Source organism: Oenanthe melanoleuca, chromosome 2 (assembly GCF_029582105.1).
Source record: "Oenanthe melanoleuca isolate GR-GAL-2019-014 chromosome 2, OMel1.0, whole genome shotgun sequence".
Classification (NCBI taxonomy): Eukaryota; Metazoa; Chordata; class Aves; order Passeriformes; family Muscicapidae; genus Oenanthe; species Oenanthe melanoleuca.
In genome coordinates, this window is record NC_079335.1 from 44,374,892 (window position 1) to 44,519,070 (window position 144,179).

General features: G+C 39.6%; 1 protein-coding gene across 1 annotated transcript; it reads left to right on the forward strand.

Annotated features, from left to right (window-relative positions):
- The first annotated feature begins 6,184 nt into the window (after positions 1-6,184).
- On the forward strand, positions 6,185-119,481 carry CDH2 (cadherin 2). Its single transcript, XM_056485110.1, has 16 exons — positions 6,185-6,966; positions 17,391-17,502; positions 81,611-81,837; positions 83,662-83,808; positions 84,851-85,006; positions 86,369-86,513; positions 87,570-87,742; positions 92,488-92,625; positions 92,953-93,138; positions 95,014-95,270; positions 96,548-96,690; positions 97,899-98,132; positions 98,452-98,685; positions 99,921-100,060; positions 110,803-110,967; positions 118,054-119,481. Exons 1-16 carry the CDS (start codon positions 6,892-6,894, stop codon positions 118,258-118,260), a joined length of 2,739 nt encoding a protein of 912 aa, XP_056341085.1. The 5' UTR covers positions 6,185-6,891; the 3' UTR covers positions 118,261-119,481.
- The last annotated feature ends 24,698 nt before the right edge of the window (positions 119,482-144,179 follow it).

The window sequence follows — 144,179 nt, forward strand, 5'->3', positions numbered from 1 at the left end:
GACTTTTCACAGGACATTCCTGGCACTGTGAGGACAAAAACCAAATCTCCAGCTGCCAGGGGTCCAATCTACCCAAGGGAAAATATTCTTCCCCTACAAATAAATCTTTAGAGACTTCCTAAATTTCAGGTTAATGAAATGGTCATGTAAATTCAGATAGCATTTGAGGATGATTTAGGCTTGCATTGCTGCAAAATATATAGAAGATCTGCAAAATTCCATTTTAAAGAGGAAAGCCGTTTTTGAGTCCTACTAATGTAAAAATGATTCAAAAAGTAGGAGGATTTTTAAAAATCATCAGATTTCTCTGCAAGTATGTTAAATATTTATCCATGGCTACTTCACTGTATGTCTAATTTTAACTTGGACTGAATTTTTGCAGACAACTTGTGAATGCTTTTAATAAGATAACTACTATTATTCATATACTTGTCAATAAAAACAATTTTTCAGATGCTTGAATCCACAATTCCCTAACTTTCTAACTGTTCTAAACTTCCTGAATCCTTTTGCAATTTTTGTGAGCATTGTCTGAAAGGGGAGCAATAATCTCATGAACATAGACAGCCTCTACCATCTCTGTCATGTTTAATCCAACAGGAAGTATTGGAAATTCCAGAGCATCTCCTCCATTCTCAAAATAAAGGACACTCACTTGTATGCAGAATTTTTGCAAAACAGCAGTTGTTGGGGGAATAGGAGGTATATTGGATGCAGATGGATCTGTCAGGGGATATGGCTGTGAAACTCTTCTGAACTATAACAACATAATTTTCAGATCTATAAAAATGCCAGATTTTGGGCAACCTTAACAGCAGTTGAAAAAGGCACAACCTCAATGCTCCTCCCAAATTTGAGCTTTCTGTTTCAGAGCCTGGAATAAAAATATGTGAGATGGCAACATGAATTTCTTAACAAAAATAAAATTACATATTTTCCCTGATCTCATTCTTCTAAAAGGACAACAAATTTTTTCTGAAGTTTTCAAGAAGCACTTGGCTTGAAACAGAGAATTAAAACTTATTAACTAATATAAAGGAAATACTAAAGTAAATTAAAATAAGATGTGGTGATAGAAAATACTAAGACATATTGTCCCAAGACAATAAAATTATTACTTGACATCATTGGAAAGATAATCAGGAAAAAGGAAACTATTCAAATCATAAATAATAAAAAAAAGTATTAACTGAAGCTAGCTTTTTAAGAAGTAAGTCCACCTCTTCCTACTGGCCTAATCAATATGAAGCAGCTCTGTGAAACTCTAAAACTTTCTGTTGTGGAGATTAGAAATCATCATACACCCTTGTTAGAAGTCATCATCCTTTCAGTCGATCATCAGTTACAAGTCGATCATCCTTTCTCACACCACATGATTAAAGCCTTGTTCTGGAAAAGACTTTTTTTTTAAGATATCCCACTGAATAGAGATGCTATGCAGATCTGAAGGTCTCTGTCTTGATTTTCAAAAGAAACTCTCCATGCCAAACAGCTTGAAGGCAGTGGGCAGTGATGCTGAATGAGATTCCTGGAAGAATGAAACACAAGCAATCAGCTTGAATATGTTGATCCCAGATCTTCACACTAAGGGTATAAACATGAAGCCAATTACACAATATGCAAATATATTGTATCACATCTGGATTACATATGCTCATTACATTTCTCTTCTCCATAGAGAAATCCTTTACAAAATTCATTAGCAATTAACAGAAATATAACTATGGTGACAGATACAAATTAGCTACCAGAAAGGGGAAAAGAAAATGCTTTTCTACCAATCATGTAGGTGTGTGTGTGTGTGTGTATGTGTATATAAACACACACACACATCTCAATAAAAAGCAATTAATGGTACTGAGGCTTGCTAAAGCAGAAACAAATATGCTGAATGCTACATTCTTCTATCCTAACCCAGCTGATTTTCAAAGGTGAGCATAACAGTGCACTAATGCTGCAGCTGTAGTTACCTTTCCATGTCTTTCATTGCCTTGATGTAAGAAAATGGAAAAACATGTAGAGCTATGCATCTTTAGTAATGACAGGGCCAGAAAAGTTCTTCAAGTTCTGTAAGAAATTACAAGATACAGTCAAATAAATATTACTTATTTACTGCTAAGACCACCTTTCCCCCCCTCTTTCTGAGAATATGTACCTAAATAAAATGACAATTAGAACTTATTGGGATTTTAGTTCACATAGGTGATCAACATGAAAAAGCATATTATAAAAGCTGAACACTCAGACTGAATAATTCAGTGTCATACTTATTTACTAAGTTAGAGAAAGACAGCAGCACTTACAATAACATTTAAATTATTCTAATTTTTAAAATATTTAAGCTGTTTTAGTATCTGTGCCACTCAGTTTTTCTTACCCACTTGATGTTATCTACATAAAACTGCATTCTTCTTGGCCATACACGATTATTTACTTCCTAAAGCAATAAATCATTTTCATGTGGTGCCAACAACTAACAATCTTTCTATTCAGAAAAATCTCCCTCCCCTTAGGAATTTCACATGCATGAAGTTGCTACACAGAATATACAAATATGCTTTTTCCCCATTGCCTGTCATAGACTACTCAAAATAAATCTGGAGTCTTAGGATGACAACAGAATCCAAGTTAAAAAACACTGCTTTAAAAACTTGGGTTTTTGTTTTTGTTAGTACTTCTTTCTTTTCTGTCAGGAGAATTTATCTGGATTAGCTGTTGGTGTGTGCAGCCTTTGGGTCATAGTAAAAAACATTTACTGCTTTTTCCACTACTGTGATAAAACTCATTAATAAGCATTGTATGCCCTCAGACCCATTAATTGTGTGATTTGATTTTGTTTTCTTTTTTAAACAAACAAAAGCATATTTTCATATGTCATGAAAAATACAAGAAAACTGGGTGAAACCTAATATGCCCTTAGTACTTTTGCTTAACTCATCTGTGCTTCCATATTGTAAATACTCAGACGTAGCAACAGTGGTATGCCTGTGTGCAGTGTAACTCACCTTGCTAAAATCACATGCATAAATGTCAGATAAGGGCTTAAACTGTCAGTAAAACACTTAATTTGCATAATTTGAATTGAGGAGAGGAGTATTAGTGGCAGTACCTGGCAGATTAAATGCAAGAATAGACCCACAAGGGAAAGGGTCTCCTTTTCCAAAATATTTGAAGCCATGAGCAATCTAGTATGTTCCAAATTGAAAGCATTCATTTTTTTACAGAATTTTTATGAACTTTAGAAACGAAAATTAATTTGGACAAGTTGAAAGAGAGACTCAAGTCCATGACTAACATGGGAATTACCCTAATCCTCTCTTCAACTCAATCATGGAATTTTAACAAGGTTTTTCTGGAAGCCCTTGAGATCTCCTAGCTTGAACATTAACTTATGTCCACTATTTTCATAGTAGTTAAAACACAGTCATAAATGCAATCTGAGGCTGAATTAGGAGATCAACCCTTTGAGTTCTAAATCACTTGCTTGAATCTTGGCCAGAAATTGCCAGCTTGCTGGCTTTTGCATGACATACATGAAAAAAGGTTGACATTGCATCGTAGCAGCAGTACTAACTCTGAATTTCCAGATATTACCAGTTAATACTAGATTATTTCTGGGTGGGTGGGGGGGGGAGAAAAAAGGTGTTCTCTTGGGTTTATGCTATAGATTAAGGATTCCCTGAGGAGTCATTCATGTTTGGAAGCAACACACAAGTTTTTCCTCTGCTCTGCTCTCCCAGATAAATGCCTCTCACCATAAAGAGATGTGGTGCAGAGATTATACCTCAAAAGGTATTACCCACCCCTGCTCTCTTATCTCTTTATCACAATACCCAGAAGTAGGGAACTATAGGCCAGAGGAAACTTTTGATTTTAAGTAAATGAGGGAAGCCTACTGTTTGATTTGAACTTGTTCAAGGCTGGAAGATTCAGTAAAATGATGATGGTGAGAGCAATTTTTCTGCCAGTGTTACTAATCCTGCCAAGTAAATTTAAAGGCAGCAGTAGAACCATAAGAAGCATCAGCCAGAGCTCAGATCTGGGCACTTTCCAGATTTGCTGCAGAGCCTTTAGTTTTTCAGGCCTTTAGGGATGGATGGGTTGAAGGATGTGAGGGGCCAGGCTCATTTAGGTGACAGGTAATTATTCTCATCGGACAGCTGGTTTATGGAGTAGCTTATAATGTGAGCTTTGCATTCTGTAAAGCACTTGTAAAAGTGAATAAATGCTCAAATACAGCCATTAGAAAATGCTAATATTTTGCCTACCTATCAGAAAATACAAACAGGAAACTGTTACTCAGGGAAAGTTACTGTTTCATAAGCAAATCCAAGCGCTTCTCTTTAGAATTGCTAAAAAGACCTAACACATGCTCCGTCAGGTGCAAAACCGGGAAACTCGTCCTTGTAACAGGGTCCAAACATCAGCTGCGCCCTTCTTGCTTACTTGGAGTCTTTGGCTACATTTTAATCCAGAAACTCATGGCCAGCCGTAGTTTCCTTCTCTCGCCGATCTTCGCAGCTCTGGGGATCGGTGCAATCGCACGGGCTACAACTTTAAAGAGGGCGCGGGGAGGGAGGGGGGGGCTTGTTTTGCAAGCTGGGGCCGCCTCTGCTGGGCTGAGTCTGTCGGGGTTGAAGCCCTGCAGGTGGTGTGTGCCTCGCCCGGTGCCCGGGCCCTGCTCTGCCCCGCGGAGGCGGCGGGCGGCGCGGCTGCGGCTCCGGGCGGGCATCGGCACCGGGCACGGGCGGGCATCGCCGTCCCGGCTCCGGGCACACATCGGCACCGGGCACGGGCGGGCACACATCGCCGTCCCGGCTCCGGGCACACATCGGCACCGGGCACGGGCGGGCATCGCCGCCCCAGTACCGGGCACGGGCGGGCATCGCCGTCCCGGCTCCGGGCACACATCGGCACCGGGCACGGGCGGGCACACATCACCGTCCCGGCTCCGGGCACACATCGGCACCGGGCACGGGCGGGCATCGCCGCCCCAGTACCGGGCACGGGCGGGCATCGCCGTCCCGGCACCAGGCACGGACGGGCATCACCATCCCGGCTCCGGGGCCTTCTCTCCCTCTCCCCTGCCGCGGGTGCGCAGCTGCACCGCAGCTCACTAGTGACCGCTATTTTCAATTCCCAGGCTAATGAAATCGGCATCGTAAAAGCACGGACTTACCCCGCCTTTCCCCGACAAAAAAATATAAAGGCAAATCCGCTGCTTTGTTTCAAAACATTGAGCATGACGGTTTGCATTATTTTCTAAAGGGGTTGGTGGGGGGGTGTTGGGAAGAGTATTTTTCTTGCAAGTTCAGGTGTAAAGATTTAAAATAAATAACGCACCAATTTGAATGAACATTTCATAAAATTGCCTAGAGGCCAATGCCTACGAATCTTCCCGTTACTATGTCCCAGGGTGAAAGCTCTGATGCACAGACACAAAACAACTTTGCCGATTGTGGGCGAGCGAAAATCCGTGCCAGCTCCGCAAATGACCCAGCACTTGGTACTTGCTTCTGTAACTGTTCGCTCAGCAGCGCTTCCCAGCTCCGCTCCGCACGCTGGCATTTTTGGACCCGCGGACTGCGGACCCAGCCAAGCTTTTGAAAACATTTGCTAATAAAATTCAGCAGGTAGTTTAGAAAAAAGAAATACGGGATGAGGGGGAGGGAAAGTGGCTAAAGAAAAAAAAAAAATAAAGGGAGGAAAAAAAAGAGGAAAAAAAAAAAAAAGAAAAAAAAAAAAAAAAAGAAAAAAAAGAGGAAGGCTAAGCAGTACCAGCTGAGCGGAACTTGCCGAGCCGCCAGCACCGGGCGGACAGAGCCGTCCCACGGCCCCGGGCTGGGCACCGGCGGCGCCCCCGCAGCCTCTCGCTGCACCGACTGTCCCCTGCCGAGCACGGCGGGGACGAGTCCTTCCTTGCCTAGAAAGTTCTCGCCCCCCAGACCATTGCCGTACACCAAGTGTGTGGGCTGGAATTTATTTGGTTCCCCGCTCTTTAGCTGTTGGCGTTGCAGGGTGAACGGGCGCTGGAGCCTGCCCCGCTGTCCCCAGCGCCGCTCTCCGGGGACCGAGGAGGGGCAGCACCATTCGCAGCACAGCGGCGAATTTCCCCGGCGCTCACTGTGCCGTGCCGTTCCCATTGGCCGTGCGGCCGGCAGGGAGCGACGGGAGGCGGAGAGGGAGCTGCCAGCAGCAGACAGGCAGGCAGGCACCGAGCGAGCGCGTAGACAGGCGCACGGCAGGCAGAGGCTGCTGGGGTATTGTTATCATTGTGCTTCGGCGGAGGGCTTTGCCTGCAGGGGGAGGGGTGGAGGGAGGAGAAGAAAGAGGGAGAGAGAAAGTGCGGGGCGAGCATGCAGCAGGGCTGGGGCCGGCGGAGCGGCGGTGCTGGCGTGCCCGGGCTGAGGCGCTGAGCGGAGCCGCCTGCCCGAGCTCGCTGGGGGGCACCGGCGGGAGGAGCGAGGCGGGCACATCCCGGCGTGGGGAAGGCTGCCAGCCGACGGGAGCCGCCACCGCACCGGCCTCGCACCAGCAGCGGCGACTACTTCTTTCTTATCTCCCAGCCTTTGTCCGCCCATCCTCCTCCTCCTCCTCCTCTTCCGTGCCCACCCGCTGCACCGCGGAGGGGGCTCGGCAGAGAGACAAGCAGGCTGACCCAGAGCTGAGTTTCACCCATCCTCCGCCCCCCGCTCTCTCTCCCTGCGCTGCATCGCTGCCCATGAGCTAGAGCGGCAGCCGGCTCCGGCAGGCGGGGGCAGACGCCGACCGCAGCTCCCGGCAGCTGCCGCTGCCCGACCGTCCCCGCCGCTCCCCTCGCCCCGCTCCGCGGGCTCCAGCCGCGCTCCGGAACTGCTGGGGGCCGCCCTGCCGCCGCCCCTCCTCGCCTCCATGTGCCGGGTACCGGGAGCGCCGCCGCGGATCCTGCCGCCGCTGGCGCTGATGCTGCTGGCGGCCCTGCAGCAGGTAAGCACCGCCGGCGGGGAGCGGGCCGGGCTGCGGCTCTTTGTTCCCCTGCGGGCGGCGATGCCCGGGGAAGGCGGGAGAGCCGGGGGGGAAAAGGGGGGTGTGGGGGGAGCAGGCAGGCTCCGCTTCGTGGTGGGGGTCTCGGGGAGGGGGTAGGAAGGCAGCCCCGCCGCCGGGGTGCCCCGGGGCGGCTCGTGGCCGCTAGTGTAGAGCCACCTGCTCGGGGCAGCCCCGCCAGCGGGCTCCGCGCCCGAGAGAGAGGGGGGAGCTCCTGCCCGGGGCCGGCGGAGGGGGAGAGTGCGGTCCCGAGACGCGGGAGGTGATGGGGCAGCGGTCCCCCGTCATTCCCGGGAGAGCAGGTGCCGCGGGACGCGGGGGGAGCTGGCGGGAGCACGGCAGCTCGGCCCCGCCGCGGCCGGGGGACGAACTAGCGGAGCGGGGGACGGAGCGAACATTCCCTCCTCCGCCTCGCGTGAGGAAGGGCGGGCTGGGGTGCCAGAGAGCGGCCCCCGCGCCTCGGCTACCCCCGGCTCCCGCGCCCGCTAATCCCTTCTCCGGGAAGAATTTAATCAGCCTCCGCCTGGGCGCTGGGCTTCCCCACCCCCTGCCGCTAACGGGAATTTCCACTGGGACGGGCCCGGCCCCCGAAGTGTTTAATTTATTATTATGAAAGTCCTGCTGCTGCCTCCCCCCGGCGGCCTTGCCGGGGCGCTCCGGGCGGGCGAGTGATGGGGTCCCGGGCAGGTGGTCGCGGGGCAGCGCCGCTAGCCGCGGTCTGCAGAAAGTGGAGGTCTGGGACGAGATGGGAGTGACCGGGAGGGAACAGAAGGGATCGCGATGGGGCAGCGGGGGCAGTGCCCGCGGGGTGGTGGTTGGGCTCCCCTCCGGCGGAGAGCGGTGTTGGGAGCCGCAGCGGAGCCGGGGCGCCCGGTGCGTTCCGCCTGCGCTTTGTGCTCGCTGAGCTCGTATCCGGTGCGGCGCCGGGGGTGGAGAGGGCTGTAAGTCCAAGGGACAGATGGCGCAGATCATCGCCTCTTAATGGTATTTACGATTGGGGCATTTCTGGCGGGCCGGGGCGCGGGTTGAGGCGAGGCCGGGTGCCGGGCGGGCAGGCGCCCTCCCGCAGCGGCTGGCGCAGGGCAGGGGAGGCGCGGCCACTGTCCATGGTGCGGCCCCGCTGCCGCGCCGCACCGGGGCGGGAGCTGCCGCCGCCTGCTCCCCCGGCTCCCGGGCACTGCCGTCCCCTCGCGGCTCCCCGGGCGGCTGGTCCTGCTCGCAGGGGCCGATGGCTCGCACCGGGCGGGCGAGGTGCTGAAACGCTGCTCCACGGCAGCCGGGGATTTTCCCCTGAGTCCTGGGAGGATGCGAAGCAGAGTGGCTGGCGTGACACGGGAGCGTCCGGCTGAGCATGAGCGGCTGCATGTGATAGCAGACACCCTGCTCAGAAACTTGTGTGTGCCACTTACCGGCTGTTGGTGTGCTGTTTTTTTCGGTTTTTTTTTTTTTTTTTTTTTTTTTTTACTGTTTGTTTACTGTATGTGCTTTCAGTTCTGTTTAGTCTTCCTATCTCAATAAATCTGTAAAGTACAAAATCTGCAGTAAGCTTTTATTCCATCTTCTTTGTTTTGTTTTTTTTTTTTTTTTTCTTCCCTACCCAAGGCAGATTTTGAAATTGAAGCACAGGCTATGAATTAAGGACAGGAACTAGCCGTGTTGCTTTTATGTATCACTCAGTGTCACTGGCACGTTATGGTTGGGGAATCCAATTTCCCCCTTGTTTGGGTATCCATTAAATCAAGTTAGGGTTGATTTTTAATAGTGTGTAACAAAATTGGAACTTGGGTATGAAATCAGATTTATAGACCTGTGTCTATACAGCGCTTTCATTTTAAGAGCTCTTTTTTCTTCTCCCCTTCCATCATGCATACAGCAAGTCTTCACCAGCTGGGTGCAGTGCTAACTTTTTCCCCTGTCCTCATAGCTGCTACTTTTGGTTTGTAAGAGGTTATTTGTTTCAGGTTCTTCTGAACCTTTTCACTTAGTTTTTCCGCTCTGCAACACAACATTTACCTTTATTTTCTAGAGTTATTAATCAGTTTTTTACTAGCTAGTGGAATTACTTGAAAGATTGTAACTGGAGCTAGATTTTAAGTGCAGATCTGTGGATGTTGTTTATGTACAGGAAATACAGGTTAAAGAGTTTTGGCAGGGCACAAGAGAGAAGGGAGTGAAAACTACACTCTATTTTGCTGGTTAGCGTATCAGTATGAGCCTGGGATATTACATGAAAAAAATCTTGACAAAAGAGAGGATGAAAGGAGTCAATCTTGTTTTTCTTGCTAGAACAACTATTCCAATCCAACGAAGGAATGGGAAAGCTAGTATGAGTTTACAGGAATGAAACTACTATTAGAAATAAACTAGAGCACAGATTAAAAATAAAGTGCTAAAAAAGGGAATATTTTTTATAATTATAAGCTAATTGAATCACTTCTTGTCTGTTTCTAAATCAAAAGCAAGTAAAAAAATACAGCAGATTTGAGCCTTTTGAGCCTAGATGGCTGGTTTGAATTCGAATTATGACAGAGGACATAAGTTATTACCCTCTGCAGGCAATTTTGGTCTTATTCCAGGTCTTAGCGAATGTATCCAGGTGATAAAGCTACTGCCCTAAATGACACTCCTGTTAAGCTGCCTCAGCTGAGAATACAGCAGTGGCATTTTTTGCCAGCTCTACCCCTCTAGTAATTACCCCCAGCAGCAGTAACCTCTGGCAGAATTGGGGTGAGGAATATTAATGCCGTTTTCTGAGGAAACAAACAAGATCCCCTATTGTGGGTAGATCTTCTATCTCTCACAATATACCTGTGTCTTTGATTCATTTCTTTTTTTATCTGTATAAGCACGAATTTTATGGTGTCTCTGATAAACGATTCCATTAACAGACTCCAACACTATTAACTCCTTTCAAAGTACACTGAATGTAGTGAACTGAATGCATTTTATAACACATTCATAAGCCCCTGACCAGGATAGTTATGTGGAGTATCTCAGCCTTTTTGGATGTAGATCTTTGTGTTCTGGTTTTGTTTTGTCTTCAAAGACTTCATTGGAAAAGTTAAATGTGGCAGCAGAGAGCTCTCCAATCATTGTCTGTCTGGTCTAGGTGATAGTGATACCACTGACACATCCTCAAAATTCAGATAATTGCAGAGCTGAATTTCTTTGGATATTAAACTGATTATATTATTTAAATATATTTTATTAAAATACTTTAAAAAATCTCCTTTTTACATCTATTATAGGACAGATAAGGTTGTGCAATTCAGCGAGCTTTTTGAATTTAAGTCATTGGTTGACAGAACAGAAGATAATCAGATGTTTTTAATACACAAAATTATCTGGGCACATGTTGTAGGAAGCTCAGAAATACGTATTCTGCTTATGTACCAGAAGGCATATATTCTGTTGTCAATCTATGTGTTTTTAATAAATGTGTGTTTTCTAGAGAGCCTTCTACTGCTCTCTCTTCCTTGGTAGTACTGCTACCTAGGCATGCAGCTCAGTGTGCTGGAAAGGTGAATGTATTGTTTCTTGATACCAGCTTTTAAAATATTGTCCAAAATTACCACATTTTTGAACTACATCTAGTCAAGAGTGTTTAATTCAAAAACTGCCTATCTGTTATTTTCCTTTCTGTTTCTAGAAGTTGGAGGACCTCCCAGAAACGTCATTGGAAGAGCCCTGTCATGTTCTATCTTGCTTGGTTTCATTGATGCTTTTATATCAATAATGTAATTTATTACTTCTTTTAATAACTGAGCACTAACACATGAGACAATTTAGTTGTGACAGAATTGCATGTTTTCATTTAAAAATAGCTTGAGGAAGCTGTGAGTAAAGTTATTTTTACTCAATACAGACAGTATTGTGCAAGGGACTCGTCATGTGGTAAGGAATAGGAATTTTTGAATGGCTTTTCCTGCTTAACAGAATCATTTACCAGTTAAAACTCTCTGTTTCTCATTGGTTTTGTAAGTGCTTTTTTAGGTTAACAAAAAAGTTCTGAAAGCTTGGAATAGTTTTGATTGTTACCAGCGCTCCCATTAGGATGAGAGCCTAACTTATTTCGAACAATGTACACACACAAAGCCCAAGTTCATTCCCAAAGGCTGTGCAATTTCTAATGTCCCCTGGAATTTTTACTTTAAATATTTGTTGTAAAAGGTAGGAGGAGCCCATAGTGGCCTTGCAGAGTAGCCTGCATGCTTCCATGACCCACTGGCACCAGTTGTGTGTGAGGTTCAGTGAGACAGATCACAAAATAAGCTGATGATCCCACGAGGATCGTCGGGTCCAGCTCCTGCCCTTGCACAGCACCATCCCCAAGAGTCTCAGCATTGTCCAAACTTTGGGTGGAGAGTAATGAAGTCAAAAAGAACACTTGGCATCCTTTGCAGGAGCAGTGGTGAAGCACTTCTGATGTACCATTGGGCTGAGATGCTCGTTGGCCAACAGTGGCATACAATGAGGTGAATCCTGAAAGGAAAGGAACATAAATTTATGGCAGGATGAATTTAAGGAAGATGTGTTTTTTTCCTCAAGTGCTTTTGTAGTTCATGAGTGACATGAGTGGGACCTTTTTCACCGGGTGTTGGACCAAGCTGCTGTTCACCTTGAGAGGTATATAATCCAAGTGTGCATGATTCATCATTTGATTTGATCCTGCACTTCTTGTTGAAAGATCATGTGAGTTCTGTCTGAATAAAGAAGGGAAATTAGGCTTTCTATTTTTAAATGGCTTATAAAAACAGATACAGTATCAGCAGCTTCCAAGATGGAAGGTGATTCACTTCCAGATCTTCTCAGTGTTTCACTTAAAGTATTTGGTTTTAGTCAATATTCATATATTTAATTAAATACCATGTTTCCAAAACACGCATTTATCCTCTCCTCTAGGCACTCCTTGACATATTTAAAAGATATATTTTTACTAACACACTCCTCTAGGGACTCACCCATTCCTTATAATTAGCATATAATTATCACCCAGCAGCTGAAGACATAGTTAAAATTTTGTGATCACCCCAAAGAAGCCTTGCAAAGCCTCCCCAAAGGTCAGAATAAAAGCAGTATCCTTCTGGAATGGAATAGCTGCAGTTTTATGGGCTGAGATGTTCAGTGTGAACAATACAATGGCTATTATCAAATCAGAGAGAGGTTATTTCTTGTAGAAAAATTAGAATGTGTGGTCAAATACAGGACCATTTAAAAAAATATTATTAAAACAATTATTAGACATACAGAAATTTTAAGATATCCTTCTCTGAGCTGTGGCTTACGTGAAGAACCATGTGTTTTGGAAATGCAGCCACTCCTATGTTATCCTTGTTGAGAGAGGGGCAAAGTCCAAACTTGGATCATGACTTTGAGCTATGTGGGTGTACTAAATAATTATCTCAATTTTTGATAAAGCAAATGACTATTGTCTCTCATGGGCTGTAAACATGGTTTCTAAGGCTGGGGGACGAACAGATACACGGTGGTGCTGGTGGATGAGAGGCAGGACATGACCAGAGAGACTTTTTACATGGGCATGTAGAGATAGGGCAAGTAGGAGTGGCTACAAACTGAAAAGCAGTAGGTTGAGATTAATTATCTTCACTGGGAGGGGTGGTAAGGCAGTGGAACCAGCTGCCCAGAGATGTTGTGGATGCTCTGGAAGTGCTCAATGCCAGGTTGGATGGGCTTTGAGCAAGCCCCACTGGCTTAGTGGAAAGTGTCCCTGCTCATGGGCAGGAAGGGTGGAAATAAATGGCTTCTCAAGCCCCTTCCAGCTCAAGGCATTGTATGATTATATGAACCTTTGGTGGTTTAAGGCACTTTAAACTAGATAGTAGCATGAAAATTGTAGATTCTCGCACTTGAGAAAGGTGCTTTAGCGCTGTAAGTGTTGGTTTAAGAAATTGGATTTTCTGATGTAAAATCTTGTGGTTCATGAAGCAGAGCACTGATTAGAAGTGAAGATGGTATAAGGAAAGCCCTTTCTGCTGTAACTAAATGACCTCTGGGAGGATGTGGCCTGGCACCCACTTTGGAAGCTTTTGGCTTCCAGAGCAATTTGAATGAAAGGCACTTTTCTTTTTCTCTAGTTGTACTCTATGGTTGAAAACAAATTGTACTTGACTACATTTGCTGAAGTGCTCAGTACTGTGAGAGTATAAACTGTTGGCAGCTCTGTTTACAGCAAGTTGGAGATTTAAGAAAGAGTTGCTTAACATTTTGAATTCTAGTATCTAAAGCTTTTTGGAGATGTTTCTGTCATTCAGGGTATTTTCCTTATGACTTATGACAGTAAGTAGAAACTCATTACTAAATAATACCACCTCCTACAGCATATCCCATTGTGTCAGATAATGTCTGTACACAAAACTAAAAATGGGCAGAAAAATCTCTAGAGTTGCAGCCTAAGTTGAAAGTGAGTATTGAGTATCATCCTGGCTTTTAAATTACTGGAGAAACACCCAGTCTTTAAACACAGTCACAAATGTTTCTGTGATCTGTGCTTAAATAGAATATTACTGTTGGTTATTAAGGAGGAAGAGCTCAAATCTGTCATTCTTGCTTCATCTTACATATAATTACCTCAGACATTGTTTTGAATTTCACACAATAATGTCCTGTGAATTGGCTAGACTTGGCAATTGTTAACTGTACTATGTTCAGTTTTACTGTACACTGTGATACTTCTTTGAGAAACGGCTTGGTTTCTCATTTTACTACCTTGGCTTCTTTTCCTGTGGGACTGAGCTACAATTATAAAAGAAAGCAGTCTTCCAAAAATAACTTGCCGTGCATTTTGGTACAATTGCTGTTAAGAAATCTTGTGTTGTAGTACATGTAGATGCAAGTAGAAAAGACTTGGATATTTTAGATTGATAGCTACTACTGAACTCCAGTGGTGTATGGCATATACAGAGGAGGTGGTGAGATTACATTTTGAAATACAGGTTTCTTAAAATTGGTATTTACAGATATTGGGAATTTCAAATGTGTCTACTTTTTAGAAACAATGAAAATTGGTTACGAGTCTAGATCTGTCAATACTAGTGAAGAAATTCTGCCTGGCTCGACTTAGAAACTTTTCGAAACTTTGAGGCCTGTATTGTTGGAAGACTTCTACTGGTGGTATTTAGAAAAATATATAAATGCAAATCCCTTTGAATTATACAGCTGAAATTTTAAACAGGTTGTTACGGTATTTTTGGTTTGGGTTTTTCATGTTGGTTTTTTTTAATTGAGCTGCAATACAACTTTGGGATTAAACCACACATTTCATATCTAGAGATGAAACTAAAGTAACAGAGGAGCAGAGTGTCAAAACTGCAGGCTTAACTGCCTTACTATATCAAAATGGTGAATCCTTTTAATTGATTGAATAACAGTTTTGACAGAAGACTTCTAATTTACATCATGTTGCTTCATAATTGCCGTTTTCCTGTTGCATTTAATCTGAGATCTACAGTTCTGAGTTTATATTCATGATCTGATTCCATGTGTGACTATCTCTCTAGCATCTGGAGATGGTAGTGCTTATCCCTCATTTAGCAGTTAAAAATGGCTAAACAAGTCATAAAGGATGAGGAAAGCAGGATAGTTTTTTAGAAATAACTTTATTTTGCTGTCACAAAGTCTGTTAGTACTTGAAAGGAGAATTTTCCAAGTGCTGAGCTTGTTCAAAGCTTTGTGATTCCACTGAGTAGGTTTTATGTGGGTACAGCCTAAGGTAATTGCTTTCTGTCTTTAAAGATGGGTTGTTTTTTTAATAGTGTCTTTCTGCAGATGAATGTACAAGTAATATTATCTTAAATTTGAAAGTGTCTTGGGAACTGTACTAATCACCCAAAATCCTGTAAATTATAATAATGTGTTCCATAATCTTCACTAGCTTTCGCCTTTTGCCCCAGATAAGGGGATAAAAATATTTCAGCATCCTTCTTTTCTTAGTGTTAAAATGGTTTAAGTCTCGCAGTGCTCTTAGGCTGAACTTGATGTGACCCAGTGTGTCTGAAGCTGCAACTTCTACTTAATTCAGAATGCTTAACACAGGGCGATTAAGAATTGCTGAAAATTTGAATTCTTCCTTCCCTTGTGTTTTTATTCTGAAACAATCTTTACAAAGGGCTGTTTTTGGAGAGCAGAGTACAGTCTTTTGTTTCTGGATAAAATTGATGGCTGCAAATGAAAGAATAAAGAAGGCTCTCTATTCATGTTCCCCAGCCTTTGTTTCAGTGGGCATTGTTTCAGTTTATAAGAGCTATTTAGTACATATAGATTACTGGAAAGGCTGAAAGATTCCCAAACACATTGGTGCAGTCTTGTTAAAAATCCTGCTATCTCTTCAGCTGCCCACCCAGTACCTTTTTGTTTCAAAGATACTATGAAAGACTTTTATTTCCTTTTCCACCACATAACTTTGAAGTCACATTTTGTGCAGTAGTTTAAATGAGTCTTACTATTTTTCTTTCAAATTATGGAAACTTTATCAAACCTGTGATTTGAGTTCTAAAGCTGAGGAAAGGCTGGTTGAAAGTCTAGTTATTTTTGATTTGCCATCTTCTCATCTTAAAAACTCGATATGTAAATAGATTGTTGGCACATAGCTACAGATCCTGGTTCCAGTTTTGAAGGGAGCATAGTCCTATTTTAGCTAAAGTGTTGCTTTATTTGCTTTCTCTTTGGGGTCTCCATATAAGCATATTAAACTACATAAGTAATTGTACACAGGTGAGTTCCCCATGTAGATCTTTAGTCACAAGTTTAAGTTAATCTGAAACTTGATAATTACAAGTTCTCTTACTGAGCGCATACCTGGACAGTGCAGTAACTTGCGAGTTAGTAAATTTTAATTTTTTTTTTTTTGTTTTGCTAGTGTCAGTGTTGAGCTGTGCAGTTAGGATGCTGTTGGTGTAAATGCAATGCAATGGGTTACAAATGCCTCCTTGCATTAGTGATAAAACTGTTCCAGCAGGGGTTGACATGCTGAGTTTTGGCCGTGTTTGTCCGTGGAGAGATTATGCTTCAGCCTAGTCCCTTTTGCCTGAGGAAACCCTTGTTGTTTGAAGTGCTCCTGTCCCACCACTGCTTTAGTGCTCTCTTTCTCTGGGGTTACTGTGGAAAATGGGTGTGCCATCATCATCTCCTCATAGGGCTTTCTTTGCAAGTGTATGCAGACATGCTTACATGGCCTTGAGTAGGTCTGCTTGGTGGCAGCCCATCTGGGAGAGCAAACAGGAAAATCTAATTTAAGTCTTGATTAGATTTAACTGTGATATAATCACACAGTTGCTTGTGCTGCCCAAGACCATATACTGGCTACATTAGGCATGCAGGTGGATAGGCCTTTGTTTGTCAGAGATTGTGTGAGGGCAGTCACCATCTCTTGGATAAATCTGAGCCCAGGCTGGGATGGGAGCTGCTCTCTCTGCTGTGTACAGTGTGAAAGGGGTTTTGCCAGCGTTGGGCCATTGTCTTCTGCAGTACTAAAATGAGACAAAACCAATCCACTGAAAAGAAATCTTAGTCCTTTGCCACAGGAGATGCTTGGTTTTGTTTTTGGGATTTTTTCCAAATGTCCTAGAAAACAGCTTTGCTACCAGAAGTATCTTCTAAACATGGAAGACTACAGAACAAAAAAGTCTCCAAATGCTGTATTACATTTCTTAATAGAAAGACATTTATGAAGCTCTTTTAAGAATGTGATTTGAGGGTAAACTTTTTTAATAAGTGAGAGAACAAACAGTTTCAGTGGCTCAGTTCTTCCATTGTGCAAATTTAATGAGCTACTCTCCTTTTTAACTTAATGTCCCTTTGAAATCGGAGATTGCATTGGAAACATTTGGCTTTATACGGTATCTGTTTGAACACTAACATAAATGTAAATTCTGTTAAGTTACTGCAAATGCAACGTTTTGTCTTAGTTTACTTGTTCTGCTGCAGCCTCACATAGAAGTACTCTAAATAAAGCATTTTACACCAGTGGTTGGAGTGATCCCTTTCAAGTAATCTGGCTGTGAAAAAGTTGACAGTGTGTTTTGTGCAACATTTATTTCCAGAGGAAGGAATGTTTTTGTTCCCTTTATGATGCCTCTTCAGTCTAGATGTCTGGTTTAGTGGAAATGTTCAGTTGTCAGAAGAATCAAGATGGTGTATTATTTAGATCTTACCAGACAAGTGGGATTTGTTCCTTCCATTCCAGTTATCAGAAAGATTAACCCTTTGCCCTCACGGTCCTAATTGCAGTCATTCAGAAACAAAGATTCTGCTTGTAAAAGACAGCAGCAAAGTGGAGTATGTGCCAACTGGAATGTTTCTCTGGTGAATGTGGGTTGCAAGTATTACATAAATTTTGTCTTGTGTTTCAGGCACCAATAAAAGCAGCCTGTGAAGATATGTCATGCAAGACTGGATTTCCTGAAGATGTTCACAGTGCAGTAGTGTCAAGGAGTGTACATGGAGGACAGCCTCTTCTCAATGGTATTGTTAGAAAACATATTTTGAACTTTTTTGTTTCTTCTAGTTGTAACTGTAAGTTGCTCTGGAGCGTTTTCATCCATAAGCAGGACACAAACTCTTGCAGGAAAGAACATCAACTGCTCTGTGATTATTTCTTGATCACTGTCATAGGACTTGGAAAATACATTGTCATTAGTGGCAGCACATGCACCTCTGACTGTAATTTGAAAACACTGAGTGTTGCAAAACTTCCCATTATTCTCTATTTCTCGTCACAGCGTTCACACTGATGTTTCCTACTACCATTGACAATATGTATGCCATTAGTCTATGCTTACAGCCCATGTATGTATGAGGAAGTAAAGAAAATTTCCTTTCTGCTTTTTACCTCTCACAGATCTGCAGTTACCCAGTGCTAGTGCTCGTGTTAATGCAGAGATGGTTCCCTTACTGCTTTTCTGTGTCAGCCAGAGACACCTGTGGGAAGCAGGTGGTGGGACAGGCAGCAGCACGGGAGAGTGGCTGTCTGTGAGCCTGGTCAGTGACCACAGCACTGCAGGCTCTGTGAGGAGCCGTGCCAGGAGAGGCAGGACAGTGCCAGGGCAGTCTCAGGACAGTGCCAGGGCTGTCTCAGGACAGTGCACTGCTCTCACCCTGGCACCTACCTGTGTCTGAATGGCACGGTGCCCAGCCTGGGGATGCCCTGCTCACCCGTGCTTGGTGAGCACAAGCCCTTTCCTCCACCAGGGATGCCCTGCAGTCAGTACACCTGCCCAGGTTTGTCCAGGTTGGGAATTCAGTTCACTGTTCTTTTTATGTCTCTATTTTGCAGGGATTAGAGTAGGACACAGAGGCAGATGCTCTGAATGTTGCCTTCATTTCCCAGCCATTAAGTTTCAGTTTACAAGTTTGCAGAAGTACAGCATTTTTTAAAAATCTGCATTAGTTTGTTTTCTGAACTGCTAACATAATTTTTTTAATCTAATTTCCAAAACTGGGGGACTAAGAACATCAGTTTTAGACGGTTTCAAATACAGCTTAAATAAGGACTAATTTAATTTAATTTGTTGTTTCTTTCACATATAAATTTGGCTACACAGTTCGAGACATTTAAATGAAAAAAATTCTAATGAGTCTGCAAAACAAATGAAGTAAAAGCTGTAGTCTTGATTTTACATGCTGTATGTAGCAGTCTCTCGTTAATTATATTTTACAGACCTGTTTTGTGCTTTCTTAGAAGTATAATGGAAACTTGAATGCAGGATGAATTGATTAGCTTTAGTGTATTTAAACTTGAGTTATTAAAGCTTTCTCTGTTCAGTTTCAACAAAGTATATTCTACCAGCACAGACTTTTCTTTTATTAAAAGATGGCTTAGAAATTTATGTATTGAAGTAAATGTTCTGCCAATTGAGAAAATAATAAAGAGGAAAGAGAATATTCCTCGCTTTCCCACCAAGTGGGAGTTAATAGATGGCTCTCCTGTAGACTCCTGTAATAGACATCAGCATGAGAATTCCTTAGTGTGTGATGAACAAACATGGGTAGGGGCCAGAAACAGGGATGCAGAGCACAGCAGCCAAATGCTTTCCAAAGGTGCCATCTTGAAACCACCAAATGTTTCCTACAGGTTAACTGTCGTGCCATCAGTTCCTCTTGAAATGGAGATCACACAAGTTTTGAGATCTACCCTGTCCTGTGAAAATTCTCTTTACTCTCTATGGAATCAAGACTATTTTTGTGCAGTTTTTCCCTTTTCCTACCAGCTAGGAACCACAGTAGACTGGGCACAAATTGTCTGTTGTCATTGCTCATGCAAACCTGGTGATAATGTCTGATCAGCTTTAACTGAGTCCAAGCTAGTAACACAGGATGACAGACTGACTTCCTCTCTCATTATTCATCCCAGTGCCACAGTCCCTTCCCTTGCTTCTCAGAAGTGAGTGAAGCATGACTGTTGGTTTGTCCTTGAATGGTATTAAAATGCATAACATTTTAGGGAAGTAGGAATTGGAAACACTGTATGAGGCAAACAGTATGTATCACATCATATCAGCTGGTTGAAAAATGACCTGGGGGAGTCTTTTTCCTACCACCGTTTCCTCAACTGAATTACTGCAGTGGTTAATTCTTTTGAAAATTTTGACATGCTTAAAAGCATATAATTTGCTGGTTACACATAAACATACAGTCCATCATTGCATAGCTTTGACTTAAATTTAATTACACTGTCATTTTGAAATACTATTGTTGTCAAAAGCCTATTTTCTGGTTATTAAACTAGATTCAGATGATGCTGGAAGTTAAGTATAGTTGCATGACATTTGCTTTGTAGGAATAATCATGTTCCTGATTCTGATCTAGCTGCCTTGCCTATCTAAATGCATGGAATTATTTAAGTTGGAAAAGACCTCCAAAACCATAAAGTCCATCCATTAATCCAGCACTGCCAGGTTTACCACTAAACTATGTCCCTAAGCACTACATCTGCACGTCCTTTAAATGAGATGGTGACTCCCACAGTTTACTGGGCAGCCTATGTTTGCAAACCCTTTTGCTGAAGAAATTCTTCCTAATATCCAATCTAAACCTCCCTGATGGAAGGTGATGCCATTTTCTCTTCTCCTATCACTTGTTTGTTGAAGTAACCACCAATCCCCACCTCATTACAGCCTGCTTTCAGGTAGTTGTAGAGAGCAATAAGGTCACACAATGGCCTTGGCTCACTGATCCTCTGTACTACCTTCCTGCCTTCCATCAGATTGGCATTCCTGCCCAACTGAGGTGCACTTAATCCCCTCATCCCAGTCATTGATAAAGATATTAAACAGGACTGGCCCCAGCTCTGAGTGCAGCTGCCAGCTGGATGTCACTCCATTCACCACTGCTCCCTAGGCTGGGCCATCTGGACAATTTTTGGGTTTTTCCCCAGTGAGCACTGCACCTACCCAAGCCATGAGCAGCCAATTTTTGGGTTTTTACCAGTGAACACTGCACCTACCCAAGCCATGAGCAGGCAGTTTTTGGGTTTTTTTCCCAGTGAGCACTGCACCTACCCAAGCCATGAGCAGCCAATTTTTGGGTTTTTCCCCAGTGAGCACTGCACCTATCCAAGCCATGAGCAGGCAGTTTCTCCAGGGGAATCCTGTGGTAATCAGTGTCAGAGGCTTTTCTGAAGTCCCTGTGGACAGCATCTGGAGCCTTGCACTCATGCACCAGTGGGTCAGGCTGTGAGAACAGGAGATGAGGCCAGTCCAGCAGCAGCTGCCTTCCATGAGCTCAGGCTGGTTGGCCTGGTCTGGTTGTCCTGTTTGTGCTGCCTGGTGGCACTCAAGGTGACCTGCTCCATGTCCTTCCCCAGCCCCTAGGTCAGGCTGACAGGTCTGTAGCTCTGCAGATCCCCCTTCCAGTTCTTGTAGCTGTGCATCCAGTTTACTCACCTCTGTTCAACTGTGATCTCCCTGGTCATCCAGGACTGCTGATACCTGATGGAAAGTGGCTCCCTGAGCACTTCTGCCAGTTCCTTCAGTACCTTTGTGTGGATCCCATCTGGCTCTATAGACTTGTGTGTGTCTGTGTGATGCAGCAAGTCACTGACAATTTCTCCTTGTCCCATCGGGGCTTTACTCTGCTCCCTGTTCCAGTCCTCTAGCTCAGGGGCAGGGTACCCAGAGAGCAACTGGTTTTTTTACTACTGGACTGAAGCAAAGAAGGCATTAAATACCTCTGCCTTTTCCTCATCCTTTGTGCCTGTGTTTCTACTCACATTTAATAAAGGATGGAGGTTCTTCTTAGCCCTCCTTTTGTTGCTGATTCCTAGAAAGTTCTTGGTTTTGTTTTTTTTTTTTTTTTAATGGTCTTTTAATAGTAATCTGTCTCCAGATTGTGTTCTGTTTGGGTTTTGGCAGTTCTAATTTTCTTCCTGTATAACCTTGCAATATCCTTGTAGGTACTTATACCAGTTTCTGTATGTTTTAGAGAAGAAAGCTTTAATTCTCTTTGGTTTTGTGCATTGATACCACCAGCACAGAGATTTTCTCAGATATCTGCAGAGTAATTTTACCCCCACTTAATGCTTTCTTGTCAAGTTGCTTCTTAAAATACTGCCACAAAAAATGACTGTATGTTTATTACCTGTCTTGTTTATTTGCTTTTGTCTAGTACTTTGGGAGATGGGCTTCTCTTAAGTTCTTTGGCTTCTGTCTGACCAAAACTTAAATTAAATTAGAGTTATATGACTTGCAGGTCTCTGTATTCCAGTTGTTATAATAACATATGATATCTGGCTTTTAATGCACTGTTATAAGAAATTTCCTTGCCCTCCAAGGAAACCTCTTTTTGAAGAGGTTTTTGTTTTCATCCTGTGTTCAGGTGCTTGTTTTTGAAGGAAGATCAGACTTATTCCCATTGCATTTCAGAATAATTCATACTGGCTTCATTCATTCATATGGCTAGGACACTATGACAGCATCTACTAATTTTTTTCTTTTGTGTATGAGGGCATGAGAGGCAACTACACATTCAGTTGTTATCTGGGTGTTCAATTGTCCCAGTCTGTGAAAAATTGGTGGAGTAATATATATTCAGAATAATTTAAATTGGAAAAGGGAAAAAAATCCCTACATTTATTAATGTGGGTTGGTGGGGAGAGAAAAAGAGCTGCCCTTGCTGCCCTTGGTTTCAGGATGAGGAAATGGAAAAGATTATTCTAGTTGAGAAGTCACAGAATTTGGAAACTGCTCCTTTTGTGGGCTGTGACTGAGCTGTGTAGGAGGTAACCTGCACCATATAGGCTGTCCCCTATTGCCTCCTTCTGGCACAGTGTCACCAGTGCCCCATGGTCCTGTGTCCCTGGAACACACTTCACTGGTCATAGCCTTGGAGACTCTTTGGAGCTGACATCTTACAATTTGTCCTGTACAATGTCTGGCAAGTCTGACTTCAAGATCCAGTATGCTCAGGTCACTAGATACATTTAAAATGAGTGCTATAGGCCTAATATTTAATTTATTTATTATGTTTGATGTGTTGTTTCACTTGATGCCAGTGGCTTCATTGAAATTACCAAGTCATTTTTACTGAGGAATTAGGTGAGCTCAGAACTACCACCTTAATTTCTGTAAAGGGAGAAAAAAAGTAATTTCAGAAGCAGATTTAAGAGAAACTTTATTCACTGCTAAATATTGTCTTAGTAATAAAACCATGGAATTATTTGAGCCTCTAGCTCTTTTCAAACGTAATATACTTGGAATTTTTTTAGGACTTAAATCCTCAAGCATTTAAAAAAGAAAATAAGTAGTATGCAAATAAGTCTCCAGTCATCAACTAATAGAAGTGGATATCTAACCCAAATTTAAAGCAGAGTACTTATGACTGGTTTCTGAAAATAAAATGTGATTACTGCTTGGAGAGACACAAATAAGATGTAGTATTCAGAGAAGAGGTTAAATCAGGAGGGAGTTCTGTTTAATATATTAAATGCCCTTGCTTGTGCTGGTTTTATCACATTTTTGTAGTTCATCCAGGGAAAAGTACTTGTGGCAGTTTGATATATCCAGCATGTTTATCTAATCTTTGTTCTATATCCTGCAAATTTTAAGATACAAATAAAGCGTTTTCAGCTAAAATCATTCACCTCGAAAGGTTACTTGAATGGTTTGCAGAATCATTTCTTAGAGATTCTTACTCTGATAATTATTGTAGCAGTTTCTTAATCTTTTAAAGATGTTATTTTAACATTGTCTGTTCTCTTAGTAAATGCTTGGTTTTAGTTTTCTGCTAAGCAAATTCATTTCTAAATCATTCCTTTGAACGCCGTGGAGCTATGAAACATTTCTAAGGTCTTTGCGTGGCACAGTGATAAAGAAAATGAAAATGTTTTGGTGTTGATCACAGGGATAAGCAGTGATTATGGATGATTAACACTGCAGTTCTGTGAGCCATGTAAGCCACAGTAAGCATCAGCTCTGCCAAAAAAGGCACGCTCATGCCTTCTCTGCTCTTTGAGCCTGGTACCAAGTGCTCATGAAACCATAAAATGAACAGGGTTAGCCAATTTATCTGGGGCAAACTTTCACTCCCACTCCTTTTGACTTTTTTTCTGAATGACCTTGTAGGCTTCAACAGAGCCATGGTGTCCCTGCTGCCTTCTCTCCACTAGCAGTGAAATGCTTAGAAAATAGCGTTTGTTTTGATGCTTTCAAACTGAGTGACCAACTTGGTTTTTGCATTCCTGCAGACTTATTTTGTAGTTTAGCATTGACAATACCAATTGATCTCAACCCAGAAATGTGTTGTTTAGAGAGTGTGGCCCTCAGGCATGGTCCAGTGTTTGAGAGTAGCTTGACATTCTTCATGTTGTAGTGGAGGGTTACACGGACACTGTCTGTCCCAGGTGAAACTACTTGGCTTTGTTGCTAGTGTTGTTTTATCATTTTACATACACAAATTTCTACCCTCAATTAAGAATAAAATTCCTTTTTAAAAAGTCATAATGCTTAAAATTGAAGACAGCAGCACATCTTTTAAGGCACATTGACTGTAGAGGCAAGGAAAGCGGTCTTAGAAGAATTATATTTTCCAAGAAGGAAATGAGTCTTTATGCAGGAAAAAAGTTTTGGCCTTTTTTTTCTTCCTTCTATGAAAAAAAAAAAAAAAATGAAAATAGTAACCACTTTGTTTGAAATCTCCTTGCCTGAAGCAAAAAGACAAGTTGACAAGTTCCTTCCAGGCAGACAGCCAAAGAATCTCAGATGGATGGGGTCTCTGTATAAGCTGCTGGCAAGCTGGGGAAAAATTGTTTCAATTCTTCCCAAATGTATTGTTTTCTGAAATTATTTTTCTGTACTCTTCACCCTGCCCCCTCTTGCAAAAAAAAAACCCAAAAAACAAAAAAGACAAAACCACTACAACCTACCATCCCCTTCTAGTTACTCTTTTAAGCCTTAGTGGGAGTGAATTTTTTTTTTTTTCCAGAAGCTTCTGATGGTTTTTTTCCCCCTCAGTTTTGCTTAAGATTTAGTAGGTTTACTTTTGCCCTCTTTTGTGAGAAGCACAGTAAATTCTGTTGCTGTTACTTGGTGATGCTGTCCCTTGTTGTTTTATTGTATGTTCCAGTTGCATCCCAGTTCTTGGTTTCTTGCCTTTTTAATCCTTTTCTCAAACAGTTTTCCTGTTTGTACTCTTTCCATACCCCACAGTATCCTAAATTCTCCAGTGTCAGTTCTGAGCTTGCTATCCTGGATTGGAAGAGCTGCTTCTGTTTGCTTTCCCTATGCTAGCACAGTACCTGTTTTGTGATGCAAGTTGTCTATTCATCTACCAAGCTCTTAATCTATTCTTAGATACTTGTCCCCTGAAAATTAGAGCTTTCTGTTGCTGAAGCAAGAGACTGCTTTTCTTGAGATGTCATTTCCTTATTCTCTTTTACCCACTACCTAAACATGGATTATATCCTAGAGTATATATAGTGTATATTCACCTTGCTGAACAGTGATAATTTACCTATTTGAATGGTGACTCCTTTTTGCTTTTTTTTGTCTGAATTCTATGTGATCTCTGATTTTACTTTTGAGTATTAAACTACTGACTGTAAGTAGGTATTGTTTCATTTCAAGCTTGTATGTTGAATGTTACATACCTATAAACAGGAAATAAGCATAAATGATGAAATGCAGTGATGTTATGAATGTATACAAAGGACTAACATTCCAGAAACATAATTCTCTTGTCCCTTGGTGGACTGTAAAGCTCTTGCAGAATTGTATGTAATATGTGAATCAATTTGTATATCCAGTATCAAAGAATTTATCACATAAGTTCTAGATAAGAAGGAATTAAAAAAAATTTTACTAAACAAAATTTTTGCTTATCATGGATTATTTGTAATACAGATGGAAATATAGTTTGTAGTAAAATCTTAAATAAAATACTCTGTCCAGTTTTTCCAAAGAAGAAACATGATTCTCTCTTATTCCCTGGAAAAGGAGCACGGCTTCTGTTTCTCCTGTAGGCTCTTAACAACTCCATCCTGATAAAGAGAAAAATACACCTACAGAGAAATTGCAGAAATCTTGAATGGTTGCAGAGTTCTGGGATCTGTAAACTACTATCTTAGTTAATTAGTCCAGTTCAGATAGTAATTTCTGTCTGTAGTGCATTTACTTGGAATGCACTGAACTAATTAGTACTTACTCCCTTTTCCTATATTCAGCTGGTTACTTGAGAGGGTCTCAAATGTAGTGTCCTTTCTGTGTGCAGAAATGTGAATTACAGCAGCAGAATTGTTAGCTGCCTCACTAAGCTCTGAGCATGGCTCAGTGAAGGATGGCAAAGGGAGTGTTTCTTCCTGCCCTCTGAAGCTGGGTCTAGCATTATAGTCTTTCTAACACCATTTAGTGTAGCCTTAGTTCAATTTTAAGCTATACCATCTGGCTTTGATTCCCAAGGGGCCATTATTTTTCCTGGAATCATTGTATTTAGAGCGTTCTTCAGTGCTGACCAGTGCTCTAGGGAAGGCTGGGAGGAATGGTGGCTGCAAAGCTGTGCAGAAAACCTCCCAAGTGGGCAAAGGTGCCCTTAGGTATGGGTGATTTATTTAGTTAGAGAAGAAAGTTGCTGTTGCATGCAAGAGCTGCATGGGAAAAAATGTTGTTTCTTTGTGTGGTACATAAGTATATGGAATAAATGGAGCAGAAACTCAGGTGAGGCCTTCTGTGTTAGTATACATAATGTGAGAAAATGGTATTTATAATTAGGAATTCAGACTGTCACTTAGGACTATAGTACATCTTCTGTTGACTTGTCATTTTTCTAACAATCCAGAAGACAAATTTACAAGAGCGAGCATCCCACTGAGCTGATATTACAGGAAATATCCTTTATTGCAAAACAAATTACCATACTAAATACAGATAAACTCCTCTAGTATTTAAATACTCAAAGACCACATTAAATCAAATACTACTGTGTTGAAGACTTGGATGTCAGTCAACAAATCCCAAATACAGTTTGACCTGCTCTGATTTTGGTTGAATGCAGTGAGGCAGATTTATTGCTTTTGGTTGAACTTGGGACACTTAATGTGAGGGTATTTTATTATTCTGGAAATAATAACTTTTGGAAGAGTTCATTTCCAAGCTTTCACAACATGTTCTAGGCATCAGAGCCAACCGTGCTAAACTCAAGAGAAAGAAGGAGCAGAAGGAAGGGTTGGATTTTGGATGGAAAGGAAATTTACTGGACTTGCTATTATCTTCTAATTAGACTGTGGAAGGAGCAACTGGCCTTTGGTACCCTTTAAATCTTTCCAATTTAACACAGCACAGATGGTTTTCTGCTCATATCCATATGCTCTTGCTGGTTGATGTGTCCTCCAGAGGGCAGGGAAAATAATGTTGGGGGATCTTGGGAGTGGAACACTGGAGTGCAAAATGGAGCTGAGGTTGGGGAAAGGATGGAAGCAGAAGGATCCAGGTGATGATGGATGATGGGTGGAGGTATGAACTCTGGTGTCATTCAAGGGAGAAGGGAAAGCACAGGTTCTCCACAACCCTAGAAAGAAACTTCGCATTAGTTGGAAGAGGAGGCAGAAGCAACCCATGGTAAAAAGGAAAATATCTTGGAATACTTCCATATTTCCTCATGAAATTCAGTTTCAGCTAGTCATGGGCATCCAATACCCACCCTAAAGAAAATGCTGAGGACCCAGTAGAGCTCAGCATTATGAAGTAAGTGAACATGCAGTGCTGAGAAGCTTTTCTAGGAGAAACCTCCAGGTCTTCTTGACCAAAATGATAGCACTGTGTCCCACGTCTTCCATTTTTTTTTTTTGCAAAATGGCTAAAAAAAAGTAATTATCTGAGTATTTAGCCAAGATCAGAACATGCAAAAGGAAGCGCTTTTTGAAGTGAAATTGATCTTATAGCCAAGACATGAGGTTAACCAGAGTACACATCATGACTTGTCCACTGCTTTGGAGGCAACAACTGAGTTTGAGCATTAAGGGTCCATCAGTGTTTGTGAAGTGGTATTAAAACCCACTTCTGCTTCTTGTTACAGGTGATTTAGTACCACCAATATTATTTTCACTTTTTCTCACCTTGTATGTATAGATGTGCAGTTTAAGTGCATATGAAATCACCAGTCTTAAGTGAAGCTAGGAGAGGATATATCCAAAATATACATTTTTCTATTGTGGCAAATGCTTCACGATGATGTGGCTGCAGGATGAGTAAGTTTGATCAGCAAGATGATACATCACAAAACTATTCCTGCTTTTTTCTGGTGGGCTCATTCTCTTCTGGGTCAGGTTGTTGATTTACTGGGATCTGCTGTGCAAAATGAGATTAATGAGAAAAGAGGTGTGTCAGTGGTGATGAGATGAAAGGAGGTCATTAACTAAACGAAACTCCTCTGTGTTAGATTCCCTGTTAGGTTTTTTCCCACCATCTTTTCTGTCTGCAGTGCTTTCTTCCTGCTGTTTTAATGTATTCCAGGATTGGGCAGGCAGGAGCAGTGCCCTGCCATCCCTTGCCCTTGGTGCCTGCTGCATCCCAGCACTGCCCAGGCGCAGTAGTGAATTGTGCCCACGGCTCTTAGCTGGATTGCAGGTGACAGTGAGCAATCCCATTAACCTGCCAGCCTGGCTCAGATAATCCTGCAGAACCAGGGCACCCAGTGCTGCCCGCGGCTGCCATCCCTCACCCTGCTGGCTGCAGCCCCTGCCTGCCTCTAGGCACTGATGCTCTGGGCACAGGAGCAGCACAGCAGGGCTCAGGGCATCTCCTCCTCCTCTGAGCTACCTGCAGAGCTCAGAAACTGGCCTGTTCAGATTCTTTCTTTCCTTTCTTTTTTACTTTCTGATGTGATTTGGCAGACCTGTGAGCAGTGGCAAATATTATGATCGTGTCTGCTTGTCTTTCTTGTGCACTGTGCTGCCTTTTAAGATGTAGATTTTGTTTGGTTTTGAAAGTTAATGGCATATGCTCTTAGGTTGTGGAGAGGAGGAATTATTTAAGGCCCTCTGTGAGTTCCAGTTTAACATTCTCTTAAATAGGAAAGTTAGAATCCCTAAAAGCACAATTTATAACATAAAAGCAATCAAAATAGCAGTGCAATCTGTTAGAGTGTTTAAAAATTTGATTCGCTGCAGTTTAAAATGTGAAATAAATGTACACTAATTGTTTTGAATGGCGATGAAGATAGTGTTTGAAGCCAGTCTTTAAAGGAATTAGTTGAGATAGCACTGCAGTTAATGGTGGAGCACTATTTTCCTGTAATGGGCTAAGCAATGTTCTCTAATTAGCTTGCAAATTGATATTCAAATACAAGTAAACTGGCAATCAAATACAGGCAAAACATCTATGTTAGTAGACTTTGGCATCTGCATTTAGCATACCTGTATCAAAATTATGTGTGGGTAAAGGGTAAGCTCTTAGCTGTATTCAGCATGGAGCTTTTATTAATGGTGGCTCCCTGGTTACAATAGGTTATTATTTTAATTTAAGCACATGAAAAGAGGAAAAATTACATTTTTTTCCGCAAGTGAGTGGCTTTTAAATATTCATAACATAATACTAAGTGTGCATGAGTTTTTTCCTGTCTTAATTTCTTCTGGTTTTGTCAACTAGTTGTGCACATGAGATTTGATACATAGCTGAGTCAGTGCAAGTTACTCTTTTGAGTTTTCCTGGATTTGGATGATATTTATGTTCATTATTAAAATGATTGCTATATCGTGTAGCCATTTCATTTTCAAGCCTTGTGCCAGAAACTGGATGCATAAACTATTAGTGGTGTTTATGTGGTGGGTTTTTGGTGGTATGTAGTACAGGTTCTTCAACTTGAATTGAATGCCTGCCACAAGTAGGTCTCTACAAAACAGAATCATAGGATGGTTTGAGTTGGAAGGAACTTAAAGAGCATCTAGTTCCAACCCCCTGCCATGGACAGGGACACCTTCCACTGGACCAGGTATCTCAGAGCACCATCCAACCTGGCCTTGAGCAATCCCAGGAATGGGGCACCCACAGCTTCTCTGGGGAACCTGTTCCAGTGCCTCACCACCCTCACAGTGAAGAATTTCTTCCTAGCCATTCAAGAAAACTGGTGCATAGGAGGTGTTGTTTGGAAAGGTAAACAAAGATCACACATTAAAAATTTGGTTTTCAGGATCTTTTTAATGTCTGCATTTTCTAGTCTATAAAACATCTCTGACTCATTGACACACTGATACCTTGCTAACTACCCTCTATAAGCCTGTTGTTTACTGGCAGAAGTGTGAACTACATCAGTGGGTCAAACATGTGGCTTTATCACAATACTCCTTCCATCAGTACGGTGTTTGTTTAGCATCATCTTTTATGCTAAAAGTTCTTTGGAAGGTACTTCCCCAAATCAAATTCTTATCACTGAGCATTCATTAAATCCAATTAATGTTTGCATAGATTCAGCTTTCAGTGCTGATTATAGTCTGAATTCTTCAAGGGTGAAAAACTCAAACAAAATCAAAACAAAAAAAAACCCTTGTGTTAAGTGTTTTCTATAAAGCATTGAGTATGCATTTTGCACCATAGAAATAATACATCAGTGAAAGTCTTTGCCTTTCCAATTCAGTATGTGCTTTTCTGTTCAGATAACCCCAGTTTTCCCTTTACAGGGCTTTAGTGCATGTATGTGCTTTTATAAAAAATTGATCAGCTTGGTTCTCAGGGGATGGTTAATGGGGGAGTGTAGGTCCCTGAGAGGTCACAGGTTCAGATCAGTCTGTCATCTGCATCCAGCAGCCAGTAACTTACAACTGCTTGGTAGGTTATGCAAAAGCAGCTTTGGTTGATTTGGTTTCTTCTGATAGAGTCTCTGTTGAAAAGGTACTTATTACCCAAGAGCAGAAATAGTGCTGAAATTAGTGGAAACTGGGTCAGCACATGCGGGCAGGGAGTGCTCGTGTGTATGAAGGTAGCTGGAGAAGGTGAATATCACTGTGCTTTCCTGGCTGGAAGAGAGAAGCACTCAACAGAGGGGAATTTTAACCTCTTGAAGTGCATTTATGCAGAGCTGAGATAGATGAGGGCAGTAGCTCTAACAGCTTGGAGCAAATAGCACATCCAGCATTTTAGGTACTGCAGGTGTTTTTGCCTACATGTAATTGTTCAGTGTGTTTACCAGAACTGGAATGAAGTCTGTATCACACTGAAACTTCATATACAAATTAACAGCAAAAGAGATCCCTGTCATCCTTTTTACCCTGTGTATCACTACCTGCACTTTTGACCATGCCAAGTCTCATTTAATTAAAATCTTGTCGTTATGCCTGTGTGCCAATTAATTATTTAAGAATGATGTGTTGTCATCTTTTATAAAAATGGATCTTTTTTCTTCAGAGAAAATGATTATATCAGTTGTTACAGCTGCAAATGATCTGGAAGTTATTTCCTCCTTCCAGTTTTTGAAACAAAGTCTCTGTAATTTACAGATGCAAGCCGAAAATCCAAAATAGTGTTGCTAAACATGGAAGATTTTTGTTAGCCTTCAGTGAGTTTGCTGTTTAAAGGGATCAAAGCCTACAAAAGCACAGGTGCACCTGGCCCTAGGAAGCAATTTTGCAGTGATATCCCAGCAGAACGTGGCTGTTCCAGTCTGCTGGGCAGGTCATGGCGTGGTGATGAAGCCTGGCTTAAGGTGGCCACTGTCTCAGGATCTGTGGGTTTATATTGCAGCTGATTTAAAATAAAAAGAAAAGTTACTGAGTCCTAACAATGTTAAGTTGTGTGTTCTTCACAAAACCCAACTTGGTATATTTATGATGAAGAGAATTTTCCAGATTATGGGTAGTGTCAAAATGTCACTGCAGGTCAAAACGTGTTTTTTTTTTTTTTTTTGCTTATAGGTCTTTGTTTTTATTTTGTGCTAGAGTTCTGAAGTCTCTGTATTATTGTTTTAGTAAGAATCTTGCTGTCTTGCATTTTAAAGTTCCTGCAAGCCATGCATAGATCTGCGTGCACAATTAAATTCTGATCATACCATGCCACAAACCAAGAGCAGGTCACCTTTATGCCATAAATGCAAACTGTGTCAGTAGCATTGTTCATTTGGTATCACATAGGTTATGTTAAATTTGCTAATTTTGCCAGCAGCAAAAAGTAATTGTTTTTTCCTTATATTTTATTATATAATAATTGTTCTATTAACAAAGTGATAGTATTAGGCAAGTCTTCAGAAAGACCTGGAGATGGCAAGGGGACAGTGGGGTCTGTAATACATAATATAGGCAGACAAGTGGTTTTAGGTTGTTTCAAAGCATACCCAAGTAATACTGATAATGTGATTGGTGGATTAATTCTCATTTATGCACAGTCTGTTTGCTGCCTTTCTGAATGCATGTGGATAAACATGGTGTTTCTCATTCTTTTAACTGTTGTTCCTACTAAACATTCATTTTCTTCACTATAGCAAATATTAAAATTAAAGTTTATCTTGTAAAAAGTTTTTGCTACAGGCTGCAGAATTTTTAATGTTCTATGTTTTAAGGTTCTATGATTTAAACCATTAGGTGTTCAGAGCCCTCCAAGGTGGATGTTGCAGGTTCCAGGCACTATCTGTGGCTCTTAAAAAAAAAGTTAAATCTCAGTGGTTGAAAGACTTAGCTGTCATGGGATGATATTGAAAATGGCTGGAAGATTAGAAGGCCAGTTTGGAAGACTAATTGCCCCAAGTTCCCTCATTTCAAGAGTAACAGTTTGCCTTATTTAGAGGGTATAAGAATTTGAGAGCACCATTGGCAGCTCCCAAATAGAGAAGCATATCTTGCTGGTGAGAGACAAACATAGAACAGATGCACATTAAAATAAGGTTTGCTGATAACAGTCCTACTTGTGCCTCACTCTCCCAGACCTGAGTGCACTGGGAGATTTAGTGTGGAGGCATTTGCATGGCTGTGGATGGGGTGGCTAAATTAAAGCTTGGTCTCTGATTTTGCTTCTGTACAAAGTAGTAGGACCAAAAAGGGGTGGGCTGAAAAAAGTGTTTCCATGATACAGAATGGTATAACTTCCCTGATATGAGTCACACTGCAGAGAAGACAGCCCATTGTGCATCTTCCCTGGTGACAAAGGAGCTCAGGAAGATGTTACTTTTCAGGTCTAAGGTCTAAATCCTGTGTTGGAACAAAGTGATCCAAGTTGGAGAGGGCAGTCCCACATCTCTTCCTGGCCCTTTTCAGAGTCCAAGTGCATGTTTTGTGCTAGTGACAGTGGTCTTGCAGCCTCAGTGTGAATCAGTGCATTGGTCTGATCACATGGCAGGCTTGCACTGAAGTGAAAGAGAAGCGATATTCCTGTGGATCAGCAGGATGGATGAACTTGTCCCATAGCTGCACTGCAGTGGCTTCTGGGAGAAGAGGGATATGGGACCATGGGCTGCAAGACCACATCTTTTAGCAGCATCTTGTGCCCAAATAATTTTAATTGTCATACCAGAAGTGCATCCTAGCTGTGTTTGTAAATACTGCTCATTTTTGACTGAGGTCTTCATCTCTCACTGTCTGCTCTGCTGTCCTTTTAGATCCACGGAACCAGGGTGGTTCATTTGAACATCTAGTATGCAAATCAGATGACCTTTTCACTGTGATTACTTTTTTTTTTTTTTTTTTTTTTTTAATGAATGTATAAATCATGGATATTTTCACCATTAGCTCAAGCCCTTCTGTGAAATATGAGAACCATGTGCAGCATTTTAATCTTCAGTCTGTCCAGTCTCTCTCCCTCCACACTAACAATCCAGTAAACCCCTAAGCAAGTGGCAGTCTGTTCAGAGGAAGAGTCGTGGGCTTTTTGCAAAAATTCATTTCAAAAATGAAGCAAGCAAAGCTGACACCATAGTTGTAAGTAATTTTTGCATGTGGTCCCTGTTGCACTCCTTTAGTCACCTGGGGTGATGTAAAGCATGACAATGTGCCAGGGCTGCTGCAGGGGCTTCAGTGGCATTCAGTCTCCTCCGTGTGTGGAGATGAGAGGGGTGGCTGTGCTGGAGTGTCCTGCTGTGGCAGGGGATGCTGCTGGCTGGGTGTGGGGATGCTGGCTCTGCTGCAGGGCTGGTGATGCAGGCTGCCTGTGTCCGAGGGTCAGAGCCTCCTGTGAATTATCAATAGAGATGTGCTGGCACCAGGGCTGCAGCAGGGCTGCAGCAGCACAAGGATGAGCATGACCTTGCTCCTCACTGTCCTTAGCAAGTCAAGATCCGGGGTTGGAAGTATTTTGTGGTGGGAAAAAGAGCCCAGGGCTCTTGGTCACACAGACCTTTGAAGAGGTCTTCAGAAAACAGCCCACATGCTTACTGCAGTAAATTCTTGTGGTAGCCAGGCTTGCTGCCCTTTGCTAAGGCTGAAGTCTTGTTCCAAGCGTATGTACTGTGGCAATTTGGGTTAAAAATAAAGAGACAAATTTTCTGTGACTTGTAATAATCAGTTTGATTAAGTTTAGGTTGAAAACAACAAAGGCTGTTGACTTGTTTTGCTCAACATTTCTAAAGCTTCCCATTAAAGGGAGGAGAAAAAAGCCCCAGCAGTCTTGTAAACTATCTACTACGAAGTTCTTTAAATAGCACAATCTTTTTCTCCTCTTAAATTAGTGGTCAGCTTAGAAGTAATTCATCAAAACCAGTGGATTTACATAAGTATGTGGTATAAGAAAGAAGAAATCTAGGTCTGGAGTTTCTGAGAACACTTCAAGGCAAATCTGGCTAGTCTAAAATCAACCACAAACTTAGTAAGTTTCTAGTATTTAGGGGTTTGGGCTTTTGATTGTTTTTAATTTGAGAATATCTCAGCTGAAAAAGGGTAATTCTGGGTAAAGGGTAATTGTAAGATCTGCTATTTTGCATTCTAGAAAAGATGTGCAAGTTATTTTTATGTATCTTAACTAAATGTTATGGGGAATGACAAAGATGCTGGTTTACTATTCAGGGGTGAATAGGAATAAAGGTGTATCTCGAGATTGTGTGTGATGAAGAGAATGTATTGGATGGCATCAGCACATTTCTTCAGATAAAGATTTTTTTGTATCTGATTTTACTGTAATCTGACCCAGTGGTCAGGACTTTTGTTGCTTTTTGTTATGACTTACACGTTTTCCCATGAAGTTGGATGTTTGTTAGTACCTTTTCTTTCCAACTAGAATACTGATGTGCAGTTGCATAATCTAACCATCCAAAGTTATATTGGTGTTTCCTGCTGGTTTACATGATTATTTTTTTTATTTGCCCTTGACTTGTAATGAACCTACGAGCTACAAGCTATCTATGTGCCCATGGGCAGATCCTGATTCTGAAAGTAAAAACTGACAGCTGTGGCCAGAGGGGGCTTTTCAATGCAATACAATGTGGTTGCACCAATAATTTTAATTTTTCCAAGCAAACATTAACGGGGGCTGAAGGAAGGCTTTTATTGTGGAGTCAAAAATTTAATGAAGACATTTCTTTTTTATTATGTTTTGTACATCTGAACTGTTTTGTGCTCTTAGGAGAACATTGTGAAAATAAATCTGCAGTATTTGGACAGATGCAGTACTGAATTACTTCCTCATCTGGATTCAATGACTGCCTGCCTTGCATGGGTGAATACTTGTCATGGTGCAAAACTTTAGAAGTAGACTTGTAGGAGAGTTTGGACTGAGTGCTTTCTCCATGTCTGTGCCCTTATACTTTAAATCTCTCATCCTTAAATTTCAAAAGTTGTATTTTTGGGTATTTGGAAACACTTTTAAAGCAGTGTGACATTCACTTAGGCAGTAAGCACAGTCTTGGAGGAGCAGGTTTTTTAGAGCAGGATGCCAAGAATGATTTAAAAAATGCAGGGAAGTGTTCATAGTTCAGAGCAATTAGGCATGAAAACTTCCCAGTAAAAATGTTGAGATCAGAATGGGCTTTTCAATAATGCAATTACTCTGCCATCTACTAGCACATTAGATTTTTTAAAAAATAAAGCAAAAAGGCCTCCTAGTTTTATGTAATATATTTTGCAGCCTTTGTATTTTGTTTCATGCTGTTGGAAAGCTCGTTAAGCAATACCAGTTGTTGACACCTAGTCCAGTTTTTCATCTTCCAGGGTGATCCTTTGCTCCTAGAAGGATGTCATCATTGCATACAGGAGGAGAGTAGCATGTGGATTAAAAGTATCTAGCTGAAGTAAGCTTAAGGCTAGTTGGAGTTCACCAGGTTGCCTTTACTGAAATATTTTCTCCTTAAGTCTCATAGGTCATCCCTGTTTGTTTGCTATACTGCTTGCCTCTACATCATTGGTCAGGGTAGCTCATGTCCTGTGAGTCTGAAGGGCTGTTCTAGAAATATTTCTGCTGTGAATGTGGGAAGGAAAGCTTTGGGGTCAGGCAGCCCTGCACAGAGCCACATGTGCTATTGAAGCCTTGCTTCCCAGACATGGGCACGGTGGCATTTGTGTGCCATGGGGAGAGGACAGTGGGCTTGCTGAGGCACAGTGTGCCACCAGTTCTAGCAAGCAAGGATAATCTCTGCTCAAGGAGATGAGAACAGTGCTCCACCATCACACTGGGAATGAAGGCACAATCCTCAAAGACTTGGGAGATGAGATGCGTTTTTTAAAAGTGCATTTTAAAAAGGAATAGCAAGTATCAAAGGTGATCTCTATATTTAAGAAGGGTCTAGCTGTAGGATAAGCTTCCACAGACTATCTGAAGTAGAACAGCCTTAAAAGAAAAATAAGTGTTTTCAAAGAGCAACTCTCTGTTTCACGCTAAAGACACAATGTAAAGAGTCCTCACAATAGTCTTACGCATTTGGATGAAATAGTCTTTAATAAAGGTAAAGAAGTAAGAAAAATGGGGAACTCCTCCTCTCCAGCAGAGGCTTGGAGTTGAAATATTCATTGAAGACAGATTTTGGTAACTGCTGATCTTTTGCTGGCAGTATTGTCATCGCAGGGAAAGCTGAGGATGGTTGTTTAACCTTTTATTTTCTTTTCCCTCTTCCTTTCTTCCCCTGTATTTTTTTTAGCCTTTATTAATCTGGTGTGAAGTTTTGTAGAATGAAGACTTTTGTTGCTACCAGGTACTGTCTGTTCTTTGATAAAATTCTTACATTTTGTCTTTATTTTCTGCGACTTAAAATAAAAATCTAACGAGTGAATTCAGAGGGAAACCAGAAGGTGCACATGCATCAAACCTTGACTGCCACAGATACTGAGGCTATTTTGGGCAAATGACTTAAGAGGTGTGGCAGTGAGCTGACGGCCCTTATCTCTAGCTGTCACCTCCATGTCAGATCTGATGGGACCTGGGCATGCAGAACGTGTGCTGGATTCCCAGATGCTGTCCTGCCACAGCTGAGGGGAGGGCAGATGCAGGAGGCACCTCTGGTCATCTCTGGGCAGCTCCCAGGATGGTAATAGCAGAAAGTGCCTGTGGTTTATTTTGGTCTGGTGACTTTGTGTCTGGCCACAAAGCAGAGATAGGAAAATCAAAGAACTGCATTCTCCAGGAGCCTGTAGTGTGTGTGATTTAAGTTATCTGCAGGGGACAAGGTGTTCCATAAACTTCATCGTATGCATTCTGGCTGCACTTTCTGGTAGATCTATAATTAGTTGGTAGTCATTATTGTTTCATGCATTAAGTGAAGTTAAGAAGTAAAAGTGAAATTTTCAGTCAAAAGTGAAGCAAAAATTAAGAAAGACATCAAGGGAAACAAGCAGTGCAGATTTACATGCTGAATATTTCTAATAGCAGTGACTAGCTGAGCATGTTTCTGTGGGCATCCTTTACAGCTAAAGAGGAGGAATTGGGGTCAAATCCCACCATGCTGGATGAACTTACTTGTTTCTCCACTTCCAGAGTCTGTAAGGTACAACAATCAAATGTGCAAAGGTGACAAAAAATACCAGAAAAATTTTAGAAATTTAAAAGCCTTAATTAAAAAAATCATAACAATGTGAGCAAAAGTGTCATGCTTCCCACCTGTTTGTCCATGTAAAATGATGTAGATCTAGTAATTTAAAGTTACCAGGCAGTAATACAGGAATCTTTGGTCTCTAGGGGGTTGGACTTGACATGCAATCTATGATTATCCTTAGGCTAATAAATTAACACAGGTCTTTAATATGCCTAAAGAAAATATTTATGAGGAGGAGAATACTACACTGAGGGTACAGCACCCTGAAGTTGTTACTTTTTATGTACTAAAACTAGAAATTGTGATAGTTCTGGAAGTGGGATTGAACTTTGGCAACAGAAATTTTTTGTGGATGTTGGGGTATTTTTGTCTTTTATGGATCCAGGTTGCTGCTCAAATATATGGCCTGAGAAGGTGGGGGTGATGGCCTTAGAATGTTGTTTCTTACACCAGCTGAATACTGCTAATTCTGTAGAGCCTTCCTTGATGTTTCATTCCCTAAAAGAAGGCAGCACTCTCCATTTCTCATTGCTAGACCTGTGAACCTCTGGCAAGTGTGGTTCAGAGGTCTCATATAGAATTGATACATGAGACCATTAATGTTCCACTGCTTTAAAGCAAAGCTGGTCTTCTGTCAACTTCTACACTCACCAAGAGCAAAGAGGCTCGAGTTGGCACACTTACTTGCCAGCTCAAGTCTAAACAGGGATGTGGTCAAGAAGGAAACTTGAGAGGAACATGTCAGGGGTTTAAAGATCGTTCATATTTTTCCAGACAGAATTCTGTTAGGAAGGACCTTTGTGGTGATGCCTTTTTTTGTTTGCAAAGCCCTCTGACAATGACAAGCCCTGGGTAGTGCAGGCTGTCATTATTGCTGTCCGTGGTCTAACCATTGCATGGTATGCATATTTTGTGATGTCTATAATCTTCTGACAGGCCAGGGCTCTTGAAATGCCACATAAAGTTCATTCCATGCTTTTCACTAGTTAGCTGAATTTTCTTCAGAAAGATGGTTTTGCTTCGTGGCAAACCTTGGAAGACATTCTCTAGTGTTTTCTGTATGTAAAAACTAATGACAGTATTACAAAAATAGTCCAAAACTTTTGAGTCATCTTGCTCCACTCTTCATTTGTTTTCAGAGTAGCTGCACGTAGGCTGAATTGACCTTTCTGACTTAAGTTTGCTGCATGCAATAAGAGGCTCTGAAGTTACTTGAAGGGCTCTCAAATCTGTCTTCCTTATACTTCCACTATATCCACACCTCACTGAAAGCAGGACTCAGCCTTGCTCCTCTTTTTTTTTTCATCCTGCTTTCCTAAATACAGACCCCAGCATTGCTTTTGCCACGGTTCCTGCTGTTGTCCTCTTCTGTATTCCCAACCTGCTGAACCAAAAAGGCCTCATCTTTCGGGTGTGTTACCTCAAAGGCACCTTTGCTTCAGCTTTGTCAAACAGATTTGAGCAGGTTGTCATTGTCCTTGTGCATATGCTCAAGTGGTGGTACGTCCAGAAGGTGGCAAACTGAATGCTACCATTCATTGCTCGTTCATGCCAAAAAATTTGGAGGTGTAAGGTATCTTTTGACTAGATCATTGAGCAGATAGACCTTTCTCTTCTTGCACAGTCTTCTCATCTTCTATACAGAGCCCTGTGAGGTGTAATGTTGGGAGTTGGGATATCAAATCCATGTGAGTTTTGTGTGCTGAGAACTGATCCATCTTGTAAGGCAGTGGAGCAGGGATTGGTTTAAGTTCTTCCTCAAGAGTTATATGTAAATGCTCTGTTGAATAGTGAAATTACTCTTACCAAGACATGGTGTGCATCTTGAGAGTGTGATGAAAGAGTAGAAGTTCAGGAATTACACAGCAGAGATGCATAAATGGTTCTGCAGGGATAATCAGAAGTTATGCTGTAGTTTCCTCCTGCTCTCTTCGGATGTGGTGCAAGACCAAAGTTAACTCATTTTCTCATAAACCCTGTAATTTATCAAGTTACTTAGATGTTTGTGGTTTTCCTTTGTAGGATGCCATTCCACAAGATGGCAGTACTCAAAGGGCTGTGCTCATTCTTAAAGTGAGATTACAGGGTGGGGAGAAGTGGCATCAGTTTAAAAACAGAGAGGGAAATTCTGTCCCCACTTTTAACTTTGCAATGACAATAAGGCTAACATCAGCCTGCATTTTAAGCTGGTAATATGGTGGGGGAGGACACTCTTGACTGGTTGATTACAAGACAAAGATACCCAACGTTGTTGTTGGATGCTGCTGGGAGCCAGGGAAAAAGCAGCCTTGAAGCCTTGAGTTTCTCAGGCCTTCACACGGACAAGAATTATAACAATGATTAAACACCTGCAGGGTGCATGAGAGACTTGATGTTTTGCAAAAAAGCATGCTTTTAAAGAGGTGTTGTCTTCTTTGACCAGTGAGTCTTTTCTGTTTTTTCACGTACTACCCTATATAAACTGTAGTGTTTCTTTAAATAAAGCTCTCTTTGTCTCTTGCTTCTCCATTACACAAGGAACTGTGCTGCATTATCCTTCTCACTGCTTCTCTAGCCTTAAAATGCAACACAACAGGACCAAGATAATACAAGTTTTGAGAAGTTTTTACATAAACACGGTACCTTCTTACAGAACAAACAAAGCGCCAAAGTCCAACCACCTTAGTGTTCAGTGAAAAGCTGATTTTTTAGAAAATGTGGGTTTGCCTTTGCTGTTCAAAATCTCTCCTAATGGGCTGAAAGAGTTGGGCAGCAGCTGTGTGGTGAAGGCCTGAGCACCAGCCCAGTTAAATGCACTGGCACTGGTAGAGCCCCAGACATGAGCAGTTGCTCATTTTGGTTGCTGCTGTTGCAGTAGCTGGACCTGTTTAGCTGAATACTCTGTCTTTCTTTTTTATATATATATTTTTTTAAATCCACTCACTTAGACTGCAATTAGTAAAAAAGTTAATGATCTCATATGTTAAGAATGAATAAATGTCCAGAAGAAGTTTATCCTTACAGATGTTTTGAGTGTCGGTAGCCTGCAGGGCTGCTTGCCAGGAAGAGACCTCTTGGTCAAACGCCAAGACTAAAGTGTTAGAAAATGAGTCAGTTTATCTCTTCACCATTTGTCATGCTTGTTGGACATATGTAGCTTTATTTTTTTTATTAACTGTCTAGCAAGACCTCTCTCTTCTTTTCCTGAGCACTCCTGTCCCCTTCCCATCAGCTGTGGGTTATTGTTGCTAGAGAATTTTGAAATAGCTTCAGTTAAGAACCAAAACTGGATAATTGCATTTAATTAATGGTATAATAATATGTGTACTTTAAACATGAAGTTCTTTCAAGATAAATCTTGTCAGTAGCTACAAAAATGATACTGAAGGAAAACCACTATAGCTACAGAAGATGTTAAGTTTATCTTGGTCTCCTTTTTAATTTGCAAGCTGGCTAACCAAAATGTACCAAAAAATTTTTGCTTAACCCTTCCAGCAAAGTATTGCCTTAGAATGAGGCATCTGTATACAGGAATGTTTGCCTTTGTGCAAGTGGACTAGAGAAGGAAGCTGTAGGTTGTGTGCAGTTTTGGAAACATGCACTGATCAATGTATGTATGTAATTGTCTATGGCATGTTTTCATTGCATAAGGAACTAGAAATATACAAACAAGCACAATTTCTAACACAATAAGATAATTTTCTTAAAACTAATTTCTAACTGATGACAAAAAACAAGGATTCTTGGTGAGTTTCGTGCATGAAATATTTTTCACAGCTATATTAACTTTAGAAAGGTAGAAAGTTTAATTTCTTTAATGGTTTGTGTTTACAAAACCACTGTTTTCATGAGCTGTTGGGTTTTGGTTTTGTTTTTTAATCGAACTTTTTGGATTCTGAGATGGTCATTTTGACACCAAATGATGCTTTGCACATCCACATCAGCTATTTGAACATAGGCTAAAACTTCTTGGTTTCCATGAAGTTTTGGTATCCAGGAAGGAGGTGGCCAAAATGCCATCTGTGTGGCATTGCAATAAACTTTTGTTGTTTTGGTTTTTTTTTCAAAGAGCAACCTTGAAATGCATAATGTTAGCTCAGGAGAGGAAGGATCTGTTTGACTGAAGACCCTTCCTGCACACTTTCTTCCCTTCTCTGTTGCGAATCAGATAATCTAATTTCTGATGCTGCTCAGAGTTCCATAACATAAATCTGAGTAGACTAAATGTTCAGCTGCATCTAATGACTTCTGTGTACTTTTGAACTGACTGCATAAATTATATAGCAGAAGATTCATGCACAAAATATACAAATACTGAGCAGCAGTAAATGGGGTTTGTGGATGAAATTCACTCCATGCAGATGGCCCATTTAAGATGCTTCTACTTGACAACCTCTGCCAGAGGTATGTTTATGGGAGGAGGGAGGGTAGTAAAGGATGAAATGTAATTTTGGCACTGTCTAAAAGGACAGTAAGTAAGCATCTTACTTGACAGCCTGTCCAAGATTTGTGGATCAGGTAACCTGGGTGCATATCTTTCTCCTAGTTTTGCATTTGTATTGGAGGCTGCAAGTAAGCATTAGTCGATAGAAGGAAAAGTAAAATAATGTGAGTTTTGTTTAAGAACTTGGTTGTTAAAGGGGGCAGTAGTCATATTAAGGAGTGATCACAAGCTACTGAGTACCCTCAAATAGGGTAAAATCTAAGTGTCATCTGGTGTGTGGAGCCAAGGGATGCTATATTGAATAAAGATTTAAAATTCAGCTTCAAGAAAGGAAATGTGAATTCTGTGAGGGAGCTCTTTGGGACAGCACCCTATGGTAAAAACTGGCAGGCAAAAATGATTACATTACTTGTTTAAATAAAATTGACCTTAGAAATAGTTTCTTTCTTTTTTTTTTTTTTTTTCTTTTTTTTAATTTTTTTTTGTTTTTGTTTGTTTTTTTTTGGTTTTTTTTTTTTTTTTTTGTTTGTTTGTTTTTTTTTTTTTTTGAGGAAAAAGCATCACATAAATCTGACATTATTTGGGCCCTTATTTGTGTTTACAGCTATTAAGAGATAACTATCACATTTAGAAGAAAGTAATTATGTTTTCTCCTTTTAAACATAATTACTGTAAGCAGCAAACATCAAAGGTCAGTGTTACCAGAACACTCTTTAGGATATTTGAACAAGCCTGGTTAGGAGGCTAGATGCTGAGTTGAAACCTGTGGTATATTTAGGATTGAGACAGAGAAATAGCAAAAAGTCAACAGAGGGTGCTCCATTCTGGTGTCACCCTAAAGTCAATGTCTGTGTGCATGTATTCTATAAAGCATGTCTGTGAAAATGGCTTTGTACTTCCCAGTGTATTGTTCAGCAGTGAGATATGCATCAAATATGCTTACTGTGCAAGTTTAATTATGTTCCCTCTAATTTCTGGGTCTTGCATTTTCAGTCTGGAACCTAAGTTTAAAGTGCATTTTGCTTTATCATCTTCAATATTAAATGTTGTGTGGATTCATCTAAGCCTTTATTTTTGCAGCTCTGGTCCTGGCAGATTTGCCCAGTGGAGTTGTTGAGGCCGTACTGTAAGAGATATGCTGTATACTTATGAATAAAAGAAACTCTTTTATCTTGGTGCTTACACCAACTATCCCATCATCCTCCAAAAATAATTTTGCTTAGCATTCCCACAGATGCATTGACTTATTGCATTTGGCTCACAGTTGACAATCAATGCATAATTTGTTCAAGAAAGGTTTTTTTTTTAAGATAGGGTGATGCTGTAATGCCATTCTTCACCTTTCCTTTTGTGTACACAGAGCTGTCTCCTTCATTCTTATGAAGTATATATCCAGTGATGCATTTGTATATTCGTTGTTTTGGACTGTTTTGTTGTTTTATTTGGGGTTTTTTTTTCTGGGGGATTAGGTTACTTTTCTTATTTTTGATAGATTTATTTTTTTATCTCCCTTTCTAGTTTAGTGAAGCTGAGAATCACAGGCCCTTTCAAAGACTAGATGTAAATTTGCTCTCCCAGAGTGTTGATGTTGCTAACCTTGAACCTTAGCAGATACCTCATTCTTGATCTTGTGGAGTCGTGTGTGAGCTTTCATGAGTGAAACATAGCCAAAAACCTGATCTTTTTCTTTCCCCTGAGAGTTTTTTGAGACTGATGCTAGTTAGAAAGGCGATCAGAGGAAATTCCTGCATAGAAGTACAAGAACTTCTGGGATTTAAGCCATTCTGTCATCTGCTCTATCTTAGACTTGTTTGGCACATGCATGAATATGCAGGTTCAGCACCCTTGCTGTTTTGTCTGTGCCCTGTTCAGTGCAGTCTCTGGAAAGTGATTCATAAAATGGTTTTATGGATAGTTTTCAGATGCTGATGTAACTCTTATTCACTACCTAGAAAAAACAAAAAAATGATGATGTTCTTATTTCTCTCACTTATTTGTGTGTGGTAAGGTGTTCATCCCCAGAGCACATCAGAGTATTGCCTCCAGATTCTTCTGGGGATGTAAGTGGGGTGTTGATGTTCCATGTCTTTCTTGTGGGGTTTTTATTCAAGGGTTTTGGTTTTTTTTATGTTTTAGAAGGATACTTTCTTTTGCTATTCTTGTTTATGGATTTTATTAAAAAAGAAAAAAAAATCATCTCTTGTGTGGCCAGTGTCCCAGTTGAAGACAAAATTTTTGGAGGAAACACTTAACATCATCCCAGAACAGCCTTTCTAACAGGGCTTTCTAAATCTATTTTGTAATTCCTGCCATACCAGCAAAGCCCATGTGGAAAACACCAAGATTGCAGAGAAGAAAACAAATCTGCAGGTGAAGAACTCAGACTGGCTTCTGTCACATAGGTAGCAAAGAGCTAAGAGCTGTTCCCCCATGAAGGGCTGTTTTTTTCCAGAGGTGGTGCAAGGTTTTGGGAGTTAGGAGAGTCAGGGGAAGTGTTACTCTTCCAAACATAGCTGCATGCTAAGTGATTCTTATTAAAGACTCTTGCTGATATTCTGCTTCCATTGTTCTATCTTCACAGGCTGGTGCACTCGTGGCACTTTCACAGCCTTACAGAATTCCTCATCCTCCTCCGTACTGTGTGTCCTCCAGATGCTTTGCAGATGATATCATGCCTCCCTCAGTTGTTGCTTCACTGAGATATGTGAACCACTATGCTCAGCTCTTTAGTCATCCAATATTAATTGCTCTTGCCAGGCTACTTCTTGTGTTTGTTGCTTAACTTCCTTTTGGTTTATCTTTATCCTTCTCTTTTTTAGACTTTGACAAACAGCAGATTTAGAATACTAGTTAGGGAGGATAATAGAATATGGCTAATTATCATTAATTATCCTACCTCCAGTCTTTCTGGTTGATGTAGCTATGTGTTCTTTTTTCTTTTTTTATATTATTAGAAGAGGAAAGTCACCTTTAGCATAAACTTAAAAAGAAGCATCTGCATCTTTTGGTTGCAATAAGTATAAGGGGATTTTTTTTTTGATGGAGGGGAAATTGATTTAAAGAAACATAGCAACTTAGCCATAGTCCAGTTATCAGAGAGGTGGTAGATTAGTAGTCCTTTTGTAGCTCTGTTTTCTTGACCTGGTAACCTCTAGTCAGTTTGTATGTTTGAATGGTGTTTTTAAAACAAAGATCAATGAGCAGTTGACAGAAAACGAGAAAGAAAGCAAGAAAGAAGTTATTACAAATATGTAAATCATGACAACTCATATTCCAGTGAGAACTGGTAAAATTTTTACACCCAAGTTTTAGAAGAAATATGTATGATTTACTGCCAGACATTTTATGTCAGACAATTAAAATTATTTAGGAAAACTGGGTATCTCAAACAGAATTGGAAAGCAGATCAGTCTGGGGAATTGTCCCATCTGGCAGATGTCTGCAAGAAATCACTGCAAGCAAGAAGGACTTTTTTTTCCTTCTTTCCCCCAAATTATGTATGCTTTTCCAAATTTAACAGCAGCCCTCTAAGAAATATGTGGTTTGAGTTTCATTGTTCCCACTGTGAGTGCCTGTAAGCACCATTGAGGAAAGACAAATTTCCAGATTGAAGCAAATAAAAGGATTATTGCCCTCCAGAATTGTTATTTGATAGGTTAAATCTCACAGTCACAGATTTTTATTTTTTCTGGTTGAGAAGAATTATTGAGCAGCCATGACTTCCCTGTCTCTACAGCCAGATGCCTTGTAGTAGCTCTGTATCTCAGTTGCAATGAGGATAGCTATTCAATTACTGTGATTCTTGTTTCTTGTTTGTATATTTTGGGAGGTCTCCTGTGTGTTAAGATGTGTTAAGAGCTCTCTTATCAGGATGCTGAAGTTTGTTAGATGGAGAGGTACATGTCCAGTGGAAAATGTTTTAGGCCTCCTCCAAAAAAGAGTAAAAAAAATGCAACAGCTGCTTGTTTTCATGTGTTCCTAGCTCTTTTCAGATATCCTTATGCCCATTTTTTCCCTTCTATGAAAACTGACTTTTGGACTGTGAAGGAGAAAACAAAAGTTGAAAAAGTTGACATGATGTGTATTCTTTTTGAATTTTTAGCTTCCTTTCTGCAGTTAGTGCCCCTTCCCAATCCTGTGTTTCCTTTGCTGTGACTTGCAGTTGGAATATGAGAACATATAATCACTGGTAGATTGCTCTCTGACCAGCTTCAGTGAGTGAAGTAATACTTTACAACCCTGTTGGAAGAACAGTTCTAAATGTTTTGTTCATCTTTAAAGATTTATTGGCTTGGGGTTTTTTTAATGTAAATCACCAGATACCACAGTTTATCTGAAATACTTTTCTGTGTGTTTGAAACAGACTTGGTCAGATGTTAGATGCTGAATATTTATTACTGAAATAATGCTGTTTAACAAACTATATTCAGAATAGCAAAGATTTTTTGCAAGCACACTCATTTTCTTTGCACAGGAATTAATTTTTTATATGCAACTAATTTGCCATGTTTTGGCTTTCTACAGCATGATTATTTCCTTTTTTAAGTCATTAATATTGTATTGTATCTGCTACCACATGGAGAGTAGAATAGTCCCTAGTAAAATGATGACTGGTTAGATTTGAAATTATTTCATCCATAAATCTTGGCTTTTTTATAATTGTTCATACCTGAAAGGATCAATGCTTAGAGAAATAATTTATATTATATGAGGCAAAAAAAACCCTGTGTAGCCCATGTGAATGAGAATAGTTTCTCTGGAAGTTTGTAGTTTAAGTTCCAATATTTTCAAGATGAGAGTTTTTCTTTATTCTATTAACAGTTGTGGGCACATCACACTAGCTCTGCACAGAGTGAGAGAACTGAAGAACTACAAAAACAAAAACCTTCAGCAGAAGTTTGGAGTTTCTGTGTTACAAAGATTAAATTCCAATATACATAACTGGACCACCCAATACTGAGACAGTCACTTACCTAATATGATAAAGACTCTGTTATGCTTGAATAAAATCCAGCTAAATAATAGTTTAAGCTAGAGAAGAACCTTCCTGGGATACTACCATTTTTTTCCCCTATGAAATAGCAGTGCAATTTTAGAATTAGTTTATTGTGTTCTGTTCTTGTTCCCCTGGTGGAAGTCATGCTTAATTTTGGGCAAAATTAAATTCTCCCTTTAGTTGTCTGCATGATTTTGCTTCTGAAATGAGCAACAGAGAGAACCATGTATTATGCAGTATATTTTTCTGCCTCAGTCACAAACACAATGTTTCTGCCCTCATGGTCTCTTCAGGACACACCAGCACTGCTTGGTCACATGAGGAATTTTAGCTGCTGTGGCAGAGATATGGGACACTTTAATTGTGACCCAAGATTTATACTGTGCTCTGCAGTACTGTAAAAACTTCATTGAGTCCTATCCTCATCAAATGTGTACTGTGATGTGAATTCTGCTCTGAAAGCAACAACACATTCCCTTTCTGAAAAGAGGTTTTGCATGTCTCTGTTAATATAATTACTCAAAAATTTTACAAAGGAGCAAAAAAGCCTTTGATTCAACATGTCCCAAAGTGTTGAAATAATGTATTTTTAAATGTGTTTAGTGTTACATTTCAGACTTTTAAGTTGGGATGACTTAGAAAGCAGAGAAGATTGGAAGGTGCAGTGGTCATCATTATCTCCTTAATAAAAGCTTGAGATGAGGAGTATTTGGGTTTGATACTGGCAGAGAAGTCCATATTTATTTAATTTTTCTTTTAATGTTATCATGATGATAAACTTCTTTGCACAAAATTTATTACAATTTAACTATGATTGAAAGTAGAGGTAATGTTTAAAAGATGGATCTGGTATCCAGTTCTTGGATCTTGTCTCTTCACTTAGTATGACTATGTAAACACCTTCAGGACCTCTTGCTCTGTATAGGGAAAGTGCATATTTCCTTTTTCTCAGACATGGAAAAATGCGTTGGCCACAGTTTTGATCTTCAGAGCATTTTCACATTTTCTGCTGAAACCATATTATGTAAATATAAACTAATACCACAAAAAAACAAACAAACAAACAAAACAAAACAAAACAAAACAAAAAAAAAAAAAACAAAAGAAAAAAAACAAAAACAAAAAACAAAAAAACAAAAAAAAAAAAAAAAAAAACAAAAAACAAAAAAAAAAACAACCCAGCAAAATGATCCCCACTGATGTTTTTATAAAACACTTAATTTATCTATTTGAAATTAATTGTGTTTTCTAAAGAGAAGCTTTATAAAACAAAGACTTAAGGGTGTGGAAAACAACACTGATTTTTAATTGAAAATCCTCTCTTCCTGCAATGCTGTCGTAGTAGCAGTGCACACATTTCACTTTGCTGTAAAATGCTGCATCCTTTATTTTGTGAGTTTGGCGTTGGTGCAGCTGCATTGGGGCACAAATGCAAAAGAATCTGACTGAGCAATGAAAAAAGACTCTTTTGTAGAGATGAAGCCTAAAACTAGTTCTCTCCAGCCTGAATTTTTGTTGCTGTTATTGTGCCTGTTGGTTATTCTCTAAGTATAGGAACAAAAGGGTTTTTATAGCTAAGAATAGAGTTTCTAATAAGGTGGAGCCAATAACTGAGAATTAAGAACTTGGTGTTTGGAAGAGCCAGCAGAAGGGCTTCCCATTTGAAGACACCTGTTAACAAAACAAAACACACAATTTTTTTAGCAGTGTTCCATCAATTTTTACCCCTGTTTCAAAATAAAATTTCCCATAGATTTGCAAGTTTTGCTTTGCTTGTCTGTTAAATAGTAGACTACATTGCTGCATAAGTAAAGAGACTTGAGATTTAAATTGCAGAAATGAATCCTATCTGGCATGTTTGTCTAGCATTAAAATTTCATTGGCCACCACTCTTAAATTTTAGGAGTCAGTGCTTCTTATACACAATTAAACTTTTAGCTACATGAGAAATCAGGCCTTTATATTCAGTTTTCATAGTGAAGGAAAGATGCTCACTGGTCTAGTACAGCATGCATTGAAGCAGTCTGAGTTTAGCACAATAATACATCCATGGACACACAGTCTGTCAGAGTTTTCTTTATAATTTAGTTCACTTGTATAAATAATGCATTAAAAATATTGAAATTCTGGAGTAGAAAATAATGTGGATCAAATAAATGTTAAGTCAAATTTGTAATTATTAAAGTCCTTTGCAAATATTGAAGTAGAAAATAATGTGTAGCATTGTTGGTCAAGCTTTTTATTTTTTCTTTCAGAGCTGGAGTCATGTAATCTGTGATGCACCTTACACTGTGCTTTTTTGTAGAAACACTGTGTATACTATTTCAAAAATATCTCTGCCAGACAACTCTGCACTGGGGATTTCTGAGAAATTGTGGTACATTTTAGTGTGAGCCTTATGCTCTTAGCAAGCAGAGTGGTCTCATCAGCAAACTTCCATTTCTGTGCTGTAGCTGTGTGCTCATATTGGGGGAGAACAATTCTGGAAACTATCTTTCATGTCTGCTGTATGTTTTTATTAGCAGCTTCCCTCCCCCTTGTCTTTTCATCTGCCCTGTGTGCTTCTCTGGTAAAAATGCATTTTACATGCAAATGATGATAATCAACCTTTGCAAATCCATTTGGCTCGGTTTGAAAGGAGCAGAACTGGAATGATTGAGAAAAGAGGAATGGGATCCTTGAAAAACTCGTGATACGTGGTTCTTGATATGTTGTCTTCTTTTCCTAGATTTACATATAAAGAAAAATAACGTGTGGGGAAAAGGAAAACTATGTATCTTGCTTTTGATGGTTAGGTTTAAAGAGACTGCAGTAGTTTTACTAAAATATTCATGTTTGATCAATCATATCTTTAATTGATTGGGAACTTGTATTTCTTCTGAATGCAATTCCACTTACTAACTTAGCTCATTACCAGTATTTTTCAAGTAAGGATTAGTTTTAATATACTGGGATATGCTTAAATTGTTTTCTTTATATGTTAAATTTCTTTGAAAAGTTCGTTTAGTAAGCCATTAACATGGAAGAGTAGAATAGTACATTAACAAAATGAATGTTTGACAAGCATTATTCTTTAAACGTACATTGTTTTTTCTTTTCTTATGGCTGTAAAATTAAAATTGCTCTTAATGTAATTCAGTTTCAACAAATGGTGCTTTTACCTCATTGAAAAATAACCACCTTTTCTTTCTATTAAGCAAATTAAATATTTTTACCAAGTAACTAGATTATTAACTTAATGTGCCTCGGTTATTTTGACAGACACGAGAGGGAAAAGAACTGTGTAGGTTTTGCTTAACATTCAATTTGTTAAAACCTAAAAACCCTAAAAGTTTATGCAGTAAATCATAATTGCATAAATTTCATAATATAAAGACTCTGATCTTTGGATTTTGTCTTACTAGCACAAGTTTGTGCAAAAAGAGTGATGTAGAGGGACAGGGCAGGAAGTCAGAACAGCTGAAAACTAAAAGTTGTGCCAATTTAAGCTGTTGCTCGTGACATTTTAGAGAGGCTGAGTTCGAAGTTAGAGGCGACAGTATATATGGAAGTTTAAGTTGCTTTCGGTAAGGTGACAATACTGACACAAAGTCTAATCTGTGAAAGTTTTCATGCAAACTGGATTTCAATATTAGTAAATATAATGGAAGATTTCATTTTGTTTTCACTACTTTTCACTTTAGGTGAACTACAGATAAAAATGAGTAGATAGATTTGTAACTATTTATGTGTCACTTGACGTCAGGCATAATAGTTGAACATTAAAGAAGATTCTCATCCTAAAGTTAGTTTGAAAAAAGGAGCTTTTAAAGCTTATGTTGCAAGCATATAGAATTGCTTTAACACAAAGATAATTCTCAGTCTTGAGTGTATCTAGTAGCTGACAAAAGAGCCTGTATTTGTAGTTTTTGTAAAATAAAGCAGGAAGACCCAGGACTATGAAGTAGAAAAGAAACCTCTTCTTTCATGGATCCATGTGTAGTTGAGTAGATGTGCAGAAGCACCTGTGCTGTGCAGGTGGAAGCATCCATTTGATCACACTTCCAAACTTATTGTGTCTTGTGTGGACATGGAAGAACAAAGTTGTTTAAGACTGTAAATTTATGGTCTACCTGTTCCTTCTTGGGCTGTTTTCTTGTCTTTCTGCTTATAGTAACAAATCAGTATTTGCATAATCTGCACATGGTCATCGTCTGTGTAACTTTTAAAACACAATGATGAAAACTTGCCTTGTCTTTTGAGATGATACGTTGGTATATTTGTACATTTTGGTTTTTTGTCTTTTTATAGTTGGATTCACTGGATCAGCAGCAGTTGCTGCTTTCATGGAGTGAGAAGCTGAGTTTCTTTCCTCATGTTCTCATGCATGGTTTTGTTCCCCCATAGCTGGTTTCTTTGGTAGCCTTGGTTTACCCCATGACATCTTGGTGGTTCATTTTGGGTCAGCAGCAGAAGTGCTTTATCGTGCTGTTCTTTGGGCAGATGTGCAGCTCTTTGTGCCCTGCCTTCCAACCTTCATCCCGCCTTTTGTCTCTGTGGCGTGGAAATTGATCCCTCGTAAAGGGCCTGTCACATTCGGTCAGGGAGAAAAGGATACCTCCCGAAGCTGGAGAAGAAAATCAGCGGGTCCCTAGGGATGCATAGCTAAAATACTGGAGCTGGTGGCTCTGTGTGTGCCATCTTAAGAATCTGTCAGTGTGGGTAACCCCGACCCTCCGACTGTATGCAAAGCAAGGCCTGAATAACAGCTTTGTGCTGCAGGAACTTAACACACGGAGCGGGACTAAAGGCCGGGTTTCATTGGTTATTTGGGACATTTAACATTCAAGTCTCGCAAAAGAAAGGAGCTCGTTATGACTCAGTTCCGTTAATTAGACGTAAATTACTGTCTTCAGTGCCTTTAACACAAGGGAAGGTAAGGGGGAGTTCTGCAGGACCAGAGGATGCAGAAATTGTAATTAGATGAGGGCTGGGGCTGGGAAAGGGTGGATGAGCACAAGCTCCCATTGAGCTCGGGGGGCTCATGCTGAACAGTGTGTGCAGGGACTGAAGTCAGAATAATCACTTTTAGCCTCCACCCAGATTTGCTGTGCTTCATTCCAAGATGACTGGTGTGGCTGACTCTGAATGATGTGATGAACAGATGCAGTTCATCTAGTAAAGGTTTTATCTTCTGCGGAGAGCTTTAAGCAATCTCCGTTTTAAAAAGGCGATTAGCCTTTAATTCTTAAAAGTTCAAAGGGACATCCAAAGTATTCCCTGACTTCTCATGCTCCTGGGCATAGCCATAGGCTTCTCATTGTATTTATCATCTCTTTATCGTATACCGGCTAAAAATAGTATGCCTATAACATATTGTCTTGCATATTTGGTCCTGAAAATTTTGGGTGTGAAGCAGAATTGTAAAAGCATTAAAGGAGATAAATGAATTTACATGTGTCTCTGTTCAAGAAGAGGTAATAATTTGTTTTGAAGCTAACAGTTGTTATATTAGATTTGGTGGGTTTTTTCCATTGCTTGCAAAATTACCCATTTGTAAAATGTATGACTTAAAGGATGCTTTCATCCACTAAAAACGATTTCTAAAAAGCGTTTTGCAGTCGGTTGATTCAGATTCAGAGATGAAAGGATTGTTTTCCATAGTGTAAACATGGAAATGTTTATTGCCCACCTTGATAGTAAATAGCAATAGCCACAGTCTTTCCACTAAGATTTTGTCCAGTGGTAGTATCAAACAAGCATCTGACTCAGCAGTAGTTGCAGTTTTTCTTCCCCTCTCTGGAGTTGAATTCAGAAGTAACATATTAGCATAACATCTACAATGGAGTAGTCGTTTTTGAGAGATTGATGGAAATAGAAGTACTTACAGCATCATTTCATTTCTCTTTGAATGTTAGTTTCTAATGAGGAAAAGTTAGCTGTAGGGACTTAATGACAGGGCAGGTTCATTGCTGTAAGATGACACCGTAAGATTAACAGAGTGAACAATTTTTTGTTCCTGCATTGTTATCTGTCCAGCTGTTCCATGAATACCTTTTAGAGCCGAGCAGTAAATCTTCCAGTAACTTTTATGCTGTTTCCATAAGAACAGTTTTCTCTTCTTGTGATAATAAAGTTGGTAAGTAACTAGGCTGGTTATATATAGTGAAGCTGGGATTTGTGGTCTTGCCTCCTGATGATTAGGCTTTCTTTGTTGAGCAGAAAGCCACTGAAGTATTAATAAAGGCAAAAAACAGCAGGTTGCTCAGCACCAGTCAGAAGACAACACAGCCAGGAGCAAGGGGGCAGGCAAGGAGAGGACACAGATGGACTTGCAAGTAAATACTAAAATGTAATTTCAGGCTTTTCTTGGAAAGAAAATAATACAGAGTTAAAACCCATAATGGAATGGTCAGTTTTGGCAACTGACACCTTGTATATTACAGACTACATTAAAAGAGTTTACCAGTTGGAATGTCACAGTTGGAAATGCAAGAAACACAGATGTTACATTTCTGCAAAAGCTGGTAAAGCTAAACTGTGATCTGCTCCACTCCCAATAATCCTTTTTGAGTTTAGTTTGAATTGGTGCTCATTTTCTAACCCTTGAACTACCTTTGAAGTAACAAGTTAAAAAAGACAGAAACACTTTCACCAACTTACTATTCCAGAGGCAAATCTGACCCTCAGGCCCATACTTGCCTGCAGGCATATTTGCTGCTGTGAGTGCTCAGAGTGACTCTTGTAGTTATGCTGTTGTAGGCATCTAAAACCTAAACTTGTGAGGTGTCCTAGAAAAGGAAACAAAGTGCTTTCTTTGAACATATTGAATTGTTTTGTTCTTATCTCAAACTGTTTGGCTTGTAATCCCCTTTTAGCCTTTTCAGTTACTTCAGCAAGTTGATAGAGAGAAACATTGTGTTCTTCACTATGCAATCTTACTCATTAACTGTGGTCACTGTAAATCATTGTCAGAGTGACAATCTGTTAGTGACAGGATGGAAGATACCATGTTCGCCCATGCAGCTGGAAGGGCATAACTGTTACCACTGAAGGTTATTTCAGAATGCTGTAGGAATAGCTGATAATTATTTTAGATGGTTTTTTTGCATAACCCGTGTTAAACACATCATATGTCCAGATTGTGAGAATGCTGTCTACAAAAAAGAAACACTTTATTTTTCTCATTGCAATACTGCCAGCTGAAAATAGCCTTATAAATGTTATTGATGTGATTCTTGTTTGAGGCAGGATAGAATTCTATGCTGATTCTTTCTGCTCAGTCAGTTTACCATGCAAACCATTTAGTGAAATGCTTAATAAATAAACTCTTATGAACTGTATAATAATTAGAGAACCAAATCCTGTAGCAGACCTGGTAGACTTACTGGAACAGCCTATGTCCTTCATGTCCTACCTTCTGCATCATCTGATTCTAATCTGATATAGTGAAGTACATAAAGCACAAGCCTAGTTAAGTCTGTAGTTATCAGATTTCTCTCTGCTAGCTTGGTACTCCTGTGTCCTGGTACATGTTTTTCTCCTTCCTGTTAGTAAAAGAATGATTTCTGAAGAGGTTGAAAGAAAGGAATTAAAAGCATTAATAGAATAAATGAATTTGATAAAGAAACCTTGTATGTAAAAGATTTTTTTCTTCCTAGTATCAAAGCAAAAATATCAGGGACACTTCTTTCATACATAATTTGGATGAACCTCCTTCCAAGCAATAGATCTTCTGCAGTTAGATATTCTTCAAGAGTATGTGATCTCTTCTGCCAGCTTGTCTGAAGGGCTCAGCTTCCAGCTGCTAATTTTGCTCCCTTGGGTCTGTATTTTCCTGCCTTACCTCAAATCTCAGAAATTTTAAAAGAGAATAAATCCTCCTTCTGTAAAGAAAGAAATGTCTTTATTTAAGACTGCTTTTATAAGAACTTGGAGTGCAAGATTATGTATTTTTGTTAGCTAGTACTGAGCAGCTGGTAGTTTTTGGCCTGAAGTCGTGCCAGAGGAGGTTTTGATTGGAGAGTAGGAAAAAAAATCTTCACTGAAACTGTTGTCAATCCTTGGAACAGGCTGCCCAGGGTAGTGGTTGAGTCACCATCCCTGGAGGTGTTTAAAAGACATGTAGATGTGGCACCTAGGGACATGGCTTAGGGGTGTGCTTGACAGTGTCATGTTAATGGTTGGACTCAATGATCTTAAAGGTCTTTTCTAAACTAAACAATTCTGTGATTTTAAACCTGGATGGGTCCTGATTCCGGAGTGCCTTGTTACAGTTGTCTGAATTTATGAGATTTTTGGCTGCTTGGACATTTTGAGAGAAACTGTGTGTTTTCAGTAAAAAAAAAAAAAAAACCCTACAAAACCATTAAGAACCCTTTATGGCATCTCTTCCCCATTGATATCCTTTTGTAATCACAAGTCCCTTTTTTTCTGTAAGCATATGAACTGGAAACTTCACACCATTTTCTAACTGATCACTGTGCTTTAGTCTTAGCAGCTTCCCTGCCACTGCAGCACAGTGAGGTTGTTCCAAGAGAGAAGCAGAGCTCCATGAAGTGCAGTCAGTGCTCCCTGGGGAGATGTGTGCAGTGCTTACTGACACAATACTGGACTTAGTCCAGTCCTTAAATTTCAGACTTAGGTTTGAGAGATGTATCTTTCACAGGCTGTGGGAAGCAGAGGAGAGGGTAAAGCATCTTCTATTTGAGCATCTTCCAATTTGGACATGGGTTTGCTGGGCGAACAGCAGGAGCTGGTGGCACAGTTTGCTGACAACTGCTGAGAGCCAGGCAGGGCGCACAGCAAAGCTGCATCCCTGTGTGTGCAATGAAACTAAATGCATCACAGGCTAAAGACAAGAGGAACCTGATATTTTTATCTGATTCATTATTCTAAGAATTGCATTGTAATCTCTTCTTTTGACTTAGTTCCTGTCTGCTTCCAGCTGGCGCATCTTCTCATATTGGGCCTTACGCCCTTGTTTTTCAATCTTCCACTATTATTTCTGTTGCTGTTTCATACTTAGCTCATCACAGCTTTCTTCAATGGCCTATTAAAGCTTCCCTCTGGATTCTTCCTGCTCTGCTGGGCACTGCTCAACAATTTATGGCAAGCTTTTTGTTTGTGCCCGCCAACTGCGGCGCAGGCTAGAGGAGGCGTTGCTCCTCGTTAAGTGGCCGTGCTAATTGTGACCCACACTGGGTGTATCATCCAGGCTGTTTCACATCCAGGGTAGGAGCCTTGGCCAGGCCAGCTGGTACCCATTCAAGGTCAGCTCTGGTGTCTGAGTCCCCAAGGGGCAAGTACACAGATATCTATCTATAGCTCAGTGGAAGGATTATATCAGATCAGAGACTTTTGAAAGACTGGTCACCCTCAGATGCTAATTCTCATCTAGACTTATTTACCTGTAGGCAGTCTCAGCCTCAGAACTGTAAACAAATATTTCAGTAATTTTTCCCTCTGGATATATTTATGTATAAACCACTTCTGATCTGTTCTGACTCTCTCCTTTTCAGAAATACTGCTTAGAAACAGGCTCTTGTTTTAGTCCAGTTAATTTTATTTAGAACAAATCTGTTTCAGTGTAACATTGTAATTTTTTAGCAAAAAGAAAACCAAACCCAAACACCAAATAACCACAAGTGCAAAAACAGCATTCTTCCTCTTTGTAGGTGACTGGCTGTTCTTTGACTTCGTGGTAATATTATTTTTTGGATTAGACATTTTTAAAAAATAGACAGTGTTGGTGGTGGTGGAATATGGAGTTTTCTTGTGTCTGGAACTGATATCACTTATCATCAGCAGCAGTGAGTATGTTTGTTGGGTAGATGACACCAAAACACTTTTATCATTTGAATATGTCCTGCAAAAAGTCATTTAAGGCATTTTCACAAGTCTCTCTTTGTTCAGTGCAAGGTCTCCAGAAGTATCAGGAGAAGTGATGTAAGCTGGGAAAGGAGCCCACTCCAAATCTACATCTAGAACCATTTGATCTTTGATCTTAGTTTGCTGGTGGTTTGCACGTAGCCCAGGGCAAATCTTTTGACTTTGTATGTGTGCCTTTCTTTGGCTCCAAAGTAAGAATACTTGCCCAGCTGAGAATAACATTGGAAAGATTTTAAAACAAAAAAGGCTTTGTCTGCCCCAAGCAATGTGTCATTTTTAAAAACTACACGAATTGGCCTAATGAAAGATACTTCTTCATCTAAAACTTACCATTCATTGTTAATCCTCTAGTCTGTGTTGTCTGGGCTCTGGCTTCTCCAGTGAAGAGGGAGTTATTTTTAGATGGCAGGTTTCCCAGTCTGTCTTAACCCTTTAGCAAAGCAATTTGTCTTTCAGTTGAGTACAGAAAGTGTCCAGATGATGAGACACATTTGAACTTGCTACAGTTGGTTGCAAGGAATTCCACTATATTCAGCTAGTTGTTCCTGTCTTTAAAATGTTTACATTTTTTTGATAAATTGAGTAGAAAATGGGGTAAAAACATGCCAGATAATTTCTGGAAGTCTGCTTCTGAGGATCCCCTGAAGACAGAAGCCATTATATAAATACTACATCAGCAGCATCCCCATGTCAGGGACTGAAATACACAGTTAACTTAGGGCAGAGATAAATAGCACTCAGTGTCCTAAGGCATTGTTGTGAATCCATATATATTTAATAGTATGTGTGCATAGGGCATACATGTATATATGAACAATGCAAATGTCCTAAGATACAGGACAGCCTGCTAGTTTACATTCTGAACACATTATGCATTTTTCTGTATCCCCTAACTATCAGTCTTGTTAAGGGTAAGCTGAAATTCTGAAAATGCACCAGCTGATGATCCTTTTCCAATAAATGTGAGGTTCTCTTATGTATCTAGCTTGTGTCTTTGGATAAAGGCCAAAGAAAACATTTTTAATGGAATAAATTAATACAAAAAGGTTAAATTCTCAGTCTTTTATTCTTCTGTTCTCAAAATTGAATATTCTTCTGTTCTCAAAATGGAAATTGAACTTTTAATATCAATTACAGATACAGTCTTTGGAAAATAGAAGTTTTTATGCAGTGTTATTAGGAAATTTTGACTCTTTTTCTAAGAATTTCTATGGGAGGAATGTGACCACTTTCTAATAAGTGTAGCAATAACCTATATATTTTGATGTCTTAGATGTTGAAATAATTCCTAGCCATCAGAAACTTGAATGACTTTCCTGTGAGAGCAGAAGTGGTTCTGAGTCTCTTGAATAACTTCACAGGCAACCAGATCTCTCCCGTGAAGTGTATTTAGTTGTTATTTCAGCTAAGAAAGGAACTTGTCAGACTTTGTGTTATGAATATTGCATTTAGAGGGAGGGAGAAACATTTAATTGTTAATGTATAGTTTATTTGACATCACTGAGTTTAAGCAGTGATTTACCCCCAACTCCATGAGTTATACACACCTATAATTTGGAATCACATTGGAAGACTGTTGATTATAGAACTAGAATTCCTGTTGCTTCTGCTCAGCAATCTGTTATGCACACAGTCAGCATCAGTAATATTTATTGTATGCCAGGATTCCCATTTTGTTTTTCTCCTCCCCATACATATTTCCTATATGCTGGAGCTTTGCATCTCTCTTCTTTCCTGTATGGTGAGATGTCTGTGAGTATCAGTGGGAGTAGAACAGAGATGGCAGTATATAATTCTAGTGAATTTCTCTCTGCTTTGGTGGCACAATCCCACAGCAGGAATGCAGGCTTGTTTTGCATTTCTTTTTGCATCTGCACAATAGAAAAGGGATTTAGCTGAAGAAAATGGGGAAGGGATATAATGCACAGATTTTAAAAAGTAAGAGGAAAATGAGCTAGAGGAAGAAATGTTCAAGTATAGTATTAACAGCCTACACTCTGATAGGTTTGAAGTGATTTTGCTCCTTTGGAAGCAGATGACTAGATAAAGCAATCAAGCATAGATACTTTCTTAACTAGTGTCTCCTACCAATTATTTTGTCCTGACAGTTTCCACCATAGGAATAGCATGGATGTAAATACCAGCTAGAGCTATAAAGGTGATGTTAGCAGCAGGAGTGTAAAACCTCAGTTTTTCAGCTACTGTATGAATTCTGAGATGTAGATATGAACAGTCCAGGACTGCAACTCCACAAGGATTTATACATATATCCAGTTCAAAGCATGTGAGTAGTCCGAGAGTATTTGTAATAATACAAATTATTTTAGTGGTTCAGGCTTTGTTTTCAGTCAGGCAAATCCTACAATTGACCTCATGGGGACTTGTATTAGGTAAGGCTGCTGAATATGCTTTTTGATTGTGTAGTATAATATTTTGTATGTTTATATTACAAATGTCATTCTTCCATGATCACAGTTTGTTCCTGTAAATCTGACTTTATCTGTTATGATGAAGGTTTGGCTTTGGAAAATTGGAAACAGACTTGTGGTTATAATTGTATCCATAAACCATGCAGCCTTTAGTGCTCAAGTCTAAATAAAGAACAGAATTCTCATAAAACAGAGTAATGGAAGGAAGTAGCTTCTGCTGTGAAAAAATAAGAAAACCTGTTCTACTTAATAATAAAAGTTTCAGTGTGTTAGTTTGCAAGTATTTATTGTGGGCATTGATCTTGTGAAAACTTAGTCTGTTGACTGATTATTGCAAATACAGAAAGCATACAGAGATTTATTGTCCAAACGTGAACAGGTTCACAGAGTTTCACTCTCTTTTATGACAAAAGGAAGGAGGAAAAGATTCCAGGTTCTGGTTTCTGCAGCTGTGTTTCTTCTTGTTGCTTTTAGGTTTTGTTGTATCAGGACATAATAGGCGGGTCAGTGATAACTCTGAAATTTGGCAGTCTTTGTACATTAAGCTACATAAAGCCCTTTAAAAAGTTCTGGTAAACTGAGCTGCAGTGATTTTGAGCTGGGGCTGAGAGTAATGTACTTTAAAGAACAAACCTCTAATTTACTCTATCCCAGATTTGTTATGGTGAAATAATTTTAATAGACATCCAGTATGGCATGTTCACAATGGTATAATTCAACTATCAGTAAAAGCATATTATCTTTTCAATTCCACTTTCCTGTAAATAAATGTGGTAGATTTTAATTGCAGTTTTCCTGAAAAGTAGAATTTGAACTTCTAATTTTTGATTCCTTTTTTGGTCTGAGGGTCAAGAGGAGACATTTTTGTGTGGTTTTGAGGTTTTTGAATTGAATCTAGGGAAAAAATTCTTCTAGCTAGATATGTCCTTACCATGAACATACATTATGTTCATTGTCTAGCTGTTTTACTAAGTGCCCATGGATTCATCGTGTACAAACATCTTGTGCCCCAGTTCTGAGCAGCATTTGAGAACCTTTTCTAACAGAACGAGGTAGGTGCAGATAGGCATCCAACCTGAAAAGTGATTTAGATGCAACAGCATGCACAAGTGCCTTCCTTGTTCATCTTATTACATTGTTACATTTATTTTAAAAATAGAAGTAGTTGGAGAAAAGATTTTGTATATTGTGTTCTGCTTCTCTCATCATGAAAATCACGTGGTTCTGTTTTCTGAGCCTGCTGTTGGCATCAATGTCTGAAATGGTGATAGCACAGCTTGACTGCTTAGTTCCTATAAACTTCACAGCAGAAGTCATGATTCCATGAGTGCAAAATTCACCTGTGTCCTTATTGGAGGACCTTTCTGTCGCAGGCAGGGTTTTAATTTTACTAACTGAGTGAAATAGATTATTTTTTTCCTCACATATCATGCTGAATTGTACTGTTACAGATGCTTCAGGTACATGAAGTAGCTACACCAAGGAATAGGCTCTCCAGATGAGAGGTATTCTGTCTTGATGATGTTTGTCCTGGTCTGGATATGCCTTAGCTATGTGATGCCTGAAATGAGATTCAAAAATCCATAATGTGGTATTTATAAATAGTTTGATTTTCCATGGTCTCAAAAAACCACAGCTGCTGTCAGCAGTTCAGTTAATTCAATACACTGTTTTGCATTTAGTGACAAAGCAAATGAGCCAGAATTAACAGAGTTGGTTGTTTTAGCACTACTTCATTACATAGGCACCTCTGATGTGGAAATACACCAGTAGCAATTGCTCCCATCAGGCTGAGTGTCTTTTGCATCATTTGACCCAGGTTTTCTGCTGTTGTCGGTCAGATGTGTGAGAGGGTAGCAATTATCTACTACAGATACACAGTTTTACATAAAGACATTGAGACATCTTCTGAGATGGTGTTGGTGCTGATTATTTCAATATCCCTTTGTCAGGTACCTATTACATATCTGTTTTATAGCTCTTCAGAAGAGACTGGAAAGGCAAGGAGTTATCACCTATCTGTGTAGCCTCACTATTTCCCTCCTCTTCAATCTCCCATACGGACAAAAGAAAGGAGCAACATGAAAGAAGAGGAGGTTATGATGTGAGAAATTGCCATTTTTTTCCTGCTTCACCCATCCTGCTGTCAGAACTAAATGTTGATATGTCATGCACAATTTTCAGTGTACTCACAGAATTTGAAAGTGGGCATATAAAACTCAGCAGCCTGTGAAATCAGGAAATTTATAAACTTTCATGCAAGCAGGTGACCTGTAGCAGGGTGAGATCATCTGTCTTTTTTTGTGAGAAATAGTTACAGCCCCTGCAGTCTATTTGCAGGTATCAAGTTGGTATCATGCTTGTTCTGCAGGAAGTTAAGATGTGGAGAAAGGGAGGCAGACCCCTTGCACCAAATACTGCATTAGCTAAATGTTCACACTATCCAGCTGGACCTCAGTGCTTAATTCAAGGGTTGAAGATGCATGTGACTGTGTACCTAAAGCCAGTATGTACTATTATTGTCATGGCATCCCCTGATGTAGGTCTAAATTGCATTTTCAGTAAAAAGTATTGCAAATTGAAAAGATTCTTGTACATGTGGCACATACTACAGTGCAATATACTGACCAAGTGCTGTCTTATTACAGAGCTAGAGTCTGACAGTCTGGTATGGGAGTTACATTTCAGTGTTACACAACTTGCTCAGTAATTGGAATAAGAAGCATTCACTGCTCGTGGTCTCTTTAACGAATAAACTTCTGTCACAATTCTTTCCCTTGCTTACCTCAGTTACACTGAGATAGAACTTGGAGTTTTCACAGTTACAGCCTAAATGTCACTAGCCATTTCTCCCCTAGTTACCTCAAGGTACTTTGCTGGATTTCTGCTTCAAAGTTTTGAAGGAGCCTAGCAGAAGAGCACTTGAATAATTGGAGAAAGCCCCCAGAGCAGCTCCAGGGCCCTTGCACAAACCAAGGGAGACTGCTTGCTTTAATTCTTTTAAAGATCCGTAGGTGGAAGGGTTTTTAATGCTTGTGCAGGGCTAAACCTTCAAAGTGAGCAAATGTGAGTCTCTTGCTGGAGTTTCCATGTGGAAGGCTCCTGTTCCCTGGGATAAAGGGTGTCCTGGGGCTGCTGAAACTCCTAAGCAAGTGCAGATTTCTACCTCAATGAGCTGGTCCTGCTGCCAGCATTCCCAGCATACCCATCCCAGGGAGGCCCTCCTCCGTAAACTCCACATGAAAGAGAGCAGACTAAAAGCCTTAGAAAGTGCATCCAGCTTTTTGTTTCCTTTGTCATCAATACAGTGTGTTCTGGTGTCTCCAAGACAACCATGTCTAAAAGGCTGGCTGCATCTTTCACTGCTGCTCTGTAGCGAGCTTGCCGAGGTTGGCTGTGAGGGCCAACCTCTAGCCAGTTTTTATCCATGTGTTTTCTGGGCAGCGCCTAAGTTACTTTTTGTGCTTGCTTCGGTTTCAGTTTTATTGCAAGAATTAAGCTTTGCTTTATCAGATACTGCTTTTAAAGACTGTTTTGGGGTTGTCCCAGCTCATCTTTCTTTGAATGATGGCAGCTAGGATGTTCCCAGTAAGGCGTGTGACAATGCTGGCTTTCTTTGCATTTCGGGTCCATTCTGCATCTGATAATAGATGCCTTCCTGCTGCTGAATAGAGATGTACTGAGTCTTGCGTGCTGCCTGCTCCTTTGTTCCCAAGTGTGCCGCCTTCTTGAATGATTACCGGTTTCAGATTTAAGTTGAGAGAGTCAGAATACCTGTTTTTATGATTTCTGTGTAGCTGCCTTGTGAGTTTGCAGATTTGCAAACGCACAAACTTGGGGGGAGGAGGTGAGTGCTCATTCATGGTGTGTGTTCTCTGAGCAATGTCATCACAATCCTTTCCCAGTGTTCAGCTGCCCCAGATCTGTGGCCTCTGTGTCCCCTTCTGTGTAATGTACTTCTCTGCCACTTGCTTAGAGAAAACTGGTTAATGAAATACAGTTCCATGAGGTCAGGGGCTTTGGGAATACCATTGTTCTGTTCCCTTACAGTTGTCTAGGAGAAGCAGAATCCAAGGCATGTTTCTTCCGGCTGAAGTGAAGAGTAGTTAAAAGATAATGTAATTATTTGTGGTTTATGGCTGCCACAGTCAAGAACACCACCCCTTTTCTGCCATGGGCTTTGTCAAGGTAGTTAGCATGGTAAAGCATATCCTTAACTCTAAAAGTTAAGCAACTGTTGCTATCACTTTCTAGAATGTCTGAGACCCACATGTTTAGACAAAAGAAAGAGAAATAAAATTGTCTCATAGAAAATTCCAGCCTGAGTAGTGTCAGTTCTGTTTTCTTGGCAGCCTCAATGTACTGTAAAAAATATATAGATAATGTACTGTAAAAATACAGAGATAAACATATAGATAGATAACATCTATATATGTTGGGAAATCTTTAAATGGATGCATCATCTCTAATAGTGCTTGTTGTAGGCTATTATTTTATTTGTATGTCAGAATCCAGTATCTTAGAGATAAAATTGATTTCTGCAAGAATTGTATTTGTGTACTTGAAAAGGATAAGCAAAGAATTGCCTGTAGACAGTAATTGCCTGTGTGAATAAGACAGTATTGGTGGAGATGTAGTCTGCAAGAGGTGCCTATGACCAGGGCCATGTCTAAGTTGGCCAAAGCATTCTCCCTTGCCTGCATGCAGCTGGTGAGGCCAGTCGTGTTCTCTTAGCACTGTGTTTAGAAACATTTCCTTTGTTTTTTTCTACTGGGTCTCAGCAGAGCAGTCAAATTGAGAGGCATGAGGATATGGTATAAAGTAGGAAGAGACTGGGACGCTCTTCATGTTTGGCAGCCTTGATTGCCACATAACACACACAACCTCCTCCTGCCCTTTTTCTGTTCATCATCAGAAATTTTAGGAAAAGCCACTAGAGCAAATCCTCCATTGGGTAGTAAGATTCCAGACTTCAGAAACTGAGTTGGAGCTCCTTTTCATTTCCCTAGGATGCAGTCTTGAAGTCCTCCTGCACACCAAATGCCCTAAATCAATACCATTGTGTAGAGAGTTTTCTGGTCTCTGCTTGTTTCCCTTTAGCACTTTGAAAACACAGTGACTACTCTGGAAAAGCTGGTCTTTGGTTGTTGAGACTTGATTTATTTATTAAGTATCAATTTGAGATGCATGTTCAGGGAAAGTTTTTGTTCAACTTTCAAATGAAATCTCAAGTGAAGACTCATGCATTTTTCTGTAGCAGTCAGTTAATTTTTTCATTTTGTGCTTCATTTAAAACAAGAGTAAATAATGCCAAGATTACTTTAGTGCTTTTAGTCTTTGAGGTGGTTTTTTGTTCTTGTTTTTATTTGTGTGGGGTTTTTTTTGTTTTGTTTTGTTTTTTTGTTTTTTTTTTAAATGGCATGAAATTACATTTCCAGTAGACACCATCCAAGAGTCTTAACTGAGCAGAGGAGTAAATAATACCTAGAAATTGGAGAGGGTGGGAGGACACATGACTTTTAAAATATTTTTGTGGAGATTTAAATTTTATAAAGACTTGGAAGAACTTAAAGTTCATATGATTGGTCTTACTATATTAACAGGCTATGGCTGGTTGGTTCAGGCTTTTCAGGTCTTGCTTAAATTAACTAAATTCACATTCATTAATAATGTGGCTGCCATCCTTTAGTTGTTCAGTTGCACCATAAATAATTTGTTTCATGCATGTGTAATGTTTTCAGTAAATTGACTGATGTGGGTGGGCATTGAGTTATGTAATAATGAAGAGCTTGAAACTATAATTAGTTTTAATCTACTGTGCTATCAAAAAAAACTGTAAGTCAACTCACTTTTCTCTGAGTTACTGTTCTAAGTTGCATTTAATAATCACAATTCATAATCTGTTAAATTTTTAATCATTTCAGTGTTTCATGTTTAATGTTTTCATTTCAAAGGTGGATTGTTTCTCTGTAAATGGATCAGTACTAGCTGAAGTCACCTTCTTCTATTAATGTAATAATTTACAAAGGACTTCAGTTTTAGGAGTTTTGACAAAAATTGCACCTTTTCCTAGATAAAGTCTGGGGGGAAAGATAACTGATTATTTCAAGCTAATATGAAATTATTCCCCATTGTCACCAGCTGTGTTATAATTTCTTATTTTATATAGGCTAGTGGTACAGCATAAAATACACAATGGCCCACAAATAAAGTTTACAAATCCATGCTTCTATTTTTATCATCAGTTATACCTGCTAGTGGGCTCTGTCACTTAACTTCTCCCTAGCTGTAAATAAAGTTAATTTTTCAGCCGTATAATACTTCCTTCAACTTTCCATGAAAATCTTTAGCCTGAGAGAGATTTTTCTCATGAGGAATCTCTGTGGCATTGTGGTTTGCTCTGAAGGAGAGGGCAGATTCTTGCTCCATTTGTAAACCTTTGCAAAAACAGCTTGCTAAGTGGTTTTGGAGGAGTTTGTTTGCCTGCTTTCTGTTTGCTTTTGAACTGGCATGCTTAGCACTCTTGCTGGACATGTTATGTAGAATAATTGGGGAGGGAAGAAAGAGGGAAAAAAAGTGTGCCACATGTAGCAAAGAATTTGGCAGACTTGATGAAGAAACAGACCTAAGACTGATGATTTCCCTGAACACCCCTCAAGTAAAACCATTTTTGTAGCTTTCACTGCCCAAGGCAAGCTGGAAAGAATTGCCACCCCTCCTAGTCAAAAGCCACTTTGCACAGCAAACAAAACAGTCACTAAACAATTTGCTGCCCTTACTATTTTGGTGGCCTGTGTGACCCCCTGTCCCGCCTGTGTGGCACAGCTGTGCCTGCAGCAGCAGCACTGCAGAACTCAGGGTACAGCGTTTGGTGGCATTCAGCAGTGTCTGCTGAGCTCTGTTTGTGGGTCAGAGCATAAACCCCTCATCTGAGCACAGGCTGAGATGGCTTCTCGCCTGGAAGGACAGAGCTTTGTGTCAGCTCAGGAGGAGCAGGAACTGCTGGTGTGGAGGCTCAGCTGTGCTTTCCCTGTGCACTGCAAAACTGCCCAGCTGTGCTGAGCCACCAGCACCAGTGGATCCTCCTCACCTCTTACCTCTCCTCCTCCTTCTGCAGGGAGACTCCTCCTGTTTGACCAGGACTGATGTTCCTTGGGGTTACCAGTAAAGCAGCATTTATAGGGGTGGGGATAGGCTCATTCCCTGCCTCCTGTACTGGACAGTTGTATTTCTCTTAGATCACGTTTTATACTAGCTGCATTTGAAGCCCTTAAAAAGTGTGGGTGTTGTTTTTGTTTGAATTTATTATCTGTGGTAAGAAAAGGAAATAGTCAAACCATTTACTATATGTGCATTATGTTTATGAGCAGATGAGAAATGCAGACTTGGCTATTAGTCCAGTAAATATAGTAAAGTACTATGTCAGGAAACCTAAATGCACCTTTTAAAAACTGGGTAAATTTAATTTTGGGAAACAGTAATAATTAACAGTGCAGCATTAAGCAGTATCAAATCTGTGTTTAGTTCTGATGAGCCAGTTCTCTAATTCAAAGTTTCATATGTTTGTTGACCAGGCCCTCTAAATATGTTTCAGACTCAGATGAAAAAAATAAAGGACAAAGCCAGCTTTTTTACTTTAATGCAAGAAGTTTTAAATCTCAGCCTTCTGCAGCCGATGACCACAGTGAAGAAAACTATCGCATATTAGCAAATATTTAAAAAATGAAAAGTGCTACATGACTGAGACGACATTCTTAGGAAAAGATCCATCCATTCCATTCTCATCTAGGGAAACTAGATAGCTTTTTTTGATCCTAAACATCTAGTTTTTCCTTCAGATGAATGAGAATCACAAGCTCACCTGTGCTTTTGACCTAATGAGACTATGAAGAAAGAATGGTTCTCTTTGGCAAGAGAGGAAACATTGACACGAGTCATACTCATGTATTTTTTTCTAAATAAAACAACAAAGATTTTGGTACATAGTTTAAGTGGTGACAGATTTTCAGGACAGTGTTTTGAGAGTAGTGTTGTGTTCCCTCATTCATTTTTTAAATACTTCAATATGACTTTCCAATTTTTCTTTACAGACTTGTGCTGATTTCTGAGTCGTTTGTGGAAGTCCTCTGAACTTCGGTCTTGCCTGCTTTTTTAGAATTAATTTAAGAATAGTTTCTGATTTTTTTTGTAAATACAGCATAAATTGTGTTTGCTCTTCATGCATTATTAGATAACAGCATGTCTAGTTGTAATGGGGAGAATGCACTTGATAGAATAGTGGAAAGAAGTGATTGTCCAGTGTTCTTGTCCCCTAAAATACTGTGAGTTGTTTTCTCAGGTGAAGGAGATGTTTTTGCTTAAGACATTGCTATTTGTCTTGGTTCTGCCACCCTGCATTAAGATTTTGGGAAGACCATCAGGTCTGCTACCTGTAGAGACTTTTCTTATTCTGTCTCCATCTTTCCCATTTGGGAGAATGATAGAGCAAGCACCTAGATGGCAATAGTACTGCCCTTAAAAACATAGACACATTTTATAACAAACACCTCTCTACAAAATTATATGTAATTGAAAAATGTGAAGGCAGAGAATGGGGTTGTGTGAGAAGGTAGGCTAAGAAAAGACATGGTGGAGTCAACATATATTAAGGATATCATTTAATACCAGAACAAGTTAACATTGCAGTACTTGGCAAAAGTGCAGAAATATGTTGGATCTGGAGGTAAACTACTGTAAAAACAGAGTTATGTAGCATAGAGAGACATGAGTCAGTTGAGTGTGATTTGAAGACAGATTGAATGCAGTTACTGATTTTTATCGTGAGGGTTTGTTGAGAGTAGCATAGATAAATGGCAGTTCAGTGACTAAAATTTCATAGGTCTCAAGTTCTTCTTGTTACCTTGGTCCTCAAAGAAAAATTTGAATTCTATACTGGAGACATCCAGCAATAAAGGAGTTAAGGGAAAACCACATATATTGGTTATACCATTTGTTTTGAGAATCTGTAAGTTATGACTATAATGTACAAAAATGCCAACAGATGTACATTAAAAGTGACATCTCTGCATTCATAAAACAAAAAAAAATCCACATTGTAGTGAACTTTATAAATTTTTAACTTCTAATAAGGAACAGCAGCCATGTCATGTGCTTGTGAGCCAAAATTCTTAATTTCCCCCAAATGCCTTTCTCCATACCCAGGGTCCCGTATGGATTTCATTTGTGGCATCATCTGTATGTTCCTTGATATTATTTTTTTATTTATGACACTACTAAGCCTGAATCTGTTAAGACCTTCATGTGAATGTTATTATTTTATGACATCATAGTATGATGCCTTTGTAGCATCCTTAAGTTATGTACACAGTACCACAAGGATTATTGTAAAATGGACCGGACCTCAAAATGAAGTTCAATTTTCAATGGCTCTTTGCTTTCCCTTGGCAGCAAATCAAAGCACAGTAATAACATTTCAGTGCCAGTATTTTAAAATGTAGCTCAGATGTTTATTCTAGGGTCAGATCTGTTCCGTTTCACTTGCTGCTGCTTCCTGCTGCGGGAGAGGCTGCTTTTAGTTTGCAGAAATCCCTTTCTCATGGGAAGGTGAGCTTTAGATACCACAATCTTGAGAGGCAAATCAAAATAACACATCACTCATTTACTGTAGGCATTGCCTAACTTAATAATAAGAGTTGTTCTGGACTCCGAGTGCTCAGCTGAGATGGGCAGATCAAATGGATTCTATTGCTGGCTAACCTGTGTGATTTACCTCACCAAAGTGCTACACCAGCCATGTAGGCAGGAAGGTCTGCAGTACAGGGACTGTGAGAAGCCTGTCCAGACAAAGTGAAAACGTGATTCCACATGTTCTGGATAGTGCCTTGTGTTCCTTGGGAGCCTCCTCCTGAGGGTAGCTGAATTCCTCACCTTTACTATGAAATGGGCTAGGGTGATGTGAATATGAATCTGTGTTCCACTTACAATGTGCACCTTTTAATAGAAAGTACAAAGTAATGGAAAATACCTGCACTAAAATTATTTGAAGTTAATAGAAGGCTTTATCTTTGGGGGCTGTTTCTTTTTATTTTCAGGTGTGCATGTGCAAGAGGACGGTTTGTTCTGTAGCTTTTTGGTTTGGATTAATTTGTGTTTTTTCAGGTGAGTTTTTGTTTCGATGGGTTTTTTCCTTGCTTGCTTTGGTGTAGTTTTGTTTGTTGGTTTTTGTTTTTGTTTTTTAAACTTTGTGGAACACAGCTCTAACCCCTAGTGAAATAGGTCCTAAAGATCACTGCAGAGACTCCAGTCCTTGTCTACAGATGCAGACTGGCCACTCAGGCAGAGGTGAGAGGAGAGAGCAGTTTTTTGTCTGCTGCTGACGAACATCAGACTCCAACCATCTGATGACAGGTTGCTATTTCATGCTCTGCAGTTTTGTTCCAATAGAAATTCAGTGTGCTGTTTCACTGAGTGACTTTGTGTTCTCCCTGTTGGTGACACTATTGCATTTATGGACCAAAAGCATATTCACATGCTGACAAAGACACATCTGGAGTATAGTATTAGAGAGGTGCTGTGCATCATGCACCAAGAAAGGAAAGAATTTTGCCATGAGTAACTTTAACAGTCTTTCATATAGATCATGTATCTGCTTATGTTAGCCATCAAAGCACAGCACTTCAGTGCTCTTTGCACAAGATGTTCATGGTAATGCTTATACTAAGGAAAAATATCTCTGGATCAGCAGTCATTACTGTAGAGCACATTGGATAGTATTTTCTGAAGTATGCAGCAAGTGTAGCATGGCTTTCTTTATTGCCTTTGCAAACTGGCATTGTTTTTGGGAAGAGGAAGTGAAAAGAGATGTTTGTTCTCGTGACTGAATGCCACAGGTGCCTTTTTGAAGAATTCAAACATTTGAGGAGAATTGGAAGGAATACAGATGGCAGTTGAAATAGCCATTGAAATGTTAAAATGTTTATTACAATGGAGCTTTTCCATTCAGATTCCTTTTGGAAATGAATATTTAGTATTCTGGTAAGCAAAGCAAGGAGTGCCTTCTATTGGAATAGCACAGTACTTGTGTTTCTAAAGTAAGATTTCGTTCCATTTTTGTGGTGGATTGATTCTGCAAGTTACTGAGTGTTTCCATTGTTCAGGTATTTATATTATGTTTGATTCATGTAAATGTTAGAAATTATCCAATTTTCATCTTGTACCTAGGACTCCTAGTCAGGGATCAGTCCTGTTATACCAATTGCTGTTGAAATAATCCCCAGACACTTGGGATGCAGTGTGGGCATTTGGAGGGTGTTGCTGTGTGATCTTTACTAAGAAACTTAGAATGTTGTGACTAATAATTGAAAAATCAAGACTGCATAGAGTGCAATAGCTCAGTGCTTCTCAGCAAAATAGTCTTGACTCAGACAGTAATAGGTTAATTGCCACATCCAGAAATGAATCCTAATGATTCCCTCTAGGAGCCATTATCACATGTGGGGTTTTCATTGAGATATTTATAACTGTAATCTTTGGTCTCAAAGCTCATGTAACTGTTCAATCCAGCAAAGGGGTTCAGAAAGGTAATACCCTGCTCTCATCCTTAGGCTTTGCTAAAAGTAGAATTTTCAGTTCTAGTTCAATCAGTCAAGCCCCTGCTATTTTCAGGCATTATTCCAATCTAACACAATTTGAATGTCAAGTGTCTTGTGTTTTGTGCTCCCAAGGCCCAAAGGAAAGTCTAGACAGACAGAAAAAAAAAAAAAAAAAAAGAAAAGAAAAGGAAAAAAAAAAGGAAAAAAAAGCTGCATTTATCATAGGAAGAGTATCTTCGAATATGTCAGAAGATCCGTTCTTTTTCTTCTCTGTTCTTCTGTGACTAGACTGAATCACGATTGTAAAACAAGAGTCTGTTCAGCCAGGTCTGTCTCTTCTCTTTCCACCTGGAATAAATTGCATAAATTTGCACAGCATTGCTTTGGCATAGAAGCCTGAAGTATGTCTTAATTTTGCAGTACTGAAAGTTCCCTCCTGAATGAAGTCTGTCTGTATTTCTCTCATTTGTCTGCAAATTGTGTCCAAGGATTTATTTTCTTTTTCCCCTTCCTGTATTAATCCTGGTACCATGTTGTGTTGCTGTCATGCTTGTCTGCATTTTGCCGAGAAAACGGTTTTTTAATCAGTATTTTTTTCCTGGTGTAACGCCTCTTTTATTTCTGTCAATTCTATTACTGTCAATTTGAATTTGAGGGGATTATCTGAGCTTTGTAATTTTGTAATCCCTAGACAAGACATTCAAAGAACGGTAAAAGATCTTGAAGGGAAGTAGCATCACTTAAATTTAGACTTGTACTGTGTCACATGTAGACAAGTAACCTCATGTTGGTCATTTTAATGAGTTTACACTGTATGGTGCAGTCAAACGTGAAGGAATAGTGCTACTTCTGCTTGCAGCCAGTGTTTGTCTAATTTACCTAGAGTCAGGTAGGCCTTACATGAAATAAAAAAATCATTTGAAAAGACTCAAGTCTCAGGTCCTGACTCTGCAGCATAGACACAAAAAGTCCAAGTTTCTCCTTCTCTTTTTTTTTTTTTTTCTTTTGTGCTGCTGATACCTTGTGACCTTGCAAGGATGGGTGGTTTTCATCTCACTGAGAGTATGGTTTTAGGTAGTCAACCAAGAAGATAAAAATAATTAATAACCATTTGTGAGCATTCACTAAGTGCCAGTCACTAGAAGGTACTCCAGCACTGGATTTTTTTTCTGTTCATTGTACTTATTTTAGCTTGTGAGAAAAAAATACATAATGTATGTACTAATTACTCTTTGCTCCCTTGTGTGGACTGATGACAACATTTGGTTTCCCTATGGTGTTGCAGTGTTTTAGGTGAGCTTCCATAGTCAGCAATGTCAAGTAATTTCCTATATATTTCCAAGTAAATCTAATTCTAATACTAGTGGTTCTTCATTTGTTTTTAAGGCATATGGAAACATATATTGGATTGAGGGGGAATGTGAGGTGTATTTGGAGAGATGCTATAACAAGATACTATGAACAATCCAAAATAATAATCTTAAAATATGTGAAATCAGGCATTTTCCTGATAGTTCTCCTGATATTTCCCCCTCTTTAATGCTAATCAGTTAATTAGCATGTCACCTTAGCTACTTTAAATGTTGAAAGCAATACACAGAGGGAGTGAATACCCATTATTTCACCTACAGGTACTCCCTCATAATAAGATAGACATACAGCTTTTTGAGTCCTCTGCTTTGTTATGGGCAGCACTACTGTGGCCTGGCTGTGAAATACTCTGTACTAGCCTGCACCAGTCACCAAGAGCTTTCTCTGGATTTTAAGGTCAGATATCTGTTTAAGAACAATAATGATGAAAACCTGAGGTCTGACTAGATAGGTACAATTAAGCTGCCATGCCAGCTAGTTTTCTGCCCGAGGGCTACTGGACATGATCCAGTGATACTATAATCCATGGGATTTATGATTTTTATTGCTATCTAACCACATCAGTGTAAATACTGCTGGGCTGTCTCTGCTGTCTCTTCCATCCCCTTTGGCAACTGGCGGGTTTCTTGCCCTTGTTTAATACAAAGGCAGTGTGTTCAAGGAGGGTGTTTTTTCCCATTATCCATCTGCTAAGGAAATGAGCATCCCTGTGTTACAGGGTGGTTCTGCTTTGAGATCAGCTGTGCCTGCTGTTTGCTGTGGGTGCTGGTGCACTTGTGTCCATGTCCTGCTCCTTTGGCTGGAAGGTTCTCCAGGTTCCTCCCAGAGGATAACAGCCTTGTCTTTCAGCAAAGAAGGTGCACAGAGCTGCCACAGTAACTAGATTATGAGTAAGGACCTGTTAAAAGTCATAAGGAATAATTGCAGTTTTGGAAAATTAGATTGTAGCATGCCCAGAGGAGTGGCATGTGGGAGAGTGACAAAAGCCACCAGTGTTGGGCAGATGAGGCAGAGGAAGGAAGGAAGGAAGCAGAGGAAAATTTGTATTGGTGTTTGTGGAGGGTCATTGCATTCAGATGTGTGGCTGGTTTGTGACCCTGAAAGGCAAATTCAGGGAGAGTTGTTCCCTTTCCCCTTGAAGCATCCATAGCCTCATGGGAGGGACTGCAAATTTTGATCTCAAGAAACAGGTGGCATCCTGGGGTATGCAGCAGAATACAAAGAATTTTGTTACCACATCTGCTTCAAGACTTCTTTTTTTTTTTTTTTTAATGGATTGTTGAGGGGTGTGCTGCCATTTTGTCAGTGCTGGGAATTTTTGTTTGATGCAATGCATTGCAAATACAACACTCAGTTCTGCGTGAGCAGTCCTGTAATTTAGTGAGAAAATCCTTAATTTTATTTTATTGTATTTGTTTTCATGGTAAGAAGCGATGCATTGCCTGAAAGTGATATATGCTTCTCTCCTATGTTCTGTTGTTGTTCCTAAACCCCTTTTAGTGTGGGGCTTAAGCTACTGTTAAAAGCTGCTGACCAGTTGAATTTATAAAATGGATCATCAGCTCATTTGGAAGTATGCACCCATTTGATATTTCAGCAAGTTCTAGCTTTTTAGGGAAACTCCAGGCACCTGGATATTTAGTTTGTTAGTTAATTTGTTTATTTTTGTAAAGACCTCTGATAATCTTTCTGCCTAGGTGTGCTCCAAGCCTAAGCTGTAGCCTGAAATTAGCTTTGACACCTTAGCACCTGTCAGGAGCACAGCTGAAAGAGGGGACAGGAAAAATGGGAGCATCAAGGAATAAAGCAAGTTTAAAGAAACTAGAAAACAGTACACCTGAAAAGGCAGGGAGAAAGAAGAAAGAGAAGAGCTAGGAAAAAAAACTTGAAACCTGAAACCTAAAAGGACTTCAGGCCAAGAACAGTTAGCATAGAGAACATACAAAAGCATCTATTCTCTGTTCTCACTTTCCTTATTGCTAGTGAGGGAAAAGAAAAAAAAAGAGCTAACTTTCTTGGCATTTTCTAAAGATAGAATAAAAGGCAAAGCAGCTTATCCAGTTTTTTTAGTAGATCTTTAAGTCATTACTGTAGCACAAAAACTGCCCTTTAATTACTGCACTGTAATTGTAGGTATTTGTTTCTTATGCTGCTTAAGGTCACATAAAAATGAATAGAGGTAAAAATAGGTCTGTGTTAAGTGCCTCAATTTTGAGGCTGTTTTCTGCTAGCTATCTGCAGAGACAGTACTTTCCCTTTAGTCTCCCGGTTTGACTGTTCAGTAGATACATATTTTAATTACCAAATTGGATTTTAGCAGGTGTAGTCACTTGATGCATTATGGGTATAAGAGATTAGTGTTTAATCCTTCTTTTTATTACTGTGTAGAATGGTATACTTGGGAAAGTATTAAAGGTGCATTGCATACTCCAGAGTACAGAAATGACATTTATTACTGAGTTTTCTTTCAGCTAGCATCATTTAGAAAAAAAGCTGGTGTGGAACTCTGCAGGGGCCCATAGGCTTATCTATAGTGAAACTGCTTTAAACAATACAGAGTGGAGGAAAAAAAGAAACCTTTTTGTGTTTTAAAACAAAAGCAGTCGTCAAAATGCAAGTACTTTCCCTCTTGAAGATGATTATTCTCCTTTTCTATATTTCACTTTTTCTAAACTAAAGACAAAAGGGGTGTGAAAGCACAGATCTTTGTGCCAGTGAGTGGTGGAGGCAAGCACTGAAAAGGGTCAGTGAATCAGATATAATTTGGACTCTGTTTGAGATACCAGTCCTGTGTTTTGCTGATGGCTGGTATTCCCGCACTGAAAAGCTGCAGAGGCATTTCTATGGAATAGAAAGAACATTATCCCCATTTTCATTCTGGCATGCCTGTTACGACTTTGTTCTGTAAACAAAGGGGATTATGGGAACTGGAAACTAGATGGCATTTTATTAAAGAACTGTGTGAGTCTTTCCCTGTGAATGCAAGAATTAGGCAGTCTGGTGATAGCTACCTGTGAAAGAAAATACTTTTAAAATAGACCTTAATATTTGAATTATTAGGGTTCATAAGGAGACAGTTCTTATGAATTTAGGAAGGTGCTTTAGTATTTCCCAATTGTGCCTTGCAACTAAATACTTTAAAAGAAACACTTTCACAGTAATTGTACAAATTAAGAATGAAAAATAATACGTTGTAGAAATAGGGAGAGGGAGTTTTATGTCCAATGTTCTTCTGTCATGTAGACTGCCAGATTGCTTTTAAAAGTATGTTATTTTAGGAGACATACATATTTATCTATCTAGAACTAACAGTTTCAGGAGTGGGGAAGGAGAGAGAATTGCATTGAATCATAGTTGTGGTAACCAGTACACATTATTTTTACCAGCATAATTTACAACTTTTATAAAAACTTAGGGGTTTTGTGCAGTAGACGACTTACCATCCTAATTCCCAAGAGTAAAATCATATATTAGTACTTGGTTTTACCTAACTCCTGCTGCAGATCCCTCCAACTGCTTTCAAATAATGAAAAAGTGTACAGTATGTATTAAACCTAATTCTTGCAAATCACTTTTCCTTTTAATTATTGTTTTCCTGACTGAATAGACAATTGAGCAAACAGTTCAGAGTGGAAAAGTGGGAAGTTAAGCTGCTATTAGTCAGATCATGAAACACCTGAAGTTGGTAAATAGCTTGAAAACATCCTCAGTTTTACCTCAGTTGAAACATTCTGATGTGACACTTGTTCACTGCTTGAGAGCTTCATAACCAGGCTTACCCATGGGACCAGGTTGTAAAGATGTTGAGGACAAGTGTAAATAGGATTTAGAAGCAAATGGCCATATTTGGCCCTTGGTAAGTGGCAAAACTCCAGTTGGGCTTGCATGACCTGCTGAAGCAGCCCTCTATTCCAAGTGGGCTGGGGTGGCAGAACACAGTGCTCAACACAAGGCACAGGTTTTCAAAAGCAGTTATTGAATTAGCAGGCTTTGGTAAGTAGCTTTCTTTTGACAGCCAGCTTTCTTTTCAAGAGTCACAGCTTGGTTACTCCAGCAAGGCTGAAAATAAGTAGGACTTTGAGATTTTTGGATGGTCTGGCATATGGGATAAACTACAGGTCATAAATATAAAAGAGAAGAAAAAGGAATTAGAAAAAAGACTAGAAGAACCTTTTAGAAACAACACTGGTTTATGGAAATATCTCTAAAGGATATAATGACAAATGGAATTACAATACAGGTAGGGAAATGCCATTGCCTAAAGTAACCTGAAATAATATATTTCATATTTATTTTGACTCAGTAATTTCCAGAGCTAATTTTCTCAGTTTACAAATGCAAACATTTTTCTGGCTGATGTAGACAACCCATCAGAAAATCAAATATTAAATAATATTTAATACTATTTCAAGCTGGTTTCAGGAAGTTCAGACCAAAATTAAAATCAGACCAAATTTAAGGGTAGTGATGGAAAAGGCAAGTTAGAATGTACTTTAGTTCTTTGTGATTATAATGGTTCGCCAGGATGTCAAAAATCCAGTTCTTTTGAAGGTCATCTATAATTATAGTAAAGGATGTCTCATGGGCATTACACATGCCACTCTAACAAGGCATGAACTGAAATATGAGCATGTGCACTGTGTCAGTAGGACTAACAGATCATCTTACAGAAGTAACCACTATGAATAAATTACTAATTTATAAAGTAAGGGGGGGGGGGGCAGGGGCATTATATGGGGTTTCTCATGTAGTTTTCTCCTGTTTCTCTCTCTGAGAAGTAGCCTTGTTAAATACAGTGTTCTTGGAGAGTGTTCAGATATTAAGCATGCAGTTGGCTAGACAGTTCAAGCAAAATGTTTCCATGCAGTTTCTCGATCTGTCAAAGGTAAAAATGGTATCTAGTAGGTAGTTGTACCTGAGATACTTTCTTGTTCTGTTTATTTTGTCTGCTGCAAAATGATCTCAAGTGTATTAAATAACTGTAGGTTTTCTGTTTTATGATGCACACTCTTAACTGTGTAGCTAAAGTACATGTGTTGTTAGCACTTGGCATTTGTTGCAGTTTTCCATGGTGTCTACTAAGTGAGCCTTTGCCTTGAGGTTGATGCTTAGGCATTAAGAAGAGCATTCAAGAGGAGTAGTGTTCCAGCAAATTTACAGAAGGAAGCACACTAGTGTGCTTTTATGCATGTGGATTTTATCTAGTTGTGAATTGAATATTTTCTCAGTGCAGAAAATCCAGATGGCGAACTCAGTCTCACGATCAAAACAAGTAATGAAAGTTCTGTATTAATATTCTGTGTTGCACATGAATACAATATGTTCATGAAATATTGTACCATGGGCTGTATTTTTAACATCAGTTTTTTTGCTCAGTCCTTATTTGTATCGAGTAATTCTGATATTATTTGCCTAGAACAAAAAGAGTAGAAGCATGTTGTCAGAGCGCAAACCAACATGAGTAGCTTGAGTTTTTTATAGATACTATGAATCATTCATCTCATTAGACCTGAGTATGAGTGGTGGTGATCTCTAGTGCACTTTAAATGAATTTGCATGTCTAGTTCTTAATGTTTTGTGCACTACACATGTATGCATACGTTGTAATTGGTTCCATGCAAGAGTGTTAAACTGAAAGCTTCCTTTAGTACCATGGAGCTGTAGACTTTCATTTTACAATGTTGTAGTCTCAGAGGTCTTCTTTTATTCTTTATTGATTAGAATATACTTACCTTGGTTTTAAGACAAAAAAAGATGCAAACTATGATATTAATGGTCTTTTGTCTTAGGGTATAATATTTAATAACAATAATAATATGTTAATACTAAAAAGAACTTTTCTTATGTTTAAAGACCCTACTTTTATAAATCCTTGTGCACAGCCTTATTTTGAGCCTGTGAACCGAGTGCTTTTATTCCCATGTTGCATATTTCTGCTTTGATATGACTAAAAGTATTCTCTTTAAAACTGAAACAGTTGTCTTTGAGTTTGATTGAATACTTCCCAGGCTTTCAAATAATATACTTCTGGAAAGCAGATACTTTCAGAAGATGCACAGGATACTCAAAAATACTTAAAAATCCACGAGTTATTTTTATGGATTATGATACTCTTGTCTGATCATTTGTACAGAGTATTATTAAAAAGCAGTAAAATCAGATACTTGGTTACTTTTTCTATTGCCTATAAAGTGACTAAGATTATACAGAGTATATCTAGTTAACCTTCTTCTAAGTGGAAAAAAAAAAATTGTGATTGATCTGTCAACATAAAGTAACTTGTGGAAATCATGCCTCGTTTTCCTGTGGTTTTTAGAAAAGAACATGGTTGCATAAGCAGTCATTATTCACAGTAAAAAAATATTTCCTGTAGCATTTTTGCAAAAAACAGCCTTTGCCTAAAAGCCTACTGTCAGAAATCACTCTTTGTTCATACTAGTTGAACACTGAAAAATGAAGCAAAGTGATCTAAATTGAATTTACAAGACTGATAACCATGTGGTTGGGGGGAGAGTAGCTACTGCACAACCTGTACTCTGTCAAGGGAATTTAATTATAGATGGTTATACTTGACTGTAATTCGTTAATGTGTGCTCCTTGCAAAGGGAGAATAAGTCTCACATTGACAATTTTATATGTTTTTACCAGGATACTGTCAGAGCAAGGGATTTTCATTGAATTTCATAATATACAGTCGCCCAGGGGAAGAATATCAATGAAGTGGCTAGCAGGGTGGGTTTTTTTGTTTTATTTTTGTGCTGCTGGAGTCTGTATGTAAGGAGATGGGGAGGAAGAAATCTTCTTTATGAATTTGAATGAATATATTCTTGTTACTGTGTGATAGTTGGGAAATATTTTTTTATAAAATATTGTTGTGATATCTTGGTCTTTTGGACCATAATGGCAAATATTCATTTTAGCTTTCAGGTTTTTGAGGAACAGTAATGATCAAAGTTTAGATTAATCTTCATTCTCTTTCCCACTCTTGTACTTTTCAGAAGTAAGTCTGAGAAGAGCCAGAGGTAGAGCTGGCTTTGCTGTTTGTTCTTTTGGTCAAGACACTTTTTTGAAAAGCAGATTTTGAGAGCAGTTGTAGCTGAGATGAGAGGTTAGCAGAGGCACAGAGCTATGGCTTATGTTACTGGCTGGTGTTTTTTTGTTTTTTTTGTTGTTTTGGTGTTTTTTTTGTTGTTTTTTTTTTTTTTTTTTTACTTATGTGAACTGTTTCTGAGAGGTTTGTTTGTGAACAATGGTGGCATTTCAAGGATGCCCAGCTTCCTCCATGTTTGGGGTCTGGGTCACCCGTGCCTCTGTAACCAAGTACAAATAGCACTGTTTAATAGTCCAGTCATTCAATTCTCACACCATTAAATGTAGTGACTTTGGAGTAAGCTCTTCTTGGACATCTTTTTATTTTTGTGCTGGGCAACACAGTCTACCCAGCTCTGAAGGTGGGCCAATCAGAATTACAGAATTAGGACTGCAGTAAGTATTTCTACATACTGGAGCAGTTGCTTTAAGTAGTAGTTTCATATTCTTGGCTTAGAGTCTTGCATGTTCTCATTTGGCTGCTGCATTTCACCTGAGTGCTGCAGTGAGCTGCAAGGCTCATGTTGGAAAAAGCAGGAGGTCAGTGGGGTGGTTAACATCTGGGAACTGGACCTCCTGCCTGTCAGTTTTCTCCTCCTGTGTGAACAGCAAACCAGAGAATCTGTCATCTTCTTCAAATTCTACAGATCTATAGCCTGTAGATTATAGGGAAGGAAGTCATTGTACCTGATAAAGCAGGTAGGATGGATTTGAGGAACCACAGGGATTGCTTAAATAGGTGAAGACTTACACGAGAGGCTGTTTATTGAGAATTTTAGAAAGGTACTCTCTCTGCTTATGAGGAAGAGCAGAGTCAAGCTCTCCAAGGAGGATCACAGGAGCAGCCCTGCTGGTGAGGCTTCTTCTGTCAGGGCTAAGTGCTTTGTGGGCATGGCATGCTCTTCTCTCCAGGATGAGGCTCGCCTTTCACGGGACTTCAGACTCTGAGATCTACCTGGGAAGAGCAGTATCACTGCCCAGTTCAGCAAGATTAAAATTCAGAAGTTTGATGCTGTATCATATATTTAGAGTAGTGCTGTGCTTTGTCTCCTTTTTCTGTCTGATGGACCCTTTTAAAATACAGTCTTTTTTGTCAGGAGAGGGCAAATGGATTCTGGATAACTGAAAGGGTGCAATAAGAAAAGAAATTTAGTCTGTCATCTAAACATCAGCCTGATCCTTAAAGTTCAACTACAAAAAAGTATTCGTCTTAGTACCTTCCTGAAAGTAGTGCATTACAGAAGAAAGCATATGATGCATGACATTTAGTAGTGATTTTTCTTGAGAGGGACCTTTAGGTTTTGAAGCTAAATAGTTTGTGCATGGTTTAGCACAATATAAAAAGTGCAATAACTGAAATGAGGCATAAAGCCTCATTTCATCTTCACTATGTGGACTTCAACACAACCTTCATAATGGTATTTTGCACTTCTATTGCCCATACAATCAAAATATTTCATAATGCTTTGGAAGCATTAAAGAGCAATCATTGGTTATAAAAGTACACTTTCATTTTTTTACTTACTATTATTTGAGTAACCCAGAAGACAAGTGGTGGTGAAAAGAATTGGGTAGAGAAGGCAGTAACTTGTTACCAGTTCTGTTTTGTGCACAACACATCATTATCTCTACATTTGGTTTTAGTGACTTCTTGTTCCAGTGTGTGTCTTTCAGACACAACAAAAGGAAGGAGGGAGGGAATTCAACAAGAGTAGGAAATTCCTAAGTAGATAAAGGGGCATGTGTGGCACATAATATAGCTTTTTAAAAAAAAAAAATTTAAAAAAAGCAACCAAAAAGAAAACCAAAAAACAACCAAACAGATACAAAAACTCAAGGTCTTTAACTTAGGTTTTCTCTGTGAGATATTTACTGGCTCAGTAAGGAAACTCAGTCCTGGAGCTCATAAATAATCTTCCTGAGATGGCACAGCTGAATCACAGGCTGATGTGTGCCCAGAATTTAACATTTTTAACATGTTTCAGGGTTTCTACCTTACCCCCATTGGCACAGAAGGTGGTGGAAGCACAGTTGTGTTTGCAGTTATGATTGCAGCATAGCAAAATTTTTTGTGTTGTCAGTGAATCAGCTTGATGGGATCTTTGCAAAGCTTGAGGTGCAAATCCCCTCAGCCATCAACTGGCAACCAAGTGAAATGTACCTTAGGGCATGGAAGGAGATGGTTTTCTTGCTGGTGGTGGGGTAAATTTGTAGGAGGGGTTAAAATCTCTGCCTGGCAGTCCACAGAGGAATTTCATTGTTATATGGCCTGGACTGACTGGTAAAGTCAAAGTCCTAACTCATAAATGCATGTGATAACAGCAGCAACAAGTTAAGTGTCTCTGCTTTTGAATTTGTTTTTCATGCATTTGATGTCACAGTGAATTCAAGGTGGCTGCTTTTTCAATTTTTTTTCTTTGTTTGTCATTTTATGTCTGTTTTACAGTGGGGTTTCGAAGCTGTGATGGAAACAAAAAAATACACTTTGGTAGCAGTGAGCCAGAAGATTTCAGAGTAGGTGAAGATGGTGTGGTCTATGCAGAGAGAAGCTTTCAGCTTTCAGCAGAGCCCACGGAGTTTGTCGTGTCTGCTCAAGACAAGGAAACCCAGCAAGAATGGCAAATGAGGGTGAAGCTAACCCCTGAACCAGCCTTCACAGGGGCCTCAGAAAAGGTAAAACGAGCTAAATGCAGCCTGTATAAATGTATCTCCACAAAGAGAGCCTAAAAATAGGGGTTTCATTTTGCCTGTCATGCACTTCATGAACCAGCTTATTATTGGACACCTAGTGCATGCAAAGCTGGAGCTTTAAAAGTAACTTCAATAGTCTTTTATTCTGTAGTTTTGCTAAGGCATGGAAAGACATGCCTATTTAACTTATATAGGATCCTTTGTGTTTGAGCTTTTTGTTTGTATAGCTTGAGATTTATACCTGAATTTAAGTCTCACACAGCCATTTCTTTATTTTAAATTGCTTGAAGGTATTATAGTATTTATTCAAGTGGTTAAATATAACCACAAAATAAACAAATCTGTGATAGAATGCATCAGTCACATTTATTAGATGGGAGCTGTAGATTTCCAGCAGTAAGTCAGAAAGCACTTCTGGCAGGGAATATTGGCTTTGTCTTGTCCCGTCATAATCAAATTGGAGATTGTAAATTATTCATGATTCCAGCACTACTTGGTAAGGAAGATAGTCTCCCTCTGCTGGAAGCTGCCATAGGATAAACCATGTACTGTAACAAAAATCAGACATAGCAATATGCAATTAGCAATGTGTTTGCTTTAGAAAAGCCTATTAGGTTGTCTATGTTTTTCTGTTATATTACCTGTTGCCTGCTGTTTCTTGCCTTCTCCTTAGTGTAGGAGAAGTGCTTAGTTTACAGATAAAGAACACAATTTATTCATAGATTAACATACCTGTAATAGGTACACATTAAAGATTTAAGCATAATGTTAAAATAGGTAATGTGGTTATGCAACACATTTTTCCAGAGAACACTCTGGAGACCACTGCTGTGTAATCCTCAGTTATTTGTTTGCTTACTTGGTGATTGTGTTAAATCTGCTAAGGCATGTTTTTAACTGTGGAAATACTGTCATTTTGTTCATGGAAGCATAGTAAAAGAGCAGATGCTTAGATGTGCCAGAGCATGCCCTGTTTATTCCAAAGACACTATTCAGCTGTACTTCCCATCAATAGAATGTAGAGTAGTAGAATCTGGCCTTCAGTTGGGCATCTCTTCATTCTGTGTGACATAGTCATTTAGATAAAAAAAAGTCCTTCTTTTAAAAGATTTGGAAAATGTTTTTGTCACCCTGTTTCCCAACCTTAAGCAAGCTAGCTGTGAGTGCTGTCATCCAAAGGATGAAATGATGCAGATATAGAAGGGAATAGGAAGGGAATGTTGACACCCAGCAGAGATTAATGCCCAGTGTGTAAAGTGGGTCATCTACTGCATCCATCATGGCTGACATAGGTTTAAAATAATTACAGCATTAATTCTATGGGATTTAATAGGGTCATAAATATTTGAGACATTCCTTACCAGTATGTATTAAACTTCTCTTGGAACTCAAATTACATTATAGCACACCCAGATCTAAATTTAGTGTACAGTAGCACATTACCTGAACTGAAACTCTAGCTAATGAGAAATATATAAAGGCATACTATTAAATTCTGCAAAATATTAACTCCTTCTCAGAGAGTGCCAGATAGTTTTTACACAGTAGTGCCATGTTATAAATGGTTTATAATCCCCTTTCTCTTCCTAGTTGGGTAAGGAAAATAAGTTCTTACAATTTTGCAGCGCCGTTGTAAATGATACTGGTTATTTTCAAACTGCACTGTGAATGCAAATAAAACAGTTCAATGAACACAGGAACTACAGCCTTTCAGTCAATTATGTAATTGTACCTGAGTTACTTTAGAATGTCTGCTAGTAATTCTCCTTCTAACATGTGCTTAATTTTATATTGTACCTGGGAAAGGACCAAAGGAAAATTGAAGAAATCATATTTCCATGGCAACAATACAAGCACAGCAGCCCTCTGAAGAGGCAGAAGAGAGACTGGGTTATTCCTCCAATCAACCTACCAGAAAATTCCAAAGGACCTTTTCCTCAGGAATTAGTTAGGGTAAGGAAGTTAATAGAAGTGTGGTTTCAGTGTCCCTCAGAGAGCCCTTGAAGAGACTTTGTGTAAGTGATGTCTTGTTCATCATCCAGACATTTATCAGAGTCTTTGGGGCTGGTTTCTTGTTGTGACCTCTGTGTTGCATGCTGGGATGCACCTAATTCCCTGGGGTTTAGCTTGTTCCTATGCATCTGTACTGGTGGAAAATGACCTTGCTTGGGGTGGTAAGTGTGTTAAGGGGTTATCCAGTCTGCTGCACAGGAGTTCTCTGCCTGGGAAATAGTGTGGGAGTGAGCAGGAAGCAGAGTGCACCAAAGGAAATGGGATCTGATGGGGTGAGGACAGCAGCTGTTCCACAGGACTCTGCTGCCCAGAAGTGGCCACCACAAGGAGCCAAGCACCTCTTCTGGGCTGGCTTCCAACCACGGCACTGGCTGGTCATGATCAATTTGTTGGCTCTTGGCAGAACATTAGCCCAAGTTGATAGGACACAGTTTCTCTCTGTTCTGTGTGTGTGCTGGTGATTCAGCTGCTCCTCACAGATGCACTGCCCTTCAGTTGTTTCCTTGGAAGATGAAACAAGTCCAGTCTTTAAGCAAAAGTGGCGAGTTCCTAAAGAGTTGGCCTGTAATGGAAGAGAGCCTGTAGCTTTGGGCTGGGAAGGTATAGGAGAAGGGGAAAAACACAAAACAGACTTTCAATTTCATGTATAATTTTATGATAGTGTATGTTTTCTCTAAGATCTAAACAATTCTGCTTAAGGTAAAAGTATTTGCTTGTTTTTGTTTAACACAAATCATTTTTATTCTGAGAAACAAACAGGGATAATTTTACATTTCTGAATATCCTTTGACCAGTTTCTAACAGAGTGCTGTTGAAAACTTCAGATTTTACATTAACTCTGTACCATTCCAGAATAATTTTTTTTTGCAAATACAGCTTAAAGAGCAAGGAGAAAATAAATAGAGCTGATACTTGTCTCAGCAGCAGTCCCATCCTGGGCTTGTTTGTAGCTAATGTGGACTTCATCTCTTTTGACACACAGATTAGGTCTGATCGTGATAAAAGCCTTTCTCTGCGGTACAGTGTGACTGGCCCAGGAGCAGACCAGCCTCCAACAGGCATCTTCATCATCAACCCCATCTCAGGACAGCTGTCTGTGACAAAGCCTCTAGACCGGGAGCAGATTGCTTCTTTTCATGTAAGAGTTTAATTTACCATAAATCAGATTATCAAATTGAAGACGAACATCTGCTTCAAACATGACTTGAGCAGCCAGCATTTAGTTTTGTATGAGATATGATTTGAAGAGTTTGTAGCAGATTTGTATTTATTGCACTTAATAAGGCTAACTCTTACTATATTTAAGCAGCTTAAATACATTAACATACGTAAACAGTGATTAAATGTATTTAGATAAAGTAATTTTAAAAGATTGAGATATGGATACTGTGGCTTATATTTCAAGTACAGGCCATTGATCACAGTCTCCACTGAATTGTATACTTTCCAAAAGTTTATTTTTAATTCAGCAACTTAAATTAGGATGTGACTGCCATTAGAATTGCAGCAGCTGTGATTTGAGAAATGGATGGGAAGAATAACGTACCAATTTTTATTTTAGGGACAAATCTAAGCATTTTAATAGAATTGTAAATTAGGCCTGTCAGCTTATGAAAATTATATGCTTTGCTCTAAAGAAATTGACGAAGTAGACCACAGATTCCAGTAGCAGTGGAAAAGGAAAGTTTAAAGGAAGAGGGGGAGAACAGGCTATGACCTAGAGTTTACTCTGCTTTTGGGAAACCTTGCTGAAATCATCCAGCTCCTGGAGGGAGTTTTCCAGCATGCTGTGGATTAAAACACTCCTTGTCTTGTGCTCTGGGGAAGCCCTTTGAGTGCTGCTCCCAAGCAGAGGACACAGCAGGGAGGTGTCTGGGGGAAAGGTGTGGGTGAAAGGTTCTCTCAAGCAACAGCTCTGACATCCATAGGATTTTAACTGAGCATTTGACATTGGCAATTCAGGATTTACTGACTTAGGAATTTGCATTTATATGAGTCATTTCCAGAGTGGTGAGTTAATAATGCCATCTTGCTGCTTTCTAATAGTTTTGTAGCCATAAGTGTGTGTATATGTATATGATGGGCATCAGCAGTCCTGCTGCAGCAGAAAGTTGCTCTTCTCCCTAGCAATGGCCACACTCTGGTCTAAATACACAGATTTACTTTTAAATCTGCGTATTTTTAGAGAATATTTTCTAATAGTCATTATGGAAACCAGAATTCTTTGTAGTAGTAGGCACTAGTAGTAATCAAAATTACATGATCTAAAACAATTTTCATCAAATCAAAGAAGGAAGTCTGCAACTTAGAATAGTTTGGAAGTCTGAACATCAGTTCCATAAGCAACTTGGAAATTTGAAAGGCCAGTATGAAGGAGTAATGGCAGATAACAAAAAGCACTGAACAAAAAATGTCTGGCCTGAAACTTCCTGCCACTATTATTAAATCTATTTGCACCTGTACATTGTGCAAATTCTAATACTTTAAATGATTTTTGCAGCTGAGAGCACACGCCGTGGATGTAAATGGAAACCAGGTGGAAAATCCTATTGACATTGTTATTAATGTCATTGACATGAATGACAATAGACCTGAATTCTTACACCAGGTTTGGAATGGGACAGTCCCTGAGGGATCAAAGCCAGGTAATACATGGGCTTTTGGGAGGAAGAGGTATTACTTTGAAGGTATCACATTTTCAGTGTCATTTTGAAGGTGTGATGAAGGGCTTGCCTTCAGACCTTGTAATACTTTGAAAGGTGTTTTCAGTGTGATGAGCAAAATCTTAGATTTTATTTTCTTATTTCACCCTGTTTTTAATGCACTTTTTAGCATGCTGGTATTCATTTCCAAAAGACAAAAACTGCTATGTACATGAACTAAAACCAGGGGACACTTTAAGAATATGACTTTTGGTTCGTGATTTTCAAAATGCTAATTATAACGTCACAGTTCTTACATTTTTTTTAATTATAGACATTGATGTTCATTTAGTTGACAGGTCAGGGTATAAGAGACTTCCTAAACGTCACTAGATCCAGTTCTAGTTCTGATTCCCAGAGGCTTTACAGATACTGGGATTTGAAATCTGTGTCATTTGAATTCTTGAGAAAACCTAAGTGTTGTTCAGATCTCATTAAAATTCTAATCAGCTCAGACTAAAGTTTGCACTATGGCTGAAACCACTTTCTTAATTTGTCAGAAGTGCAAAATGAAAGGTTAGCACCAGAAATGTGTTTTCTAACTTTGCATTGTTTACTTGGCATTTGAGATCTATCTCAAAGACTTTTGAAAGAGTATTATTTGTATTGATTTTCAGTCACTATCAGTATGTCCACCAATTTTGAACAATAAGTATATTTCCTTTGGCCCAATTAATAACATAAGTATCTAAACATGAGATGTTCTCTTGTTACAGAAATGTTATTTGTGGCAGAACTGTAGGATTCCATTGTTTATGTAGCTTCCTCAGTTATAAGCAAATCTAGCCTTTTATAAACACAGAGTATTTTTATCTCCTCTTATGTATTTTAATTACTCTGTTGGTGAGTCTTTGAGTTTAGCCAGTTTGTTTTAAGTAAAGAAGGAATGTGCAGATTTTACCAAAAGAAATATGTGCTTTGACCACTGCATGTAAAGTGATCTTGTATAATCTGAGTGTAAACTGTTTATATAACATCAATTATTTATCCTGCTGCTAGGAACCTACGTGATGACTGTTACTGCCATCGATGCTGATGATCCCAACGCCCAGAATGGGATGCTGAGATACAGGATCTTGTCCCAGGCCCCGAGCAGCCCCTCTCCAAACATGTTTACAATCAACAATGAAACTGGTGACATTATCACTGTAGCAGCTGGGCTTGACAGAGAGGTATGGCAGGTCTTAATGCCACGGGCTGGCTGCACTTAGGGAAGAGGCAGGGTGCAGGGTGTGGGTGGGTGAGAGGCTGGACAAGAGCTGGCAGTGTGCACCTGCAGGCACTCAGACCCAGGGCTGCATGGCCAGCAGGTCAGGGGAGGTAATTCTCCTCTCTTCTGCTCCTGTGAGACCCCACCTGGAGTGCTGGATCCAGAATTGGGGTTCTCTGCCTGGAGCAAGTCCAGTGGAGGGATGTGAAGATCATCAGAAGGTTGGAGCACCTCTCCTATGAAGATAGGCTGAGAGGGCTGGGACTGTTTAGCCTGGAGAAGAGGGGAGACCTTATTGCTGCCTTCTAGTACCTAAATGGGGCCTTTGTGAGAGCCTAGAGAGGGGTTTTTAATAAGGGCTTATAGAGATGATGACTATAAACTGAAAGCAGGTACATTTAGATCAGATAAAAAGAAGAAATTCTTTACGGTGAGGGTGGTGAGACATGGGAGCAAGTTGCCCAGAGAAGTTGTGAATGCCCCATCCCTGGAAGTGTTCAAGGCCAGGTTGGGTGGCATTCTGAGCAACCTGGTGTAGTTGGAGGTGTCCCTGCCCAGGGCTGGGTGTTTGCAACTAGAGGATCTTTAGAGTCACTTCTAGTCCAGACAATTTCATGATGCTGTGAAATATTTCTCCCCCTCTTCAATCTTAACTTACTCCCTTTCTTCACCCTGTTGACACTGGTCATTATCCTAGTCCCCAAGTACAAAAACTCAAGAGGAGAGAAAATTACATTAGGGATGAAAATTGGACCTACATATTCCATACATGTAGCTAATCTTGGGGTCGTGGAAGAGATCTTGTCCCATAAACTTGTTTGCTTTTAAGAAACAGGTACACACTAAAGGCAAGCAATGTAATAATTGTAATGGTAAAAGAAATAATCTGTCAGTAATTCACTGCTACATGCTGAGCAAGGTCCATCCTGTCTAGTTCTTCACTGTGCCCACCATTGGAGAAGGAGTGTGCCAAATCCTCTGCTCTGATGCACCCATCTGTGAGGCTGGGAATAAAAATATTTCCCTCCCAGTTCCAAAGATGTGACACTAACTGTGCTTTTAAACCACTTGAAAACTTCACAAGTGATAAGCATTATTTTATAAACAAGCTATAAAATCTAAACAAATCTCTTTTGAATAAATCTTATTTCAACTTCTGTATTACTAACCTCATTTTAGCTCATTAGATCCAAAGTACAGATTTGATGTTCATCTTTTAGCTGCTTGTTTATAATTATTTAAAATAGAGAATAAAAATGCTTTCTGAAGTTCTGCATTTGTTATTAATATTCTGATGCATTTCAGTCTGAAAGGGGCAATCAGAAGATTTGAAAAGCTAAACAGACTGTTAGATATTGCAATTAATTTTTGAGGTTTTATTAACATTCATTCTGTTTAAGTTGGTTTTGAAGAGAAGGGATTTGAGCAAAGGAAAACCCTGAACTTTACAGTATTGCCCTATTAAATTAAAAGAATGATGGGCAGCTTTGCCCTTGTTTTTAAAATCCCCTGGTCATCTTTGACAGATGAACTTTCAGAAGGACATAGCAATAATTCTTGAGGTTTTATCACTTGGTGACTAGCTATACTGGAGGGATTTAGCTGGAAGAAACCAGCTGCCTGTGGAACTTAGACCCCCACATTAACAGTTGGAAAAGCCTTGTCATTCACCATCAGTTTTCCTGATGGATCACTCTGCTAATACCCAAATGGGTATATATAAACATTTCTTGAACTTGTTAGATATTAATGATTAACATTAAATCATTCAAATATTAAATTAGATTAATATGAGATAAAATGGTTTCCTTCCCAAGCTTTGCTTCCTCCATTTCCTGAGTCATTTTTGGAAGTCAATCAAATTAAAATGTCTGGGAGTCTAAAGGGCCATAGCTGAATCATCTTCTGACAGTGGGCTGGGGAGTGCCTTGTGGTCCATATACCCCAGCTGGTCTGCCTGCTTCTGCCTTTTCACTCTTTTCTACACCTCCCTTTATAAAGCTCTAATTAAAGTCATAAAGTACTAGACAGAATTTTAAATTCTTAAATAATGTGACACATTTTTTATGGGAGCATAAGTGTTGTAGGCATTAAAAAAAAAAAAGTGGTTCCTCTGATAGCATTCCTCATCTGCTGGTATTTTAGATTAGCATGCACAATGCATTATCTGTGCTAACATGCACAGGAGGAGATTTGCTTAGGTAAGGAAACTCAGCTTAAGGCAGAAGAAATCTTTCATTTGTTATCTCAAAAGATGCTGCTTCATGAGATCCAGCTGCTCTTATTTCTTCCGTTATTGCTGTGGAATTCACTTCAGCATTAAAACATCTGCCTTACTGCTGGAGGTGCTGAAGAAGCCAGGCAGGGCACTTAAATTTACACAGTGACATTCCTGCCTCACGTGAGGCTAATTCAGTGAAGTGCTCTTTTATTTGGGCTGTGTTGAAGTGGAAAGATGTGAACTGATGAGGTCTGCGTTCTTTCTCCAAGCTGCCAGTTCGCTTTTGGACGTGTTGCTGCTAAGTCTCTGTGCAGGCTGCTGGCACATGCTCCACTGCTTATTCCTGGCTGCTTCTCAAACCACAGTACAAAGAGGAGACCCTCTTTCACCTCCCCCAATTTTCTCCATGCTTGGAAAGTTGTGTGCTTGTTGATTTCTGAAATTTCACTCTCAGCAGTTGATCTGCTTTATGTGAGCGCTGGGAAGAGAGAAAAATAACAAGGAACTAAACAAAAACACTGATATGCTGTCTTTTGGGGCACTTTCTGGGGAAGTTTTCAGTGTGCCCATTCTGTTGGAATTAAGTAAGACAATTGCAAGGAAGCTGAGTCTCTGTGTAATAATAATGGAGTTTCCTTAATGAAATTTGCTTCTTGGGATCAATGTGTTAAGACCCAGATGAATCAGAAGCACCTGCTGTTTCAATAACATAGAATCATATGGCAGTGTGATTTGCTTCAATACTGCTTTAGATTTTATTGCTTCACAGTAAGTAAACTATTATTTTTTGCCTGGATGAAAGTGGTAAAAGCATTTCTTTGATTCCCTCATGACTGCTACACTTATTGGTGTCATGAAGGAAGCCTTTAGGATGTTTAAAGTCTTTTGAAGGTCAGTTTGAAAGGATATTTTCCAAGCCAGAATATATATATATATATATATATATATATGCATTATTAGACATATATACTGCATTGCTATAGACTTAATACTAGTCTTGCTTTTTTAAAGAATTGTGGGATGCATATATAGCAGTACACATTTGGGGTGTCTTGTAAGGGTTTCTGTGTGAAAAAGGGCAGAAGCATAAATCATTATCTTCAGTGGGAGATAAAGATCCACATAGCTTATTTTAAAAACTTTCTATTCAGTGACTCATAGTTGCTGCTTGGAAATGTGCAAACTGTTAAACCTCTCCTGTCTGTCGTACTGTCTGGCCAAAGTTTGAAAGAAAGCTAAGTGCTATCAGTGGAATTATCTGTGCTCATTTTTTGTATCAATACTTGTAATTCCTTTTTTGTAAATAGTGTGATTCTAGGGGTGTCCTGCATAGGGCCAGGAGTTGAATTCTCTGATCCTGATGGGTCCATTCCAGTATATTTCATGATTTTATAAATCGTTTCCATGAGAAGTAATCTGTCATATACCCCACTCTCTAGACAAAGAAAATAAAGTACCAAGTGGGAAAAGAACCCAGAACATAAAAATAGGCTCTTCTTGAAATATTTTTATTTTGCCAGTGTTAGTAAACCATTTGTGAATAGCAGCTCCTTATGTTTGTGTTCTTTCTTTTGGAAGAACTGAATAGTAGCACTTCTCTCCAGGGAAGGACGATGAACTCATAAATGAAGGAACGTTCACAGTATTTGAGAGCAATGAGTTAAAATAAACTTTTCGGCAATTCTGTGCAGAAAACATCTTTATGATTTTTATTTTTTTTCTTTTTTAATAAGCCTTGTGGATGTTGTTTTAACCAGCTCACCAGGCTGAGGTCAGGTCTCCTGCAGGCGTTTCTGGTCTCAGGGACCCTGGCCCCACTCCAGCAGTGAGGGGGAGCGAGTGCCCAGCTCAAGGGCTGTTAGCAGCAGTGGGGGGAGAGGGGCCCATGCCTGCCCTGCTCAGCCAGGGAGTTTAACATTTATGGAAATAGCCCGTTTGGTGCTTCCCTCCCCCTTTCTCCAGTGCCCTTACTCGTCTCTGTTGGCCCTGACATCTTTGGTTTCCATAGAGATCACAAGAAGTTGCAGCAGCAGTTTTATACTTGGGCTTGGCTGAAACAAAACCTTGGCAGTTGTGGCCGTTTGGCCAGCAAACCTACCTTGGCTCAGTGCTCTCAAATGCTTTTGAGGACTTTCCCTGTTTTAGTATAAATTGCACTCCGGTTCTCTTTTCGCCATTTGAAAAGCATTATTAAACCTGTGATCATGCGTTAACTGTCTAAAGTGGTTTGATTTATTAGAGTAGGAAGCAGTCAGCCTGTCCTTACCTTGATGGTCTTTGAAGAAAGTCAAACAGTAGTTCAGTATAAGCAGCGTGCTGCTGTGTTCCTGTGGTACAAACTTTGCTCCTGTCATTTTGGGTGATGCTAACTCAAATGCACTGTGTGATAGGCTTCATCGCTTAGCAGAGTGCAATTTTGGGAACACCTGCTGTCCTAGGGTAACGTTAGTTTTGTCTAAAACTTATGTTGTCACTTTGTGTTTTAGAAAGTACAACAATATACATTAATAATTCAAGCTACGGACATGGAAGGAAACCCAACATATGGTCTTTCGAACACAGCAACTGCTGTCATCGCTGTGACAGATGTCAATGACAATCCTCCAGAGTTCACTGCCATGACTGTAAGTACAGCATAGGAGGTACTGAAGGGTGTGCATATTTGTAACCCTTCTCTGTTTCTCTCATTGTATGCACAGACAGTAAATATTTATTACCTATTAAATACCATACTGACAGGCATGCAGAATATATATCCCATACATACAAAGGGCAAAAGCTGACGAGGGAATCAAGCCATTGGTTCTCTGGGTGGGCTCAGGTAAACTTCCTTAGATAAACTGTCAGAGCTCCAGGGAAGAGCGATGGGCTGCCCTGCTTGGATGGGTGTTCAGGCTGGTGTGGCTCTTGCACGCTCCTCCAGATGAGGTGAAGCGTTGTGGTTTTTGCAGTTCTACGGGGAAGTGCCGGAGAACAGGATGGATGTGATCGTGGCCAACCTGACGGTGACAGACAAGGACCAGCCGCACACGCCGGCGTGGAACGCCATGTACCGGCTGACGGGCGGGGACCCGGCGGGGCACTTCACCATCCTCACCGACCCCAGCAGCAACGATGGGCTCGTCACTGTCGTCAAGGTCAGGCGTGCTTGCCCTCCTGGGAGTTCAGCAGGGGTGGAGGAAGTGGGGGGAAACACTGAGCGGGGGGAAATGCGAATTCCTGAGGCCAGCATGAATCTGGAATAAAATGGATGCTCCCTTTTTGTGGAATCTAGAAATCTGTCTCTTCAAATGTTACCTTGCTTATGCTATCAGTAGTATTCTACCTGCTCTGTTTTAAAAATCAGGCTAGGTTATTAGAAATTACAAATCTTGAATCTTTATTTGCTGAAAGTTAGAAATCGCTCTGTAAAAAAGTGTCTGCTTAGTATTTTTTGCTAGTCTAAAGAACAAGTTCTTACCTCCTCAATTAGTAGTCATACACATTTTACAATTAGTAGTCTGCACATTTTATGTCAAGATGTTCCATTAAGGAACAGATATAGGTAGTCAAAGCACAATCAGAGAGGAAAAAATGATAGGTGGGAGGGCACTTCTACAAGAGACATTTAAAGCCTGGCTATTTTTAAAACCTCATTTAAATACCTTTTATGGAATAACCTGTCTATCTTCATTCTCCAGCCAACACAGCTCTGTGTTGAGGGATGACTTACTTCAAGTGATAATAACAATGGGGTTCTATAATTAAACCTGCTAGGCAGTAGCCACCTTTCCTCATGATCCTCTGATAAATGTCTCATCTCTGAGTTTGGCCTGCTCTGGTTCCATTTGAAAGTCAAACGTGCGATGCCAGCAATCCCATTTGGAAATTAAAAAATTCACTTTTTCTTTTTTTTTTTTTTTTTTTGTTTTGTTTAATTTCATTTTGTTTCATTTCATTTTGTTTTATATTAACCCTTCCAGTATCTAGATGACAGAAAGAGACAACCTACATAGAGCATTAATAGTAATTCACGCTGTGTTTTTTTAAGAACTGTCTCTGGTTTATAACTGCTCTTCCCCAGAGGTACTAATTGTTGCATTGCAGTCTTCCAGGAAGAATTATGTGAGTGTCTGTACTTTTTAGCACTCCTTTAAGTGCCCAGACATGGGAAGAGTTGGAAACCTGCCTACAGTTTTTATTGGCAGTGCAATGAGTTGATCTGTCAACCTGTAATGAAGATTAAATTGTCTCTTGTCACTTACATCATACTGTCACATGCCAGCTGCCCCAGTAAGGTACAGGGTTTTGTTCCAGTCTGGGATCTGGGTGAGTAGTACAGTGCATAGTACAAAGGCAGATCCTGTCTCCAGGAATGCCTCAACCCTGTGCAGCGTGACAGAGGGACTCTAGATTTTCACTGTTTTTACTTCTCCTTTGATTGGACTTCTGGCTCAGTGAGGGAAATCTCCAAACTGAAGGTTGTCTTCACTGGGAAGGTGGAAGCTGTAGGTATATCAGAAATGAGGCTGGCTGAGATAACCAAGAGTCTTTCTAGTGAGATGTTGAGGGCATGAGAATCTCTGATCTATGGGAATAGCTATAGCCATGGATTTGTTTGAAGGAAACTTTTGTCCTTCTAACAGAAAGAGGCAGCTTTCTGTCCCCAGGAGAGATCATCGGGAGGCACATGTGAGTGCCTGGCACAAAGCTGGGAGCTTCATCATTCTGTGGTTAAACGATTTGTTTCCTCATTTGTCTCTAATGGCAGTACCAGAGTAGGTTAAATCCAGGAATGACAAGGTTTCTAGGTCTTCTGACTTCAAAACTGCTGCTGTTGCTGCTAAGCAAAACCCCAGCACATGGGCTTGTGTTGAGGTGATGATATCGCACTCTCTTCAGACTCTGTGCTCATTTTTGAGAAAAGCAGTACAAAGTAATCTTCAAAAACATGCTTTACATGTAAAATGTTATTGTGTGTCCATTGCTACTGTGAGCAGACATCAACACTTCCTGCTCTTTGCTCTCCCCAGTCTATTGACTTCGAGACCAACAGGATGTTTGTGCTTACCGTGGCTGCGGAAAATCAAGTGCCTTTGGCTAAGGGGATCCAGCATCCTCCTCAGTCAACAGCAACCGTGTCCATCACGGTCATTGATGTGAATGAGAGCCCGTACTTTGTCCCAAACCCCAAGCTGGTGCGTCAGGAGGAGGGGCTGATGGCTGGCAGCATGCTGACGACCTTCACCGCGCAGGACCCGGATCGCTACATGCAGCAGACGTCCCTAAGGTCTCTAAAGCATTTTGCAGTATCTGGGTGGGGAGCAGAGAGATGGCATGTGAATGATTGCATTTACTGCAGCACACAGCTGTCCCAGCACATCCTGTGGCTTTTGTGCAGGGATTTTTGGCGGTAGAGAAGGTGAACTGACCAGTGTTCATAGGTGTGTAAACTGGGTCATCTTCTCATCCTGAGTCCCATTTCATGAAGAGAGAATGCAGTTATGCATCTCTGGTATAGTATATGTTCTATCCCAACAAATTCAGTCAGAGCAGATGCATGCTTCTGTGAAGATCGTTTGCAATTAAAATTCACCAGTAAAATGAGATTGTTGATGAAATCTGAAGGGTTTTATTTTAATTTTTTCTCCATCAACGCAAAATGGTGTTGTTACCTGTCTATGAACTTTTGTACTGATAGCTGTGATCATAATTTAATTATAATTTTTCTTATATCTAAAACTTTGCTACAGGAGCATGCCTCATATAAGACATGGTCATTATGTGCAGAGCTGAGGCTATGACTGCCCATGGGTCAGGACACACCTTATGCAGCTTTTTTTTTTTTTTTTAAGCTCACATAGAAGAAACTCCAGAACTTTGTCTTTCCTTCCAAAATCAAGATTATCGTGATTTTATTTTCTCTTGATTTTTGGTTAGCTGTTTGTGATACTTAGCTCATTTCTGGACAGAACCATCTTAGAAATAACAGCATGAGGACTTCAATACTAAGACAGCTTGCACTTGATTACTGTCAAAGGGAAAATTTATTAGATAGAGGAATGGTTTTGAAAGCAACTTCTCTTTCAAATTAGGATAAGAAACATGCAGCAAAACCAGGGCCTCTGAGAATGGAGTGATATTGAAGTGCTAGAACAATGTGAGTTAGTGCAACTAACACTCCATTTTTACCTGTCTCCTGCTCTCAGCACTCTGACAAGATGAAAATAGTGTGAATAGCTCTGTAGGTGTAGAAAAACCAAGAAGGATCCTGACTGAATATTTTAATTGAGTCTGAGTATTAATGTTATATAGTTTACGGTAATTATGTTGTTTCCTCCAGTTACATGATAACTTACAGGACAAGGCACTTCAAGAATAGAAATCCAGGACTGGTTTTAATACATATTTACAAGAAATTTACTGACAGGGCTTGATAAATGGAAATTTGTAAAATTCTATCTTCAAATTCCAAAAACGTGTTCAGAATACAAATTAAAATACTAATACTGTCTTTGTTGTCAATATTTTTGTTGGCAGATAAATAACTTGTGATTAAATACGCAGGTACTCAAAACTTTCAGATCCTGCAAACTGGCTGAAAATTGACCCTGTTAATGGACAAATAACTACTACAGCTGTTTTGGATAGAGAGTCAATATATGTGCAAAACAATATGTATAATGCAACGTTTCTTGCTTCTGATAATGGTATGTATCAATACTGTGTATTTTTTTCAGAAAGCTTTTCTTCTTTGTGATTGAATGGCATTCAGTTTTACTAGGGCAGAAAACAAGATATGCTTAGAATACATCCCATTGGAAATCTGTATTAGTATCAGACTGTGTATAATTTCCCAGCTATTTGGGAAATGGCTGAAAAAATAATTCTCTGACTTTGTAGAAAAAGACTGTCTTGGTTAAATAAGTTGAGTGACAGAAAATTGAAAAAAACCCTGCATGGGAGTGTGGTAGGTTGAGTGAATGCACAGCATGAGTGTGCTTTATGGGGAGTAATGTGTCATTGGAGGGGCTTTGTATTTTCCCACATTCAGGCTGCAGCAGTGCAGAGGGAAAAGTATCTTTTTTTTTGTCAGTTTGTTAGTGACAATTAACACTGCTCAGAAATGAGTCCTTTGATTTCAGCTGGAGTGCTGCACTGTTCATAGCTGATAGCAGAAAGATGGACAGGCACAGTTAGGAACATTCTCACATTAGAAGGGAAAACTGAAACACTGGGGCTATTTGCCTTGGAAAGAAGATGTGGTAAAATTTTCTGAACTGGAAGCTAGATCAATTGTTTCTATACTTTGGCTCTGTTCTGGAGAAAAAAAATATAAATGGAACTGGAAGATTATGGGAGGTGGAAAGCGGACCATTGGTAGTTATACTGAAAATTTCAGTGCCAAAAGATCACATCAGTGTGTGATTACAGCAAGGTTTATGGAAGCATCACACAGTCAATGTGGATAGCAGGAATGTCTAGAAATGGCATGCTGAAAGTCAGTATTAGAAAGAATTTAAATAGCACATTTATGATGAAGGGTGGTCTTAAGCCTTCAAAGTTAGGAAATAATTTGTCCAGAGGACAAACTATCTCAATTTTGCACCTTCTTCTTTGAAGCCTTTGATGTGGACCATCTCTGGAGATTAACTGTCTGTCTGGTCAGAGAAGTGGATGAGTCCCTGATCTATGGATCTGCAGTTATTTGCTGAATTGTGCTGAGTAGGGCCATTTTTCTGAGAACAGACTACATAAGAATTACTAGGAGCAGTGACAGTGTTAGATTGGTTTTGTAAAAGACGAAATCCCAAAACTGAGGTAAACATATTTACGAGGTAAAAAGAGTGTTGGTGCAACTTCATTTAAATACCTTTGCAACTGGAAACAGGCTTAATGCTATTAATTTTTCTCTTAGGAATACCCCCGATGAGTGGAACTGGCACACTTCAGATATACCTGCTGGACATTAATGATAATGCCCCCCAAGTGCATCCAAAAGAAGCCACAACTTGTGAAACACTGCAGCCTAATGCTATTAACATCACTGCTGTAGACCCTGACATTGATCCAAATGCAGGCCCCTTTGCCTTTGAGCTGCCTGACACACCTGCCAGTATTAAGAGGAATTGGACCATTGTTCGAATCAGTGGTAATTAACTTTATGGAAATCTTCATAGTTTAAAAGAAACTTTTGCAGATGTCTTCTCCTTGGTATTATTTTGCAACATACATGAATTTGGTTAATATGAACAAGAAATCACCTTAGTGTAAGTTCCCCAGAGAACTAGAAATTTTAAGAAAGAAAAAGTGGTCAGAGCAGTCAGGAAGTCTGCTACTCTGAGTGTCACATTGCAGTTTGAGCAAGAAGTTAATGCTGAGCTCAAACATGAGCTGTTTTTGCCAGCACTATTTTAATCCTATGTAAGCAATATATTACTTTCTAACCAGGGCCTTATTTTCACACACAGGTGACCACGCCCAGCTCTCCTTAAGAATCCGGTTCCTGGAGGCTGGGATCTACGATGTGCCCATAGTAATTACAGATTCTGGAAATCCACATGCATCCAGCACTTCCTTGCTGAAGGTGAAAGTCTGCCAGTGTGACTTAAATGGAGACTGCACTGATGTTGACCGGATTGTTGGTGCAGGGCTGGGCACTGGTGCCATCATTGCAATTCTGCTTTGTATCATCATCTTGCTCAGTGAGTAGATTGCTCTCTGAATTCTGACTCCTTTACTCTTGCTTTGCAAGTACAATATTACGTTTTAGTATCAGGTATCTTAACAAAGACTGGGGAGTTATTAAAGGCTCAGGTCCAGGAATTATTGCTGCATGGTTCAGTGTTTTGGACAAGTATGAAAACTTCTGACAGTACAGTATTTGGAGTTGGACAAGTACAGCTAGCACCTGTTTGGCAGTCAAGTCCTGCAGTGGGTTTGTGAAAGAGATTTTTTCATTAATACCCATGGATACTTGTAAGGTTACATCAGTGACTAGCCAGGTTGGAGATGTGATTAGTCCCCAGGCATCTAATCTCTCTTGTGCTGTGAGTATTGTGTGATTTGGTGCCACCCATAGCGGGTAACAGTGCTTCTAAGGAGTGCTCTGATGTTACTACTGCTGTGCTTCAGATAAATGCAAGCAGGAATTACTGTTGGAAAGTAACGCATCACAGCCCTTCACGTTAAACCTGACAAGAAAGGCAGATGTTGCAGTGGTGTGTCTGTTGAAGTACTACATGAAGCTGTGCCAGTATTTCATTTTGTGTGAAGTGCATTGAGTAAGGGAAATGACTAAAAATCATGAGGACATGTCTGTCCAGTGTAGTAAATTAGATACTAGCTCTCCTACACATTAGAGTTAACTGATTGCCTATGGTGGTGGAGCACAAGGGAGAGATTAGCCTGGTCATAGTACACTATGCACCCATCTAGAACATAGAAAATTATGGAAAGGAGTAATAAAAATGAAAAAAATTGAGCCTGGTGGAGCACATGATTCTATACAAGCACGCAGTGCATTTACTTTCTTGATACTTTCTAAATGCTAGGTATGAAACTAACAGAGTCTTATTGAAGGAGAGATTTCTTTCTGAATATAGTGGTTTATGAAGCATAGTCTTTCTTAATTGATGACAAGTTTATTTTGCAGATGTGGAATGGACTTGTTACTTACAACCTTGAATATGTAATAGATTTCCTAACCAAATTTTCTGTAGTGATGTGAGTTTAAACATCTCGTGCTTAAGCTGCCTTTTGCCAGATTTTTAATTTAAAAAATCCTGTACCTTATCCAGAACAGTCAAATCCAACTTCATTGCTTTTTTCTTTCTGTTATTTTTTCTTTTTTAAATCTTGACATTAAATTTCTACAGTTTTCTATGGCTATATTTCAGAATCAAGATGTGGTTTTGTCTCTTCTGTTTCTTTGTTCCAGTTCTAGTTTTGATGTTCGTGGTATGGATGAAACGCCGTGATAAAGAGCGTCAGGCAAAGCAGCTCTTGATTGATCCTGAGGATGATGTGAGGGACAACATCCTGAAATACGATGAGGAAGGGGGTGGAGAAGAAGATCAGGTGAGGAAAGGTTGATGGGTTTTATGTATAGATTTGCACTTCTCCCTGCACTTCATTTCGTTTACATTGAGACACTCCGGTAGGTAGCTGATTTTTACATTAAATACTGAAGGCAATAACTTTAAATAAAACATTGCTTTCTCATTTTGTTTTTTTTGCTGTTGCAGATATACCAATTGCTTGCCATTTGGATGAGATGTAAAAACAGTATCTTGTCCTCTTTCAGTAAAAGCATTCTGAACAGCTAAAGCTGTTGCATTTAAATGAAAGTTAACATCCACTCTCATTGCTGTCTGTAAACTTTCCTCACTCCTTGTCCAGGAACTTGTTGTACAGCAACACAAGTGCAGGGTGCCTAATATCATCTAAACCAAATATAACCCTTTCTTGGTGGTGGGTGAATGTCTTTCTAGATATACAGTAATCTTGGCTATTGACAGATTAGCCACCAGTGGGATTTCAAGCTTGGAAAGCATTTAGGTTTCAAGTAGCTGTCAGGGCACATCTGTGTTTATTCAAATACCTTCCCAGGCAGATGCCATATGCATTTACTCTTATGTCACCTCTGGTTGAACCACTGCTGATATGTCAGAGGACTAGGGGTGATGTGTATATGCTAAGAATAGCTTCTTTTTCCCCCTTCTCTCTCCAAGTTAGTGGATTTTCAAGCAGTGTGATTTCCTTCCTTCAGAGGACGTTTATTAAGTGTTTATGAACATGACAAACAGCAGATTTATGCACATTATTAATGGTAGAAGTAAGTGGAGTAATTACAAAGAGAACAGTGCATATAATAGAGTCTACGAAATTTTCCAGTTAAAAGCCTTGAAAAATTAAGTGCAATTCTTCCACACATCCCCAGTCTCAGTCATCTGGCACTTGAGTTATCTGAAAAGTGTCTCCCTTCACTGGTACAGACTTTTATAGTTTCCTTCTGCTCATTTGTTTGTTTGTCTGAAATTTGTGTTCCCCTTAGTAATTTCCATGCTTCCTGCGTTTCCCCAAGTACTGTTCCTACTTCCTGGCTTTTCTGCATAATGCTCTTCTTAGGCAGTTTTCAAAGGAAACTTCAGTTTATGCAGTTTTGGAGAAATGCTTATGTTAAATAAAGTGAGAACAACCCTTTGAGTCTATGCATGTATTCCAGTTGTTTGTACGTAGTTTGAGGACAAGAGCTGCATCCGGTTTGTGCATCTGTTATTGCACAAGGAAGATTTTTGCAATCTTAAAATCTTTACAGTTTTGCATTCTTAGAAGAAAATTAGGAAAACTCAGTCCTGTGAGAAGTAATTTTTCAGTTCTCACATGGGATTATGAGCTTTGGTCATCCAGAATTCTCTGGTGGATCTGTTAAAAATTGTCACGGGTCTTTTATTTTTAATTGCTGTCCATGCAACCCTTAAGGACAGAGTTAGGTTCTCTGAGTGCAGTCCATGGGGAAGGCACAGGTGGTGGTAGGGTGGTGTTGGAGGGATTGTGCTGCAGAACAGGAGCATTAAGCATTGTACCAGTGTACAATGAGAGTAAAATGGGAATGGTTCTGCAGTCGCTCCTCTGCCCATCTTGTGCTGTGCTCCTCTCCAGCTGGCAGTGCTGTTTGTGAGGGGGATGCAGTGAGGGTGGTGTGGCAGGAGGGAGCATCCTGTGAGTGCTGCAGAGGTTAGTGCAACATAAACCATCCATAATCACAGCCTTTCACCAGCAGTGGATGAACGTGCTGCACACAGGGAGAGGAGAGCTGCCAACGGGTGGACCAGCAGGAAAATAGAGAGAAATGTGAAATTAGGACCATTTCCTCTCACAGTGGGCATAGAAGGCATCTAGACTAGAGAATTTTAAGGGCTTTACAAAAGACTGAAAGATTTTTAGTCGCAAACCCCCTTCTTACTTTCTAAAGGTGAATTTTACAGCCACTGCTGCAATTTAGTTATCTTCACTGCAGCTACTTTGTTCAGGTACACGGATCCCTTTTTTGATCCTTTGACAGCAGGCCAGTCTTTGGGGATCATGACCACTTCTACTGTAGCCAGTTTTATACCAGTAACAGGCATGGGGCTAGGTTCTCCCATAGCTTCAAATCTAGGAATTTATTCCTATGCAGAATGGATGAAGAGAGAGCATGAACTTTTAAACTTTTTTTTTTGTCTAGAGTGATAATGTAAATATGTTCCGTCTTTTCAGGGAGATTATTTTGCTTTATTTTGGTTAGACATTTTTTTTAAACCTAAATTCTGCCTGTACTTAATTATGATGATAATAATTCCTAGGTTTGTTTCTTCTTGGTTCCCTCCTGGCCCCCCTCGCCTCCTGTGCCCAGGGAAAAGAGGGAGGATTATATTTCATTTGGGTTTATTTGGTTTTGCACATATTTTATGTGAGATTTAAGAACTTAGAATGCAAAGATTTTTGAGTGTCCCCACAAGTTCTCTGCAAGCAGTAATCTCATTTTTTGCAAACCATGGCTTAATAAAATACTGCATAAGCAAAGCTGTGTGCAGAGCATTATGGGCAAAAGGTATTGGCTCTAAAGACCTTTGTGTTTTTGCCAATGTTAATGAAAGTATTCAAGTGTCAGAGTGAGGGTTCTAAAAAAGTACAGGACTAACATCAAAAATGTATTTTCAGAATAAGGCCTCCTAGGGTAAAGCTGCCTCTGCTCTGTTAAAATCAAGAAAAATTGCTTTGTGTCAATCTTGGATCCATAAGTCATCAGCAAATTACAGGAAAATGCTCTGCGTCACTATTAACTTTTTTATGGTGCACCATCCCTAAAATCCTGAGGATTGATTAAACAAGCAGCTTCAGTAGAAGGCAGTACACAAGGTGACTCAAACAGAGCCATCCAGCCCAGAGTGCATCTCATGTGGTGTAGTAGAAGGGAATTTTAAACCCTTGTGTTCTTCTCAGTGAAAACAGCATTTTAAAGGTTCCGACTTTTTCATAATCGGTAAAATGACTTTTATTTATAGCCAGAAAATTCCTTTTTAAAATCTCATGCTTCTCTAGAAGGACAGCTTGAAGATTTTCCCTGTGTGGCCTGGTATTTCCCAGATGTTTAGGTTATTTGAAGATAAGACTGTTAGGGCTTTAAGGTAAGTGAGAGTCCTTAGTTCTCTCCGTATCCTTAAACAAATTAAACTGGAGGCTTTTATCTTAAAATTATTTATTTATTTGAGAGGTTTCATTTATTTATTTTGAAGCTATGCAAGTTGGGTTTCTTAGCTGTCACGGCAGACCCAGAAACTCCTAAAACATGTTCAGCATGTTCCTTTCAAACTCTCTGTACATTCTGTCAGGGTGATGTCTCCTGTAAGAAATCAGATGAGTTCAAATTCCAGCTAGTTCCTCTGAGTCATAGCAACTGCCAGCAACAAGTTGGAATTCCTCTTTGGTTTTGTTCGTGTGTTTGGTTTTTTTCCTCCTGCACCAGCAGTTCCAAGGAATTATGATGTGAAATCTGTAATAAAAGAGCAGTTTAGCCCATCGTGAAGGTCTTCTGTTAATCCCATCTGAGGCCATCTTGTTCAATCTGACAGGCTGAATGCTTGTCAAGAAAATTGAGATCTTGAATGATTCATAGTTGTCTTCTACCCTGGCATGATGTAAACTGGGTTGTGTGATCTCCACAGCAGCTGAGAAAAATGCTATGAATTCTCTAAGCCAGAAAAGCTTTTGATCTATGGGTCATAACTGAAGTCAGCCTGCTCACCTCTGAAGAGCATTGTCAACACTGGGAATGTTCTGGACTGTTTTCTCCTAGAAAAAGCAGGCTGAAAAACAGGCTTCAGTAGGTTTAGAGCACTCCTGTCCTTCCAGGCAGCAGCTTTCTGGGTTTTGTGAACAATGACTGTACTAGCAGAAGCTGGGGATGAGGGAGGAATGAGAGAAAGCAGAGGTATTCCAGGTAGAAAAATTTGGATTCTTCTCAGGATTCTGTTTACTATTTTGTACTTACAAAGTTTAGCTGTCTGACTTAGGGAAGATGGGCCATGAGAGGGTTTGAGTCACCATCACTCTACAGAAGTCAGTGGGACTGGTTGGGAAAGGGAGAAGTGTTGGTGGTTTTTTGTGTTTATCTTTTGGCTTTTTGCTTTGTTTGTTTGCTTTGGTTTGTTTTTTGTTAAACCTTGGTATTTTGTTTTGATTTTCTTAAAATTGCATCTGAATCTTAAACTCTTGGGCGTGGGGGAAGTAGAGTTTGTTATATTCTGGAACAGAAAGTTCAAATTACATAACTGGTAGTGAGTGCCACTCTTGATGACTATGGACCTCATGATGTGTAGCTTGCAGTTGTTTAGCAAATGGGGAGGTGTGAGGTGCAAATGGTGAATTTTCTTTGCTGCTACAATGTGCTCTGAACTTGTGACACCAGTCTCAGATGCAGACACCAAGACCTGCTGCTGACTGAGCCTTGAAGCACTTAGCATGTGTCTGCAGCATAGTTCACACACACAGCACATCACAGCCCATAACCATCACTAACTCATTTCCATTGCACATCTCGGGCCATTTGTGTGACTTACATCAAGGCACTGGGTGCCTGACTGGGATATGTGCAGCATATGTCAGCCTGATAACTGTGACACATTTTTTTTCATCTAATTGCTTTTGTATACATCTCATTGCACAAGATGATTCTCTCCTTTCAGTTCATTTCTATAATGTTTTCTGAATTTTGGTAGTGGTTGCTAATGCAGGTGGTCCTGTTGAAGCAAGCTGTCTGAGCAAGTGGGTGGTATGCTTTTAAAGTATTGCAGATGAGCTGTTTTGAACATGTAGGATAATCTAGCCCTCAGATCTTTTCAGCACAAGAATTTCAATGCGATGATTTTACTATTATTCAAAGTAGTTTTCTTGCTGAGGAGTCTTCATGGCCCTTGCTACATCAGGTTTTTTTGTTGGTTTTTTTACATTAGTCAATACCTTGGTTTTTGTCATATTTTTTACATATTTAGGTAAAAAGAGAAAATAGTAGCATTTATTTTAATGACGTTAATCACATTAAAAATAGAAGATGAATGGTTTTTTGTTATGTATGCAGGATCTAAATTCTAAACAGAAATTGCTCCTTTATGAAAGGGTAGCTGTGTTCCAGCATTTATGTGGCATAGATAAAAGCAAAATCAGGTAATCCTTCTAAATTTTTGTGTGTGGGTTTTGGCTTTTTTTTTTTTTTCTTCTTATTGTCATAACTTTCTGTATACCAAATTTTAAGATAACATCAGTCTTCTGTGCTGGGTGTTGTTACCACCTCTGTTATAAACATGATAATGGTCCTTACCTACTGCACTAACTTTATAAATCCATGTGATTACATTTTCTTTTTTCACCACCCTATCTGAGTGTTAATCAGATCATTTACTCTCAGCTTTTAACCTTCATTTTGCATTGCATTAAAAATAGAACATGTTTTATATTCTGAAATTTCAAACATAATGAATGAAATAAAGGTTGCTATGATATTCCCCATGAATATACAATACTATAATTAAAAGGTGGTTATTTCAGGGATTGTGTTTGCTTACTAAGACATTAGCTTCACTTTTTTGAATAAGTGACTCATACAGTGCTCCTTTGGAGGAATTACTGTCATTCCTTGGTGAATCTTTATCTCATGATGTGAAAGTAATTTTTTCATAATTCCATTACAAAATTGTTTTGTTTTATCATATCTAGAGCCTCTGCCTGCTATTGTGTTGTATCTGCAGCTGGAGTTTTCACCTTTTTTATTATAAAAAAAGATAAGCTAGCTTCTTCCTTATCTTAAAAATTGTTAACTTGTAATACTCCAGATGCATCTATAATAAAAGCAAATGGGAAAAACAATATGGCAGAAAGTAAAAAGCAAGTGACAAACAAAGAGCAACTGTTGATGCAGGCATTTTAACTATCCTCCCACCTGAAGCCTGCATCTAGTCAGTCTTCTCTCTTTGCTTTTTTGAAGTCTCATTATTTCAGCAAATGTAAGATTTAGGGGAGGGTTGGAACATTTTTCAAAACTCAGGCAATATTTTAGGTGCAAATTTCTGACAGCTTTTTAGGTTGATGTTTTGTGAGTTTGGGGGTAGAATATATAGCAGGATTGGTTTTCACTCCCTTTTTATTTTTTTTTTAACATCTCAGTGAGATTCCTTACCTCCCCATCCCATTTCTCTGTTGGCATAGACAGTAGTTGCCTTTGGAACACAAAGGCAAAGCAGAACATGTGTTTTATCCATAAGTATTTCAAAGTCATCATTAGTTCTGTTCTCTTCAGAAAATGAAATACCTGAGTTTATACTAAGGCTCCATCTCCTCTAAAAGGGTCAGGTAAAATTGAAATTTCTGCTGCTCTTGTTTTATATGCACCTAAACCACTGCAGTTAAATGTGTTCAGTGAAAGACACTTAGAAGTCATCAAATTAAGTTAGTGATCTGGTAACAATTAAGTTGATTATTTCTTGTATGGGGATACAGCTGAACTTCCATATTTCTTTGCAAAGGGTGCATCCCTTGAAAACAAAAAACAAGTATAGTGGTTTTGTTACATGATTCGTGTGTCCAGTCATATGTTCATGCCTAGCCAAAGCTTCTGTTCTGTGGTAGGCAAAAACCCAAGTCATCCCTAGGAGTGTATCACACAGTCTCATGAACAGCCAGGGTAAAATAAATAAAATAAACCAAGAGCTCTGGGATAACAGGGAAGCCAGAGTCATAAATCATTAATGAATGTCAGTCACATTCCAGGCACTAGGCTGTGGTAGTGGGAAGTTCAATTCAGATGTAATGTATTAAAATATTTTCTGAGTTTTGCTTTCTTAAAAAAAGTCAGTCCTGTCTCTGCACAGCGTTTTATAGTTTTTGTTCATTGTGGTTTCGTTCTGTTGTTTGTAGTTCTGCATCATAATGCTTCAGGATACATTCATATAAGACAGTTATCAATTACTGTAAATTTTTTTTTAAATTTGTTAGGGTTTTTTTCCAAGAACTTAAGTAAATCTTCTAATTTAGAACAGCTAATGAGGATTAAAAAAATAAACATTTAAAACATCTCCATCTGTAACTAATGACTGCTCTGTGAGGGATTATTACTCAGGTGCTGTTCAGTGAATAGATGTCTTGGCCAAGAGGAAGTTGTTAAAGGAGGAGATTTTTGAAAGGTGAATTACCTTATTTTTCAGTGATTACTGGGGAGTGTAAAATGGCCTTCTATTCTGGATGGTTTTTTCTATTCAAATTGAGATACTTGAACTGTGCTTTGAACTATTGTGCAGGTGTTCTTAAAGAAGTGTTTTTGGGGGTTTCAGAGCCTTCTGCATACACTTCTGGTAAGGTAGTTAATTTTTAGGGCTTGTCTACCTGATTTTGACTTTTAGCACTCTTCAGTGGGATTGTGTGTTTCAGGAATGTAAAGTTTGAATAATGGTCAAAGTCTTTTCTTAAAGCTGCTAGAACTAAGTGGAAGAGCTAATGTCAATATGGTTATCAGCTTGGAGGGAAGAAGGGGTTAGTGGGGTTTGGGGCTGGGGCCAGTGAGATTGATTGATTTCACAAGATGAAACTTTGAATAAAATGCCCTTCTAGCTCATTAAAGTTGTCATCTCTTTAACCACCAGTCATCAAAAAGGCAGCTGTAGTTTCTTCAGTGATAAGGGATTTCATGAACAAACAGAAGAAAAAAAAAAATCATTCTACTTGCTTCACTTACATCCCCATTGTAGAATGTGAGATTTCTGTTTCTCTATTGACTGTAGGCTTGGACTATCAGGCTAGTCCAAGTTTCTTGTTTCCAAAGGCCTGAATTTTTCTAGATGCAAGTGGGAGCAAACTAATATATCTTAGCAATACTACAGTTGAGGAAAAATAAATCCATTCTCTCTTTCATCAACAAATCTAAGCTTGTCCAGAAGTTTGAGGAGGAAAAACATGAACAAACCATATGTTTGGGCATGCTCAAGTCCAAACTGAAGGAAGGAAATTTTTTCTAGAATTGCTTGAGTTAGGGCTAAACAGTACAAATAAATACCTCTGACAAAAATTGGCAGCCATAAGAATTAGATGCTCACAATTCTCATTGAAGTACATTTCCAATGGAGAGCCAAGACCATTTCCACAATGAGCTGCCAGTAATCCCTAAGCAGATTTACCTATGAACAGGTTAAATGGGAAAAGACTGGAACAAAACCAAAACACTGTTGAATGGTGGTCCTGAACTAGGAGTAAAAATGATGACCCAGGATACTGCTCAAAGCTGTCTGCCCCAACCCATCCCAGCATGTTCTCTCTATGATGTGCCTGTGTTCCATTCAGCTGTCACTTCTACAGTTAGCTATCTTAACAAACCCTGTTTGAGGATAACCTTTTAGTCCATTCAGGAGCTTTAGGTAGTATGTGAAAGGCTGTCCCACTTTCCTGTCTGTGAAAGCAGCACTGAGTGAAGAGATGGGACCTCAGCACCTCTAAACAGCTTATGACCTGGCATTTTAAAACACTTTTCCTTCTTTTACTTTGCAGTAATTGAGTTGACTTCAGACAGAATGGTGCTGTGTTTGCTTGGCACTCAGCTGGTTTGGGGATAAGTTGGCCATACCCCACTGATGTGCAGTTAGTATTGATTTTAATGATAAACTCTCTGATTGAGAGTCTGAGGTAATACAATGGATCTTCTTTTCTTGTCTGGACACTATTAGGCCTGCAAGATAAATTTTCTCTGATGGAAGGCTAAATGGCAATGTCACAAATTACCCTAAGCAAAAAAACCAAAGTGAGATTCCACATCAGGACATGTTCTGCACTGCTGTTACCTCACAGATGGTTATCTTTGCTGACTTTTTGGCTATTAGGATCTGGATATCTCTCAAACAATTAAATACATACAAAAGGATGCCTTAGATGTGGACATAATAGACTGACAAACTTGATTTATATTTCTGTATGACCACTAACCAGTAAAAGAATTGTATACATATGTGTGTGAGCAGGAAAAAAAATATTAACTTTACAGAACTGAAATTAACAGAGACACTCTTCTGGTTTTAATACATTGTTATTTAACCATACCAGTTTGAATTCCTCTACAATGAAATGCTTAGATTTAAAAGAAAAAAATTAATTTCTCCCTGTTGGTGTTTTCCACCTTTATCTTTTGGGTGGGTATGAAAAGCACTCGTGTTGCATATTTATAAATTCTAAGAAGTACATTCTTCTCTGTTTGATAGGATTTTCTGATAGCATGTCTCTAAACTATTTTGATTTATTTTACGTAATAAAAAGGGAAAGGATAGAAAGTTCTGTTCTGTTTACTTTTCTCCGATTCATACTGCTTCCTGGAGATCACTTATTATTCTGTTTGGTACATGAAGTACCGAAGGGTAGGAGTTACAGCTCTGCCCCAAGGAACTTGTAATCTAATTAAAGCATATGAAACTGCATTCTCAGATCTCAGTAGAGCTGTTCCACCTTTTTTGACTGTATGTTTGTGTGCAGTCATCTGAGAACTCCAGTAACAAATCAGAAGATGTAGTGGATTTGATAATCAGGTACAGTTCTCCCCAAGAACTGCCATCACTGCTGTCAGAAAGAATTCTTCCCCTGCTGAAAAGTCTGGGTTTGGGGTCACAGGAGGTCATGGTCTCAGAAAGGATCTACATTCCCTTAAGAGCCACTAAGGAACTAATGAAAAATAGTCTGAACAGACAACTTCCAGCAAATTGAGATTATAAATAACATTTTTACCAGAACAGCACTGTTGAAAAATTGATATTTTTGCTGGATAGAGTAGCTTATTTCAGATGTTTATAACTGCTTGGATTATGTGTGGGGCAGGGTGTCTGGCATACAGTAGAGTTGGCATGAGCCCCCATCTGCTGGTAGCTCTTGAATGGCTTTTGTTGAAGCCTTGAAATCCAGTTCTTTGCTGCACATTCTCACCAGTGCCCAGTGTAAAGGCATCCTAGAGCATGACTTTCTTCTAGACATGGCAGCAGTGAGGAGAATGACAATGATGAAATGCATCACACTGTGCAAAGAGAATTCAGGCATATCTATGTTCAGTGCCTAAACATTTATCTAATTAAATTTTTCACATACATACATACAGCTTATTGGAATTCATGCTGCTATGCTAACTTCATCAGTCTGCCAGAGTTTGAAACAGCAGCATCAAGTACTTAATGAACAGATTCGTGAGTAATCTCTAGGAAGTGCTTAGAATTAAGGCCAAATCTGAGGAGCTTTGTACTTCTTACGACATTTTCCCCCTTTTGGCTTTCATATTATGGAAACCACGTAAAATCAGCAAGGGGTCTTAAATTCATTCTTTGAAGGTATTAGAAAATACTGCAGAACACTGTGCTTGCTTTTTTTTTTCCTCAGAATGTATGGTATTTATTTGCTTAGGAAAATAAGAGTTGGATTTGGCATCTTTGCTCTATGCTGTAAATCATCATTACTAGGTAAAGTGTTTAGTCCCTTAATAGTACTACTCAAATCCCTGCTTCTCAAGGGAAGACTTACAAGAAGCTCTACAAATCTGATGGAATAGAATCAAAACAGGAGATTCAGGGAGTATAAATCAAATAACATCCTGTTGGTATGCAAATAACAGTGTTATTGACTTACTCTCAGTAAGCATTACAGTCCTGAAAACAGGACTCGTGGTGAAATGATACTTTGCATTTTCCCTTTTTTCCTACTCATGTTTCCCCCTGACAGATACTGTTTGAAATTCTGCTAACATACTGTGTCTGTTCCATATTTTGCAGGATTATGACTTGAGCCAGCTCCAGCAGCCTGACACTGTGGAACCAGATGCCATCAAACCTGTTGGAATCAGACGTCTTGATGAAAGGCCAATCCATGCAGAACCTCAGTATCCAGTCAGATCAGCTGCTCCTCATCCTGGGGACATTGGGGACTTCATTAATGAGGTAAGGAAGCGAAAAAGGGTTTCCTCCTAAGGTCTGACAAGCTTTTATATTTTGTTTATTCTACTCCGCATGAGTAGCTGTTATGTTAGAACATAATAACTTTTTAAAACTTCCTTGGACAATTAAAACTGTCTCGCTAGACAGAAGTAAATATGTTCTTTTAAAGTGCAGACAAATTTAATTAACTCATTGAAACAGAAAGGGAAGATATATCAATTAACTTCTGTGCGTTCGTATTAATTACATTCATAGTACGTTATCAGCTGCAGCCACAATATCTCCAAGCAGGATTATGCAGTGGGTTCCAACTAATAAACAGACTAACAAAATTGTAGTGTAGCCTAAATTCATTTATTAATTCACAGTAATTCAATAATGGAAGAAGTTCATTTTCATTCTCCTCATACATTACCCTTTGAATCCAGATAATAGTGGAAATTCAGTATCTTCAATAAGACCAAAAGAATTCCATCAAATACGATTAGTGAGCAGGGCAGCTAAATTAAATGTTATGTAAGTGCTTTTAATACTTGTCTTGTCAGAGAGCTTTCAAAGATTTTGCATTATCTTTGATTCTTCAATCTAATAAATGTAATTGAGATTCAGACTATACCAGAGTACTGATAGTTCTGAAAGAAATTATCTTCATTATTTCTATTGCTGGTCAGTCTTAAATTATTGGTGTTGTGGTACTTACAATAGAATGTGTTTCTTGTGCTTGCTGGTTATAGGAAAAAAAAAAAAAAAACGACCCAGAATTTACTGCTGTTTGTACTTTATTCTGTACATGAATTGTAGTAGTTAATTATTTTCTCTGGTTTTCTCATATCTTCCTTGTCAGCTGGAGCTGGACACGTATTGCAGAGTATTGCAGAACAGTTTCTGCTAACGTGTTTATTCTTGTTTGCCTTGAAGAAAAGTCAGGCTAATATACTAAAGCCTTTTGTGTTGAAAAGCTGCAGAAAATTGAATTTGCCCCTTTTAAGGTGTATGGTGATACAATTGTCAAAAAACTTGGAGGGGAGTTCATGAGCAGGAAATGTACAAATATTCTTGTAATTATATTGTATTTTAAGATACTTCAGTTTTTGCATGCCTTACATTTCTACATTACATTACAGTTATAATTGGAAAATAGTTGGAGACATGGGACAATAAAAGTCCCAAGGCAGTGTACACACAAGAACTTCCTTGTGCTTCCAGACAATCAGAGATTCCCATCCTGTTCTCACACAGCTGTGACCAGACAGTGCCCACCTGGCAGGCAGGAACCCACCTGGTTTTTGTTTCTCACAGCAGCTGGGAAGCTCTGCTGTGGAGCAAAGGCAGGGAATGGGTCTGATTCTGCTGGAAAGCCAGAAAGGGGCCCAAGGTTGTCCAGCCTCCTACAGTCTTTTAATGACTTAGCAAGCTGTTCTTGCAATATTATTTTTCAGTGGGTTATCACTCTGGAAGATGATAGCATCAGTGTGTACACATGGAGCTGAAGAAACAGTACTTGCTCTCTTGATTTAACCCAGTGTGTTTTATACTGCACTGCAGACAAGCATGGAGTCATTTTCTTCCTGCTGTCTGTTGTATTATATCAGTACCTCCCTTTATGCTTCCCCTTGCCATCCACCAAAAAAAGAAAGCTTCTCCCAGCTATTCATACACAGTAAAATAATGTCATTAATGTCATTGATTTAAAAAATATGTGGAAATACATATGAAGTTAAAGAAAACACAGCAATTTTCTTGTCTACAAGTTAGCTCAGAATTAATTGTATCCTCTGATTGAAAGGAGCTATGTGAGCTAGGAGTTTTAAGCATTATATATTTAGCTTGTCTTCTTCATAAGGTTTTTTTTTCCCTAGTATTTCACAGTAATGTACTGTTGTACTGTGGGGCATTCCACCTAACCCTTTCTCTAGCAGACAGTAGACACCCAAAGATTGTCCATGCTCTGTTTTCCCAGGAAAATGGGCATTCTATTTCTCTAAAATAGCGTCATCTTCATTTATCTTTTATGTAAAAAACCTGCCATGGCAGATGTGATTATAAATTGTCTACTGGGTGTGGGGGGAAATGAGTTTGTCTTTCATAGTAGTATTCATTGTTACAGTTAAATTTCAAAATTATCAGTGTCTAAGAGCATAAATGTTCAGGCTGCACAGGTTTTCAGACTCTCCAGAAAATTGCACCTGCAGTCCTGGTATGATTAAACCCAAGAAACTTGGTAAGTTTCTCTCAATTTTACTTGAGGTAAATTGAAAAAATATCTTGAGCAAAGCCTGTCCCAGACGTTTCTTAAGGCAGTTCCTAGAGAAGATAAGCTGAGCTGTGGAAACAGCATAGCAAGATAAGAAAGAGCAAAGTTCATATCTCTCTGCATCCAACTTCAATATTATTAGATGTAATTCTTCCCTTGGGCATCTCTAAGCCAAACCACCCACAAAACCAGCCCAGTCCCCAGCTGAGCAGGGAGAGGCTGCTTTTGAATTGTCAGCACTTTGGTAGCAAAGTCTGCATTACCCCCTTGGTTTGCAAAGGTGCAACACCTTTGGAGATCAGTCCATTCTCTTTTGGAGGATGGGCCCTGCTCCAGGAGATGTGGGTCAGTATCATCTTTTGGGATGCTGGTCCTCATGTGGAAATTAATTTAATCTGTTGAGTGCTCACCAGCACCTCAGACACACAGCATTGTTCAGACTAGCTTCTGAATTGCTTCAGCTTTTGACAAAAGGTAACTATAGATCATTGATTTCAGATGCTGGAGGGTTTAGCTCCCATTGCCAAGCAAGCCTGGGGGTTTTCTTCTTATTTTCATTACAGAGTCATAGAAACAAAAAGCAAAAAAAAGATCTAGGGGGTCATTTAGGTTTTTTCCCTTTTAGCAGTACTCTGTTTTTTCTGGTATATTATTTTCTATCTGTTATCCCTTGTATTAAACCTGCTTAACTCAATGAGACATACATAAGTAAGTGTTTTGTAGTGTTCTAATGACTTCTCAGTTGAAAAACAAGTTAGAAATACAATAAAAAGTCATGCATTTTTATAACACAAAGTTGAGATGCCATGTGCAGAGCTATGAACTGTCTAAAATAGGAAGGTTCCAGAGGTGTCTGATAGTCAGAATAGGTTTTGCAGGCATAAGCTAAATGACCTCAGGGACTTTGTTGTTTTGTCTGTTTCAATGGATAGATGAATCTGTAATTGAAGAGGGGAAGGAGAAAACCTCCTTTTATTCCAGTCCAGTGTACAAACAAGTCAGTGAAATAAGTCATGTTTTATTAAGAATCCTCTGCAGACTTTGTTTTCTGTTTTGAGCCTTTTAAAATCTGCAGAGTGTAGAGCATAATTAACACTTAGAATAGTCAGGATTTGCAGGACAGTATTAATTAGACCTGTTGGAGGTAGTTTTGTTAATCCTGTTTTCAAGACCCACCTATATTGTCCCTAGAAATCTCATGCAAGTTGTATTGTGGTGGAGAGTTTGTGGCAAAGACTATATTTATAATCAATAGAGGACATAATCTGAGGTAAACTAAATTGAAACTGCAAACTGAAGGTCTCATCCCATGGGGACATAGAGGACCCTCAATTCATTCTTAGTAAATGGTTATTGATACAGTGCACCTCCATGCAGAATGGAGTCCTTTGATGGTTTCTGTTTTCTCATGTCAAAAAATGGTTCCAGATAGAAACCAATTTTTTTTTATTTCCCTGAAGGTCTCTGTTCTTCTTTTCCTTCTCATCAAAAGTCTGCTGAATCTGATTAAATAGTAGGATTAATGAAAATAGAAGCATTAGATTTTGTAGTGTTCCATGTTAGTTCAAGATTTGAGGGGTTGCTTTTCTTTAATTTGAGAGAAGTGGAGAATGCTGCCTGTATTAAGGCAAGTTTACTGTTTTTCCACTGCCAACAGTAGTTTTCCCATTCTGCTCCTTACTGCCTCCTTAGTGAAAGCTCTGCTATGTATATAAAGGAAGAAAAGGGAAGAGTGAGTCAGTCCAAGGTCTCAAGCTGGCCTCTCTGCTGCTGTGGCTCTTCTGTGACTGCTTGTTGTGCACTGGTGGTGTAGCACATGCAAATAAATATGACAATTCCCTGTCCCATCAGGTACCCCTGCTCCTGAGGATGTGCCCTGGAAATTCTGCTGTTGAATGAGCTTCTCACTCTAATAAAAACTTCGGGTTTTCTGATCAGGAAACCATAAACCAAATAACTGTAACAGCTCTGCAGCTCTGAGGTTCTTGAGCACATCTGGTAAAAACTGAGATCTCTCTTCAGAAGTGACTGACAACAAAAGCCTTGGCAGTAAAATCAGTAGAAGCCACTCCTGGCAGCCATTTGTCATCTTTTCAGTTGTGCAGATGCAGCAGGCTGTGTATGCACACCTCCTCTACCCACTGAAAGGGACAGCATCATGAACTAAAAAGGTGGCAGTGCTGAAAGCAAAGGGAGCTTCATGAGCTGATAGCACTGCCAGGGCTGTCTGACAGGCTGCAGAGCCCAGCAGCAGAGCACAGCAGGACACTGGGGCACTCAGAGAGTGAGCTTAGCAGGGGGAAAGAGAAAACATTGCAGTAGCTCTTCCTCATTTTAGTATGTAACTTGTGACACGACTGTGGCAGAAATCTTGTCATTTGAAGAGTTAGACACCAAGTTCAGTCATTCCACTGTGAACCAGAAGATAGGTGAAAATGTCAGTGTAAATTGTGCTGCTGGTTGAATCAATACCTCCAAAACATGACCCGTGGCTGCGTTCTCTGAATGAAATGGATTACGCCGCCAGCACAACCTTTGAGAAAGTGAATTTGTTAGTGAGATCCTATCTTGTAAGTCAGTAACTCAAAACCAGTTTCCTTTTCTGAAATGCTATCATGATAGCAGCAGCAAATTGAAAAAAAAATTACAACTTCCCCCTTGGAAAAACAGATGGAAAGAGGCTGCCTTCTGCCGTGTCATGGATGACTGATAGGTATCAGAATTTCTGCAGTGATGTAGGAAAATGTTTTGTTCGCTGATTTTTTAAAATAAATTGGTATCCCATGGTTGGCTGGCTATTAGTAGGCAGAACTGCAGGGAAATAACATTCTGTCTCCAGACAGACTTTCTAAATGACTTTCACACATGGATGCCTGGCATTCATACCTCAGCACTCCTTAACCTCAGCTGGTATTTACTCTCCTTCCCTTCACCTGTGTTCCAAACATGTGGGTGTCTGTCACCCCGAGCAGGTTTAAGGAAAGATCTAAATACCTTAAGGCCAGTTACTGTCTAAGAAGTAAAGTTGCCTTTCTGCTTCAGCAGCAGAAAATAAGAGGAAGCCTTAGAACTTCCCCCTTGGAAGCTGGATAATGGATGTCTTCCAACACTTGCTATTGCCTTTTCAAAATCTCACATCTTTTGTGATTATTATGGCCATCAGGTTGGAAAATGCCAGAGAGAGATAACAAGTATCACCAATTATTCTTATCTCATAATTCAAAATTGCACTTTTAATGCAGGCTATTAATAACCTCCTTGATGTTGTTGTACCACATGAAATGAGCATTTCAAGGCCAAAATTTGTTCTTGATTAGAGGTCATTAGCTTGATAAATATGCTGGACTTTTCCACCACTGATTTGGAAATTATTTTAGGTACATTTTGCACAATCCTGAATTATTTAAGTAAGTAATAAAGAACCAGGATTCACTTCTACCTTATCAATGCCAAATGCTTTCATTAATGGGTTTAATATGTACATACTCTATCATACATATTTGTAGAATAAAAATCTGTTTCCATTTTGTCATATTTGGACGAAACACAACTGAGAGTGAAATGTTTCTAAAAAAATTTCTAAATTTTCTAGAAAATTTCTAAAAGCAGAATATATTAAATAATTTGAAGTAAGTGGAAGTATAACAATGCCTTTTTCTAATACATAAACATTAAAAATTAAAAGTGATAAAAATTAATAGTGAGCAATTAAAAATCTTAGCACAGCCTTACGGAATTCTGGAAGATACATTATCCCTTGTCAGTGGCTGCCAAAGTAGATCCTATTCGAAGTGGAAGGTCTTGAAAAAAAGCATTGTTAATCCCATGGAAGAAACTGTATTGTTAAAAAACACAAATCATAAGAGGGCTTTTTGACTTCAGGCTTCAGTTTTTTATATTCAGCTTGTAAATCTTCAGCAGATAAGCACAGAGAAATTGTCTCATATTCTAAAGTTAGTTATTCATATAAGTGTTTAGGTTTGGGACTTCGGTAACAAAACAGGGAATGAAGAGGCTTTTCTCTGGAAGAAGTGTGGTTCTTTCCTGGCTTTTCCTCTTCAGTCTCCCTGCATTTCCTCCAATTCAATTTGTGTTGGTTTTAATTTGGGCTATTCAACTCTATAAACTGGAAATCCAAAAATGCTGATGGCCCATTATTCGTGTGTTGATAACTTCAGTACTTTGAAAGGAGGAAACAAAAACAGTCATCATCTTGTATTCAGCTTTGATGTCACTATGTGTTTTTTCTGAAGAGCAGGTGGATCTCATGGGTGGATGTGGCAAAACATAAAAGGCTTAAGACAACATACCATATATTTTTCTCACAGCAGCCCACAGAGGTACATGAGCTTACAGGACTGACTAAATATGGATTTTGGCACATGCAGATGGACTGCAGGCCAGAAAAGTCAGTGGATATGCTGTTGACCATGTGAGATGGCTGTTGAAGTGAATCCTTACAAACATGCTTGTTTCTCCTTCCTCATGGGTCTAACCATTCCCACATTGCCCATGGCATAGGTTGTGAGCTGTATATCTTTGAAACTGTTTATTTACTAGCTTCAGTCCCCGTGCCATGGCTCTCTCTAAGGTTTTGTTAGGGCTGTAATTGCAGCTAGATTCAAAATGTCCAGTGCTGCCATGCTGGGAACCTGGCTATTCTAAAAGGAGGTACAAAAATGTAAATCCTGTTTTGCACTGAATGGCAGGAGAGGAAGAACTTTGTTTTCTCAAGTGGTGCTTGATAGATAACTGCACTGCAAATATTCCAGATATGCTTTTGTCTTGCTCTCAGATACAGAACTTAATCTTCTTTTCTGCTCTCCTCCTTGCAGGGACTTAAAGCAGCCGACAATGACCCTACAGCCCCCCCGTATGACTCCCTCTTAGTCTTTGACTACGAAGGAAGCGGCTCCACTGCTGGATCCTTGAGCTCTCTTAACTCCTCAAGTAGTGGTGGTGAGCAAGACTATGACTACCTAAATGACTGGGGCCCACGTTTCAAGAAACTTGCTGATATGTACGGTGGAGGTGATGACTGAACTTCAAAGTGAACTTTGGTTTTGGACAAGTACAAACATTTCAACTGATATTCCCCAAAAGCATACAGAAGCTAGGCTTTAACTTTGTAGTCTACTAGCACAAGTGCTTGCTGAAGGCTTTGGCTTAGGCTGCAAACCAATTTGGGCTCCGTGGAATATCAGTGATCCAATGCTGTTTGGAAAAAAATATTGAGCTCAGTTACACTTGAATTTTACAGTACAGAAGCACTGGGATTTTATGTGCCTTTTTGTACCTTTTTCAGATCGGAATTAGTTTTATGTTTAAGGCTTTAATGGTACTGATTTATGAAATGATGCATTAAAGAGACAAAATATGTTGGGGTGGGGAGGAGTAAGGTGAAACACAATATACTTCACAATGCTTTTGTTACATCGCATTGCTTTTATTAAAATAAGGAGATTAAAAATAAACAAAAAAATCCTCATGGAACAATTTTATTATCTGGGAGAGAGGACCATGAGGTGGAACAATGTACATTACTTCTAGTTTTAGATGTTAGGGGACTTTTTTCACTAAAATTCTAAAACTTATGCAGCTGGTTGCAAATAAAGGGAGTTTTCATATCACCAGTTTGTAGCAGAATTGATTTTTTTTTTTTCTTATGCTAGAATGTTAGACACATTTTGGTCTTAATCCATACACGTTTTGGTTTTTGTTGGTTTTTTTTTTTTTTTTTTTTAATTTCTAGAATTTTTTTCCCACTTCACTGTAAAAAATGGTATGTGTACATAATGTTTTATTGGCATAGTCTGTGGAGAAGTGCAGAAACTTCAGAACACGTGTATGTATTATTTGGACTATGGATTCAGGTTTTTGCATGTTTATATCTTTCGTTTATGGATAAAGTATTTACAAAACAGGTTGCAAACAAGTGACATTGATTCAATTGTTGAACTGTAGTTAGAGTACTCAATATTTTTTTTATTTTTATTTTTATTATTTTTTTTTGTTTGGGGAGGGAGAAAAGTTCTTAGCACAAAAAAGTTTTACATAATTTGTACCAAAAAAAAGGGGGGGGAGGGGAGTTGGCCTGATACTGGTGGCACGAGAAAATATACAGTATGTTTTTGGGGAGGGGAGGGGGGGAAGGAGCTTTCAAACTGGAGAGACTTCTGAGAACAGCTTTGCCTCTGTATTGTGTACCAGAATATGAATGATACACCTCTGACCCCAACGTTCTGAATAAAATGCTAATTTTGGATGTGGTGCTTGGTTTGGCATTTTTTCATCCACCTGAGCAGCCCTGACTACAGTAAATAAAAAGTGAGCAAAATGTGTTTGAGTTCTGTGAGAAGTTGTGTGTGCTTCTTTGCCATTTCCTACTGCTGGACCAAAAACAAGCTGCATGTAGAAGAAAACCCAGCACAAATTTGGAAGGCAAGTTCCCAGGTAAAGGCAAAGTGGTCTGTGCTGGGATTTCTGGGAATTCACAGTTTTCAGTTCCCCAGTGATGGCTTAGCTCTTTTGTTTAATGTGCATTATCTAAATAAGAACTTGCAATGTTTTTGGCTCATTTCTAGACTGACAGTTTAATGAATGTGTGATTATGCTATGGGTTGCATAAATAAATTGCAGATTGTGGCAGTCCTCTGCTGCCTGGACTTCCTTGTGCTGAAGTGAAGACAAACCCCTGCTAACGCGAGTGCACATCAAATTTTGCCCTTCAAGGAGGTGCTTATGGTCATGGAGCTCTATCAAAAAGCCCCATTAGATCTGCCATTAGTAAACATGTTTCTGACCTGTTAACCAGGATTTACTTGCAAACAAAGCAAGCATAGTAGGTACAGCAGTTCTGTCTTGGTTCTCCTGCAGCAGTCTGCTCAGGTTTGGTGCCTACATTTACAGACATGATTGAGAATGATGTGAAGCTCAAATTGGCAGAAACCCCACAGTTCCACCATCAGTGGACAGGGAGGGGAGCCAGGCTCTGGGTCTGTGCTGGGGCAGCTGCGTGGGCAGCGAGTTAATCTGGGGGAAAAACTCTTCACTGGTGCCACTGCAGTGCTTCCTCAGCATTCTCACCATAATTTACATAATTTGACCCTGGGAGGTAAATCCTGAAATCTGATTTGGAGTGCCTTAACCCTGCATGGGGGATATCTCCACTTCCCATGTCTCCTTCCTTCTTCTTGCTCCTCATAAAAGCCTCACAGGTTGGGATATACTATTTCAACCTCTGCACACCTGGCTATAATTTATATCATCCATTTGCAACTATAACTTAATGCTGTACTATAGCCTTGATTTTTGAGTGATGTCAAAGTTACCAACAAGCACCGTTAAGCCAATTCCAAATTCAATTTGTAGTATAAGGAACAAAGGGTGTAGATCAGGATGTGGAAATAAAATCTGACCATGCATAGTTAGCAAGGAAAACTTTCACAAAGAGCAGGATTTAAACTGTCAATGCATGTTAAATAAGTGGAAGACAGCTTTTAGCACAAAAAATTATGCAAAAATGCATTTTAAGCAAAATCCATTGTTGTTACTTGGAAGGAACAAACTGGAATTACTAAACGAACTTTACTCATTGGCATTGAATGTTAAAAGACACACTGGGGTAGAGATGTGTGGAAAACTTCCAGTTTGGGCTATAGCACAGTTTTTTGTTGAAAGTGGACAGAGGTCATCTTTTATAAGCACTTGGCTGTTCTGCACAGCAGTAGGAGCTTTATCTTGATCAGACAAACAGGCAGCTCTGCAGCTCCTTTGAAATCATAGCAACAGTTCTCAGACCTAGGGATGGATCAGCGTTAGGTCTGCTGAACAGAAAAAAAGGCAAATGATTTTTATGCATCTCAGACGCTTATAGAAGAAAAAGGGTGTTTGAACTGATCACCTTTCATCAAGTTTCAGATTCATTCTTATTCTAGAAATGTGCAGCCTGGTTTTGTACCTGTATACCTGCTTCAGTGCTCATCAGAGGGCTGCACTGAGAGGAGGATGGCTGAATGCTGGACCCTACAATACTTCTGAAAAACAGAAATTTTGGCAACCTAATTTGCAAATGGCATTTGGTAGAGGCGTATATTGTCTCTGCTTTGTAGACACTGTATCCAAGGGAAGTTACTGGCAAGAAATGAGGCTTTAGCAACTTTGACCTTCCAGCCTTCCTGCAATTTGTCTTTTCTTGCAGTGATAGTTTCATAGCCTATATACTTTTCAACTTCAGGGCTGATAAAAGAAGAGGGAATAGTGGTTTCAGGAAATAAACATTTGAAATGGATACTGATGGCCCTTTGTGTGGATGGGTCTACCTTACTGCATTTCCACTGGGATTGCCAAATATTGATGAATATATGCTGATACTCATCCCATAACAGCCTAAAACATACTCGGCGTGCTCCCTCCAGGTAATTGAACTCCCAAGAGGTTCTTTGGTGCCAAAGCAGTGAAGTGACTAAAAGCCACAGGAAGGCTGCTGCTTGGGAGTTCTCTTCCTTGGTGTGCAGTACTTTTTTGGACAAGACTGTTTACCCAGAAACATTTACATCTACTCTGCCATGGTCCCAATCACTGTAACACCCAGGGGAGAATCTCTTATGACAGGGACACACAATCCACAAAAGGGTCTCTAAAACCTTTCTGTAGTTATTAGAGATGCCAATTCTTCCTTTACACATTTACTCCCACCTTCCTAAGGAACCTCCCCGCTAGCAGTGGTAGCTTGATTTTGGCAGATTTACCTTTCTGGTTCAGCAGTGTGAAAGCAAAGTTCCTGCTTTTACCTTGGTCAATATTTATTAGTCAAACAAAAATCAGAAAAGTCAGTTGAATGCTTAAATACCTAATCCACAGTGGTATATCTTATACTCAGTTTTCAGCCAGGGATGATCTAGATTTGTATGGTGCCCTTATTTTTTTTTTTTTTAATTTGTTTTGCATTTGCTTAAATAAACTTTAATGTTCAGGCTCTCTCTATACAAGGATCTTTCCTAGGAATTTCTTTAAAGCATAGGATAATTTCCCTTACTGAATTTATGACACAGGAATAACAAAAGTGCTTTCCTTTAGCAGCAAAGCCCAGCTGGGAAATAGAAGTGAGAAGAAAGGCTAAAGAAGAAGACTAAGTGTTCCCCACAGGGACCCAAGGTGCCTTCCATCACACAGATAGGGAAAGAGCATCCCAATGTTAGGACCCTTTGATGGATCAACACAAGACACTTTCCAGCCAACCTGCAGCTCTGTACTGGCCAAACATCCTTTTGGGTGTAACAGGGCTTGGAGATGTCCCTTCTCTGGGGTTCTCATTGTCAGTGCTGCTGGAATATATTCCAGCACTGCACTTTCCCAGTTTTCCTCCTCAGTTTACCTAGGTTGAGTAGTGCCAAATCTCACATCAGATTTTATGTAATCTGCAGTTTACAAGCCACAAAGAATCAAGATCTTAAGTCTTGGTTTGGTTTTTTTGCTGCAGGCTGGAGGATGTGTTCTCCACACAGCAGTAGCTGGGAAGGCTTGTCTTCCTTTTCAGAGTTCAGTGTCCTGAACAGTGTTTTACCCCCAAAACCTCTGTGGGTCTCTAGGACATCTAAAAATGCAGCAATTGCCATTGATACAGTACAATCAGATTTCACATTTATGTGCTCTCTTGGCTTTTCTGCCCCAGACAGATACACCCTCTCTGAGCTGCTCTCCTGCTGCTCTGGCTGCAGAGAATTGTATGTGTGTAAATGTTGCCTCTCAGATTTACACATAACTGCAGATCTCTTGCAGCCCTTCTCTGAGCACAAAATATCTGCCCATGTAGGACCCCTGGAATTCCCCACACATCTCATCTGCTGCCTGCCTTTACAAGCATTTACTGCCTCAACAAGATGGTCATTATTTTCTATTTGCTTCCATCTTTATTCTTCTCCCCCCACCTGTGTTTCAGAAAATACCTCAGACCATTTGCCTTTCCTTAACAAAGAGAATGAACTCTGCTTTATGAATTATTCTTGTTGCTTGCTGCATTTCCCATATAATATATACTTTTTTAGCCCTTTTGCCTTCCACAAGCAAATTCTACTTTCTTAGTTCTCTTGAAAAGGCTGTTTCCACTTTTGTTTCTGTCTCTACTCACCCATTTTCAGTTTCTGTAAGAAACTCTTTTGCTCTTGTTTTCAGACCTTTAATCAATATGATGTTAAAAAAAAAAAGTCACAAACCTCTTCTTTAAATTGGCTAATTTTTTCCTCCTAATGGAGAACACTCTTGTAGAGTTCCTATTTTCCTGCGTTGCACCCAGGAAAAAAAACTAGACTTTTCATTGTTCACAATGGATTTTATTTATGACTATTACTTAAAATATATTCATTTTGAGAGACTTTTTTTTTTTTTTTTCTCCTAGTACTAATGCATTTTTAAACCTCATGGTGGTACACATTTATGTAATTTCATGAAACCACCTTCAGGTGGTTCATTCCCTCCCAAAGAGCCTAAATACTGATTCTGAAAGAAGCATATTTTGCTCTGGGTATGAATAATGAATAGTAGCATTGTGCAAATTACTTTTATACTCCTGCTTCTGAAGATAAAATGTGTTGATATGTTATGGGTTTATGCAGACAGACAGATCCATGGGCCCACCCATTCTGGGTTCCAAATTACAGAAGTTTGATTATTGCATTACATTTGTTATCTGCAGTACTGCAGAGTGAGCTTATAAAAACCCAGCTGTCTCTGTGCACCATAAATCAAAAGTAATGGCCAGATAATCAAAATTATGTTCCAATTCTAGAACATTCATTACTGGTGGCATTGTGTGAAGCAGTTATAAAAACAAGCAGTGTGCTAGGATGATTAGAGGGAATTACACTAAAAATGTAGAATCATTACTGGCATGTTTTGACTTGAAGTTAACAAAGAGCATTTTGCTCAGTAAGGTTATTTCAAGATAACTGAGAAATAAACAAAAAATGTATCTTTTAGCCTGACCTGGTCAGAAAGCAATATTAAGAGCTCTGTCTTTCTGAGAACTGATTTTTCCTCATTTGGACAAAATGAAAGAAAACAAGAAAAATTACCAAAAATAGTCAACCCAACCCTTAAAAACTCCTCATGGAATGGGAGAGGCAACTTCAAAGACCTGCTCTGCTGTCATGTTTCAAAACAAAGAATTCCAGGCTATTGCCAAGTTTTTTGATCTTCCCATTTTTTTGTGTGGCAAGAATTCACACTGACTATAGAGACCAAATTATCCGACTGCAGAATGTCTAAATTCAAGCTCTAACTTAGAGTTTGTTACTTTGGTGTTTACTGTTTTCTTTCTTGGTATGACTAATTAAAAAGTTGCTATACCTAAGAAAAGACTGTTAACACCTTAAACCTACTCTTTGGGATGTAAAAAAAGCCCAGTCCACGCTCAGGAACTATGTCTTGGTGTTTTATATGCTGAGTGAATGCCATAATTTTGAAACTAGTGAGTTTTTCCATTAAAATCTCGTGGAAATCTCTAGATTTTATCACGGGGGAAACAGTTCATGAATCCTTTGCACTTATTCACAAGATGAATTGTTTTCTGGACATTCCTACTCAGCCTTCAGCTATTTGAAGGGAAGACTTAAATGGCAATAAGGTTTTCATGTGGGTTGATGACCACAAGGAAACCTTTTGAGCACTGGCCTTCAGGCTTGTCCTTCAGAGGATGGAAAGCAATCCTTTTTCCTGAATAGCAGCCCATCAGGTCAAGTTCTCCTGGAAAATGTTTCCCCTTTGAAATTCAGTGGTGTCAACATGTACACTGCAGAGTGTGACAGAGTGTGAGTGAGAGTGGCAGAGCACAGCCCTTCCAAAGTGGGTTCAGACCCAAAGCTCTGGCTCCAGGAGCTGCTCCCACTGGGATGCCCCCCAGGCATTCAGCTCAGGAAAACGTTTGTGTCTGTGTTATTCCTGCAGCCATATATGACAGCATTTGAAGCTAAACAACCTTGAATCACCAGTAATATATGCCTAAATACATTTCTTTCAGAAAATAGAGACTGACATAACAATTCCAAGTTGTTATCAATTATCGGTCAACTTCCTTTTGAAAATTGTCTTTTAATGACTTCATATTTTTTAATAACTCACTGTGTTCACTAAGGTGCTGTGTTTGCTGAACTCTGGGCTGTGTTGTGATGACAGGTGACCCTGTTTAAATGAGCTTTTGCAGAGATCTATTTCAGAACTAAGTATTTGGAAGAGAATTTTGATGGCAAATTTGTTGGCTGATTGTCTCAAAGACAGAATGTCTCAGTAGACATTCAGACTTTTAGTAGCTGCCACAGGAATATCAGATCAGCTGCCATTCCAGAGGAGAGGGAGAAAATGATGCTGTGAAATTAGATTTTAACACTGCTCCACTCATAAGTACAGTTGGAAAAAACATGAAGTTAAATGCTGGGTCATGAGCTAGATGCTGTATAAGTATTTATTGAAGGTCTGTGGGCCACCTGCACAGTGATGGTGATTTTGCAAGGATAGGATTCTTATTCAGTCCCAAATAAAATCTCAGGCTTCTCTGAAGATCATCACAAGGTTATTTGTCCTTTCAACTCACGTGAATATATTGTACTTCTGCTTACTTGTGCATCTTATTGTGGGAGAGATTTTCTCCACTACTTGAAAGTCCTTAGTGAGTCTTAAGTGTAAATTTCTTTTGTTAATTGAATATAACAATATTCAATTTGTTAATTGAATATTGTGGTATCCTTGACAAAAAGAAAATGTTTATGAATGTCCACTGAACAAAGATTATAATGAAAGTAGGTGGATTATAATAGCACCCCATCAACAACACTATATAAATTTGCCCATTGCAGACAACTGAAGAGGTTTTTTGTAGAAGCAGCATATTTTTGTGAGCTTTCCTTAATTCTAAAAATAATCAAAATGGGTATAATTTTAGAACTAGAGAAGTAGGGATGGAATGAGCACTTATTCTGTGATCTTGAAGATGTGGGACTTGTGACCCCCCTCAGTGAAAATAAAATTGCTAATGTCAACCTATCTTTCTCAGACAGCACCTCACATTGATTTTATACATAATTCAGCACAATTGACAGCCTTTTCAGGACAAGCTGGAGACTGATATGTTATGGAGGCTAAATTGCTTCTCCCTTCTGTAAAAGGGGGTCTCTAGAGGCCATGATTTGTGTTTAATGGTGTAAAGAGCTGGAACTGTGAAGAAGTTGGACTATGTTATGGCTGATGTGAAGATATTCATGGTAAAGCAGTGGCATGGTAAAAAATTGGATCCACTGAGATTATTATTCTCATAAGATATAAAAAGAAACCCTTTTCACCCCTTTGTTTTGCCCCTAACTGTAGTAAAAGAAGTGAGAGTGCATTGCCCATGTTTAGTTTTGAACATGCAGTACCAGGTGTATTATCTGTGCAATTAGCTGGCAACCCAGCCACGGTGGGACTAACCAGCAGAAAAGCTGTGGGAAACAGTGCAGCATCCTTGCTGATGCTCTTCTGCTTTTGTCACCTGTGGAATTGCTCAGAGAAATGAGCAGCTGTGGGGTAAACCTGGGCATAAAACTCAAATTTCATCATTTTCTCTAACTGTGTCTGAGTTTCCACCAGAGTCCTGGATGGTTTTTCTGGGATCTTTCCAGGGTAAGAGCAAGTGCACAAGAACTTCATGAAGTAGCTGCTAATCCCCACCCTCCTTCACACCACAGGAACATTTTTATTGGCACCAACCACCCTCCAAAGGGCTCCTGGTACACTGGCAGGGGCAGTGTGAAATGTGAAATAATAAGACTAAGACTGCACTTTTTTACTTCATCATCTCTTACAAAAATCTTTTGACTCCATGGAGCTCCACCTTTGCCAAACAGCTGGTGCACAGCTCTCCTCTTGTGGCCACCCAGACTGTCCAGTGGGAGCCAAACCCAGAACAGAACAAACTTCTGTTCCTGAGCTGGATGTCCCCAGAATCCCCACTGTTAATCTGAAGTACTAGCAAAACTGTCTCACAGTTTAGGGACAATAGTAGCAGAGACACATTGTCCTATCTTGTTTTCATTTTTCTGTTGTGTTTATGTGAGTCACTGATGCACAGTCTGTATTCATTGATGGTGTGCAAAATTCAGTGCATGTAAGAAACTATTCTTGCAGGGTAATCAGATAATTAGATGTTATGTCGCTGTCTTGTGTTGTTTAATATAAAGTGCTTTGAATGACAGTATGGCAGCTCCTTTCCAGCAAACTTTACAGGCTGCTTGTTGCAAACTGCAAGTTAACTTTAATTGGGTGTCCTGAGATTTGCTGCTAGGAAGGTAATAACCTCAGCACAATAGCATGAAGCTGCATCTTTTCACTGTTGTCAGTGTTGAAAATAAAGGCTAATTTTCCTACAGACTCGCTCTTTCTGCAGCAATCAGGTTCACCAAAAGAGGTAGAACCTTATTTCATAATTTCTGCAGATTGTAATATGCAAAGACACGAGGAACCCAAGCAGTGTTGCGTGTGAATGAGTGTATGGGGTTGGGGACTGACAAAGGAGAACTACATTTTGAAATAACAACATGAATTTTATTGAAAAAGCATTGAGTTGTTTGCCCTTTTATTTAGCCTTTATGATAGCAAATAGAAATGATTTGGCTTGCCAGCCAGACTTAGAAATGTGGAGGTAGGAGAAAAGGCAGCCCAAAACCTCCGTGTAATTTTGAGTCAAATGAGGTTTGGATCAAACTCAATGCAATTTATTTTTATATACTGTCCTCCATGCAGAGTATTACAAAGCAGTTTACAGGGAGAGTTAATCATCAGGAGCTAAAGGGAAAAGTAAGGTTCTAAAAGTCAAAAATAATTTGGTAGCAGGGAGGAATCATGGGGGCTTTTATTGGAGTTCTGAGGGAAATGAAAAAAGTTCCAGGTAGAGTGCTTTTTTTCTGGCTTTTGGTAGGCAAAGTCCTGTATTCAGTTGTGTCAGAAAATGGCACATTCTTTATAATGACACTACTTTTGAGTGGCTCATCTTGTCAGAGAACCATGTCAGTGTCACCCTGCTCTGAAGAGCTGCCACATGGACTACTTGCCATAAATAGGAAAGAGTATTTCTGAGATAGAGCTTCATATGCTGCAATATTTCATTGAATTTAAAAAAAAAAATTAAACAGAATGCTGTTATTGTATTATGGTTTTATGGGTGTGAACACACACATATACACACGCATATACACACACATACCTGCACACTAATTTATTAATAAATTAATATTACTTAATATTTTGTATATTGGAGCAGATTCTCTGATCTCCTCCTCAGTTTTGCATAGCTGCTAAAACCATTCAGGCTAAGCTAATTTACACTAGCTAAGAATTTTATTTATTTCACTTGCTTTGTGTTTACAAAAATCAATTATATGTATCATTCAATTAGTGGCTCTCACTGTGAGGTTTTAGTGATGCAGGATGTAGAAGGAGCAACATAATATCCACATTTAGCTCCAAAATGATGTGTACCCTTGGAGTCACCATTCCCTAGCTGACTGTCACCCCAGATCTCATGGGCACTCCAATAGGCTCAAAAAGTATTTTCCAGACCTTCAAAACACCTCAGGCAAAACAAAATTTTTACTTTTATCTGAGAATGTCCTTCCTTGAAAGATCAGAATGATTCCTACTGTTCTGCATGTTATGTTCTCTGGTCTTACACTGGCAGCTCAGCCTGGAACATTCCTCAGAAGACAAAAGGAAAACAGGTGTGAATTCCTTCAGTTTGGTTTGGTTAGCTTAAAATTTTAACCAAGCCAGACATTTGTTGCTTGTCAAATTCTCCAGATTCTTCCAACATTTGTATTTATAAAGTGGCCCTTCAAAGGGTTTGATGTATGATGGGGAGACAGGGTCCTTCAGAGCCTGGAAGCTCTTCAGCCACTTTCCAGAAGGAAAAGGAGATGTGAAATAGTCGGGATCAATTACAGCCCCACCTAAACAGAGAAAAGGGAAGGAGAGGAAGCAGCCCTCTGTGCTGCACCCTGCTGAGATGCTTTATTCCCTGAGCTGGAATGTGCTTCATTCTCACTGACCAGAAGCACGGGGTAGGGTACTGCAATAGAAAACTGTTGGTGTAGATCACAGAATAGCTAAAAAGATGCAAAATGCTTTTTCTTTCCTGTGCTTTTGTCAGTCATTCATAAATGGGGTCATTTTAGGAAGCACTGATTATAGGAGATGCTATGCCTCAAGCTTCCTTCAAGAACATTTTTAAAGAATATTGTGATTCCATTCATCATTTTTCTAAGTGACAACCTCTAACGATACAGTTTTTACACAAATGTGACTTCCCAGACCTTGATATTCATGTTTATTGCCACGAGGCAAATGTTGAGCCCAGACTGTGCATGTAAGAGAATGATAAGGTTAGATGTGTGTGATATTGTGTTACAACACTTGTGGGTTATTATAACAGCAGCCTCTGGATGTTAAATCTCTTCCTAGTTCAAACACTTTTTTTCTGCGAAAAACAATTTTTTGCCTCACCACCCGAAGCCTGAAGGTGCTAAGCTTTTCTTCATTCACACATTTTCACTTCAAAAATAGGGGTGCCTATTACAAAAGTTTGCAGCACTCAGGAAACAAAAACTTTGGCTGTAAAATTCAAATAAGGGAATGCTTACAATGAATTTCCTAGTTCAGAAACTCCAGAAAACTACTGCTGCCTCATATTTACTCTGTGATCACACAGATCTTGTGAGGTCAAAGATGCACAAAATGCCTCCATTTTTCTTGTATGTATATATGTTCTTCTGATATTTCAGCCCTCACTTCCCTGTCCCTTATATTTCCTTTGCTTTTCAAACTCGTGAGCTTCCAGCTTTATCTGTACCTAGTACAAACAGATCTTTAGGTAGGGCTGTGACCTACCTATTCAGGAGGACAATCCTTACTTTAACAAGAAAACAAGACACTTGTATTAACTTTTGTTCTTAACCTTCTACTTTTATCCTAAGATTCAGCTCACAGTATTTTGATATCAGTGACAAAAAAAAAAATCTAAGATTTTCAAATGTGTCCTTGATGACCAACGCATTCCAAGCCTAATACTATTCTGAAGTCTTAAAAAAAATGCATTTTGCTTATGCTACAGGATTTTGGTAGCCAGGAGGACAAGCAGGAGTGGTCTGTGAGAAGAAACAAGGAGTTGCCCCCATGTGGGCCAGAGACATTTCCAGCTGGCTCCAAAAAGGATCTGCTGCTGCTCAGACCTGAGCCCTCAGCAATGCTGGTGGTGTCTCTGTGATACTTACCAAGAGTGAAAAAACATGGTGCAGCAGCTGTATGAGCAAGGGGAGTGTGAAAGATGTGCAAAACCAGCCCTGCAGACATCAGGGTGGGGGAGGAAGGAGGAGGAGGTGCTGCAGATGTGGAGCAGAGGTGTCCTGCAGCCTCTGGAGGAGGATGCAGTGGAGCAGGCTGTGCTCCTGCAGCCCAGGGAGCACCCATGCTGGAGCTGCTCTTGAAGAGCTGTACATCAAGGGAGAGACCCCATGGTGGAGCAAGGGAAGAGAGCACACACAGGAGGAGCAGCAGAGGTGAAATGTTATGGACTTACCACAGCCCCCACCCTCTGCTTCTCCCTCCCTTCTTCCTCCAGTGAAAGAGTCAGGAGTGAGGGAGAGAAATTGAACCTAGCAAGGAGGGATGGGAAAAGTGTTTTAGTTTTGTCTGGTTTTCTCACTATCCTACTCTAATTGGCAATTACAAATTATTTTCCCCAGGTCGAATCTGTGGCAGTAATTGGTGAGTGATCTCCCTGTCTTATTTTCTCACCCACTGTTGAGGAGGGATAGCAAAAGTGCAGCTGGGTAGGGACTGGTGGCCAGTCAAGGTCAGCCCACCACAAAAACATATTGCCAATAATAAATATCATTGGTGGCAGTATCACAGCATCATTAACTTTTCCAAACATATATAAAAAGAAACACACACACTTATCCCTTAGATCTCTCAGCTCTGTGCTGCATTAATAGAATAGTGAAATATCCCAGGAATTTTGCAACTTTAAGGATTTGAGAGAGGAGAGGCCAAGAAAAAACAGCCCTGAAGGGAAGCTGATGAAACATAACCAGGAGATTGAATAGGTTTAAAAAAACAGCAAGTGGTTTAGAACTGTAATGAGGAAAACAAGCCTCTGGTTCAAAAGCAACTGCTTTCTTGTCCATTTGCAGGATAATCAATATCTCATCCTAAAACATCTGTGAGCAAATATAAAAAAGAAAGAATACTGTATTCTGGAAAAGATTTGCTGACCAAGCCCAAGTTCCATCAGAAATGGAAGCATAAATAACTTCAAAATACTGATAATGATTCTTAGGGAAAAAGAGCTGAATAAACAGCACTGAAAAAAAAATGTAAAATTGCATTTTATCTTTCTGTTTTCTTGTGAAACTCTGTGCTAGCAGACCTGGACTGTGTCTGCCTCCAGCATTTGATCAGAATTCTATCTCAGTCAGCCTTTTTTATTTCCCTGCCTTATTTTAAGCATAATTATCAGATTGATAAATATGTGCATCAAGTATAGCATTAGCAGAGCCTGTGTTCTGAATTACTGTGGGATTGTTGCTTCTAGGGAGCAGAGACAGTTTGGGACCAGAAAATGAGCATTTTTCACTGAACAGATTATCTTTTTCAGCTAATAATAGTGCATATCAAATACCATTTTGTGAAAGATAGAGACCAACTTGCACACTCTCTGTAAAAAAAAAAAAAAAAAAAAAAAAAAAAAAAAAAAAAAAAAAAAAGTGGAGAATGTTCCCTACAGAACTCACATAATAAGAAATCAATTTTGCCTTAAAAGACAATTTTCAGAGTAGTTTCAACTCTGAAGTAGGTCTGTATGTTGCTGGGCTCCTTATATGTTTATATCATAGTGAGCAGTACAAGACCCAGCAGCACTCCCATTTCAGGCCCTGTGTAAAATTCAGCTTAAACCCACAGTAATGAAAATGGAGACTGGATTGTTCACATACTGAGAATTTTTTGTCTTGAAAGTTCCAGTTAGATCATACAATACCTGCACCAGCTTGAACTAAACATCTAACTCTTCCAGGACATTAAGACACTTGGTCTTTGTATCTCCATTATAAATTGTTGAATCTGATTTCTTCTCCACAAGCCAAGGTTCACTTTCCAAACCAGCACTCCTAAAAAATATCTTCTGCTCCACACTCTCACTGCTCCACAGTGTCTTCCACCTCCCCACAGTGTCTTCCACCTGCCCCACAGTGTCCTACACCTGCCCCACAGTGTCCTACACCTGCCCCACAGTGTCTTACACCTGCCCCATAGTGTCCTACACCTGCCCCACAGTGTCTTATACCTGCCCCACAGTGTCTTACCCTGCCCCATAGTGTCTTCCACCTGCCCCACAGTGTCCTACACCTGCCCCACAGTGTCCTACACCTGCCCCACAGTGTCCTACACCTGCCCCATAGTGTCCTACACCTGCCCCACAGTGTCTTACCCTGCCCCATAGTGTCCTACACCTGCCCCATAGTGTCTTACCCTGCCCCATAGTGTCTTACCCTGCCCCATAGTGTCCTACCCTGCCCCATAGTGTCTTACCCTGCCCCATAGTGTCCTACACCTGCCCCACAGTGTCTTACCCTGCCCCATAGTGTCCTACACCTGCCCCATAGTGTCTTCCACCTGCCCCACAGTGTCTTACCCTGCCCCATAGTGTCTTACACCTGCCCCATAGTGTCCTACACCTGCCCCACAGTGTCTTACACCTGCCCCATAGTGTCTTACACCTGCCCCATAGTGTCCTACACCTGCCCCACAGTGTCTTCCAGCCCCTCATGCCTGCACCACTCAGCTGAAGCTGAAGGCTGCCCAAAAAACATCAGAAAAAGAAGTTTCTGAAGGAGACCTCTGTGGGCCAATCACAGATCCCTCTTGAGTCTCAAAAATACATTTTAAGCAGCTTATTATAATGAGTGCAACGTTTCCAACCTAAGCCTTTCACAGGGGCATTATGCTCATGTGTTCATAGAATCATGGAATCATAGAATCATAAAAACATAGAATCATAGAATCATAAAAACATAGAATCACAGAATGACAGAATCATAGAATGGCTGGAGCTGGAAAGGACCTTAAGGACCATCTGTTTTCAACATCTCTGCCATGGGCAGAGACACATCCCACTAGATCAGGTTGCTCAGAGCCCCATCCAACCTGGCTTTGAACAGTTCCAGGGATTGGGCATCTACAGGTTCTCTGGAAAACCTGAACCAGTGTCTCACCAACCTCACAGTAAAGAATTTCTTCCTAATATACAGTCAAAACCTACCCTATTTCAGTGTAAAGCCTTTCCCCAAAAACTAAAGCCCAACAACTATCTGCCCATGTAAGAAGTCCCTCTCCAGCTCTCCTGTAGCCCCTTTGGGTACTGGAAGGCTCAGGAATTGTATCTGGAGGCTTTAAATGGTCCAGCTGCAAAGCCTTGGACAGGTGTGAGCTGCAGGATTGGGGGAAGAAGTTGTTTTGGATGTACTGCAGTACATACACTGTCCTTTGGAAGGTTTTTCAGCTTCTCCCTTCAGTGGGTAAGGAGATGAGGTATTTTAGCAAACAGACACTGAGCATTCTCAACCACTGGGAAACTGTTCACAAGCTTGTGTCCCTGACTTTAAGCATTGTTGTGTTAGAGAAAAAAGGAGAATATCCAAAATGCTGCACCTGCTCCAAAAGGGTTTTGCATTCCATGTAGGTTACTTTCAGAACCTGCACAGACTTTGGTTGCTTGTGCAGCCCTACAGACTGTATTACTGCACATGTTTTCCAATTATCCAACTTCTGCAAGAACAGAAGGCCAGCAGACCATTCTAGATAAATATTTTTGTCACCTTGCACTTGGTAACTAAGCTTTCCAGAGGGTAAACAGCCATGATTTCATCATCAATCTTGGAATGACAAGGTTCTGAAGTGCATGGAGTGCATGGCAGGTTGCTCCAATATCAGGGGCAGAAGATGAGCATTGACAAATGGGGCAGAGGGTAATATTTTGATTGATTGTTTGCATAGGAAATTATTGGTGAGGCCTGAGAGCTTTGATAAAATACAAAGATTAAGGTATAGAATTTAAACTAAAAAAAAATGTTCTTGTTGCAGCTCTGACAAGAAATGTGGATGGAAGAGAGTATTGAACTCTACAAAAGGACAAAATTCTCTAAGAAAGTAATTCCAAATGCAATAATAAACTAATTAAACACTGTTAGAAATATACTGAAACTAGCACTGTTTCCCACAGGCAACCCATTGTCTTAAATAAGCATTTTAATAATCCTCCTGTGGATTTTGGTACAATTTTTTCTGACCTTTATTTAAAGACCACCAACACAGCAATGATTGGCCAACCTGTGTGAATTGTCCTTAACCTAGAATCAGTTCTCTTTATTTTGTTGCCTTCTTTCTTCCTCTTTACTTTTAAATACATCTGTCCTTTCAGAGGATTTCTTTTCTTCATCAAAATCTGCTGCATTTTTTCTATCTTTCTATGGCTGTTGGTCTCTTGTTTTTCTTTCCCTAAAGCTTCTGTAGTCAGCTCCCCATATTTAGAATCTTTTTCTTTGTTAGAATCAGCCTTGAAAATATTTTTAGCACTCTTAGAAATTAATTTAATACCTATTAAGAAAACAGAGGACTGAATTCACTCCTTGTATAGCAGCAATCACATTCAATGCACCTTGTGGGATGAAATTTTTTTGATACTGCAAGTGTTGTCCCCTAGCACTGCTGCTATCTCTGGACCAGGAGTTGAGTCTCCATGCTGAGACTGATGGAGGTAGGGGTTCCACCCTTGGGTCTGCAGCTGGCAGAGTGCAGGATCTGTGCTGTTGAACAAGGACAGCTGGAAGATTAGATGAGCCAAACTGAAAATACATGCAAAGCTGTGCATGGACAGTCATTCTCCTCCTGGATTTCTTCAAAAGAAAAAAAGTGGTCCTTCCCTCCAATATCAGATAGTGTTCCAAGCTTGACAAGCTGCTGCAGACAGCCATAGCCACCACAAACAAAAATGATCTGTCAAAAGGTAAGAGATTTTGGAGTAGCAGTTCTTCAGCCCTAATTCATACTTTCAAAGAACAGGGATATATACAGCTGCCTTGCTGTCAAAGACATGAAGATTTGGAAGGTACCTTTTTCCCTCCCACGTTTAGCATATGTTTGAGCCATCCATGAGACTTTTCCAGAGTGGAGGAAACATAAGAGGAGGAGGAGGGGAAGGGAGGAGGCAAAATTTTCTTCCTTTCTAAGATGCAATCTGAAGTGATTATAGAAATACTCACTTTAGCTGTATATATTTTTGAAGATAAGACTTGTTCATATCAATCAAAGCAGAGTGGCAGCAGCCAGGTGAATTGCTTCAAGTAGCTCTGCTTTTCACAGCCTGATGCAGCCCTTTGATATGTTTGTTCAGTTGTAGAGGGGCTCTAATGTCACAGGCACAGCTGGTTTCCCACTCAGCTATCACACTTAGCAGTGGGGGGCTCTCCTCCACTGCAGGTGCCTCTAACATCAGTACCACAGGTATTCCAAAGGCCCTGGGTTTCTGTGGGCCCATTGCCTCTCCCATTTTACCTTCTTACTAAGCTGATCAATAAACTGTTAATGAGGTTTCTTTTTTTAAAGCTTAGTTACTCAATTCCAGCCACTGGTGATTCCAAAGGAATGAGATCTTGGGAGCCAGCCATTCTGCATGAAGGTATTGCAAATCTGTTAATGGTAGAGGTAAGCAAAGAAAGGTGGTGGAACCAGGACAAAAAAGTGAAAGCACTGAATGGCATCCAGGTAGAAAGTGATGCAGAGTTAGTCGTCTGAAGAAGCAGAGGGTGAGAGTGGCATGTGAAATTGCAATTTTCTGCTTTCTGAGCTCATGTTAACCTGTTATACACAGTGCTGCAAATGTTAGACCTACAAAGCCATTTCCACTGACACCAATGCCAACCATTCCATTGCTTCCAGTGAGAATACAGCTAGGCTGATATAAAGTAATGTCACCCTAGAAAGCAACATTTTGAAATGTTTAATTTACATTTTAAAAAGTGTGTTTTGTGGATGAAGGGTCTTTGCTGACATCTCTTTGGGTTTCAAAAACTGAAGCACATCTACTTTTCTGTTAAGATTAGCTAAACTCTGAAACATCAGAAGAATTTTAGAATCATTTTTCTGCCTTGAGTAAAACAGAAAACATAGAAATTAATATTTCAATAGCTGCATTTTTTATTTTGAATTCATGACTAGTGGAGTTTTGGTAGCAACATTTTTGGCAAGTCTTGACTGTGTATGCATTGTTTTGTATCTCCTTGTGTAGCATAAGGCTAATTAAGAGATGGCTGTATACGGTTTTTATCCATACCTGTTGAGAGGGGGCAGTCAGTAGTGGCCATAGAGAATGGTTTGGTTATATTGATGTGTCAAATGTTAACTGTTCTGGAAGCAATGTCTCTCAGTACTGGTCATTCTTCAAGGTCTGAATATTGAACAGGGCTGGGACTGATGCAGAACCACACTATCCTAAACTGACTTTCTTGGCTTGAAGACAGTAGGCTTCAGCCTTGCAATGCAGGATCCACCCTCCCATGAGTAGTGCTGAAATTCCACAAGGAAGGAGCCAGGACTGCTGTCCCTTGTCATAGAGAGTGGCAAACTCAGGTGGCCAAGTACAGAAGTAGTGGCAGAGTCTTGCAGCTGATAGGGAGATCTGAAGCACCTTCAGGTATTCCAGGGAAATTTGCTCCAACCACATAAAGGAAGAAATCTAAAGGACTAACCTTGGAAAAAGCCTGGGACATGCTCAAGGCAGGACTTTCAGGCACAGGAAGGATTGCAAGGCGTGTTTTTCAAAAAGCATTGTAAATTCTCTGTGGCGTGACGTCATCATCAAGTAGGTACATCTGTGAGTGTGTTCAACACCAAATTTAGCAAGAGAAACTTGTGCATGCCCTGCAGCCACACTCTCACAGGCTGCTCTTCCTTCCCACCTGAAAGCTGCTCTTTGGAATGCTGTTTCTTCACTTCTTCCCAGCAGCTGTGTAAATCCTACAGTTTGATATTCTGGCACAGGAGAGAGGACTTGAAGAAGAGGAGGTGTAGAGTACACTAGTCATTCAGTGGATAAATGTGTCAGCAGTGGAGTGCATTGCAAATTATCTCTGGGAAGAGTGCTAAGAAAAGTAGATATACTCTGGTGGTCTGTAGCTCCTCAAGAAGCCTTTTCAGTCCCTCCATAATGATGCTTCAAAACAAAGAATTTGCATCTTTGGGGCAGAGAAACTGGGAGTGATGTATGGTCATGAGAAAGTGTTACAGAAGCCATGCAGTAGCTCCCAGCTTCCACACAGTTTTAGCAGGCAGACAGACACAACTAATTTATAATTGACCTTTCTTGGAACTTAGTGCCAGGCCCCAGATTGTGACTGCCATTTGAAAATGCTGCAGCACATAATAGAGTATGGAAAAACTGCAGTAATCTGCATTACTTGTGACATCCATACAGCAGCCATTTACAGTGCCAGAGAAATTAAAGTAAATATAAGAGGCCTGCCAAGTTGTTCAGAATGAATGCACACTTATTCTCAAGTGTTAGAAACAGACAAAAACATCATATATGGCCAAAAATAAAGAAGTGCACTAAAAAGTGTTCATTAGCCTCTCCAGAGCAATTTAGGCTAAATTCAAGATGCAGATGGCATAACCCCCAGGGTTATGATGCTCTGCAGAGATTTGACAGAGGTGGGTGCTTTGTTGACTGTCCTTGCCCAAGGTCACAGAGCTGACCAAATGCTGTTAATGCCACCGTGAAAAGAAAAAAATAAAAAGGCATCAGAAGGAAAGGCAGGCTTTACATGATTCCCTCAGTCACCTACCCAGTTAAAATTGTGCTAGCTGAAAAATCATCAGGCATTCACTACAACAGCTGTAGACTCATGGAAAAAACCCAGTGGGATCCTAGTACTTTAATCATACTATTGATCTCCCTTTGCGTATATCATTATGGTATTCTGGATTTTTTTTGTTTTGTCTGTGTGTTTTGTTGTTTTTTTCCTTTATACAACCTGCTGAAATTTAGCATTCAGTTTCTGCATAAAACACAGAGGACCAAATCTGTGTTCTTTTGTACAGCTACACACAGCCCACACATTTATTAAAATAAATTACCATCATTTTGCTGGTTGTGTCATATGTGTGTGGCAATATGTAGAATTATCCTTTAAAGGCTACTCTCCCTAAATTAACCCAGGATAGAACAGTAGACCAAAATAAATAGCTATGTTCTATTTAACATTTCTCAGAAAAAAAAAAAAAAAGTAAGATAAATTACAGAAATGACATCATGACCATGGAGATAGCAAGTGAATAACTGAAACACATTGGTTTAGTGCACCTGGTTTATGTTTCCAGCTAAGAAGTAGTTCACTATTTCATATTTCTGACACACAGAAGTCTCTGTTAAACATCCAGACCACCTATTTCTTCAATTAAGATGTAAGAGCTAGCAGTACATGTTTTGTGGCATTTTAAATAAGCCCTTTAGCAGGCCACAAAAGATCAAACCAAGAAGTAATATAGTTTTACTAGGAGGCTGTTCTGGCATTCATACATCATGTTCAGTACATCAGAAAACAAAGTCAGTTTAAGAACAGTCCTGTTCCTCCTAATGCACCAAACAGGGCCTGAAATTATTCACTTTAAATTCAGTGAAAAAGCCCCATTACATTTAATGTGCTTCATCAATTGTTGTTGACTAAAATGTCAATATTTACAGTTGCCACTAGGAAACATCAAACTGTCACAGCACTTGCCTTTTGACAGCAGAAAACTGGCTCTCCTTGGTTAACACCACATGGAAAGTACTGGGAATTGCAGTCACAGTAGGGAGAACAAAACACTTGATGAAATCCAGGCACTGAAATCCTCAGTGCTTTTCTCTTCAGAGGCACTCCTAATGCAATAGGTCTGCAGAGGCACAGTAAGGAACTCCCACATCAACCTCTATTATATAAAATAATTAAGTCTACATCAATGATTTGGAATAAGAGACCATTGCCACAGGATCAATGTTGTGCACTTTGAAGAAGAACAAACCTGAGCTGCACCATGCCATTTATTTTCCATAAATGTTTTGGCTTTGCCTTGCTGTACTTGCATCTGCAGGAGCCCATTATCCCAGATAGTATTCTGTTCCATTGACAATTATATCTTATTTCTGTCTGTTAAGCAGCCACTGCTTTGAGGACTCTCATTATGTGATGCAATTTTCATCACTGGACCTCCTTTAACTTTTACTGCTGGGAGTACATTTTTATATTAACCCCTGCAAGTATCCAGAAACACCAGCTCAGAGACAGCAATCTGGTAGAATTTTGATGGCTGCAGCAGGATGATCACTGTACAGAGCTTGGGAACCAACTGATTTGTATTTAAGTGATCAGCGGGGACAATAGAAATCCCAGGACTCAGAAGAAAATGAGTAGATTTAGGCTTTTCCCACATGCTGTGTTCTCAATAATACAAGCTTTCACTAAAAGAAAAAAAAAAAAAAAGAAGCCCAAAACAACTTCTACCCCTTACAATTGCAAAAATAGTCTTCACTAAGTAAATCCCATGGCTGCTGTTTTGTTGAGTCTGCAGCTAGCCCGACTGAAACAATAGCACCCAAAGAGCCCACAACTCCCTGGTTGCATCTTAATGGGCTGTTTGTTAACTTCAAAGCTGACCATTTAAATGCTAACATTATTAGGCAAGTAATACAAAACATAAGCACCCAGCTTGAATCATTAGCATTTAATTGCCTAACATTTTCTCTTGTTTAATCTACAGCACTGTGCAAACTGGTCTTAATTTTGGTTTTGAACAGTGGAACACTCACTGTTACGTTGCCCTGTGTAGAGGGACTCATGAAGAAAAAGAAAAATATTTGAGCTTACAAAAACCTGTGTTTTTTAATGCCACAAACAATGCAGCTTTACTCTCAAGTTTTCTCAGCTCTTTTTTTTTTTTCTTTTTTTTTTCTTTTATTTAGGTTCTTTTCCTTTATTGGGATGCTTGTTACCTACTCTGGGCAAGTACTGTTGTTAAGAAGTAAGTGAAGACTCAACTGCTAATGAAAGAGTTGAGATTTGTTTCCTCTCTTCTTTTCTTGAGCAAATGGGAAAAAAAGCACTTTCTACTGTTTTTTCAAGGTGGTGTAAAGGTCACTGACAATAGCTCCCCTATAGATACCAATGTGTGACATTTTGCCTGAATAAAACAGAAACATGATAAGCTATGGAAAAATTCAAATTCTTTTCTAGATAAAGCTGTTTCTGAAATGTGACTTGTTCCTTAAAATAAAGCACAGAATTTAACTCTTATCTTTAAATCTTATCTGAAGCTTAAAGCATGTCCCCTGAATATAAAAAAAAAAAAAAAAAAAAAAATTAAAAAAAAGGGGAAGTAACACAAATCATGTAAAATATATAAAATGAAACCTGGACAAAGACTAATAGAATGGTGTCTAAACTGATGATTAAAGTAAAGTGATGATTTGAAGTTTCAGTTTTTATCAGCTGAGTTCAGGCCTGGAGTGTAAGGACAGAAATTCCATCAAAACCACCCTCACCAAAAAATAATCCCCAAACTCCTTTTTTATTACTGAGAGACACCTTATTGTTCATTTCACAGGTAATGAGAAAGATGACAAAACCAAGCAATTGTGGTGTATTTTTGACATTTTGTCCTCTGAGATTTCTGTTCTGTTGTTCACATTTTTTTTCATGCTTCTCTGGTGTCTGGTCTTCATTGTTAAAAAAAAAAACAGTTTTTTTCTCTTATCTGAGAAGTGTTTTCTATTCCAAAGAAAAAGCATAATGAAAACAACATTCCAGTTTCTCTCCAAGGTAAATTCACCTTGATCAACACCATTTCCCCCTTGAAGTTAAGACTCAAGTAAATTTACCTGGAAGGGAATATTACCCAACCAATCCTCACTTGGTGCCCCATCACTTTCCAGCAGTTCAAAATGCAATTTTTTTTGTTTGAAAAGAAGCCCTGAGGTAGATGGACATATCAAGCCCATTTATGCAGGAGAAAAAAAAATCTGTCAAGTGGCAGGTTTAAATATTTTTTGTTTGCATTATATTTTCACTCAGAGATTAATTTATGGAATAATATTTTATATTAAACCTGTAAAGCTCCCTGGACTCACCATTATACAATGTCAGCCTGTGAGCATTACACTGATCCATGTGAAGAATTTTGTCTCAGGACAAAGAAGGCATTACTAGGCAGATTTACCAACAGAGTTACCAGAAGAGTTACAAGGTGGAGATTCCAGCCATCCTTCAAAAGAAGCCAAAGAAGATTGCTGTAAAAGAATTTGAAATTAGTGACTGCAGGATTGGAGTTCGGACAGGAACTCAGGAAGTTGTAAAGCAAAAAGGATGGAAAGGCAAAAGATAGAGTCCTAGTGACTGGACAGCAAACTGGTTAATGTATTTCTTCATCCCTGGCTGCCTGTAGACCTTCTCCTTTCTCTCATCCATAACAAGCAATCAAACAAATCCCTCTATCATTCTGTGGCAAGTTATACTGCATGGCAATCCCTTTTCCCATTCTCAGGCATGGCTTTCTAAAACCTCTTGTGTGGCTCTCCTGGAGAAAACATGGGCTGAACTTTTGCAAACTAATCTCAGGCTCTGGTGGTTTCATCCCAGTTTGGCCATTTTCATTGCACTGACATCTTCAATCCACTCTTTTATAAGCACAGTCATTGGAATTTTATGAATCATCTTGTAGAGCAACATAATGCTGAGATGCAGTAATGGAGGGTGCCAGCAGATGGTGACATATGTAAATTTCTATAAAGATTATGTGTAACAAAAGAATCTTTAGAAGGTGCAGATACTTCATGTATTTCTGCTTCCATTTCTTGTAATGCTCAGGAAAAAAAAAATCTTCCTTTCATTATTTCTATCTTGGCCTGCTACAGCTGGTGGCAGCTGTTTGGGGACCTATTTCTACCACTCAGATAATTTTGTTTGGCATTGATGCCTGGGTAGCTGCTGCAAACCATCTTGGAAACTCCTACAGAGTGTGTCTGCATTATGCTTTTTTGCTGAGGGTAGTTTGTTAGGTTGTTGGGTTTTTTCTTTTTCCTTTGGAGAAGTTATTACCAAGTGCACTGTTTACTGTTTATTGTTGATATCACAGGGGAGCCAGAATGCAAAATAGATGGCTGTAATAGCCACAGGGTAGCATACTGGGGGCCAGCAGAGGAGAAATGCTAATCACATTGCCATTTTCTGGCCCATATGGTCAGGGCTTCAGTACACCATGGTTTGAAATGCTATTATGAGTACAAGCTAATATCGATTCTACAGAGAAGACTTTGGCAAATCTATTACCAACTCTCTTAAACTGCACCTCACTAACAATTTAGGGTAGCCATTCATCCAGAGAAAAGAAATACAGCTATGGGCTTGCTGAATTCTCCTCTGAGTTGATGTTGTAGGAGGGAAAATCTTTGAAAAGTCACATTAGTGTTTTATCTTGGCAAGAATTAACTGCATATCTGTTCTGAAGGAATTGCTCAAGTAGCTGCTCTTGTATCCCACACAGGTCTAGCTCACTCATTCAGTGTTAAAACCCTTTTGGCCACAGAAGGCATTACTGCCCCAGCTGTCATTGTCTCCCATCCACCAGAGGCTTTCACCCTAAAATAGAAAGGGCCATGTGTTGCCACACCAGTCCTCTCCAGCAATCTTCCAAACTGTCCTCTCTGGTGGATCAGATGAAGATGCAGGACTGTGAAGTCCTGATGGACTGGGTACCATCGAGGGACAGGAATTTCTCTGAGGCTTTGGAGTGGACAGCTGGAGGGCAGGGCGGGCAAGTGGAGGCACCAGTTTGCCATCCTGTGGCAAAAGTGGTTCCAGCCCACCTGCTGGAGCTTTGTAAGGCTTGGATGGTGCTGCCCACGGGGCTGTTCTCTGTTAGCACTAACTGGTGCCATTCAAAACAGTGAAGAAAATAAAGCAAGTAGCCTGTGGTAGCTGAGAAACTGATACATTCTGCTGAACCAAAGAAAGGTTTCTATTCCTACCAAGCCTTATCCCACATATTGAGACCAGGGGGAGGAAGAAGTTGAAAACAATCTGTAAATAATGGAGATGCACTCTAGTAATATACACCATTAAAGTGACCAGAATGGAGGCAATTTTATTTTCAGACATGGTAGGAGATGAGAATCACACTGTTTTGAATTCACTTTTCCCTAGTCACACACCCTTCATTGCCCTAAAAAGTGGTACTTTTATGGTACTAAGCTCTACTGGTCCCACAGCTACCAGATATGAGCAAGAGGTATCCTCAAAATTTTTGTCTTCAGGTTCCTATACCATGAAGTCTCCTTCAGGCTACACTTCATTTGGTCAGACAATGGGAACAGAAAGTCCTCTCCATTTCTAGGTAGCCCTGGGAGATTCATGTGTTTCTCCATTCGAGAGCACAGAGGAGTCAGCACTGCTGCCACTTCAGCACAGTGGTAACAGCAACCCTTTAGAAGAGATTTGCTTTGAAAACCTGGCCTTAAATGCTTGTAAGGTGCGAGGAAGGTCAAATTTAGAAGAAAGCATGGTGATCTAATCCATCCCTATTATTGGGCACTGAGTACTTTTCAGTCTTTGGGGTTAAATTTTCCCATAAATACAAAGTGAATACTTTCAGCTCTGTGATTATTCTGTCTGGGCAGATGCTTCCTTGCTATGCAGTCACTTCTTACAGTCTTTTGTGTCTCTAGTTTGACTGTCCCTAAATGGCATTTACTCACAAAACCATTGCTACATAGCATGTGTTCTGCCTAGCAAGCTGTGTGTCCATTATCATTGATATTTTGGTACCACTCACCATGACCTGAGCAGCTGTAGATTAT

Excerpts from the sequence above, each read along its gene's own strand:
- CDH2 (XM_056485110.1), top strand. The coding sequence starts at position 6,892 with ATGTGCCGGGTACCGGGAGCGCCGCCGCGGATCCTGCCGCCGCTGGCG. Across the intron at positions 95,271-96,547 it reads ATGCAGCAGACGTCCCTAAG|GTACTCAAAACTTTCAGATC; the intron begins GTCTCTAAAGCA and ends TTAAATACGCAG. Across the intron at positions 98,686-99,920 it reads TTGTATCATCATCTTGCTCA|TTCTAGTTTTGATGTTCGTG; the intron begins GTGAGTAGATTG and ends TCTTTGTTCCAG.